Source organism: Ceratotherium simum, chromosome 34 (assembly GCF_057802395.1).
Source record: "Ceratotherium simum simum isolate JZ-2026a chromosome 34, ASM5780239v1, whole genome shotgun sequence".
Classification (NCBI taxonomy): Eukaryota; Metazoa; Chordata; class Mammalia; order Perissodactyla; family Rhinocerotidae; genus Ceratotherium; species Ceratotherium simum.
Genome location: NC_141933.1, coordinates 13,099,275 through 13,243,453, shown reverse-complemented (window position 1 = coordinate 13,243,453; position 144,179 = coordinate 13,099,275). Strand labels below are relative to the sequence as shown.

Sequence of the window (144,179 nt, the reverse complement as noted above, 5' to 3'; positions counted from 1 at the left end):
ATCTGAAGAGGGGCGGGGGATGGCAGTCTAGTGGGACTGAGCCCTTAACCTGTGGGATTTGACACTATCTCCAGGTAGTGTCAGAATTGACTTCATTGCTTGATGGTGTTGATAAAACACACATCATAGTAATAAAATATTTTATTTCGAAGCCAATTACTTATATAGTTCCTGAGACTTAATTGTAGCCAGCTGCTTTGCATGGACTAATGAGTGAAATACATGAAATGAAACACTAGTGCCTACCATAAAAGAGTCTGAACACCCGAATAAATCAGTTATCTCTTGTTGGCAATTAAGGAGTGCAAGAAAAAGTTGTCTCCCTTACTTAAATCACCATGATCCACTGAATCACCGTTCTGCTTGGTTTTCTCGGAAAGGTCTATTTGGCCAGTCTAGTCAATGGTAATTTACAGTTCTGTACATTGGCCGAAGATAATATCAGGCAAATCAAGAGATGCGCATTGAACACATATATTGAATGACAAGAAAACGAAAAGTTTTTTTTTAATGTTCATTACATAAAAGCCTGTGTTTGCTTTGCTTTCTTTTTCTTTCTTTCTTTCTTTTTTTTTTTTTTTTGATGAGGAAGATTAGCCCTGAGCTAACATCTGTTGGCAATCCTCCTCTTTTTGCTGAGGAAGATTGGCCCTGGGCTAACATCCGTGCCCATCTTCCTCTACTTTATGCAGGACACTGCCACAGCATGGCTTGACAAGCGGTGTGCAGGTCTGCGACCAGGATCCGAACCTGCAAACCCCAGGCTGCCGAAGCTGAGCATGCAAACTTAACCACTATGCCACTGGGCTGGCCCCCAAACTTTGTTCTCTTGAGTTGAGTTTCTTTGGTTGGTTTTCATATATTATCATAAAACCACATTTCTGATGGATTTTTCCCCTAAGAAGTCACTAATTCTTCATATATAGAGTCAGAACGTGCTGTTGGGGCCATGCCGTATGCATTCTCATGACTCTGAGCCAGGAAGAGCACACTCTAGAAGAAACAAAATGTGTCAGTTCTTCAGACTTGATTCAGTTTCAACTATACACATCTTGATGACATTTCCTCCAAAGTTTATGCTTAGAACTCTTAGCTATCCCAAGATAAGTATTACATGTTGCTAAGTTCTTTAAATAATTACTTTATTTATTAGGCTTGTATTCATTCTGCTATCTCTAACAACATTTTGGATAAATCAAAGCTTTTTAATTTATGAAGCCATGAGTCCCTGGTGATGGTACGGTGGTGTCCCACAGACTTTTATTTAACAATTTTTTAAATATCTTTTAAGGGAAAAAATAATTTTAAGATCACAAGAAGGGAAAATCAGAGCAAAGGACATTTATTGAATCCAGTCACATTTGCAAATGCCCTTTACCAAGTCAAGACTTTTAAAGAGACAAGCGGCTGTGGCAGAAAGTGCTCCTGCCTGGAAGAGAGGCAAACTAAATTCCAGTGACCTGAGCACAGGCACAAACTCATAGCATAATGCTGGGCAAGTCATTTAACTTCCTAAGTTTCTGAATTTACAAAATGGGAATATTGAACAAGTTGATTGCTTAGATTCAAGTATCTTCCCATTCAGTGAATCCTCAGCTGGTCAGCTACTCAACTGCCGTCTGCTTTCCTCATCTAACTGTCTCCCATCACCATCAAACCACCTCCTATGTATATCTCATGACCAACGGTTGACTGTCCCTTCTGCCACTCTTGATGACATAGCTCAACACAGCCCAGAAATGGAGACACACCAGGCAAAACTCAGGGAGTCTGGCCATACACTCACCCCAGGGAAGTCAGAGCAAGACTGTTCCCACCAAACCAGAGCAGCGCGCACAGCTAGGCAGAACTCCAGTAGTGTACAAATCAGCATCACAGACATGGTTCCCTGAAATGCAGGAAATACAAGATTGACAGTGCTTGTGTGAACCGAAGCCTTCACGCCTTGTTGGGAGGTGACTGTAGAGACAAAGATCGCCTCAACCATCAGGGAATGAAGTAAGGATACCATCAGGAAGAGAACGCTGCCCCTTCCAAGCCCATCAATTGGCTCAATTTAATTCCTTTGCTCATTTCTTCCCCTGAGAGGAAGAGGAGGGATGAGCAGTAACTAAATCATTAACCCACTTTATACACATGTGTTCTTACCTCTCTGAGACATAGCTAAATCTGATCACATTGTCCACTCAGTGAGGAAGCAGAGTGGTGTAATAATGCTCAGGACTGAGAAACAACAGCTTGTATTCTAGCTTTACCTTTACTGCTTAGTGCTGTGTGAGCCTGAGCAAGTATCTAATTCTCTAGCTTCTGTTTCCTCGTTTATCAAATGTGCATCATGATATTTCCTTCTCAGAGATTTGTGAGAATCAGTGAGGTTTTAACTGTGCAAGCTCTTTATAAAATTCAATATGAACACCCCCTTCTATACATCTGAACCTCTTTGAATGGGCTTTCTTAGTCTCTCTTGATGGCAGTCAGAGTTCGAACAATCAAGATGGTAAACTACCATAGCTGCTAACAACCCAAACCAACTCAAAAAACATACTACACCAAGAGGATAGGTTCCACCATTTCTGTCCTGAGGCATCATTCATGCAGAACTGGCCATGATAGAACAGGAGAGAAAACGTGAGTGCACAAACCTCTAGTTTATTTATATACAGTCAAAAAGGAAATACAACTTGTCTACATCACCTAGAAATTGTCCCATCAAGGAAGATCAACATAATCCTTTTATTTACAATGGAAAATTATCCCATCATGAATTCATACCTTATCTACCACACAAATCCCTCCTAAACTTCCCTGAAGAATTTTTCCAAGGTGGAGTTGGCTCTGCCATGTGTTAGTTTATACCAATAACTATCAACCACGTTTGCATGTACTTTTTCTCATTATAATGTCATGAGCCTGGGGAGAAGCACCTGGGACCAGCCTCCATAAGCAGTGATGTGCATGCCTGAGCTGGACCAGCTCTGTTTTTGTCTGGCCATCCTCCAACTGTGTTCTTGACTTAACTCAGTTTTATAACTGCAGGACAACAAATATTCTGCAGCCTTTTTATTCTTGTGTTACCTGTTTTTTCCTCAATGTATTGCTGGCCATACACATGCCCCTTAATGCTCCAACTTAAGATATATTGTTTCTGTTAGCCAAATTTCATAGCTTTCCTTCCTCGAATAATGACAGTCATTATCAGTTAACATTCTCCATATTCCTATATTTCTAATTTAATAAATCCACCCCCGTAAGTTATAACAAAAACAACAATGATGTTGCCTTTGCACGTGATCAATTCTGCTCGTCACTGTGGTAACTGGAAGGAGAAACCCTCACCTTCAAATCTCCTATTTCCTAATCTCCATTTCTGAGTGCTGGACCTGATGTCTGCTCAGACCAAATTAATACCCCACCGCACATACATACATGTTTCTTGATCACTTGAGTCTTTCTGCTATCTTTGCCTTTCTTAAGGCAAAGATATTCCATGTACCAAGATTTTCAGTTTGACAAAGTTATATTTTATGCCTCTAACAATAGAATCAGTTTGGTTAGTAAGAAGCTCTATCCAGGAGTTTTAGTTTTTCAGCATCAACCGTATTTGATATTTACTCTTCCATTCCACCCTATTAGTATGTAATCCCATAGCCTAGCCCCTTTCTCTCAGTCATGTAGTCCCCTCTCCTTTACATAGCCCTGGCCTTCTCTGAGATGCTCAAACTAGAAAGAATTAGAAAGGATAGTTTTTAGTCTTAAAAAGAAGGGATAACAAGAAATCATGGCTTTCAGAAACCTTATAAGATTGGAACGTCCCATCTAAAAATACTTACAACCAGAATAGCTTTGGCCTTGGGGCAGTCGTTTTCATAGGGGTCATAATAGTATTCAGTTGGTGTATGCTGTTTGTCCAAGCTACACTTCCGTAAGGCAGGATCCAAAGCAGCCAGTTTGACAGAGAGGAGAATGAAACCCACCAGAGCAAATAGAGAACTCAGAATGTTTGCAGCCAGGCTGCTCTGAACCTGAAAAAGAAATGTTGAGTGAAGACCACTCTTAATGAGCAACAAATGTCTCTTAACCTCTTTGCCAGTGCATTGCAAAAATTTATTTTCTTATCTGTGTCCCTCAGGAGGTCTAGGATTGATAGACTTAAACCCAGTGCCTAGCAACATCTCTCAACCTAGAAGGTAAATCTTGGCTAAGTGAATGAATAAATGAAATGTTCCTTTCTAAGCAGGACTTCAGTAGGGTGGCAGAGAATGTTGCTCGCCTAAATTCTTTATTCTGGACTGACAGCAGGGCTCCAAGAAGCTACGGCTACAAAATCCCCAAGAGAGTGTGACCAAAGCAGATGTGACTTCTCTCTCCCCCTGCTTACTCAGAAACTCCTCGTGGAAGCATCAGTCACACAGAGAAGGTAGATGAAGCAGGTCACTCCTCCTGGCACATGACCTCTCTTAAAATCACACACACCCAAAGATAAGTATGAGGAGATAGTTCTCAGTCTCAGGAGGGCCCTAAAGTCTGGACAGTTTTATGATTGGCCACATTCAGGGCCATCCAAGTATGGATGGCCATAGGCAGAGTTCTAGACTCAGGCCCAAGGATAGTGTAATGCGTGAGCAGCAGTGTGAGGTAGAAGAAAGAGATCTGGCCACAGTGGTAGTTTTGGAGGAAATGGAAGTCACAGTGGTAGCTTTGCCTCTGACTTTCCAGTTTTCTTGAGTATTCAGTTCCTCAATTTCATTTCCCACTCTGGATCTCATTTCTACATTTAAGAAGTGAGGGGAATAAATATACTGATTTCAGAAATGGCTTCCCTTCTACCCAACTCACAGAGGGGGAATTGAGCTAGGACCGTTCTGAAAGCTGTAATTATAAATAGATGTGGTCCAGGGCACACCCGATAGCCATAAATTAGAATATTACTTAATCCCAGCTAGGATTCTTCTTTTACGGACTCAGTAGTTGGATCTCTGGGGCACAGTAGAGGATAATCAGGGAACTTTTCTCCTTCAAACACCAATTCCCCCAAATAATGACTAAAGTACGTGTTTCTGGGCCTCCAGATAGCCAGCAACAGTCATAATGTTTGGAGTATATATTTCTTCAAATAATTTAGGTTTGTTCTGGAGAGCTCTCTTCTTCAATTTCAAAAAGGGCTGGTATAATGTGTGATCACAGTAGAATTCAATACAAGATGGATGACTCTGGTGAGCCTGAGCCGACCCTGAGACTTCGTCCTGTATCTTTGCGCTTGCTGCCGTATTCGTTGTGATGTTGTTCTTTCCTAGGGTAAGAGCCCTATATGCTTCTCCCTGAAAACCTAGAAACATTATTCTTGTACTGTGCTATTCAATATGGTTGTCACTAGCCACATGGACTACTTATACATAAAGTAAACGAATAAAACTTAAAATTCAGTTGCTCAATTGAACTAGCCACCTTTCAAGTTATCAATAGCCACATGTGACTACTGTATTGGACAGCATGGCTATTGCATTTCCATCCTAACAGAAAGTTCTATTGGACAGCACTGATCTAGTTGTTTTGGGTATAAGAGAGAGTTCCAAATAATCATCTCTGATTCTAATGAAAGAGAGAGAGATATTGGCATTATCCTGCGCATTCTTTCTGACTTCTTGCTGCCTTCAGGAGATATTTGTAGCCAGAGCTACAAATTGAGTTTCTATGCCACTGTATTATATGACATTCTCACACATGACCCCCAATATCAAACTACTTGAGGGATATAAGATTGAGTGAAGACTTGGTGAACCTTTACAGACTAGAAAGTCTTCTCCCTATAATCTAGCTTTCCTCTCCCTGCCACTTCCAATTCTAGTTTTCTCTGGAAAGAATTAAAGCAGGTGAAGTCATTTTCTTAGCCAATACAAATGACTAATGACAACTTTCAGGACTCCAGAGTTCATACTAAGTCCAGCAAAAGTATTAGCTTTCAGATCAGATAGATAAAAGAATGAGAGATAATTCTTCACACGAATGACATTTTGACTGGGTTTTCTCAAGGGGTTTGACAGAGAGGTTTAAACAGTGACTCCACAACAAATAGACCTCTTTATAACACTGTCAGTTTCTTCATAATGGAAAACCTAAATTTAAAGGCCAGTTACCACCAAAAGGGCATCATAAAGGGAGAGATTTTTTTCTAGACTGGATTCCTGGGCACTGGTCTAGGATATAATACAATACCCCAAATGCAGACTACGATTTAGGGTACAGTGGTTGGAGGAATGTGCACTGGACAGGAATATGGATGATCAAGACACAACTCCTAACTCTTCCAAAACTCTTCCATGCTCTGAAACTTAGTTTCCAATTCTGCCAAGTGGAGACATTGACCTTGAAGAGTTCTCCCTGTTTTATTTCCATCCATCAAGTTGTGGGTTATGGTTCTCATACTCACCAAAGGCTTAGTGCACTTTCTCTCTGTGATAATTGATAGACATCCAGAGCTGACAAACTACTCAGAAAAGAGAGAAAATAGCCAGGTCAGTTTCTATGCATAGATGTAGCTACAACATTATTATCAAGGTGTTTATGGAAAACTCCTATGGGAAAAGTCCTAGGACTAAATGACCAATGATGCAAGACCCAATTAAATACCTAGATATGACCATTTTGCCCATAGAGTATTCAGAAAAGCATGAGGAAAGGCAGATATGAGTGGGAATCTATGCCAAAAAAGAAAACAAGAACCTTAGAAGCCAGGAAAGAAGGTTTTTCTAATTGAGGGAAGAAAGTTTTGGAGTTAGATGTTATCTAGAGAAGAACACAAAAGCAACAGTATGGAAAAAGAGAAGAATAGGGGAAGCTGACAGATACAGGAGGCCACAGACATTGATTTTAAGCTGGTGGCTCCCTCAGGATAGGGTAGAATGGTAATTGAGAATGGAGAAAGGATGAGGCTGGGTGGCAGAAAACCTTTAAGGCTGTGTTCAGAAAATCAAAGATATTATTTTCACTCTCTAGAGTATTCATAAGCTAATAGATTTTGGACAGTTAAGTAACAAAAAATACTTTGACAATGGAAAAATGGGAACAGAACAGGGAGAAGAGAAAAGTTGTAGTTCCAGTGGTCCCAGCATTAAGTAATTTAGGTCTGCCTAAATAAATCCTGGGTCTTAAAAATTGGACAAGATGTCTTTGCAAATGTGGGCTTAGTGACTTGGTGCTTAGTGACTTGCTTCCAAAGAGTCGAGTATGGAAAGAGGAGAGAGGAAAGCAACTTCATAGTGGAGAAACCTGGCAAACATTATCTCAGCCACGTGATCAAGGTTAACTTCATCAGCAACAAATCATGTAGATAGTGTATACCCTTGAGATGAACTGATGATAATGACACTTCACCTCTGTTGTCTTCCACCTAAAAATCTATCACCCTATTCTAAACATGAGAGAAAGAACAGATGTACCAAAATTTAGGGATATTCTACCAAAATCCTGATCACTGCTACTCAAAACTATCAGAGTCGTCAGACAAGGAAAGTCTGAGAAAGTCTAGAGGAGCCTAAGGAGACATAATGACTAAATGTAATGTACTATCTTTGATGGGATCTTGGAACAGAAAAAAGACCTCTCGGAAAAACTTGTGAAATCCAAATAAAGTGTTGACTTTATTTAATAAGAGGAGAAAAAAGGACCAGATGAAGAAAAAGGTGGACTTCAGGATGCATCAGACAAAGAAACAAGTGTAGGAGAGACAAGTGATAGCTACTGAGTCGTGTGAAGCTTACGAGAAAACTATGAAAGAGAAGCTTAATTGTGAGGAAGACTCATCCTTATTAATCTAGGAGAAAGATATTCTCTGAGAAAAGAACCACTAAATTCCCCTTGATACCAGAGAATTGAAGCTGTTTCAGAGGAATTTCCAGGCCAACACTAAAGCATAGACATCTGCTCAGCATGCCCTGAGTGCCACTAAATGCAACAAAAATCATTTTAAAAGTGTTTGGAGATGAAAATGCTCCTTCCTCCATGATTTCCCCAGAGATGTGTGAGTTTATCTGTAAGCGTGTGGTGTCTTTCACTGGTGCTCATTTTACTGTATAGAAGGCTCCAACCCAACTTTATCCCACTTCATGGATTTTTGCCTAAACCTGGAGAGAAGCCACTAGCCTCATCATAGCTCAAGATGATGAGGTGAAAAGTAAGATGATCTTCAAAAGAAATGATTATTTGAGTCAGCTAAGAAATAGATTTAAAATCAGGTGACTTCTGCCTTCCCACCCTACTCAATTCTTACCTGGGCTACACACACAGGAGAACAAGCTCTACCATTGACCCCTTGCTCCTGGCAAGGTGACAGGTGAAGAGCCTAAACTATTGGCATCTTCCTCCCACTTCCATCCCATGTTGCCCTCCTAAGGATCTTTACTCACACACAAGGCTCCTATGAATGGGTAAGCAGCCTTCAACAGAGTGGAAAACACTGGGGTAAATTGTGGAGAGAAGGAAGCAGATGCCAAAATGATTCCCAAACTCAACACCATCATCCCACACAGGATCTGGATAGTCTGTTGGAAGAAGGGAGACGGAGGATTAAAATCAGCATTTGTGAAGACAAGACCTCTTCATCTCTTCCCTGGTGCTCCTGAGTTATTACCTTCTGCAGGATCCCAGTGAAGATACGGACACTATAAAAGCTCTGGAGTGAGAACTATGAAAAGATATTTTGGAGAAGATGCTGTTGTGCCACAGAAAACTACTGTCTCTGGCCATCTGGCAGGTGCTCAGCGAGCCTTCAGGCATTTATGCCTCTCTGCCCTTGTCTGCCTGTGATCCTTGCTCCCAGCTCGTGACAAGTGCTAGAATCTGTTTTCCCTGGCTCGCCGATTCCATTGCTACTAACTCTCCTTCTACCTCTTATGAGAACAGGGAACATCTGAAAGCCCTTGCACTCTCCTGAGCATTGGCGATGGGGGAAGCTCCTCCTTACATCCCCCAGACCCCAATGGACACAGCAATATAGAGCCTGGCCCTCTGTCCAGCTCTTTGACCTCTTCAGTCCGTGTCTCTACAGCTGAGGATCCTGAGGCTCTAGCTTAAGAGATAAAGTTTTCCTCCCTGACAACCACCTCAGACATTTATAGCTCTGTTAACATTTACCAAGCAGTTTTCTAAATCTTAGGTCACATGAGCCTCGCAGTTACCACATGATTGTATATTTCAGGCAAGGCAATCAGTCCTCTCCGGTTCTGAAACCTGGTCAAATGGATTGCCTCACCTCAGATCATACACCTGCAGAGACAAGTCTAGGAAGCAAAACTCTATATTTTCCTCCCAGCCATACGTATACACTTTCCTTTCCTCCTCCCTTCACTCCACAGAGTTTCTTTAATAAATCATCCATGAAATGAGAGAAACAAACAAAAAGTAAATATCATTTCTGTTTTCAAAAGAGAAGGAGAAAAGAGAGGAAGGAAGTTTATTTTTTCCTGTAATTTGCAGCGAGGGAAAAATTCCCTTCAAAAAAATCAGTCAGATTATTAAGCATGCCATTGGTGAACACATAGAAAAAAATGTGCATAAAATATGCAATTATTTACCACAATTACTTTTGTAAAAATGTATAGATGGACAGCTTTTTATATGCTAATTACACCTCAATAAAGTGGTTAAAAAAAAAGAAAATGTAGAGAAATACTTTATTGCTACAATACAGAAACAACAGCAAAAAACTCAATTGCTTATATTCAGAAGAGGGGGAAAAACATTTTTAAAACCGTCTTATAGGAAAAAGTTCTAGGGAGGGTTCAAATGGCTCTCCAAGTGGCTTCCATTGATCTTCAGATCAACCTGGAGTCCCTCTTGCAAAACTTAAGAGTCTCCACACTCACAATGCATCTCTAGTCCCAAGATATACATAGTTTCTTCCCTTTCCCACCCCTCCATCCCACTCCAACATATTCTGAATTGGACTTACCCCAAGAACTTTGACCTCTACCTTTAGCTGTTTCTTTAGGCTGCCCTGACTCTGGTAGGCGGGTTTGGGGCTCTCTGTTTGGAGGAAAGTGATGCCATTTGGTGTGAGAACTACAAAGGTCTCGTTGGTCATGGGTTGTGATATCATGATGGTGCCGACAATGCTGGAAGAGAAAATAAATTTAACTCTTAAAAAATACAGAGCTCCCAGGTTTGGCTCGCAAAACTGTAAGCCAGTACTTGCCCATTAATCCAAACTTGACTTGTCCTTTAAGGAAGGAAGCTGGTGGTATGAAGCTGTGAAAACCACCAAACTTTGGTTTCATGAATATTTTTCCATAATGTTTGGCACTGTCCATTCATTATAGATAATAAACACATCACAGAGAGGCAGCAGTATGAATCTTGAGAGATCTCAATGTTCAGAGGCAAATGGTCACACAAAACTTGCAATATGTAGAAATCTCTCTTTCCCTTAGTCTTACCTACAACATCTGAATTGCCATATATTCCATGAATTTTACCCTCAGAATTTCCTACCAGTCATGAGATGTAAGAAGGGTTCTATTCATCAACATTTTCTTAATCAGGTTCTGTACTGCTCAGACTCTCTAACTCTGCTCAGTTTTTCAATCCAATAATAATATTTAGTAGAATTAATCTTATATATTTTTATCATAATTTATTAGACATTTTCCTCCAGTGCCTTCAATTCTTACAACAACCCTGTATGTTAGTTAGTTAGTTAGTAAAACCACGTAATATTTAGGGAAACTCAGAATCAAAAAGTTTATTATGAATGGAAATAATACACACTTTGCATATATGCATGGCATAGAGTTAATGCTGAAGAAATATTTGCAGTTATAATTATGACTCAAGCCTGTTCACACAACTGGGAAGCTGTACAGCCAGGGTTGGATCCTAGCTATCTGACTCTGGAGCCTTTGCACTGTTCGCTAGATCACGCTGCCTCTTCCTCCTTCCCACCTGGCAATAGCAGCCTGTGTCAGAGTTTATTCAATCCAGAGAAGCAGCTGTATGCAGTGGTTTGAGAACAGACTTGGAGTCATAAAACCTAGGTTCAAGACCTGGACCCTCCACTTGTCAGTGTTAAGAACCAATTGGCCTGTGATATTAGTGGCCGAGCTCAGCTTGGATCTCTCTTCACTGCACCATTCTCAGTGCCTGGACTGTCCAGTTTGCTCATGGCCTGAGAACATCTAAAGAGGCAGGAGCTGTGCTTGCATTAATCATATGACCTTAGGGAAGGGACACACCAAGACGATGCATTTAGAAAACAGCAGAAACAGTTACAAGCAGATACTCTGTCCCTTTCCCATTCTATTTCCAAAATACTCTAGCGTCTCTTAACCTCTCTCAAGGAGCTTCAAACCACACATCCCCTCTAAGGAAGTCACATCAGGGGAGTGGTGAGTGAGAAAAGTCTCCCAGCATTGCGTACCTGTCCTCAAGGACCAGCCCGTTGGTTCCAGCTAAGCTCTCCAAAACTTCCAGGAGGTTTTAACTCTGTGTTCTCCTACAGTCCTATCAGAATTTGTTACTTGTCTTCATCTTCTGAAAGTCTCTACTCCTTCCTTAGTCCAGTGTTTACAGCTACAGAGGATGTGATACTTACAGACTGTGGATTTGTGAAATGTGCCCGCACTTCCTTTTTTTCTAAACTCCTAGCATCTTCAGAAAAATAGAACCAGCTAATGATTGGGAAAATACGGGAGTCATGGAGCTCTATGTGTCAATTGCCACCCCAATAATTACTAGCCCCTTAATATTAGACAGGTGTGTGTTCTTCTCTGAACCTCAGGTTTCTAATCTGTTAAATAGAGGAACTGTGTCAACACTGGAGATTTGTTATAAAGATTAGAGACAGTGTTTATAAAAGGCTTACTGCTTCCAAGGAGCATTCAATAATATGTAACTAGTAATAGTAATATTGATTGTAATAGGAATATCGATAAAAAATAGTATTCAATAATATATAGCTAACTGTAGGAATAATGACTATAATGCTTTCCAGGATCATTAAATAATAGATAGCTAATAATAGTAATAATAGAACATAGAAATATCTTTTTTTGTTATTCAGACATATTTTTTCTTTTTTCCAATTCCTCAGGCTCTGGGCAGGCTGAACATAGCCTTTCAGCTCACTGCCTAATTACTGCCTCCTACAGAGTCACCTTCTTCTCTGGTCTCTCTCTTTCTCTAGCAATAGATCACTGCCCTCTGGAAAGGTTGGGCACCTCTAGGGAAGTGGTGAAACTGGGTAGGGGCACAGATGGGGAGGATTCAGCAGGACTTTGCCAAATTCAACAAACTCACCCTTGGGGTAGTTTTGTGAAACAGAGGGTTCCTGTGCCCCTTCAAGCCCTTAGGCGAGTATTCTTTGGAAGCTGATTTTGATGTACGGGGCAAGAGTAACAGAGCCAGAGCCAGTCACAGCTGCTGAACCGCCCCACTCCACAAGCTTCCTCCTTTCCTTGGGGAATGCCAGAAAGAGCTCAGGAACACAGCCTGAACCATCACCGTCACCTCAGCAGGCCATGGGTTCTGCACTTAACTCCATACATTAACTCTTCTGGTAAAGAAATGAGTTAAGAAACACCATTAATGTTGGCTTAAGTTCTTGGGAACAGAATGACACAGATTACTAAATGCAATCACCTTGCCTTAAACTCTAGCGATGAGTCTGAAGAGGGAACAAACTCGCCCAGAAAGCTGTGGAAGACAAGCAGAAGAACCTCCACCCCCTCTCTCGGCCTTTGGCGCCCCCTCTCCTTTCCCAAGGCACCTGCTGGTGTTTTCCCATCATGTCCTGAGCCCTGATCACCATCCCAGCACCCAGTGAAATAGTGGGGTAGAGCTTTCCTCCTGGGCTTTGACCAAGGAGGAGCCAGGCCCTTAAGAGACAACCACAAACACATTCCCTTCAGTGGAATTTGCTAATAACCAATTAAATCTATCAACCCAAGCCAAGATTCCCTCTCCAGTCTATTTTTCTTGCTGTGCTATTATAATTTTAAATGACCTCAGAGAAGTTACAAGGATTGCATGAGACAACACACGTGAGGTGCTTAGCAGAGAACCCTACAGATTAGAGGCCCCAAAGAGGTCTATTTACTGTCTTCCCTCTACACCTGCCCCATCCAAAATCCCAATACCAATCTCCCCTCCACAACCCTCCTTCCTCCTCCTCCTCTTTCTTCTTTTTCTTTTCTTTTGGGCTTCAGTAATGTCTGAACAAGAGACTCCTCTCTCTATTCTCTCAACTTAGACCCATCCTGCTGAAGGGGAGGAAGACTGTCCTCTACCCACTCTGGGTCATTTCTGGCTGGGCTGCAAATTAAATTGACATGAGACTGAATAGCAGGAGAAAATCAAACAAAATTTAACAACGTGTACATGGGAGAAACTCAGAAAACAGTAGAAACTGAGCAAACTCGTCATTCTGACTAAGCTGCTTGCTTAAGTATTTTCAGGTAAAGGTGAGGATGGTGTTGATGGGTAGTGGTTTTGGATTTCAGAGAGGAATAAGACAATTCACATGGAGATGGAAATGCAAATGTTTGTCAGGCAACTCTTTACAGGGCCACCTATAGAGAATGTGGCTGGAGAGACAGAATTTTTGATAAGACGGGCTTGTTGGTGCCTTTCTTACTGTGTCTATTTTACATTATATTACAGCTATCATATGGTAATGGCTCCTTCCTGGAACAGGCCTTCTATGTTAAATTCTTTAGGCAGTTAGTGGGGGAGGTCAAATGTCCGTCAAGGTGACCGATTTTGATCTGCCACACTGCCTCGACCGTCTGTTGCTTCCAAAGCCTGAATTCTGCTAAACCAACATGAAGGGGAAGGAATAAAATAACAATGACACCCAGTGATTAATAATTCAGGACAGGGCTTCTCAAAAGAAGCACTAATAACATTTTGGACTGGATAATTCTTTGTTTTGGGGCGGGGGGTGATGTCTTGTGAACTGTAGGATGTTTAGAAGGATACCTGATCTCTAGTCACTAGATGCCAGTAACAAGCCCCACCCCAGATGTGATGACCAGAAATGTCACCAAATATTGCCAAATATTCCCAAATGGAGGAGGAACAGAATCTCCTCACTCCTACATTGAGAACCACTGATCAAGAAGTAAAAGGGTCTTCTGTGACTTCTGTGTAAAGGCTGGTGTGCAAGAAACAAAGCATTATTTTTTTCTAGTCAAGTTAATTTCTGTATTTTTAATTATGGTAAAAAACATAAAATAAAATTTACCTTCTTAATCATTTTTAAGTGTACAGTTCAGTAGTGTTAAGTATATACACATTGCTGTGCAAAGAGCTCTAGAACTTTTTCAGCTTCTTGCAAAATTGAAACTCTATACCCATTGAAGGATAAGTTTCTATTTCCTCCATGCTCAGCCCCTGGAACCATCATTCTACTCTCTGTTTCTATGAATTTGACTACTTTAGACACTTCATATCAATGGAATCATATAAAATTTGTGTTTTTTTGACTGGCATATTTCACTTAGCATACAGTTCTCAAGGTTCATCCACGTTGTAGCATGCGACAGGATTTCCTTCTTTTCTAAGGCTGAATAGTATTCCTTTGTATGTATATACCACATTTTGTTTATTCATACATCTGTCAATGGGCATTTGGGTTGTTTCCACCTCTTGGCTACTATGAATAATGCTGCAATGAATATGAGTGTGTGAATCTTTTTGAAATCAGGTAATTCATAGATCTCCTTTTCAGTTTCTGGAGATTTATTTTGGTTTGGTTGGGCCACATTTTCTTGTTTCTCTGTATGCCTTGTGGTCTTTTATTGAGATTTGGGCATTTGAAAAAAAAAATGCCACTTCCTCTACAGACTAGTTTCATAAAGAGGAAGACCTTCACCAGTCAGCATGGCTAGAGATTCTGGAGACCTCTCAAACTTCTTCTGGGGGTGGCTCTTCTCTGAGCTCGTGCATGTAAACCTCCCAGTTACAGAGGTTTGCCTGCGTCTTCTCGGGAGTCCATACTCTCTTTCTTTCTCTGGTGTCTGTCCGAGATCCTGCAGTCTCTGTGGTGCTGTAACAAGCCATGGTGCTTGCCTTTGTTCTCAGCGACCCTCAACCTCACATCCAAACTATGCTGGTTCCCATCAGCTTTCCGAGTGAGTTGAGACAGAAACCAGTACCCCTGGCAGGCTCTTCAAAAGTCATGATGCTGGAAACATGGTTCATTCTTCTTTCCCTCCAGAGGAAAGAAGATGATAGTTGGGAGTTTTCTCCTGAATGCACCACACTGTGCCAGGGTGCGAGTGTGGCTAGGCTGGGTAAAATGCCACACATTTTCCTACCCACTTTGTTGCATCTCTTCTTGGCTTTGTGCTCACTTGGGGTGCTGTGACCTCTTAACTGGTTTCTGGAGGTCTCACAAAGGCAATTTGGTCTTTATGTTGTTGTTAATTTGGTATCTTCCTCCGGGCATGGGGCCCTGGGGCTTCCTATTCCACCATCTTGCTGATGTCACTCAAGTTAATTTCTTCTTATAAGATCTTATTCTGCTAAGAGGTGGAAAGTCATCCCTTCTACACCTGTTGCAGAGCCCCCAAAGCAGATGTCTATATCATGACAAAGATTTGGGATCGGGGAGTAATTTTGGTGTTCATCTAATAAAGCAGGTCCTTGTTCCAAGGATCTCTACCTGGAAAGTGAGAAGGCCTAAAGTCTTTGGACCAAAAACAACCATCTGGGCTTTTGTTTCCTTAGCCAGGTCCCATTTCCTGAGTCTCATATACATCTCAGTTTTCATCACCTACCCGGCATCCCCTCTCCTTCAGGATCAGAGGAATCTTCTTCAAGTCCCCAAAGACAACAGACATTTCTCCAAAGAAGATGTACAGATGGCCAGCAGGCATATGAAAAGATGTTTAACATCATTAACTATCAAGGAAATGAAAATCAAAACTGCAATGAGATATCACCTCACTTCCATAAGAATGGCTATAATTAACAAGACAGGAAATAACAAATGTGGAAGAGGATGTGGAGAGAAGGGAACTCTCATATACTGCTGGTGGGAGTGCAAACTGGTGCAGCCACTATGGAAAACAGTATGGAGATTCCTCAAAAAATTAAGAATAGAGCTACCATATGATCCAGCTATTCCACTGCTGGATATTTATCCAAAGAACATGAAAACATGAATGTGTAAAGATACATGCACCCCTAGGTTAATTGCAGCATTATTCACAACAGCCAAGACTTAGAAGCAACCTAGGTGCCCATCAAGGGATGAATGGATAAAGAAGATGTGGTATATATACACAATGAAATACTACTCAGCCATAAAAAAAATGATGAAATCTGGCCATTTGTGACAACATGGATGGACCTTGAGGGTATTATGCCAAGCAAAATATGTCAGAGGAAGAAAGTCAAATACTGTATGATCTCAATCATAAATAGAAGATAAAAGCAACAACAAACAAACACATAGAGACAGAGATTGGATTGGTGGTTACCAGAGGGGAAGGGGGGAGGGAGGAGGGCAGAAAGGGGTGATTAGACACGTGTGTGTGGTGATGGGTTGTAATTAGTCTTTGGGTGGTGAACATGATGTAATCTACACAGAAATCGAAAAAATAATGATGTACACCTGAAATTTATATAAGGTTATAGACCGATGTTACCACAATGAAAAAAAAAGTCCCTAAGGACGTCTCCTATTCTTTAATCATCATGATTACTCCGTCTGTTCCATGTCCCATCTTGTACCCTGTACACTAGGAACTCTTCTCTCTTGACATTTCTTTCTGAAGCACTTATCGTAACCTCTTTAGTGGTATTTTATTCTTTGGACTTTTGGAAAATAGAAGCTATAAACTAGTAAGCGGCATCTACTGTTCTTTCCTTTATTTATATATTCCTCTACTCCCTCACCCATTTCCTCACCCTGAATTAATACATTAACCTTAGGGAAAAAGCTAAGAAAGTCCCAAATGCTTGGAATGGAAAAGAAAAAAATGTTACCTTACAAGGATGCTAGTCTCGTGCAAAGTCTGTGGATAGATGACTATCAGGCAATAAGACTTCTTGCAGTTGAAAATACAGCCTGAGAACGTGCGCTAGCCTTCGAGGGATCTGGAGAAGAAAGGACTAGAGTTCAGCGTGACTTTTTTCATTACAGTGACTGAGAATTCTCATAAATAAATAAGAAGTTTCTTCCCATAGTAGAGAAGAAGAGAGAAATGTGAGAGGAAGCAGGGAGCAAACATTGCCCTCTATTCTCTGTGGACATGTGGGTATTTCTAATATGATAAAACCTTATTTGTTATATCTAAGTAATAACCTCAGATCAATTGCGTTCTATTTGTGTCTCACATATTTTACTTGGTGTTTTTGTTTCATGGTTTATATCTGAAAATGTCTTGAAATATCTCTGCTTAAATTATCAATTTGGACCATCCGATAAAGAGACAACTGTTTTATGGTTTTGACAAGTTTTATGGCTGTATGAATAAATGAACATCTGCATTTAGGGGGATATTGATTTGGGGCAACATTACTTTCCCTGGAATATATAGATGGTTCAAACTGTGCTATGTCAAACTAACACAAGATCTAGGCTAGTTCCCTCATGAATAATAAACATTGGTGCAGAATTAGGATCCATTTATCTAAGACATCTTGTTACAATTATGTCTTTCCAAGAAATGTACAACATTTATAGCTTGATATCAGAGTTTCTGAGGAACTAGTTATTGGATTATTATAAGAATAAATTTTGGGATATAATAATACTATTGAGGTTATATAGGAGAATGTCATTCTTAGGAGATGTATGCTGAGTATTTAGAAACCAAGTGTTACGACATCAAGTACTTACTTTCAAATGATTCAGCAATATATGCATGCATGTGTGTGTCTGTAAAATGGTTCTGACCATCAATTCCAACATGCATGTGTTGCAGGGGGCAGAGTTTCCATAACACCAACCAATTCTCAAGCATCAGCAGGGTGTCTTACAATTCAGCTCAATTCCGACACTATCTACTCAGAGATAGCATCAGATTCCACAGATGAAGGGCTCAGTCCCAAAAGCCTGCCTCTCCCCACTCACTTCAGACACCAGTCACAATTCTAGTTTGTTGCCTGTACTTCTGACCAACCAGCTATAGATCAAAGATTCCAATGACCCCCTCCTTGGGTTCAATTAATTTGCTAGAGCATCTCAGAGAACTCAGAGAAACATTTTATTACTAGATTACTAGTTTATTATAAAAGGATATAACTTAGGAACAGCGGGATGGAAGAGATGCATAGAGCAAGGTAGGCGGAAAGGGCTTGGAGACTCTGTATTCTCTGGGTGCACCACTCTCCCTGAACCGCCACGCATTCACCTACCCAGAAACTCTCTGAACCCTGTCCTTTTGGGTTTTTGTGAAGGCTTCGTTACATAGGCATGATTGACTAAATCATATGTCACTGGTGATTGATTCAACATCCAGCCCCTCTCCCTTCTCTGGAGTTCAGAGGTTGGGACTAAAAGTTCTATAGGGGAGGAAGAAATATTCCTCTATCTTCTAGGTCTTCTGGCTGGTCTAAGAATTAAATTGACATGAGACAGAATAACAGGAGGAAAATCAAACAAATTTAACAACACGTATACATGGGAGAAACTCAAGAAAACTGAGTAACTTGCCAAAATGGCTGAAGCCACTACCTTTAATACTATCTTTAGTTAAAGACAAAGGCGGATGTTGGGGGTAGTGGTTTGGGACTTCAAAGAGGAGGAAGGTAACTCACATGGAGATGGAAAAGTAAAAGGTTGGTAAACAAATGTTGCTGGGCCATCTCTAGACAATGGGACCAGAGAGAGAACTTTGATAAAATGGGCCTTGCTAGGTGTCTTCCTGTCTACCACACCTAGTGTTATCTACAGTGATAGCTCCTTCCTGGGACAGGACTTCTATCTTAAATTCTTTTAGGCAGTTAGAGGGAGGGTCAAAGTTTCTTTCTGAGTCTTTTGTTCTTAAAAACAATCAAGGAAAAGAGGCACATTTTTCAGTGGCAAATTCTGATCCCCCACAGTTCCAACCATCTAATCACATGGTTGTTTCTTTGGTGACCAGCCCCAAACCTTAGGTGCTTTCCAAAAGTCACATCATTAACGTAAACCCAGTTATGGTGGGAAAGGGGCTTGTCATGAATAACAAGACACCCATTTCACCTTCATGGCTATGAAGCAATTTCAGGAACTGAGACCAAATATTATAACAAAAGAAGCTCCCATTGCCCTTATCACAAAGGAAGTTCCAGAGGAAATTCCAAGGGCTTTGGGAGCTGTGAGCCAGGAACGTTGGACGAACAACAAATATTTGTGAGAAATATATTTTGGTCATCTAAGGTGACCAAATATATATTTCTTATAAATCATAATATCATAGAGTGTGTGTGTGTGTGTGTGTGTGTGTGTATTCAGCAATATAAACTATTATCTATAGATAGGTAGATAATACCCACCTGATAAACACCACCAGAGACAAACATGTAGTTGAACAAAATATGTTTATTGACTTGTTGCCACAAGTGATAGTGCACACCAGAAGAACTAGGAGATGTCTAATCACAGAAAGGAAGAAGATGGGATTAGTTTAGGATATAGGGGAAGGGTGGCATTTAGGTAAACTTTAAATGTAGTAGTGTTTTCAGTGGCTTAGAGCAAAGCAGAGCTATGTATAAAGGGGTTACCACCAAACTTGGGCTTATTAAAAAAAAAATCAACCAAGTAAATTTGAAGATCCAATTGGCTTTATTAAACAATTCATGTATCGGCAGCATCCCAACTAGCAACTAGAAGGGCACTTGGACGTGTTGTACAAAATGGAAGGTTTTTATAGGAAGAAGGGTGGGGCAAAGGAGCTATTAGCAAAAGAAAAGAAAGGATTAATTTTAGGCCAGGAATCTTCTTTTTCTTGAGGGGTGGGTGGGCAGGGAAGGGACTGGCTTGTAGATTGATTGCCTCCTCTTCCTCTGGGAGATGGAGAGGGCCTACGTGACAGATTACCTCATTGGTGCTGATCAGAAAATTCCAGACTGGTTGATTAAGATTTAAATTTCTGGGAGAGGTTGAAACTGCAATTAGATTAGGTATTAAATCTAGGTTTGGTATTGTGGGCTTTAGCATGAGTGATGCCATTTTGGGCTTGTGATGTTCTCTTTAACAGGGTAGAAGTAGAGTCAGAGTCCTGTTTCCTTGGAACCTACAAAGTTAAGAAAAAATGTGTAATGTTGAATCCCCAAACCCATTATGCGACCTCTGCATTGGTGATTGTTCTTTTTTTTCTTTTCTTTTCTTTTTAAGTAGTAATGAAAACTGAAATACTGGTGTAGTTTTTTGTCGCTGCATGGACAGCCTGGAGAAAATGATTAATGCATAGACAATGTATGTATATCATATATAGGTAAATCTCTTCATGTGTAATCAATTGGCATAAGAATGTGGAACACCTTTTTTAAAATTAACTTTTGTTTGTTTTATTTTTGGTGAGGAAGATTAGCCCTGAGCTAACATCTGTTGCCAATGCTCCTCTTTTTGCTTAGGAAGACTGGCCCTGGGCTAACATCCATGCCCATCTTCCTCTACTTTATATGTGGGATGCCTGCCACAGCACGGCTTGATAAGCAGTGTATAGGTCCTCGCCTGGGATCTGAAACTGTGAAACCCCGAGCCGCCGAAGCAGAGCACGTGAATTTTAACCCCTATGCCACTGAACCAGCCCCCAAATTAACTTTTTATTGTCTTAGCCTGGATTCTCCACAAAACAGAGCCCAAGGTAGGGATTTAGTGCTTATATTTTAGTTGGAGGAACATAAAAAGTGCCTAAATCATGAGTGTACAGCTCAATGAATGATCACAAAGTGAACACATCTGTGTTACTCCCTCCCAGATCAAAAATTAGAAAAGTGCCAGAACTTGGAAGCACACAGCTCTTGTGCTCCCTTTGTCACCGACTAATTGCCATAAACAACTCAAGGAAGGATTTGGAAGCATTTAACTATTACTCCAAATTGTTTTTTTTTCCGATATGTTAAAAGATGCAATCACCAACCACCCTGAACCGGTTCAGACCACACTGCAAGAGCAACACCTGTGCAGATGGGCTGAAAAGTGGCCAAGAGATGACCTTTGCTTAATTTTAATGTTAGGATCTCTGCCCAGGAGAAACTCAGGCATTATTACCATAGCATGTGATGTGTGTGGAAGCATGTGTTCCAACAAAGCCTTAGCAAGTGAATGCCCACCTCTCCTTTTTAAATATTCATTCCCCATCAAAAATAAAAGGCTCCTGCTTTCCCATGCTTGGGGAGCCATGGCTTTGGGAAATAATTCTCCATGGGCTCCTTATTTGTGGCAAATAAACTTTACTTTGTGTGACAACTAATTCTGGTGAAGGCTCTGATTTCAACTCACCAAGAGGCGGACTCATTTTGGTTCGGTAACACCTTCCAGCCGCTACACCCTCAAGGGTAACCAGTGTATTAACTTCTAATACTGGTGATTAGTTTTTCCTGGTTTTGATGTTTTAATCCATAAAATCAAACAGCATGTATTCTTTTGAGTTAGCCTTGTCTTCGATATTGTATCGTATTACTGGGTAACACATAACCACAAAACTGAGGGATTCAATTAAATGTGTATTATATGTCTCAAGTCTGTGGGTTTTAGTATGGTGAGGGAGGCTAGTTATAAGGCAAAAAAGAAAAGAAATTGAAGGCTGGCCTAGTGGCGTAGTGGTTGAGTTTGTGTGCCTGATTCAGCGGCCTGGGGTTCGCAGGTTCTGATCCCAGGTGCGGACCTATGCACTGCTCCTCAAGCCATGCTATGGCGGCATCCCGTATACAGAATGGAGGAAGATGGGTACAGATGTTAGCTCAGGGCTAATCTTCCTCAGCAAAAAGAGGAAGATTGGCAACAGATGTTAGTTCAGGGCTGATCTTCCTCACCAAAAAAAAAAAAAAAAAAGAAAAGAAAAGAAATTTAAAGACTATGCCAGGTTTTATTGTCACTTTTAACTGGTAATTCTGCATTGAATGTATTAAATTGCCTCCTGAGGAGGAAGTCTAGAATATGACTAGAATGTCAGCTCCATGAGGTCATAGACAGGTTGGGTAATTCACTGCTATGTTCTTGGCATGTAGTAGATGGCAAATAAATATTTGCTGAATAAAGATATTGTGGAGATAGAGTTAATTTACAGCTGTACTGGAAAAGCTCTATCTTTATCTCTAGTGATACCTGACAGTTTGTGTTTCGATTCTTGGTCGAGATACGGACATTGCCTGCCCTATCTTTCTCTTGCTGCATCATACTCTTTGCCTTTAGATAAAAGCCTTATGTGAGTATACTCTGTGGAGCCCGGTGAGCCCTTTGAAATATCCAAACTGGCGAAAATAAAACTGATTTGGGCAATCTAATTGGGAATAGAGAAGATATAATGTTTGCAAACAGAGACTTAGAATCAATTTTCTTTTTGCACCAGATGTCTTCTGGATAGAAAAATAAAAATACATTTGAAATATGAAACCTCCATTTAATAGGTCAACTAAAACAAATTTCTTATAAAACTTCTAAGAACATTCAATTGAAAGGTGAATATTTGGATTATATGCACATGAGAAATTTATATGCAAATTGATATCACCAAGAACTCTTTCATAGTTCCAAAATAAATTAAATTAGAATGATATTGAGACAACTTTACCAAGTGCTAAGTAGATAAATTTTGTAATCCAGGTTAATTTTGTTTTGGTAAAGATAGTCTTTGTCAGCAGAGAAAGAAAGATTCTGATCTTACATCCAGACTTTGGTTCATAACTTAAGAAAAAAATGTATATATACTGATTATATGAAATATATATATATGTGTGTGTGTATATATATTACATATATATTATACACATATTATATATGTGTGTATTATGTAATTTAGGTCATTTGGGGACCTTGGTATGGACACAGCTTTTGTGGCTTCAGAGCTGGAGGTAAAATGGGAAAATTTTCATTACTTTCCATCATCTTTAGTTAAATTTAGGAGAGAAGGAATACAAAGTAGAAAAAACAATTTAAGGAAAAAATCAATTTTGAAAGGTAATCGAAATGGGTTGAGGCACTCTGTTGCTGGTAGCAGGGGAAAGGAACCACCCTAGGTGGTCTCTGGGCTACGCAGCACACTGAAGTGTCAGACCCCCAGCCAGATTGTGGCTCTTCTCCTTTTGATGGTCAGCCCCACTTGGCCAGGCTGAAGGAGTTCATTCAAGAGGCGGGAGCAAGTTAGAGGGTAATTGTGGTGAAGCTGTATTTGGTATGTGAGAAGGATTAGAACAAACTGTCCTGACCTTTTCACTGGGGGAAAATACCACAATTTGCTAAAACTGACAAAAAAATGATCCAGGGGGGGAAACCGCATGAGACTTTGAGAACTTCTTCCTCTGCCTGAATGTATATACTTACTGGACATGAAAATTAAAAATGTCTAATGTCATCAGCCTTACACAGTTAGTCAAAATTAGTTAAGTTCCTGGGGGTCACATGAACAGTAGTGACCCCAACAACTCTCAGTCAATAAAAAATAAATTGCTGACCTTAAGAGGTTCAAAAAGAAAGCCCAAATGCACCTCCAGCTTTCTTGAAACCATATCTCAAATTTAGAAGTTGGTTATTTTTTTTCCCTATCCATTAAGCAATCAAAAGAAAGTGACTTTATATATCTTTTCTGTGTGTATTATAATTAAAATATCAAACCAAGGGACATATTTTAATTAATTCTAAAATTTAAATGCTTGCTCTGAAATTTGTAAAGATTTGTCTCACTGTGTTACTCGTATTTGTGTTGTGTGAAAACGAAAACCTTTGAGCATGAATTAAAACTGTCTGGATATTATTATATAAAGGCATTGGAAAATATCAGAACTTAATTTAAACATAAAGTAACAACTGAAATGTGCAAGTGTCTCTTATGAGTTGGTTCTTATAGAACCTAAATAAAGTGGCTTAAGAAAATTGGCATATGAAAATTATTACACTTGGATTTTACGGTCGAAGATTTTAAATTATCAGGTAAGTATTAGTTTAATTAAATTACATATTTTAATATCCTTAAATTAATTTTAAATACTGGAAAATGAAATAAAAATGCAAACATCTATGTTGATAGGCATCCTTTTTAAAATTAAAGGTCAATTCTTCCAGTCATCATGGAACCAGTCTTACTCTCCCACCGTGTACAATTAGAAAACTGGGAAAAATTTTAAACAACTGTTTGCAGACAATGGATGATAGTCAGTGCAGGGCTTTCAACATTGAGAAAATGGAAACATATGTGAATATAACAATTGCTCTGATTTTCTGTGTGAAGGAACTTTCCAGACCATGGTCAGGGAGATGGACTCCTACAGATCTTACTGTAGTGAGAAGATAGAAATCAGAGTTTGAGGGAGCTGAGGCAGCCATAATTAGTGAGTAGAGAGCCATAAAGGAAGCAGCTATGCAGAGACAGAGACCCTGAAATCTTTAAGCGCATTCCCTTAAATTTGTTGTCAAATACTAAGCTATACATTTACAGGCTGAAATGGAATCACCAAAAGTCTAATCAAAGAATAACCAGGTAGTTAGGTAGTTGTAAGCTGAATGATTACCAGAACTCACCGAGCTGGGAGACATTCAAGTTCCAAACAGTCAGAATGCAGAGTCTTCCATGAATACCCTGGATATAGAGTAAAGATCTCCAGGAAAGCCGTGCCTTAATAATAAATCTAAACTAACTAAGAGTAATAACAAGTCTAAAACCTCCTTAAAAATGCTTTAAAAAGTCTCAAAAGAATCAAACTGGACTTCAAGTTTAACCTTTTGCCAGAAATAAAAGTGCAATGCTCTTTGAAAAAAGAGAATTTGAGCACTCAACCACAGAAAAATGACAATATCCAGCATCCAATCGAAAGAGAAAAGAAGCAGAAGCAGAAAATCCAGGAAGCAGAAAAATGACAATAACCAGGAGAAAAATCAGTCAATACAAACAGACCTTTAAATTACTGAGAAGTTTAAAAGGACATGAAATGCAAGGAGTCTTCTTTAAAAATTAGAATCGTAACATCTTGCTCTAATAGCCTAGATGTTCATATAAACTTTTTACAACTAAAAATGCACTACTCTTAGATTGCTTATATAAATATGAACATAAAAAGGTTCATGTATGGAAAAATTTTCACCAAAGGAAGGAATTCTCTGGCCATTTTAAATAAACCCAAAGCAACAGCTCAGCAAATATGAGTGTACGGTATTTTACAAAATCCAAGACATAGTGAAGGATCAAATGATGTAGGGTCTTGTAGGGCTTAGTATGAGCTTTGGCTTTTATTCTGAATTCGAGAGGAAGCCATTGGAGGATTTTGCCCAGTTATTGCAACTATTCAGTTCTATTTTAATTTCTTTTTATTTTTAAAACTTCAGGGATTGCCCAGACTCCAGCGTTTGGCCCGACTCCAGGTACATCTTGACTTAGAGACTCAATTGACATTGTTAGAAACTGATTTTTCACTTGGAACCTCTCAGTTCTGTGCTCCTCTGTGAGCATTTGTCTCTGACAGGATTCATACAGTAGCATGAAGGCTGCTAATAGCAGCAGATTTATTCTCACAGCTCAACATCCTCACAAGCCCAACAGGAAAGAGAAAAGAGGGAGACTCTCTTTCCTGGTCACTGAAGCAAAAATGCTGGGATTAGCTTTGATGGGAAATGTCAGTCATTCATATAACATACAATTGATTTTTCTTAGTTCATAAGGCTAAGTGACAGAGGAACCAGTTACTGTAGCTGGGTTGATGTAATTCTGCCATTGCCCAGATCTAAGAGAAGTTAGGGGTAGAATCAGCATAAATTAGGAGTAAGGAAATGTTGGTTTCTTAGAGAAAATTCAGGCCATGATTATTAGAACAAATGGGAATCAATGCTGTGTACTAAAAGCTGTAAAATATAAATGAAGTAATGGAGAAAAAAATAATGCGAGGAAGGGAAAATGGGTAAAGGACTTGACTAGACATTTCTTCAAAAAAGAGGTAAAAATGACCAACAGATATATGAAAAAGTGCTCAACATTGCTAATCATCAGAGACATGCAAATAAAAACCACAATGACATATCACCTCATATCTGTTAGAGTGGCCATTATCAAAAAGACAAGAGTAAACAAGTTTTGTCGAGGATGTGAAGAAAAGGGAACATTTGTACACTGTTATTGGCAATATAATTTGGTACAGCCATTATGGCAAAGAGTATGCAGGTTCCTCAAAAAATTAAAAATAGAACTACCATGTGATCCAGCAATCCCACTTCTGGGCATATGTTCAAGGGAAATGAAATTACTATCTAGAAGAGATATTTGCATTTCCATATTCATTGTATCATTATTCACAGTAGCCAAGGCACCGAAAAGACTTTAGTGTCCAATGATGGATAAATGGATGAAGAAAATGTGATATATATATATATACACACATAAATATTTTCAGCCTTAAAAAAGAAGGAAATCCTGCCATTCCCAACAACATAGTTGAAACTGGAGGACATAATGCTAAGTAAAATAAGCCAGACACAGAAAGACAAATATTGTGTGATCTTACTAATGTGTGGAATCTAAAAAAGTCAAATTCATAAAAGCAGAGAGTACAATGGTGGCTGCCAGGGGCTGGGGGATGAGGGAAATAAGTAGATGTTAATCAAACGGTATGGAGTTTCAGTTGATTAGGATGAATAAGTTCCGGAGGTCTAATGTATGGCATGGTGACTATAGTTAATAATACTGTATTGTATTCTTAAAATTTGCAAAAAGATTTTATCTTATGTGTTGTCACAAAAACAAATAAAAGCCAACTATATGAGGTGATGGATATGTGGTAATCATTTCACAATGTATGCATACACCAAAGCATCACATTGTATACCTTGAATACATAAAATTTTTATTGGTTCATTATACTTCAAAAAAGCTGGAAAAAATTGAAATTTAAAGAAGAAGATGTCTGTACAAAGCAATATTGTTTTTCTCATATCATAATGAAACTATCACTTCCTCAGAAAGAACTTTCCTGGTTACTTTTTCTACTGTCCCACAACCCCCCCCACTACCACCAGCCATTCTCTAGCTCATTAACTTGCATATAGCTGCCATATAGCTTCTAACAACATATGAAAATATTGATTGATTATTTATATGTTTGGTTGTGTCCTGCTCTATAAGTTTAACCTACATGAGAGGAAGGGCGTCCTCTCTCTTGTTCAGCACTATATTCTCATAAGCTAAAACAGTACCTTCCCATCATAGGCACTTTATAAGTATGTGTTGAATAAAATGATAATGAATTGATATATATATATATACACACACACAAATACATAGACATGTACATATGTTCATGTATGTGTATAAATTAAAACTCTTAAAGCTCAGTCTGTGCCAGTTGGAGTAGTGGTTGCTCTACCTATATTGTATCAAGTAATTATCACGGGTCTATGAGCCAGGTGATATTGTCACTATTTTACCGAAGAGAAATATGAAGTACAGAGAAATTTTGTGGTATGGCCATGATCACAGGTAGCAATTAAGAGAAATGGAATTTTCTAGATGAAAACTCAGGATTACCTGATTAAAAATCCCACATTCTTCACCACCATGCTATACTTCCTGATATCAACACTTAGTCTCTGTCCACCATATCACATCTGAATGGGAAGTAGACATGAACTTATTGTTTATAATTTTTTAATTTATTTTTGCTCTGTAATAAATCAAATGTATTTAATGACCATTCAGCAAATACCATCTATTGCACAATCACCTATATGACACTGGATACAAATTTGATGAGGATATAACCCAGCCCTGTAGGAGAGAGAATGAGAGAGAGGGAAGAAGAGGAAGGTGAAGAGAGAGAGAGAGAAAATATGAGTCGAATCTATTCCATGATGTGATTTTTATTCTATGTTTATTACACTAAATAATGGTTTGTGCACATAGAAGAAATGACTATGCTTTTGGTATGTTCGATGGGAGGAAGAAAGCAGGAAAAGGAAAGGGAGGGAAAAGCCACGCATCTCAACTTTCTGAAGGTAAAAACACCTTGCATTCCCAAAGGCAGTAAAAGAAAGTCAAACAAATGGGATGAGTATTGGCCAGGGAAGCAGAAATATGTAGTCTGCATGGAGGCTTCACTTCAGCAATGTCTTTTTGTCCTTCTTCTGCCAAATCTTATTTACCACATTCATGTCGTTTTATAAAGACCTGAAGATGGATGAAAACCTTTCAAGTGCTATTGACTCATTAAATGCATGATATATTTATTTAAACTTCTGCTATTGTTGATAAAGTGCCAGCGGAATGAGTGGTTGAGTTCCTGAGGGAAAATGAGAACCTAGTTCTGAATTATACATATATACATATGTTAAAATCAGGGTTGGATTCTGGTACTTTCCCAAGCGGGGTTCTTGCATAACTGTCAAGATAGGTTTCCTGGAACATTTTGCTGTTGATATGCTGGTGGCATCAAACCTCCTGTGACTGGTGCAGGAGATGCTGTTTCTGCCATGTGAGGATTTGACGGCATAAGGAACACAACCTGTGGAATCAATCAGAATGCCATAGGTGAGTCAACCAAATCAACTTGAGGTTTCCCTTTCCTGTCCACACGGTATCACCATCATCAGAGTCTACCCTTTCTTCTCTGAATTCAGTCTCAACATGAATTTGGTAGCATTTCTCAGGGATTCTTTAGATGAAGATAGATCTAGGAAAAACAGTGAGTGATAGCTCTTGGCATGAGATGCTGATAGCTGTTGTTGTGGTCTTGTAAGTGGATTGATCTTACATGTGGATGATGGTGCCCAACAAGTTGGGTAAACCAAGGTGTTGTGGAAAATATAGAGCACTTCTTCCAAACCAGGTCATTCATGTTGATGGCAACAACATACTGAGATAATTGCTGTGCTGGCCATGACTAAAGCATTGCAAAAACCACACTGACCCAGAGTGGCAGGAGTCATTAGGAAACTAAGGAAAACGCCGGTCCTTCTTCCACAAACTCAATGTGAAATGGAATGTGTGTTTGGGGAGAGACCCAGGAAGAGATAAAGAAGTAGGCATTATATGCCCCACAGCCATTACTTTTCTTGATTCACACTTTCGAGCTCTGTAACCAGTGGAATTAAGAGGAGCAATATTTCACAGTTCTGTAACTACTCTAGAGGCAGAAGGGAACACGGGCCTACATATTTTGATATCAATGTTATTAATGAGTTTGCTCCCTTGTTCAAATGCTTCATGTAATGAAGATCCAAAATCATTGGTAATTTCTTAGAAACTCTATCTTCTAGGGTCTTGTAATTCAAGAATCCACTAATATCGTTAATGTGATTTAGTCAATCTCCCTCTGTGTGGAAGGGCTGTGGAGGTGGGGGATATGGTGTAGCGTGGGACCCCCAAAAGAAAGTAAAGAGGCACAAAAGGGTGGAGAAAAGCATCAGAAAAATAATCACATCAAACTATTATTATTTTATGATTTTGCTTTGGCCTTTGACTGCCACTAACCTTTGGTTCAGGAAAATAATGAGCATCTCTTGGGCTTTTAATATCCATTTTCTCACTCTGGAACCTTTAACTTTCTTGGAAGATACCCTTGTTCTATTCTTCCTGGTGCATCTTGGTCTCTTCTCTCCTCCCATTTCCCAATCCTCTCTGTGTGACATTCTTTCTGTTCTATAGCCAGGAGGATCTGCTGCAGGTCTCAGGGTAAGAGAATGGGCAGATGTGTGCACACTGATAGAGAAGTGTGAAATCTTGACTTTTTCAGCAGCCCAGGGAAGGCTGCAATAACAGGATAATGGAGTAACATCTGGCACTCTCTGGGGACCTTTCCATTGTGAAGTATTCTCTGATCTGGACTAAGAGAGGAGGCCCTTTGAGGGAGAAAGAATGAAGGAAAATAGCTTTTCTTTATCCATTGTGGTCAGCAGAATTCTATAATGACACCTGGTCACCAATGCCCCTGAATGATTCCCTCTCCTGGAGTATGGGTGTGACCTGTGTATATGATGTGATATCAATCCTGTGAGTAGGTTACTAATCAGCTGACTTTGAGTTTGTCCAAAAGGACATTATTCCACATAGACGTGACCTAATCATATGAACTCTTTAAAAGAGCCTTAACGTGCCAAAGACTTTTGCTCTCCTGTAGGCCTTGACAAAAATGTAAATTGTTGTGAGTTCCACACCTGAGAGGAAATAAATTCTGCCATGTGATCATGGAAGAGGACCAGAGGCCTCAGCTGTGACCACAGTCCTTGCCAACAACTTGATCACAGCCTTATAAACCCTGAGCAGAGAACCCAGCTAAGCTGTGCCCAGACTCTTGACCCACGGAAACTGAGAGATCATAAATGTGTGCTGTTTTATGCCTCTTTTGTGTAATTATTACACAGCATTAGGAAACAAATGCAGATTTCTTAATACTCACCCCACCAGGATTACAACAGGTTACTTTGCATCCAAAGGTAGAGAGGGACACTGCAATGCAGAACTCTAGCACACTTAAGATGAGCACAATACCATCCATACCCTAAGAACAAACTCATAACAAGGAAATGTGAGGGCTGGAGATGACAAGTACAAAACATTGACCACTTATTACAATACCAAAAGAGAAGAAGCATGGGCCAGAGGTCAGAGAAATTGGCTCCTAATTGCAGCCATACCCTTATCTAGTACTTAGTCTGCTGAATGTCACTTATCCTATCACTTTTTCACTAATAAAATACTCATTTTTTCCCCACCCTCTACTTTCCATGGTATTGTAGATACAGAATGTGAAAATGCTATAAAATAGGGGAAGAGATCATATAGATAATTATCAACTTAGTTCTTTCCAACTATAAGAATTCCGTATAGGAGACAGAATAATATGATCTCATATCTTAGTAATGGAAGGCAGAGTATTAATTGTATGCAGAATAATAATAGACTGAAGAGGTCCACATCCTAATCCTTAGATCCTGTGAATATGTCAAGTTACATAGCAAAGGAGAATTAAGTTTGCAGATGGAATTAATACCTGACCATGACATAGAGGGACTATCTTGGATTATCCATGAGCCCCAAATAATTACAGAATGCTTATAACTGGAAGGGGAGACAGAAGAGTCAAAGTCCAAGAGAGATTTGAAGATGTTGCACTGCTTGCTTTGAAGGTGGAGGATGGGATGGCAAGCCCAACAATTTTAGGCAGCCTCAAGAAGCCAGAAAAGGCAAGGAAACTGATTTTCCCTTAAAGTGTCCAGAGAGTAACACAGCCCTGATAACTATCTGATTTTAGCCCAGTGAGACCAATTCCAAACTTTTGACCTGCAGAACTGTAAAATAATAAATTTATGTTCTCTTAAGTCAGTAAGTTTGTAGTAACTAATTACAGCAACAAGAATAAACTAATGCAACAATGAACAACAATTTAGTTGGTCTTTAATCCATCTCCCCAGAGAATTGGCTTTCCATCTAATCTTTAGCCAAAACACATGGTCAGATTTGAGAAACATTGGGCAGCACTCTTATTCCTAAAAGTTTAGATTGAATGCCTAAATTGAGCCTAGGATTCTTGGGTCTAAGTATTCTCTCTTTTTCTCTCCATGGATAGGAATATTACCTCTGCTGTGGAAGAGCCAGTAAATAAAGAGCCCAGGACATGAGTAACACTGACTCGAGTGAACCTTGAGAATATTTGCATTCAATGTTTCTTTATCTATTTACCCATCTCTTCAACATATTGGGTAGCCCCTGTGTTTCAGGAATTGTAGGCACAGAAGATAGAGCAACAAACAAAACAGACAATTTCCATAACCTCAAGGATTTTACCCTCTAGTAGGGTAGAACAGGAGTTAACAAACTTTCTAACAAGGGCCAGCTAGCATATATTTTAGGTTTTGCAGGTCATATGGTCACAAATACTCAAGTCTGATGTTGTAGTAAAAGCACCCATAGACAGTATGTAAACAAATGGGTGTGGCTATGTTACAATAAAACTTCATTTACAAAAACAGATGTCAGGCTAGATTTGCAACAATAAGTGGAAAAATTTATCTAATACATATATTTTCAACCATATGAAACCACTGTATTTCTAGATCAAGTAGAGTTGATGACTGGCAATTTCATCTGGTTCTGCTAATGATTTCAGGTAGTGCATGCTCTGTCTTTCCTACAAAGAGCTCACCTCTTTCTAACCTCTTTTTATAATTATATTCAATGGTAAGCCATTGGATTTTGTCAACTTCTAAGTGCTTTCCAATATTTCTATCTTCTCCTCACAGGAGGACTGGAGCTTCCTAAACATAGGAGCCTGGTCTCTTTCTTATGTCTCCCAGGGCCAACCCTAGGATTGGGCATAAAATGTGGGCTCATAGACCTGTGGACTGACTGGGCAGGTGCTCAGGTAGGAATAAACCTGATGCTTCTGATCCCAGGAAGCCCTTATGGATGTGCTCTGCTATAAGGACAGGTAGAAAAAATGTTCACATCACAGGAATTTCTGACAGCCCCTGGGAAAAGGTGATTGAGATGCAGGTAGGACTGGCTACAGCATTTACATGGCCTCTTGTTAAAAAAGTATTAAGAACTTCAAGATGGTAAATCAGAGCAGTAAACCAAGGGTAGAACTTTTCTAATGACAAAGTCCTGTGTGACTGCACAGGCCCCATGCCCATAAAGCCAGCCCTATAAAGCTGGTGAATTCAAAGTTTTGCCCCTATCATTGTGCCCTTAAAGTCTATGGGTGGAGAGAACTTCAGAAACTGGAAGTAAGATTCTTCTTCAGCATAACTACATGAAAAACATTAAATAATAGGAACATTAGAGGCAGGAAGTTACAGAATCTAATCTTCCTTTGCCAATTTTTAACTACGTGACTTTGGAAAAAATTTAAGTTCTCTGAAGAAATTCTCTTCCTATTTTGAGTGAGTGGTAAGAAATAAAATTGCTTACTATAAGACCTGTTAGAAATCTCAAGGGGTTTGGTGTCAAGAGGGCAGGTTATATGGACTCTGAACTCACGTCCTCTCAAGGACACAACAAATTTACAACTACTCTTGGAACAATTACCCCTGAGAGAGAACTGAAAACTGTATAAAAAGAACCCCCACAACAAGAACAGTTCTGACTGAGGTGGAAGAGGTAGAAATTCCTTTCTAGAGAGGGAAAAAAGCCACTTTTCAAACCACAGCACTTCACTGCCACCTGGGAGCAATCCAAAGGCACGAAGCCTTCCCTGGAGGAGTGAGGGATCTGAGCCGGGGAGTGTTACTGCTATAAGCATCTTTTGGACTCAGCAGAATGAAGATGAGTGTCATAATATCTGGCTTTGCTGGCTACCAACAGCAACAGGGAATATGCCCAAAAAAGCTATCGGACATAAAGAAAAGTGCACAGTCCTTTAGTCAAGAGACTCACCTGATAGGCTCTGGGTGCATCTCAGTGAGAGATGAGACCTCTCTAGGGACTGAGATATTGGTGCCAGCCATTATTGTGACATAGTACCAGCATGCTGACACAGACACTGGCAGACACCACTGGAGTGCTTCCCCTTGCCGGTTAGCCCAGGGTCTGCCCTACCCACTAGGGCACCTATTTAATCCAGCTCAGCCAGGGCAGGTAGCCCATTCAAGGGACTGGCCCCAGCCAAGAGCAAGCCCTCAGGAAACTTGTGGGCCTGCATAAGATGCATGCCTGGATCCTCTGCAGCCAGGTGAGTGGGTCCACCTCTGCCAGGCAGGGCATGAGTGAGGAGTGGGTGGAGTGTGTGGGGCTTCTGCAGTGGGGTGACTGGGTCCACTTCAGGAGGTTGGGGCACACATATAGGGCAGGACTGTGTTGACGGTGTGTGTGGCCCTGTGGGTGGGGGGCATGTCAGCTGCAGAAGACTTGTGTTTCTCAAAAAGCCACATAGGGGATCAGCTCCGTCTTTCAAAGCCTGAAATATTTGGGTGTTTCAGTGTCTGGGGCCAGCCCTACTCAGCTGCAATCCTGAGAGAGTTGATAAGAGCCTTGGAGGCCGGATGCCTACAACAATTGTAAGTCGCTGAGCCTAGCAACCAGCGATGCTAGGGGCCTGCTCACTTAACAGAAAAACTGCAACAAGAATGTGCTATTAGGTCTTGCAGCCAACTGTGCTGGGACCCCCCCACACCTGATAAAGGGTCCATAGCAGCCACAAGCAGTGGCCTACCTCGACAAACGAGAAAAATCTCAAATAAACAATTTAACAGGGCCCCTAAAGGAACTGGAAAAAGAAGAAGAAACAAAGCCTAAAATCAGTAGAAAAGGGGAAATAATAAAAATCTGAGCAGAAATAAATGAAATAGAGACTAAAAAAATAAATAAATAGAAAAAATAAATGAAACCAAGAGCTGGTTCTTTGAAAAGAGAAATAAAATTGACAAACCTTTAGCTAACTCGTCAAGAAAACAAGAGAGAAGGATCAAATAAATAAAATCAGAAGTGAAAGAGGAGAAATTACAATAGACGCCTCAAAAATACAACAAGCACATGAAAAGATGTTCAACATCATTAACTATCAGGGAAATCCAAATCAAAACTACAATGAGATATCACCTCACGCCTGTTAGAATGGCTATAATTAACAAGACAGGAAACAACAAGCATTGGAGAGCATGTGGAGAGAAGGGAACTCTCATACGCTGCTCATGGGAGTGCAAACTGGTGCAGCCACTATGGAAAACAGTATGGAGATTCCTCAAAAAATTAAGGATAGAGGGGCCGGCCCAGTGGTGCAAGTGGTTGGGTGCATGTGCTCTGCTGCGGCAGCCGGTGGTTCGCCGGTTCAGATCCCGGGCACGCACTGACACACTGCTTGGCAAGCCATGCTGTGGCGAAATCCCATATAAAGTGGAGGAAGATGGGCATGGATGTTAGCCCAGGGCCAGTCTTCCTCAGCAAAAAAAAGAGGAGGATCGGCAGATGTTAGCACAGGGCTGATTGCCTCACAAAAAAAAAAAAAAAAAAATTAAGGATAGAACTACCATACGATCCAGCTATTCCACTGCTGGGTATTTCCCCAAAGAACATGAAAACACCAATGTGTAAAGAAATATGCACCTCTGTGTTCATTGCAGCGTTATTCACAATAGCCAAGATTTGGAAGCAACCTAAGTGCCCATCAAGGGGTGAATGGATAAAGAAGCTGTGGTATATATACACAATGGAATACTACTCAGTCATAAGAAATGATGAAATCCAGCCATTTGTGACAACATGGATGGACATTGAAGGTATTATGCAAAGTGAAATAAGTCAGAAGGAGAAGGTCAAATACTGTATGACCTCACTCATTAAGTAGTAGATAACAACAACAAACACACAGAGACAGAGATTGGATTGGTGGTTACCAGAAGGGAAGGGGGGAAGGAGGAGGGTGAAAGGGATAATTAGGCACATGTGTGTGGTGATGGATTGTAATTAGTATTTGGATGGTAGACATGAGAACATGATGTAATCAATGCAGAAATAGAAGTATAATGATGTACATCTGAAATTTATACAATGTTATAAACCAATGTTATCGTAATAAACAAAAAATTAAAAAAAAAAAAGAAATACAAAAGATTATAAAAGAATACTACAAAAAGCTATACACCAACAAATTGGGAAACCTGGAAGAATTGGATAAATTCTTAGACTCATACAACCTTCCAAAACTGAATCAGGAAGAAATAGAGAATTTGAATAGACCAATCAACAGTAAGGAGATTGAAACAGTAATCAAAAACCTTCCAAAAAATTAAAGTCTAGGACCAGATGGCTTCTCTTGTGAATTCTACCAAACATTCAAAGAAGGCTTAGTGTCTATCCTTCTCAAACTCTTCCAAAAAACTGAAGAGGAGAGGAAGCTTCCCAAGTCATTCTATGAAGCCAACATTACCCTGATACCAAAACAAGACAAGCACAAAACAAAAAAAGAAAATTACAGGCCAATATCACTGATGCACATCAATGCACAACAAAATACTAGCAAATCAAATACATTAAAAAGGAGGAGACAAGATGGCGGCGTAGGCAGACTCTGAATTCACCTCCTCCCGTGGACACAGCCAATTTACAACTACTCGTGGAAAAATTACCCCTGAGACAGAACTGAAAACTGGATAAGAGGAACTCCTGCAACAACGGACAATCCTAACTGAGGTAGAAGAGTCAGAGACTCCCTTCCGGAGAGGAAAAACGCTGCCTTCACAAGCCGCCAGCGTCACGGCCGCCGGGAGCAGCGCACAGGTACGCAACCTCCCTGGAGGCGCGGGGTCCTGAGCCGGGGAGCGCCCCGCTGTGGGCATTTTGTGGACCCAGCACAATCGACATCAGCGGCATAATATCTGACTTTGCCTGCTACTAAAGCATTGGGGAGCAGCCCCAGAAAACCCGGTTCACAAAGAAACTAAAACTGGCTCTTAAAGGGCCCGCGCACAAACTCACCCGTTCCACAAAGCAACCTAAAATCACCAGAAAGAAAGGTGCACAGTGCTGGGGTGAAAAGAGACTCACCTAATAGGCCCTGAGTGCATCTCGGTGAGGGGTGAAACCTCTCCAGGGACTGGGACATTGGCGGCGGCCATTGTTGTGGCCTGGTGTGAGCGTGCTGACACAGACGCCATTGGAGTTCTCCCTGGGGCCTGCTAGCCCAGGGTCTGCTCCACCCACTAGAGCAGCGATTTAATCCAGCTCAGCCAGGGCAGGCAGCCCACCCTAGAGACTGGCCCCACCCAACAACAAGCCCTCAGGCAACGTGTGGGCCTGCATAGATTGGTGGCTGGATTCTCTGCAGCCTGGCAACTGAGCTGACTTGAGCGGGCAGGGTGTGCACAAGGAGCGGGTGGAGAGTGTGGGGCGGTGGTGGAGTGTGTGGGGCTCCCGCTGTGGAGAGACTGGGTCCTCTTGGGGAGGTCGGGGCGCTCACACGGGGCAGGACTGTGTTGACTGTGTGTGTGGACCTGTGGGCAACAGGGCTTGTCAGCTGCAGAAGACTTGTGCTTCTCAAAGACCTACATAGGAGGTTTGCCCCACCTTCCAAAGCCTGAAACAATTGGGTGCTCCTGTGCCTGAGGGCAGCCCCACCCAGCTGCAATCCTCAGAGAGCTGACAAGAGACCTAATAGGCTAGAGGCTTACAGCAATTGTAAGGCCCCGAGCCTAACAACCTGCCACGCTGGGGGCCTACTCACTTAAAAGAAATACTGCAACACAAATGTGGTATTAGAACTTACAGCCAACTGTGCTGGGGCTCCCCACACCTGATAAAGAGACTGAAGGGCCCACAACAACTACAAGCAGCTGAGCATAACAACAGCTGGCCAGGAGCATAACTCAGCCTCCTTGGGCGCCTATAGGGAGAGCTAACAGGCCACAATAGAAAGACACACGTAGCCCACATAGGGGCCACCCCTGGAACATTGAGAACTGAGGGAAGCACACTGGAAACTTCCTAAGGCATCACTTACATAAGGTCACCTATCCAAGAGCAGGAGACGTAGCTGACCTACCTAATACGTAGACACAAGCACAGGGAAAGAGGCAAAATGAGGAGGCAAAAGAATACATTCCAAGTAAGCAAACAGGACAAAACCCCAGAAAAGGAACTAAGTGAAACAGAAATGAGCAACCTACCTGACAGAGAGTTCAAACTAAGAGTGTTAAGGATGCTCACTGATCTGGGGAGAAGAATAGATGAACTCAGTGAGAATGTCAACAAAGAAATGGAAGATATAAAAAAGAACCAATCAGAAATGACGAATACAATACTGGAAATGAAAAATTCATTAGAGGGACTCAAAAGCAGAGTAAAGGATACAGAAGAATGGATCTGTGAGCTGGAAGAAAGACTAGAAGAAATTACCCAAGGTGAACAGGTAAAAGAGAAAAGAATTCAAAAGAGTGAGGACAGTCTAAGGGACCTCTGGGACAACATCAAGCGCACTAACATCCGTGTTATAGGTGTCCCGGAAGGAGAAGAGCGAGACAAGGGGGCAGAGAATCTATTTCAAGAAATAATAGATGAAAACTTCCCTAACCTAAGGAAGGAAACAGACATCCAGGTACAGGAAGCACAGAGAGCCCCAAACAAGATAAACCCAAAGAGGCCCACACCAAGACACATCATAATCAAAATGTCCAGAATTAAAGATAAAGAGAGAATCCTAAAAGCCGCAAGAGAATGTCAAGTTACATACAAAGGAAACCCCATAAGGCTATCAGCTGACTTCTCAGCAGAAACCTTACAGGCTAGAAGAGAATGGCACGATATATTTAAAGTGCTAAAAGGAAAAAACTTACAGCCAAGGATACTCTACCCAGCAAGGTTATCATTCAAAATGGAAGGAGAGATCAAAATTTTCCCAGATAAGCAAAAATTAAAGGAGTTTTTCACCAAGAAACCAGTGCTACAAGAAATGTTAAAGGGACTGATTTAAGGGGAAAAGAGAAGACCACAAATAGGAAAAATTATCTATTTCCATGATTAGAACGTAATGGATACAAATGCACAAAAAAGAGGTTAGATATGATATCAAAAACATAAAAGGAGGGAGGAGGGGAGTTAAAGAGTACAGCTTTCAGACAGAGGTCAAACTAAAGTGACCATCAATTCTGTATAGAAGAAGTAAGGAACAGAGAAGGACTACTAAAACACTGAGAAAAAAAAAAAGTTAAAAAATGGCAGTAAGTACATACTTATCAATAGCTACTTTAAACGTCAATGGACTAAATGCTCCAATTAAAAGGCATAGGGTGGCTGACTGGATAAAAAAGCAAGACCCATATATATGCTGCATACAAGAGACACACTTCAGACCTAAAGATACTCACAAACTGAAAGTGAAGGGATGGAAAAGATACTCCACGCAAATGGCAATGAAAAGAAAGCTGGGGTAGCAGTACTCATATCAGACAAAATAGACTTTAAAACAAAAACTGTAAACAGAGACAAAGAAGGGCATTACATAATGATCAAGGGAACAATCCAACAAGAGGATATAACACTTGTAAATATCTACGCACCCAATGTAGGTGCACCTAAATATATAAGGCAATTATTAACAGACATAAAAACAGAAATAGACAGTAACACAATAATAGTAGGGGACTTTAACACTCCACTTACACCAACGGATAGATCATCCAAACAGAAGATCAATAAGGAAATATTGGCCTTAAACGACACACTAGAACAGATGGACCTAGTAGATATATACAGAGCATTCCATCCAAAAACCGAAGAATACACGTTCTTTTCAAATGCACATGGAACATTCTCCAGGATTGATCACATATTAGGCCACAAAACAAGTCTCCATAAATTTAAGAAGATTGAAATAATACCAAGCATCTTTTCTGACCACAACGGTATGAAACTAGAAATCAACTATAGGAAGAAAATCAGAAAAGCCACAAATACATGGAGATTAAACAAAATGCTACTGAACAATGACTGGGTTAATGAAGAAATCAAAGAAGAAATCAAAAAATACCTGGAGACAAATGAAAATGAAAATACGACATGCCAGAATTTATGGGATACAGCAAAAGCGGTTCTAAGAGGGAAGTTTATAGCGATACAGGCCTATCTCAACAAACAAGAAAAATCTCAAATAAACAATCTAACAATGCACCTAAAGGAACTGGAAAAAGAAGAACAAACAAAGCCCAAAATCAGTAGAAGAAGGGAAATAATAAAAATGAGAACAGAAGTAAATGAAATAGAGACCAAAAAAACAATAGAAAAATTAATAAAACCAAGAGCTGGTTCTTTGAAAAGATCAACAAAATAGACAAACCTTTAGCTAGACTCACCAAGAAAAAAAGAGAGAAGGCACAAATAAGTAAAATCAGAAATGAAAGAGGAGAGGTTACAACAGACACCTCAGAAATACAAACGATTATAAGAGAATACTATGAAAAGCTATATGCCAACCAATTCGACAATCTGGAAGAAATGGATAAATTCTTAGAATCATACAACCTTCCAAAACTGGATCAAGAAGAAGTAGAGAATTTGAATAGACCAATCACCTGTAAGGAGATCGAAACAGTAATCAAAAACCTCCCCAAAAATAAAAGTCCAGGACCAGACGGCTTCCCTGGGGAATTCTACCAAACATTCAAAGAAGACTTAATACCTATCCTTCTCAAACTCTTCGAAAAAATTGAGGAGGGGGGGAAGCTCCATAACTCATTCTACGAAGCCGACATTACCCTGATACCAAAACCAGACAAGGACAACACAAAAAAAGAAAATTACAGGCCAATATCACTGATGAACATCGATGCGAAAATCCTCAACAAAATACTAGCAAATCGCATACAACAATACGTTAAAAAGATTATACACCATGATCAAGTGGGATTCATTCCAGGTATGCAGGGATGGTTTAACATTCGCAAATCAATCAACGTAATACACCACATTAATAAAATGAAGAACAAAAATCACATGATCATCTCAATAGATGCAGAGAAAGCATTTGACAAGATCCAGCATCCATTTATGCTAAAAACTCTGAATAAAATGGGTATAGAAGGAAAGTACCTCAACATAATAAAGACCATATATGAGAAACCCACAGCTAATATCATCCTCAATGGTGAAAAACTGAAAGCTATCCCTCTAAGAACAGGAACCAGACAAGGATGCCCACTGTCACCACTCCTATTTAACATAGTTTTGGAAGTCCTAGCCAGAGCAATCAGGCAAGAGAAAGAAATAAAAGGGATCCAAATTGGAAAGGAAGAAGTGAAACTGTCACTATTTGCAGATGACATGATTTTATATATAGAAAACCCTAAAGAATCCACCAGAAAACTTTTAGAAGTAATAAATGAATATGGTAAAGAAGCAGGATACAAAATCAACATACAAAAATCAGTTGCATTTCTATACACTAACAACGAAGTAGCAGAAAGAGAAATTAAGAATACCATCCCATTTACAATTGCAACAAAAAGAATAAAATACCTAGGAATAAACTTAACCAAAGAGGTGAAAGATCTGTACACCGAAAACTATAAAACATTTCTGAAAGAAATTGAAGAAGACACAAAGAAATGGAAAGATATTCCGTGCTCTTGGATTGGAAGAATTAACATAGTTAAGATGTCCATACTTCCTAAAGCCATCTATAGATTCAATGCAATCCCTATCAAAGTTCCAACAACATTTTTCACAGAAATAGAACAAAGAATCCTAAAATTTATATGGAACAACAAAAGACCCGAATAGCTAAAGGAATCCTGAGAAAAAGAACAAAGCTGGAGGTATCCCACTCCCTGATTTCAAAATATACTACAAAGCTATAGTAACCAATACAGCATGGTACTGGCACAAAAACAGACACACAGATCAATGGAATAGAATCGAAAGCCCAGAAATAAACCCACACATCTATGGACAGCTAATCTTTGACAAAGGCTCCAAGAACATACAATGGGGAAAAGAAAGTCTCTTCAACAAATGGTGTTGGGAAAACTGGACAGCCACATGCAAAAAATGAAAGTAGACCCTTACCTTACACCATACACAAAAATTAACTCCAAATGGATTAAAGACTTGAATGTAAGACCTGAAACTATGAAACTTCTAGAAGAAAACATAGACAGTACGCTCTTCGACATCGGTCTTAGCAACATCTTTTCAAACACCACATCTGACCCGGCAAGAGAAACAATAGAGAAATATACAAATGGGACTACATCAAACTAAAAGCTTTTGCACAGCAAAGGAAACCATCAACAAAACGAAAAGACAACCTAACAATTGGGAGAAGATATTTGCAAACCATACATCTGATAAGGGCTTAATCTCCAAAATATATAAAGAACTCATGCATCTCAACAACAAAAAAACTACCAACCCAATTAAAAAATGGGCAAAAGACCTGAACAGACATTTCTCCAAAGAAGATATACAGATGGCCAACAGACCCATGAAAAGATGTTCCAAATCACTAACTATCAGGGAAATGCAAATCAAAACTACAATGAGATATCACCTCACGCCCGTCAGAATGGCTATAATTAACAAGACAGGAAACAACATGTGTTGGAGAGGATGTGGAGACAAGGGAACTCTCATACACTGCTGGTGGGAGTGCAAACTGGTCGCCACTATGGAAAACAGTATGGAGATTCCTCAAAAAATCAAGGATAGAACTACCATATGATCCAGCTATTCCACTGTTGGGTATTTATCCAAAGAACTTGAAAACACCAATTTGCAAAGGTACATGCACCCCTGTGTTCATTGCAGCGTTATTCACAATAGCCAAGACTTGGAAGCAACCTAAGTGCCCATCAAGGGACGAATGGATAAAGAAGCTGTGGTATATATACACAATGGAATACTACTCAGCCATAAGAAACGATGAAATCCAGGCATTTGTGACAACATGGATGGACATTGAGGGTATAATGCAAAGTGAAATAAGTCAGAGGGAGAAGGTCAAATACCGTATGATTTCCTTCATTAAGTAGTAGATAATAACAACAATAAAGAAACACATAGGGACAGAGATTGGATTGGTGGTTACCAGAGGGGAAGGGGGGAGGGAGGAGGGTGAAAGGGATAATTCAGTACATGTGTGGTGATGGGTTGTAATTGGTATTTTGGTGGTGAACATGATGTAGTCCATGCAGAAATTGAAGTACAATGATGTACACCTGAAATTTTTACAATGTTATAAACCAATGTTACTGCAATAAACAAAAAATTTATATAAAAAAAAATAATAAAATGACCTGATGTTTGATCAGAAAAAAAAAAAATAAATAAAATAAAAAAAAAAAAAACAAAAAAAAAAAAACAAATACATTAAAAAGATAGTACACCATGATCAAGTGGGATTTATTCCAGGTATGCAGGGATGGTACAACATCCACAAATCAAGGTACAACATCCACAAATCAATCAGCGTGATACACCACATTAATAAAATGAAGAATAAAAATCACATGATCATCTCAATAGATGCAGAGAAAGCATTTGACAAGATATAGCATCCATTTATGATAAAAAATAAAACTCTGAAAAAAATGGGTATAGGAGGAAAATACCTCAACATAATAAAGGCCATTTATAACAAACCCAGCTAATATCATTCTCAGTGGAGAAAAACAGAAAGCTATCCCTCTAAGAACAGGAATCAGACAAGGATGCCCACTTTCACCACTCCTATTCAACATAGTATTGGAAGTCCTAGCCAAAACAATCAGGCAAGAAAAAGAAATAAAAGGGATCCAAATTGGAAAGGAAGAAGTAAAACTGTGACTATTTGCAGATGACATGATTTTATATATATTGAAAACCCTAAAGAATCCACCAAAAGACTTTTAGAAATAATAAATGAATACAATAAAGTTGCAGGATACAAAATCAACATACAAAAATCAGTTGCATTTGTATACACTAACAACAAAATAGCAGAAAGAGAAATTAACAACTCAATGCCATATACAATTGCAACAAAAAGAATAAAATACCTAGGAATAAACTTGACCAAAGAGGTGAAAGATCTGTACATGGAAAACTATAAAACATTGTTGAAAGAAGTTGAAGCAGACACAAAGAAATGGAAAGATATTCGTGCTCTTGGATTGGAAGAATTAACAGGATTAAAATGTCCATACTTCCTAAAGCAATCTACAGATTCAATGCAATCCCTATCAAAGTTCCAACAACATTTTTCACAGAAACAGAACAAAGAATCCTAAAATTTTTATGGAACAACAAAAGATCCCAAGCTAAAGGAATCCTGAGAAAAAAGAACAAAGCTGGAGGTATGACACTCCCTGATTTCAAAATATACTGCAAGGCTCTAGTAACCAAAAGAGCGTGGTACTGGCACAAAAACAGACACAGAGATCAATGGAAGAGAATCGAGAACCCAGAAATAATCCAACACATCTAGGGACAGCTGATTTTCCACAAGGGAGACAAGAACATACAATGGAGAAAGGAATGTCCCTTCAATAAATGGTGTTGGGAAAACTGGACAGCCACATGCAAAAGAATGAATGTAGACCATTATCTTACACCGTACACAAAAATTAACTCAAAATGGATTAAAGACTTGAATGTAAGACCTGAAACCATGAAACTTCTCAAAGAAAACAAAGGCAGTACACTCCTCGACATTGGTCTTAGCAACATATTTTCAAGTGCCATGTCTGACGGGGCAAGGGAAACAACAGAAAAAAATAAACAAATGGAAGTACATGAAACTAAAAAGCTTCTGCACAGCAAAGGAAGCCTTCAACAAAACAAAACAACAATAAAACAAAAACATTTGTTTATGGCAATGGAAACCATCAACAAAAGGAAAAGACAACCTAAGAATTGGGAGAAGAAATTTGCAAACCATATATCTGATAAGCAGTTAATATCAAATATATATAAAGAACTCATACATCTCAACAACAAAACAACTAACAACTCAATTAAAAAATGGGCAAAAGATTGGAACAGACATTTCTCCAAAGAAGATATACAGATGGCCAACAGGAACATGAACAGATGTTCAACATCATTAACTATCAGGGAAATGCAAATAAAACTACAATGAGATATCACCTCACACCCATGAGAATGGCTCTAATTAGTGAGAGAGGAAACAACAAGTGTTGGAGAGGATGTAGAGAGAAGGGAACTCTCATGCACTGCTGATGGGAGTGCAAACTGGTGCAGCCACTGTGGAAAACAGTATGGAGATTCCTCAAAAAATTAAGAATAGAACTACCATATGATCCAGCTATTCCACTGCTGGGTATTTATCCAAAGAACATGAAAATATGAATGCGTTAAGATACATGCACCCCTATGTTCATTGCCGCATTATTCACAGTAGCCAAGACTTGGAAGCAACCTAGGTGCCCATCAAGGGACGAATGGGTAAAGAAGATGTGGTATATACACACAATGGAATACTACTCAGCCATAAGAAGCGATGAAATCTGGTCATCTGTGGCAACATGGATGGACCTTGAGGGTATTATGCTAAGCAAAATAAGTCAGAGGGAGAAAGCTAAATATCGTATGATCTTACTCATAAGTAGAAAATAAAAACAACAACAAACAATCACATAGAGACAGAGATTGGATTGGTGGTTACTAGAGGGGAAGGGGGAAGGGAAGAGGGCAAAAGGGATGATTAGGCCCATGTGTGTGGTGATGGACTGTAATTGGTCTTTAGGTGTTGAACATAATGTAATCTATACAGAAATCGAAATATAATGACGTAGTCCTGAAATTGATATAATGTTCTAAACCAGTTACCGGAACTAAAAAAAAAAAAAAAGAAATCTCAAGGGTAGTAAATTATTTTAGTAAAGTCACTGACGTGGCTATTTTGGTGTGAATATATGGCACTCAAGAGACACCTAGGATTAGCTAGGAATGAAGAAAAGGCAATGCGATTGATCTGCATGAGAAGTTAGGAAGAATGCCGAGTTTCCAAATTTGGGTGAAGAAAGGAGACAATGAGAGAAAGAACTAAGTAGCACAGTGAAAGGCTGGAAGTTCATATGGAGAGGAGATAACAGAAAATTCAGTGGTGTTGAGAATGGCTAATAGACTTTTTAGTAATAAAGATTTCATTGCATTTTAGTCTGCTATGGGTTCAGCAATAACTCTTCCTTCCCACACTTACCCTAAACCTCAAGAAGTTTTACTACCTACAAAATTTTGTGTAAGTCATTTGGAGAATAAAGCAATGAGGATAATATCTAGAGGAAGGCAAGTGGCACAGGAAAGTACTAAAATACAGAATAGAGATTGAGAATTCGCCAGGAGCTAGAGGTTGAGGCCAAAAGTGCTTAATCTTACATGAACATCCAGAGATGTCGGGAGGGATACTGGGTTATTCACCATTTGTCAGATAATATTCAAAACACTTTCATTTTATTAGTAGAGAACGAGGTAACTAGATCAGGCTCCATCAGGAAGCCCTGGGACGTACAGAGACTGACATCTGGTCTCCATTTTTAGAGTGGAGACAGTACACACTTACTGGTGTTTTGAAATGAAACAGGAAAAGTTATGCAAAATGCTTAGCACAATAATAATTACAAAGTGGGTGTTCTATAACTGTGAGCTTTCTTCCCACTTGTTCTCATCACAGTTGGAGAAGGAACAAAGAGAGAGATGAGATGTGGGCCTGAATCCTAAATAAAGGATTGCCCTGATTCTCAATCACTTCCCACTTCCCAAAGTGATTCATCAATTAGGGGATACTGATTGTTACTTTTGCCAGAGCCAGGGTTCTTGTGTCTTCTTTCCACCACAGTATCTCATGAATGAGAAAGCACTAACCATTAACATAGATACGAGCATGGAACAATTCTCCGAACTCTGAGTATAGTTACAATAAAAGTAATGGGATGAAAAAAGAATCATGCTGATCATAGTGAGTATGATCCCTGCTGCAGCAAAGACAGAGCTGGTGATGTTCACTCCTAGGCTCCCTTGGACCTAGAAAGGAATGAAAATCAATTCAACAATCCAAGAACATCCTCAGATATGTCTCCATCGATCATTTTACGCCCACTACATCTTGTCCAACCCAGTCCATCTTCTCTATCTTTATTAGTGCAATAGTCTCCTAACTTTTCTCTTTCCTTATAGAAGTTTCAACTCTAATCTCCTGCCAAAACACAAATATGATCCTGTTATTCCCATGCTTAGATCCTTCAGATGACTCCCATGGGCACATGACAACAACTCCAATCTCCTAAGCAAGGCTTTCAATACCCTTCACACTTGAGCTGGACAGTCCTGTCCGTGTGTAACTCCTACCATCTTCTGTTCCAGGCGCCTGACTTATTATTTTCTAAATGCTACTTGTCTCTCATGCCCCTATGCCTTTTATGTATTATCTCCCTTTGCTGTGTATTCCTTTTCCTACATGATCTTTTCTCAGTGAAGCTATGGAGGCTTTTTATAAGAACTAAAATTCCACAAGTATGAGAAGTTTAGTGTGGCTGTTGCAAGTGGTAGATTCTAATGATTACGGTTCTATCTAGAAGAGATGTTAGGAAGACAGATTGAGGTCACATTTGGAAAAGCTGTGTTGATTGTCTCCCTAGTTTGATATTTATCCTTTAAGTGAAGAAAACTCCAATTTGGCCTTTAGCTAGGAAAAACATTTGTTGAGATCTGGGCTTTTGCCTTTTATTGGCTTTGTGAAAGACAGATTGACATGAAAGCTTTGTTTTAAATTTGCTTCTTCTTATTTAACAGCCTTATTTTGAATTTCTTTCATTGTAAATTGAATCAAAATCCTTTCTGCATATAGTTGGAATACATATTTTCATCAATAAGTCAATAAATATGAGGCAACACCATCAGTTGGTGCCACTGTAATGGGCGACTGGATCTCAAGGTGTAGGTTTTCTATGACTGACCCATTTTACTTTTCCTCTCAGGAATTCTCTGTATTTTCATAAAGAATCTCGCAGCACTACTTCCCCAAACTATTCATTCTGATGTCCGTAATTCTATTATCAGCCAATTATTTATTGCAATTTTTGAAAGACCCATCAAACTAGGTAAAACTTACCATCTCTTCTGATTTTTTAAAAACAAACAAAATTTATTTTCTATTCTGGGGGAATACTTACGTGGTTAATCCTTCCTCTTTTGGAACAAAAAAGAGGAAATGTCACTCACCAGACCTCTCGTAGTTCTGGTTCCTGCTGCAATTGACAAGGATCCTGAAATAAGAAACTAATAACGAGAAGAAAAATAAAAGTAAAATACTTTAAACAAATATCTGAGGTCATAACTTTATAAAACTTATCCCAAAATGTGATAAGTATGTTCAACAGACCAGTGATATGAGAAGAAACACAAAAGTTTGTAAATAACTTTCCCATTTTCCCAGAAACAACAGAGAATTTCTACCAGATGGATTCACAGGAGAATTTATCAAGGCTTTCAGAAAATGTCTAACTGTGATGGTATTTAAACTGTTTGAGAGTATTGAAATATAAAGAAAGCTTCTCAATTCCTGATATGAAGTAACTCTAATACGGTACCAAAATTTAGTAAGGTATTACAAGGGAAAAAACCAAATGATTATTTTCATTTAAAATGACTATTAAAAGTTGTAAATAAAATAGTAGCAAAAAAATTTTTTAAATTTTGTATTAGATGATGATTAGAATACACTATTTCATTTGACTCCATCAATTGGGTAATTATTTTTCATTTAGCTAAAATGACTGGAGTGCAGTTGATAGGATTCCCTGCCTTAAACTATTTAACTATTTGAGTTTCTGGGTTTGCTTTCCAAATTTGATTTCAGAAGTTTCAAAAAGTCTGTCTTAATACCAAAAAAAGACTGATCTAAAGAAGCAGTTTGATAAATTTATTCAACAAATTTCTAAATACCAAGACAGAGAGATGATTAATGTAAACTAAGTCTCCTCTGGAAAAAAATAGGAGGGAGAGTCACCCGTCATACTATATGAAACTAATCAGGAACATGTGGAGTATTTCTTCAAATGTCTAGATTTTTTAATATTTAAATATTTTTGTAATTTATGAAATTAATGGATTTAAGTGGAAAACTCACATGTTAATTGCTATTTATGTTTACAATCTTGATAAGACATTTAATAGAATTAAACATTATTATTGACAAACATTATTTATAAAACATGAAGAGCTGCATTTTCTATAACTTGATAGACTATCTGTCTCTGTCTAAAATCTTTATCATGTTTAATGAGGAAACACTAAGGCTATTTCATTAAAGTCAAAATCCAGATAGAGAGGTAGACTATTATGTATTACTATTCTTAGGACATTAAAAAAATGATTATATAAGAAAAATATTTGAAGCAAATGATTAAAATTAGTGTTATTTAAATATGAATATGTTATACTGCAAACATCCAAGATTATCAACTAAAAAGTATTATAAACTCTAAGAAGATTCAGTAAGGCACATCATTATATGCAGACGATATATATATTATAAATATGTGTGTGTTTTTGTGTTTGAAGATAGAATTTAATGAGAACTTCATTTACCACAGCAAAAATATATAAATTTTCTGAGAGAAATAAACTTAACAAGGAATGTGGAAGATATATAGAAATAAAACTTGAACAAATAGACTAATGTGGGAATAATTTTACAGGATTGTGATAAAGGACATATAGCTCTACTGGAGACTAAAAGGCCAAAAGTAAGAGAAATTTGTGATTGGTTCTTGGTGGTGGTCCTTATATTATATAAGGGAGATAAAGGAGGCACTGCACAGGTGAGGTTTGGAAATAAGGTTGAAAGAATAACTGAAGGTAGCAACAAAAATGCTCCAGCAGTTGAGCAAAAGCTAATCTAGTGGGATTCCTACAATAGTCTGAGTGATGCCTCAGTTGACAGACACAGCTCCTGCAGTTCCTGATAAACTACTGAAAATGTATAGAAGGCATAAATTATGAAAACTCCTTTCCAAAGTGGTCTTGAAAAGGAAATGAAAAGGGAAGCAGAAAACTAGAGTGGTTAGATGCATGAAATACTGGAATTAGACAGACCCTATTTGAGCCCTGATTCCCATACCAAATAATTATGTGATCTTGGTCAAGTTACTTCATCTCTCTAACTCCCAACTTCTTCATCCATAAAATTAGGACACTGATAAATCCTCTCTCAGATGTTTGTGAATGATTGTTTGAAATGGAATGGCACATAGTAAGCACTTAGCGGAATGTCCAGATCATAGTAAGAGATTAATAAGAGCTAATATTGACATCAGTATGATCAGATATATAAAGCATTGCACCACTGCCCAGAAATAGAACAGCATTGGCTGTTCTTCAAAGCATGCAGTTTTTCTATAAACAGGCAACGGGGCACAAAAAGCCAGCTCATTACAGACATTAAACTTTAAACTATCTCATTCTCAACTTTGTAGATCAATGGGACTCTACAACACTTGAATAGGTTCCCTGATTCTAACACAAACCCAGTTTATAAATATCTTCTCCTCTTGTCAGTAGGTAAAACTTGATATTTTATACTCCATTTATACTCTCAATTTGCAGAGAAACTCTCTTGCATTGTGTTCTGGGGTAAATTTTCAAACTTTCTTACATTTTAATTTAATTTCAATTATAGTTATTGTTATTAAACTTAACAGACAAAATTTATCTAACGACAGTTGCATTTGTTAAGCTAATCATTTGCTAACACTTGATAGTTGACTATAAATTGCCTGCATATCAGCCATGTCTTCTCTTCTCCCTTGCTAACAAAATCCTCATTTTGTTCAGACTCCCATGAGCTTCAATGAATCCTTCCCACCCATAGAGATAAATCTTGAGTAGATCAATCCAATAATGGCAAATCCATGACCTTTGCCCGTAGTTGTCTTGGGAATATAAAATATTTATGCATTACAAAACATTTATGAACAATGAGATGTGCCAACAAGTCTGATACGGTATGCCAGCAGTCCTCAATGGGGTTACCATAATGAGGTAACTCCTGAATTAACCAACCCTGGAAATGACTAGCTACCAGGCTTCTTGTTGTGAAATAATCAAGGCTTTCAATATTTAGTACATTATGGTTTGGATTTTTGGTACATGTTGCTGTAATATATATTAACTGATACATATTAAATATTTAACCTGTCTTTCTTTCTATGAGTTTTATATTATTATCCTCACTTAAATATGAGAAAATTGAATCAAACAGAGTTTAGAGATGTTTCTCAAAGTTATAGAACTACAAGATAGGGTTAGGATATGATTCCAAAGCTCAGGATATTAACAACTATGTCATGTTGTCCCCAAGTATATCAGAAGGTATTCTGCTCACCATCACTGACCCCCAAACAGTGTACCCGGTGTACACTGATAAAGGACAGTTATAATAACTTCCATTAAATAACAACGTGGCAGTAATCATTATTATTCCCAAGCTGAAGTTCATCAGGGCAATCAGGATCTGCACAACCTAGAAATGATGAAGAAAGTAAAAATTGATTATCTACCACAAAAATGGGGCCCAAGCCACCCCCTTTCAAACCACTAAGTCACCCTTACTCTCTAGCTTTTGAAATCATCAGATGGTCTTCTTGATATTCCCCTGTCACTTTTCTTTCATATAAAAAACTGAGGATATATTAACTTACTAAAATTATCTCTTGGTATGTTTATCCCAATTGCCTCAATAATTTCAAGATTAAAAAGAGTGTACCAGGACCTACCCAGAGATGCTTCACTGATACCTGTCCACGACGCTATTCCTACCAAACTGTTGCTCTGCTTTGCACATGCTCAGACAGGAGTGATCCAGAAATTAGGAAACAAACATTCTAGCATGGAGGAGTAGTCTAAGGAAGGAGAGCATGTACAGGGGAAGCCAAAGAGAAGAGCAATATGCCATTTTAGTGGGGTCCTGGATGTGAGCACACGAGTGAATACAGGGGTATAAAATAGAGAAGTTGGAGTACATTACCCCATGGCATTGAAAGGGACCCAAAGTGTCACGATGAATTTGTCCTATTGTTGTAAACGTTAGGCTAGAGATAATCCTCTATATTCACTGTCCTTCCACCTGCACTAACCTTTCTTTCTTCAAACCATCCATTCCTTTTTAGGCACATCCACCTGAGACTCCAGACAGAAATGCACAGAGGATAGAGGAAGGCTAAGAAATTTCCCCAGAGAGAGATGGTAACAATATGGTGCCATCAGCTGTCAGGAAGGTCTGTTGATGGGACACCAGCTGGTGCACGTGTGGCCTTTTCTTTTGCTACTCTTCCATGCTGAAGTTAAATACAGTTATCATGGATGACCCACAACCCTAGAGTAGATCGGAAGTCACTATGTTTTAAATACAACTAATCAGAAGCACGATGTAATAGAATATTGTATCATTTTTCAAGTGATAGGGACTGAACACCAAATGGCTGATGTATTATGAAGCTAATGAGACAGAGTATTTGGTGTTAGATCTGGTCCCTTGCGATTCTACAACATGATTGGTCTTCTCCCAGATCCACAACTGACTTACCCCGAGGACTTTTGGTTCCCCCTTTAAGAACTTCTCTGGCATCCCTTTCCATAGATACGCATTTAGAGAAGCATGATGTCCCGGCTGGTACACACCAGGGCCAGCCTTTGGTGTGGTCTGTTCCATTCCTTGCATGGTTGTCATGGCAGCAGAAAAGGTGCTGCAATAAGAAATGTAATTTAGGAAGTGGTCTTGGAAATGTGAGAGCAACTTCTGGGTCTACATGCTCTTCCTCTATTATGACAGCTGTTAGAACATCTTCACAAAATGTCATCATTTTATAGACCAGCCAGGAAACTAGAACAAGGAGAGAGGGAGAGAGATTGAGAGAAATGCCATGTGACATCAAGATGCTACAAAATATTAGAGAGAGGGACGTGTGGACAGAATTGAGACAAATATGCTGGGCCCCTCAAATTAGGAAAATGTCTTCCAGTTCATATAACAAGTCTGCACTCAGGTTTTATCTCTATCCCCATTGCTGCATATTTCGTTGATTATAGACGTTTCCCCTTTGAAATATAACTTTTTTTGTCTTTTTTTTTTTTATCAGGGAACGATTGGCCCTGAGCTAACATCTGTTGCCAATCTTCCTCTTTTTTTGTTTTTTTCCTCCCAAAGCCCCAGTACATAGTTTTATATCTAGTTTTTCTATGTGAACCACCTCCACACCATGGCAGCTGACAGAGGGGGCTGTGGTTCTGTGACTGGGAAGTGAAGCTGGGCCGCAGAAGTGGTGAGCACCAAACTTTATCCACTAGGACATCAGGGCTGGCTCAAAAGACAACTTTTTAAATACTAATAACCTGCACAGAATCCTCTGTATTGCAATTTACTGCATTTTGTAGTTTTCCTTTTCTAACCAGAGCAGTGACATTCTCAGAGCTGGAAACCTGGGGTTCATCTTTACTAAATACAATTTGTGTAATCTTGGATTTTACCCTACGAACTCTGGACTTTGGGGATGGAATTTATGATTCTGAGTCGTATCCCTGGCACCAAGAACACAAATCTCTTGTCTCACTAAAATGCTTTAAATCCTGACTTGCCAATGAATTGCAACGATGTATAAAATTATCTTTCTGAGACTCAAAGCACGAACATGATATTTTTATGCTACTTTCTCTCCTCAATATAGTAACCCCAATCAGGTTATGTGGAGATAGGTCTAAGTCAAATGAATATTTGTATCTACTCATTTGAATCCATAGTCAGATGTTGTATGGCTTACTTCCATAAATTTTGAGGGAAGTAAAACTTGGTAAGACTATGCCGAGCCACAATCAATTCTGGTAACATTTATGCTTCATTGGTGCTCTGAAAAGTCTCAAGATTGGAGATGTGTGCCCTTTCATTGGTAGTACAAAGTAAAGAATGTTCTAGTAGCAGAAATTTTGTATGTACTGGAAAAGAATTCAGACTTTTCTAGAAAGGGTTATTAACCTATATTTATATTCAGTAGGCCAAAGCAACTACATTATTAGTTATAAAGCAATAAAACTGATGGAAATCAGAAAAAAGTGAGTTAATTTTAAAGATAGAGAAAAAATGTCCAAATGAAAATAAAATATTACTCATTTAAAACATTTATTTAATTTTTGTTAAATATACATTCCAAGTTCCAGAAAGCAGTAAAATGAAAAGTACATAATAGCAAATCATAAAATAATGAGTAAAGTAAAAATGAAAAAAATAAGTAGACAGAAAAATATAGTTAATTCACAAGCAATATTTAATGTAAAGGAGATTAAAATAGTTAAGATCAAGAAGTAAAGAAGAGTATGTAACCAAAAAGTCAATGTTTCTTCTTCTGTTCTACAAAATTTCCAAAATCAATTCGGAGACAGAAATTTGGAGCTCCATTTTGAAACTGGAAACAACTAAAATCCCCATTACTCAGGTGAAATGACTGTCAAAAACAACAAAGATAGCATGGGAATGAAGTTAGGGGTAATGTAGAGAGAGTATGAAGGGCACAGGACACTATGACCACACATTTTCAGAGTACACTTCTCAAAGATAAGAGGCTCACTGAGGTATAAAACATATATTAATTTTTATAATCCTGTGAATGAATGCACCAGTTGATAGCTGTGGCTTCCCTGGAGAAGTACAGTTCTGAGAAGTCTAAGGCAGGAATAAAAGAGAAATCACATCAAAAAGCTAAGAAGTGGGTTATGTAATTTTTCAGTGAAGAGAGGAAAATGTTATGAGAAAACAAATGAATGGTAATTAAAAAGTAAATGTAATCCATTAACTAAAAAGCAAGAAAGGAAATCAAATGAGTAGAAAAATAAGTGTGACCAACAGAAAGAGAAAATATGGTAGAGAGAAAAGCACCTCCAGAATTGCAGAGCAAGGGTGTGAAAATCTACTCCTCATTAAAAACAATGAGAACACTGGAAAAAATTGTCAAAATCAACTTTTTCAGAACTCTGGACATTAACCAAGATCTTGCAACAATCCCAGGAGCATTTATTCAAAGAAAATGTCTGAATCTAAGTAAGAATATTGAGCTTTGTCATTTTTTTATGGTAAAATATTCACAGCCTATAATCTACCATTTTAACCAGTTTTAAGTGTGCAGTTCTATAGCTTTAAGTATATTTACATTGTTGTGCAAACATTCCCACCTCCATCTCCAAAACTTTTTCAACTTCCTCAGCTAACCGTGTACCCATTACATCCTAACTCCACATGTCCACCGCTCCCCAGCCCTTGGCAACCACCATTCTACTTTCTGTCTCTATGAATTTAACTACTCTAGGAACCTCATATAAGTGGAATCATGCAACATTTGTTCTTTTGTGACTGGCTTATTTCACTTAACAAAATGTCTTTCAAGTTCACCCATATTGTAGCCATGTGTGAAAATTTCTTTTCTTTTTAAGGCTGAATAACATTCCATTGTATGTATAAACCACATTTGTGTATCCAGTCATCAGCCTATGGACACTTAGGTTACATCCACCTTTTGGCTATTGTGAATAACATTGCTACGTACATGGCTATAAAATTATCTGTTCAAGTCCCTGCTCTCACTGTGTTAGGGTATATATCCATAAGTGGAATTGTTGGATCACATTACCATAAGGGAATTCTAAGATTAACTTTTTGGAAGTCACTATACTGTTTTCCACAGTGTTGGCACTATTTTGTGTCCCCATCAGCAGTGCACAAGGGCTATAATTTCTCCACATCCTTGCCAAGCTTCTTAGTGTCTGGGTGTTTTTTTGTTTTGTTTTTGGGCTTTTTTTTTTTTTTTTGACAATAGCCTTCCTAATGGCTGTGAAGTTGTATCTCATTGTGGGTTTAATTTATAGGTTCCTAATGGCTAGTGATGTTGAGCATCTTTTAATGTGATTCTTGGCTATTTGCATATCTTCATTGGAGAAATGCGTGTTCAGTTATTTTACCCATTTTTGAATCAGGTTTTTTGTTTTTTTTTGTGTTGAGTTCTTTATATATTCTGGATATCAATTCCTTATCAGATATACGATTTGCAAATATTTTCTCCATTCCATGGGTTGCCTTTTCACTCTGTCGATAGTCTCCGTTTATGATCAAAACTTTCTAATTTTGATGAAGTTCAACTTATCTATTTTTTGTTGTTGTTGCTCGTGCTTTTGGTGTCATATCCAAGGAATCATTGCCAAATTTAATGTCATGAAAATTTCGATGTACGTTTTTTTCTAACAAAGTGCACACAAAAACTTGTATGCACATTTTGGTAGCAGCATTATCCTTAAGAGTGAAAAGGGGGAAACACACCAAATATTCTTCCCTTCACCAGACTAGTATAGTGGATCTCCTTAAGCAAAGAGGCTCTGGAATTCTACCACCTGGAATTCAATCCGGCTCTGCCACTTTTTACTCAAGGTACTTAATCTTGTGTTTCTAGAACTCTATACTGTAAATAATAGTGCCTACGTCTTGTGGGAATTTAATAATGAGATAATGCATTTAAATCAGTGCATTTCAATCATGAACACTAAATAGATATTTACTATTGTTATTGTTGTTACTACTGTTATTTACCCATTTTTTGCCTTTATATATAGAATATAAACTTCCTGTGACACTTCAGCCACTCAAGGACCTGCTAGTGAGGGACTTTCTTTCTGACATCCTCTTGCACCAACCTACTCCTGCCTTAGGGGAGGTGGAGAGGCAGAGGAGAGTGTTTTACATGATTAGTTAGAGCTTGTTATTCATTGTGCCTTGTGGTCAGTGGTTGAGTCTCCATCTCCTTTGTAGTTTTTCTCAAAGATTGCTCAGAAAGGTCAGGGTTGTCCTCTGTTTTCTACCCTCATGGAATATGCTACATACACGACTATGTAGAGGCAGGCCAGGCGACTCTCCTCTTTATCTTGCAGTCTGTCCCAATGATAACTGGGTTCGTAAGGTAGGTAACAGATTATATGTTGTTGAGTAGGTGTGTTCACACTTTTCTGTATATTTGAGCATCCCCTGAGCAGAACGCAATGTCTCAATTTAAACAAAAGAAAATAAAATGGGTAGCTTTCTTTTTGGACTTCAAACTAAGCCACATTCTCTAATCCAGTTTATCCTGAGAGATCTGTCCCTCTGAGCATAATTTAAAGTCCTTATAATAAAGCCCATAATTTGATATTCATTTAGCAACTTGTCCCAGAGAGGAATAGTGAGAATTTTCACTTCAAACATTAGAAGACCTACACAAAAGACATCCAGCCTTCCTCAACACTTTTTTTTTTTCAAAAAATTAACGATGCAATGAAAAGTATGTAGATGAGATTATTTCAGAGTGCTACAATTAGTTCCTAATATAGAATGGCAAAAGCTAAAGGTAACAAGAACCATAAGAGAATTATGAGATTCCAAGTGTTTTTCTTAGGCCTAATAATTAGCTCAGTTGTCCATGTTAAAAAACCTGGTAGTTTGTCATTGATACTTTCTCTTACTCACCCTTATGTCTAAATCAGTCCTGTTCTTCTGACCCTACACAACCATTTCAACTCTGGGCACTTCCACAACCTCAGACCAAGCTATCATGCAATTTTCATCAGGAATATTCTCAAATCCTCTTAATCTTCTCCTGTGTCCACTTGAGAGCACGTATGTCTGGTTCATTCTCCACCTTGTAGGCAGAATGTTCATGTTAAAGTGCAAAAACAATCCTGTCACCCTCCCCTCAAATATCCTCCCCTGCCATCCCAGTGCCCTTACTATAAAGTAATTGTGTGGGTAATGTAGCTGATTGGAGAAACTCTGCTACTTCAGCCCACATCCACTCTCCTAACCTTACATTGAATCTCTCTCCTTTTATTTGTGAAGCCACAGATACATTTGACTTATTTTAATACTTCCAGAGCAGCAATTTCATTCCTACACGGGGACACTTGCGGGTCTCGAACCCATTGGCAAGAGTGTTCCACCCCTCCCACAGCCTCCCTGCAACAACAACAACACCCCCCACAGGATTTGATCTTGTCACATACTGACAGTATTGAACAGTCTCTGTCTTCTCTCGGGTACAACTTGCCACCTCCTCCACTCCCCACACATGGCTGACTTGACCTATGATTGTAAGCAGGGGTTTAAGAAATCTTAGTGATCTCTCTCTTACATCATGGAGACTAAAATTGTTGTAAGGTAAGTACCAACGATTCTTCTTAATCCAGCTGAATATATACCGGAGTTGACTTCTCTTCAATGCAAAGGAAACTCTGCATTGGTCTCTCAGACATACCTTCAGACTGAGGATTTAGGAAGCATAGGTTCAGTCTTATCAAACATCGCTGGTGGTTTCCCTCTATGTGTAATAAGGCCGTGACTTTCTCCAGAGTAGACACTGTATTAACATAATGTTTTCAAATGACTCTTATGTTCTTTCCGTAGTTCTGTGTTAACATACATCAGGTCTTGGTCACTCAGGCCTGGTGCTCTGTCCTTATTAAAAACCTGGCTATAAATTTATGTAACGGGTCCTACCTTCACTGCATAGAAATCCATGTGTTACTTACCTAGGGAAGGTAAATTCCCCAAAGACAAAAATTTGTGATTATTTTCCTGGGCTTAACTCTCATATATTCAAATATATAGGAGACCAAAACAACAGGAAACATTGGATAGACATGAGGTATAATTCTTCCAGATTTGAGAAGACTCTGAATGCTAGTCTTGTCCCATCATCTGAGACATACATTGGGACATTGAGAACTACAGCGTCTTTTTGGTGGTTGTTGTTCCTGTTACAAATGTGGAAAAACCTAGAAAATGCCCCATGTCTTCCACTGGCTACAATCTCCTTGTTGATCAGCATCAAGATCTATCATTTTTTCCTTATTTTTGTGTCACTATCGCCCTCATGGGTCACAGTTTCCAAGGAGGGAGCATGAGGAAGATGGTCTGAAGGAGCCGCATCTCCTATGTGTAAAACTTATGAAATAGAACAGAGGGCTAAAAGCAGGCCTGAACTTGGATGGTTTGATGGAGGATGATGACGGTAATGTAGAAATGGTGACCTGGGCACAGAAAAGGCCTAGATTAGGAAGCAAGTAGTCTGGGTTCTACTCCTAGCTCTTTTACTGACTGGTGTGACTCAGGATAAGTTCTGTCCTTTCTCTGGGTTTCCTTTACCTCATCCAAGGAAAGAAGTCTTTGGGCACAACTGCCTTCAAGCTTCTTTCTGATCCCAAGAATGCTAAGAATTTACCAATTCTCTTTCATTAGTAGACTTCCTCGTGAGCAGCCTCAGTTTCTGCCTTGGGTGTCTCATGAATGGTGCCAAAGATAATGGGAGAACTTGCTCAGGCCACAGTCCATATTGGGGACCCCACCTTTGCTATACAACGTCTCCACCAAATTCTGCATGTGGCAGATTTTTTTTTAAATGTTGAATATAAAATTAACATGTCAGAGACAGATAAAGACCATGGGAGACTGGCATCAAGAGTACATGTAATAATTAGTCAACAGTGTTAAATATTGCTTTCATGTTCCTGATAGCCTGGGGGTTTAGAGAAGAAAAGTAACTAAAACAACCTCATCCAGCATCAGCTGTCAGGAGCCTGTCTTTACCCCATCCTCTATAGCAAAGACTGTTCCCCAAACGCCCAAATCGTACAGTTAAAGGTGCACTCAACCCACCCCAACATGGAATACCAGCTTGTGCCATGGGAGGTGACCTCGTCCTCTCCCATTCCACTCTCAAGGATCTTAAAACCAGTAGATGAGAAAACCTTCAGCCCAAAAGTCCCAGAAGTCATGTCCCTGGACCTACCTTTCTTCAAGCCTGCAACGTCTGCGTGTGTCTAATGAATGCCAGAGATGCTGGGCAAGTGCCTTTAGTCCAGATACAATCACTTTCCCCCACTCCACACCTCACTCAGTCTAAATCTGAATCCCTCTCCAAACAGTTTTTCTAAATCCAAAAGGCGGTGCTAAGTATTTCTGACATGCACAGCTAGTTCCTTTTTTATGTCGGAAGTGTTAACTGAGTCTGTGTCCCTAATATGGGTGTGGATGTCAATTGTGAAATTTGCTGAATGAGCAGTGACTGCCTCATACAGTCTTTTTGTGTGTGTGTGTGTGTGTGTGTGTGTGAGGAAGATCAGCCCTGAGCTAACATCCATGCCGATCCTCCTCTTTTTGCTGAGGAAGACCAGCCCTGAGTTAACATCTATTGCCAATCCTCCTCCTGGTTTTTTTTTTTTTTCCCCAAAGCCCCAGTAGAAAGTTGTATGTCACAGTTGCACATCCTTCTAGTTGCTGTAAGTGGGACGTGGCCTCAGCACGGCCAGACAAGTGGTGCATGGGTGTGCGCCCGTGATCCGAACCTGGGCTGTCAGTAGCAGAGCGCGTGCACTTAACCACAAAGCCACGGGGCTGGCCCACCTCATACAGTCTTTTATAGGAAAATAATGGTGGTTATTACCACCGTTAGTGGTATATCAGTGTATGTAGAGGAGATCAGTGGAGATCAGTGGTAGATGGTTTACTGCATGTCAGACTCTGCTCAAAGGTCTTTATATACACAAACTAATTTAATGGAATTTAAAATCATTTGAAATGCTCTTTTCACTGTTTCACACATTCCCCTTGTCTCTCTAGAAAACTTTGTATTGCCATTCTATACATAATTTAAATGTATTGTTTACATGAAATTCCACCATTAGAGATAAATGTCTATAAATTGCCAATAAGTTGGTTGCATGGCAATAATTAATATGGCACTTTCCTAAATCAAAGAGAAAGCTGGTCTCATAGAAAAAGCCTAGTCTTTGACTAAGACAAACCCAATACCAATCATTTATTGCATGCCTTTGTTATTTCTCTGAACCTACAATTCCTCATTTGTAATATAAAATCAATACTTACTTTACATGGAGGAGGAAAGCAAAGTCGTGTTCAGTTCTCTTTTATTCAACACATCCTTAGAGAAAAATTACTATCAGCCAAGAGGTGTGCTATATACTGCAGATCAAATGGTGAAAAATGAGAGTCTCAGCCCTCAATGAGCTTATAGGTTATGGGGCATACAGACAAGTGAACATACCATCATAATCCAGGATAATCAGTTCCCTGCAAGGTAAAGAAGAGTATTCTAGGAGAGCTTATAGAAGGATCAATTAATCTGACTTTGGTGATGCAGAGGAGACTTCCTGGAGAAGGGGACATCTAATTGGAGACTTGAATGAATAAGAGACAGACAAATGAAAGGAGAGTTAGACAAAGGAGAGTAAGAGGTTTCCAAATGGAGTCAACAGAATGAAGAAAAGCCATCTCTGTTTGTAGGCACCTTTTTAAAATTAAAGCACAATTCTTCCAGTCACCATGGAAACAGACTTAGTCTCCCACTCTGTAAAATTAGAAAACTGGCAAATATTGTAAACTATACTGGTGGACATTGGATAGTAGTCAACGCAGGGAGTTCAACACTGAGAAAATGGCAATAGATGTGAATATAACAATTGCTCTGATTTTCTTCATGAAGGAACTTTCCAGACCGTTGTCAAGGAGATGGATTCCTACAGATCTTACTGTACTGAGAAGATAGAAATCAGAGTTTGAGGGAGCTGAGACAGCCAGAATTAGTGAGTAATGAATCATTAAGGAGGTAGCCACACAGGGGCAGAGTTCCTGAAATCTGCAAGAGAGTCCTTTGAAATTCGTTGTCAAATAGTATTCATTTACAGGCTGAAATTTGTTGAAAAGTCCAATCAAAGAATAACCAAGTAGTTAGGTAGTTGTAAGCTGAATGATCATCAGAATGCACACAGAGCTGGGAGACACTCAAGTTCCAACCAGTTGGAATGCAGAGTCTTCCATGGATTCTCAGGGTGTAGAGTAAAACCTCCAGGAAAGTTTTTGTTACTGAACACAAACAGAGGGTTTACCGGCCACACAGGAGGGCCAATATCTGGAAGGCCAGGCTATGTCAAGGGAAGAGGTTTATTATCCAAAGGCAGCCAGACAAGGAGATGGGAGTTAAAACTCAGAGCCACCTCCTTGAAGGGAAAAAGCTAAGGGGTTTTAGGCAGGGGTAGGGGAGCATGTAGCCCTGGGGGCTGAAGTTGTAATAGTCCTCTATGCAGACTCAACTGTCTTTCATATTTCTTCATGGATCTCGTGCAAATTCGGGGGAGTTCTATGTGTTGCATGCAGTGGATTATTAGCACGGGATGTCTCAAGTTTGCAATTGGTCATTTTAGCTTATCCAAGCTCCTGCATGCTTAGTCAGGCAGGAGTGCTGTTGGCAAGCTACTTTCTGATCAGTGGTCCTCTTGTTATTCTGCAAACTCAACTTAGAAACTTTGGTTACTTTGTTTCCCATGTTAACTTTGTGGGTACAAGGCAGGGTTTCACTCGAACCCAGGGAAATTGAACTCTTTCGTCCTCGGTTTCATTATGCCTTAATAATATATCTAAACTAGCCAAGAGTAATAACAAGTCCAAACCCTCCCTAAAAAGGCTTTAAAAAGTCCCAGAAGAATCAAACTGGAATTCAAGTAACTGCTTACTAGAAATACAGTGTAACACTCTGAAAAAAGAAAATTTGAGCACTCAACCACAATAGAAATGACAATATCCAGCATCCAATAAAAAACTATTATGCATGCTAAGAAGCAGAAAAATGACGATAACCAGGAGAAAAATCAATCGATAAAAACATACCTTTAAATTACTGAGAAGTTTAAAAGGGCATGATGTGAAATGCAGGCAGTCTTCTTTAAGTTCTTGCTCTAATAGCCTGGGTGTTCATACAAAGTTTTTACAGTTAAAAATGCACTACTCTTAAGACTGCTTAGATAAATATAAACACAAAGAGGGTCGTGTATGCAAAAATTCTCACCAAAGGAAGACATTCTTTGGCCATTTTACTTTACTTTCTTCTTGGTTTTTAATAACTTTCGTGTTTTTTTTTTTTCTTTTGCTGAGCAAGATTGGCCCTGAGCTAACATCGGTTGCCAATCTTCCTCTTTGCTTGAGGATGATTGTTGCTGAGCTAACATCTGTGCCAGTCGTCTTCTATGTATGTGGGATGCCAGCACAGTGTGGCTTGATGAGCAGTGTGTAGGTCCACACCCGGGATCTGAAACTGTGAACCCCACGCCACAGAAGTGAAGCATGGAAACTTAACCATTACCCCACTGGGCCGGGTCACTTTGGCCGTTTTAAATAAACCCAAAGCAATAGCTCAGCGAATATGAGTGTAGGCTATTATACAAAATCCCAGAGATAGTGAAGAATCAAGTGATGTAGGATCTTGTAGGGCTTAGTATGAGCTTTAGCTTTTATTCTGAATCAGAGAGAAAGCCATTGGAGGATTTTGCCCATTTATTGTGATACTTGTATTAGACTACAGTATTACACTACTATTAAAATAGGTCTATTTTAATTTCTTTATATATTTAAAACTTAAGAGATTGGCCCAACCCAAGGCATTGATCCAACTCCAGGGACACTTTGATTCAGACACTCAACCGACATTGTTAGGAACTGATCTTTCCTTGGACCTCTCAGTTCTGCTCTTCTCTGTGAGCATTTGTCTCTTATAAGACTCATACAGTAGCATGAAGCCTGCTAATAGCAGCAGATTTATTCTCACAGCTCAACATCCTCACAAGCCCAACAGGAAGGAGAAAAGAGGGAGACTCTCTTTCCTGGTCAGTGAAGCAAAAATGCTGAGATTAGCTTTGATTGAAAATGTCAGTCATTCATGTAATTGGTTTTATTTAGTCACAAGGCTATGTGACACAGGAACCAGTCACTCTCAGTGAGCTGATGTAATTCTGCCATTGCCCAGATCTAGGATAGCTGAGAGTATAGTCAGCATAAATTGGGAGTAAGGGAATGGTGGTTCCTTAGAGGAAATTCAGACCATGATTATCAGAACAAATGAGAATAAATGCTGTGTACCAAAAGCTATAAAATATAAATGAAGTATTGGAGAAAAAAGTAATAAGTGAGGAAGGGAAAATGGGCAAGGGACCTGACTAGACATTTCTACAAAGATGAAAAATGGCCAACAGATATAAGAAAAGGTGCTCAACATCCCTAATCATCAGAGATATGCAAATCAAAACCACAATGAAATATCACCTCATACCTGCTTGGGTGGCTATTATCCAAAAGAGAAGGGCCGGCCCCGTGGCATAGTGGTTAAGTGCGTGCGCTCCACTGCTGGCTGCCCGGGTTCGGATCCCGGGCACACACCAATGCACTGCTTGTCAGGCCATGCTGTGGCGGCGTCCCATATAAAGTGGAGGAAGATAGGCACAGATGTTAGCCCAGGGCCAGTCTTCCTCAGCAAAAAGAGGAGGACTGGCATGGATGTTAGCTCAGGGCTGACCTTCCTCACAAAAAAAAAAAAAAAAAAAAAAAAAGACAAGAGAAGGGGCTAATTCCATGATGTGGTGATTATGTTTGCGTGGTCCTTTTCAGCAGCCTGTGTTCACGGGTTCAGATCCTGGGCATGGAACTTCACCACTCATCAGCCATGCTGTGTGGTCGAACCACATACCAAGTCGAGGAAAATTAGCACAGATGTTATTTCAAGGCTAATATTCCTCAGGCCAAAAAAAAAAAGAAAAAGATTGCCATGTTAGCTCAGGGGGAATCTGCCTCAAAAAACAAAACAAAAAAAAAGCCAGACAAGAGATACTAATTGTTGTTGAGGATGTGAAGAAAACAGAACATTTTTATACTGTTGTTGGGAATGTAAATTGATACAGCCATGATGGAAAAGAGGATGCACGTTTCTCAAAAAATTAAAAATAGAATTACCTTATGATCCTCCAATCTCATTTCTGAGCATATAGTCAAAGGAAATGAAATCACCATCTTGAAGAGGTATCTGCGTTCCCTTGTTCGTCGTGGCATTATTCACAACAGCCAAGACGTGAAATCAACCTAAGTGACTGTCAGCTGCTCAACACATAACAAAATATTGTGTGTAGATATGTGTATACACGTAAATATTTTCAGGCTTAAAAAAGAAGGAAATCCTACCACTCAAAACAACATGGTTGAAACTGGAGGACAGTAGGCTGAGTGAAATAACCCAGAGACAGAAAGACAAACACTCTGTGATCTCACTTAAATGTAGAATCGATAAACATCATTCTCATAAAATCAGAGAAGAGAATGGTGGTTGCAGGGGTTGGGGCATGAGGGAAATGGGGAGATTTTGGTCAAAGGGTATGAAGTTTCAGCTGAGTTGGATGAATAACTTCTGGAAATCTAATTACAGCATGGTGACGATAGTTAATAATACTGTATTGATACTTGAAATTTGCTAAGAGAGTACCTGAAGTGTTCTCACCAACACAAACAAAAGCTAATTGTGTGTGGTGATGGATATGTGGTAACCATTTCACAATGTATACATATATCTAAACACTGCTTTGTACACTGTAAATATATACAATTTCTCTTGGTCTATTATAACTCAATAAAGCTGGAAAAAAATTGAAACAAAAAAAGTCTGTAAATGCAATGATCGTTTTTCTCCTACCATAATGAAACTATCGCTTCCTCAGAAAGAACTTTCCTGGTTACTCTTTCTAGTGTCCCATACCCGCCATGACTACCACCAGCCATTCTCTAGCCCATTAACTTACATATAGCTTCTGTACATATAGCTTCTAACAACATATGAAAATATTTTGATTGATTATTTATATGTTCAGTTGTGTCCCACCCTATAAGTTTAACCACATGAGAGGAAGGAGTTCATCTCTCTTGTTTACCACCGCTAAAACAGGACCTGCCCATCATAGGCACTTTATAAACATGTGTTGAATAAAATGATAACAAATTGCTATATATATAGAGATATATATGTATATACACACACACACAAACACACACAAATACATAGGCATGTACATATATTCATGTATGTGTATAAATTGAAACTCTTAAATCTCAGTGTGTGCCCATTGGAGTAGTGGTTGCTCTACCCATATTATATCCAGTAATTATCACGGGAATATGAGCCAGGTTATATTATCATTATTTTACTGAAGATAAATATGAGGTACAGAGAAATTTTGTGCTACGTCCATGGTCACTCGAGTAACAACTGAGAGAAATGTAACTTTCGAGATGAAAACTCAAGGTTGCCTGATTAAAAATCCACATTCCTCACCACCATACTATATTTCCTAATATCAACACTTAGTCTCTTTTCACCATATCACATCTGAATTGGAAGCAGACAGTACATGAACTTATTGGGTCTCATTTTATTTAATTTATTTTTGCTCTGTAATAAATCAAATGTATTTAACGACCATTCAGCAAATACCATCTATTGCACAATCACATATATGGCACTGGATACAAATTTGATGAGGATATAACCCTGCCCTGTAGGAGAGAGAATGAGAGAGAGGGAAGAAAAGGAGAGAGAGAGAGAGAAAATATATCTTGAATCTAATCCATGATGTGATTTTTTACTCTGTGTGTGTTATACTAATAATGGTTTGTGCACATAAAAGGACCTACTGTGCTGTTTGAAGGTATTTTCTATGGGTTAAGGAAAGCAGGAAAAGGAAAGGGAGGGAAAAGCCATACATCTCAACTTTCTGAAGGTAAAAACAACCTTGTGTTCCCAAAGGCAGGAAAAGAAATTCAAACAAGTGGGAAGAGTATTGGCCAGGGAAGCAGAAATATGCAGTCTGCATGGAGGCTTCACTTCAGCAATATCTATTTGCCCTTCTTCCCAATCTTATTTACCACCTTCATTTCCTTTCCCAAAAGCCCGGAAGCTGGGTGAAAACCATTCAAGTGCTATTCACTCCTTAAATGCATGATATATTTATTTAGCTTCTGCTATTGTTGATAAAGAGTCAGCGAAGTGAGTTGTTGAGTTCTTGGGGGATAATGAGAGCATAGTTCTGAATTTTATATTTATATATTAAAATCAGAGTTGGATTCTGGTACTTTCCCAAGTGGGGTTCTTGCATAACTGTCAATATAGGTTTCCTGGAACATTTGCTTTTGATATGCTGGTGGCATCAAATCTTCTGTGACTGGTGCAGGAGATGCTGTTTCTGCCATATCAGGATTTGATGGCTGAATGAGCACAACCTGTGGAATCAATCAGAATGCCATAGGTGAGCCAAGCAAATGAACTTGGGCTTTCCCTTTCCTGTCCAGACAGTGTCATCATGATCAAAGACTACCCTTTCTTCTCTGAATTCAGTCTCAACATCAATTTGATGGGGTTTCTCAGGCATTCTTTAGGAGAGGGTAAACCAAGGTGTCATGGAAAAGATAGAGCTGTTCTTCCAAACAGGTTGTTCATGCTGATGGCAACAGCATACCCAAATCATTGCTTTGCTGGCCATGACTAAAGCATTGCACAACCCACACTGACCCAGCATGGCAGGAGTCATTTAGGAAACTAAGGAAAATGCTGGTCCTTCCACCACAATTTCAATGTGAAATGCAGTGTGTGCAGACGGGTGACCCAGGAAGAAGTAAAGAAGTAGGCATTATATGCACCAAAGCCATTATTTTCCTTGATTCACAACTTCCAGCTCTATAACCAGTGCTATTAAGGGGAACAATATTTCCGAGCTCTGTAACTACTCTAGGGGCTGAAGAGAACACGGGCCTAGCTATTTTGACATCAACATCACTAAGAAGTTTGCTCTCTAGTTCAAATTCTTCACTTCATGAAATTACGAAATCACTGGGAATGGCTGAGAAACTCTAGCTTCTAGGGTCTTATAATGGAAGAGTCCACTAGTATAGTTAACGTGATTTAGTCAATCTCCCTCTGTGGGGAAGGGCTGTGGGGTAGGAGATGTGGTGTAGCATGGGATCCCCAAAAGAAAGTAAAGAGGCACAAAATGGAAGAGAAGAGCACCAGAATAATAATCTCATCAAACTCTTACTATTTTATGATTTAGTTTTGGTGTTTGACTGCCCCTGGCCTTTGGGTAATGAAACTAATGAGCATCTCTTGGACTTTTAATATCATTTTCTCACCCCGGAACCTTCAATTTTCTTGGAAGATATCCTTGTTCTAGTCTTCCTAGTGCCCCTTGGTGTCTTCTCTCCTCCCATTTCCCAGTCCTCTCCATGTGACATTCTTTCTGTTCCGCAACCAGGAGGATCTGCTGCACGTCTCAGAGTAAGAGAATGGGCAGGTGTGTGCACAGTGATAGAGAATTATGAAACCCTGACTTTCTTCAGCAGCCCAGGGAAGGCTGCAATAATAGGATAGTGGAGTATTATCTCGCACTGTCTGGGGACCTCTCCATTGTGAAGTATTCTGATCTGGGCTAACTCAGGATGCCCTTTGAGGGAGAAAGAGTGAAGGAAAATAGCTTTTCTTCATCCATTGTGGTAGGCAGAATTCTAAGACGACATTCGGTCAACCACGTGCCTGAATGATTCCCTATCCTGGAGTATGGGTGGGACCTCTGTATATGATAGGATATCAATTCTGTGAGCAGGTTACTAATCAGCTGACTTTGAGTTTATCAAAATGGACATTATTCTGAATACTTGATTTAATCATATGAACCCTGTAAAAAAGCCTTAATGCACCAGAGACTTTTGCTTTCCTGTAGGCTCCAAGGTAGAAGTAAGTTGTTGTGAGTTCCACAGCTGAGAGGAAATAAACTCTGCCTGTGAGCATGGAAGAGGACAGAGGCCTCACCTGAGACCACAGCCACAGCCAACAACTGGATTACAGCCTTATAAACCCTGAGCAGAGAACCCAGCTAAGCTGTGCCCACACTCTTGACCCACGGAAACTGAGAGATCATAAATGTGTGTTGTTTTATGCCTCTTTGTGTAATTTATCACACAGATATAGAAGATGAATGCAGATATCTTCAAGGGAAGCCTGATACTCACCTTATCAGGATTACCACAGGTTACTTTGCATCCAAAGACAGAGAGTGACACTGCAATGCAGAACTCTAGCACACTTAAAATGAGCACCATCCCATCCATACCCTAAGAACAAATTCATAACAAGGAAATGTGAGGACTAGACACAACAAGTTCAAAACATTGACCACTGATTACAGTACCAAAAGAGCAGAAGCATTGGCCAGAGGTCAGAAAAACTGGCTCCTAATTGCAGCCATACCCTGATCTAGTTCTTAGCCTGCTGAATGTCACTTATCTTCTCACTTTATTTCACTAAGAAAATAATCATTTTTTCCCTACCCTCAACTTTATATTGCTATTGTCCATACAGAATACAGAAATGCTATAAACGGGGGGCAGGGATCATAAAGTTAATTATCAACTTCGTTTTTCAAAACAGGAATTTCATATAGATGACATAAGAATATGATCTCATAACTTAGTAAGTGAAGGCAGAATAATAATAGACCAAAGAGGTCCAAATCCTTATTCTGAGAACCTGTCAAGTTACATGGCAAAGGAGAATTAAGTTTGCAGAAGGGAATAAGTTTTAAGGTGACCAGGAGACTGAGGGATTATCCTGGGTTATCCAATGAGCCCAAAATAATTACAGGACCCTTATAAGTGGAAGGAAGAATTAGAAATCTCAAGGGAAGTAAATTATTTTAGCAAAAACACTGAAGGGTTTTTTTAGTGTGAGTATATAGCACTCAAGATTCTCCTAGGATTAGCTAAGAATGAAGAAAAGGTAATGTGATTGATCTGCATAAGAACTTAGGAAGCATGCAGAGTTTCCAGATTTGGGTGAGGAAAGGAGACAATGAGAGAAAGAACTAAGCAGCACAGTGAAAGGCTGTAAGCTCAAATGGAAGGGAGATAACAGAAAACTGAGTGGTATTGAGAATGGCTACGAGACTTTTTAGTAATAAAGATTTCATTGCATTTTGGTCTGCTATGGGTGCAGCAATAACTCTTCCTCCCCACACTCAATCAAAACTTCAAAAAGTTTAACTACCTACAAAATCTTGTGTAAGTGGTTATTTGGAGAGTAAAGCAATTAGGATAATGCATAGATGAGGGCAAGTGGCACAGAAAAGTAGTAAAGGACGGAATAGAGTTTGAGAACTTGCCAGGAGCTGGACGTTGATGCCCAAAGTGCTTAATCTTGCAAGAACATCCAGCGATGTTGGGAGGGATACTGGGTTAGTCACCATTTGTCAGACAATGTTCGAGACAATTTTACTTTATTATTAGAGAACCAGGTAACTGCATCAGGCTCCATCAAGAAGTCCTGGGACATATAGAGACTGACACGTGGGCTCTATTTTTGGAGTGGATAGCAACACAAGCTTACCGGAGTTTTGAAATGAAACAGGAAAAATTATGCAAAATGCTTGGCACACTAATTATTACAGAGTAAGTGTCTTATAACTAGGAGCTTTCTTCCCACTTTCCCTCATCACATTTGGAGAAGGAACAAAGAGAGAGATGAGATGTGGGTCTGACTCCTAAATAAAAGATTGCCCTAATTGTCACTCACTTCTAACTTCCCAAAGTGATTCATCAATTAGGGGATACTGATTGTTGCTTTTGCCAGAACCAGGGCTCTTGTGACTTGCTTCCACCACAATATCCCATGAAAAGAGGAAGCACTAACCATTAACATAGATATGAGCAGGGAACAGTTCTCCAATTTCTCATAATTTTTACACATATTGTGACGGGCTGCTGAAAGAGCTAGGCTGAAGATAGTGACTAAGATCCCTGCTGCAGCAAAGACAGAGCTGGTGATGTTCACTCCTAGGCTACCTTGGACCTAGAAAAAAAGAAAAATCAATTAAAGAATCCAACAACATCCTCAGACACGTCTCCATCAACCACCTTAGACCCACCACTTCTTGTTCAACCCAGTTCATCTTCTCTATCTTGATTATTGCAATGGTCTCCTAACTTGTCTCTTTCCTTAGAGTAGTTTCAACACTAATCTCTTGTGCAAACACAACATGATGATCCTGTTATCCCATGCTTAAATCCTTCAGATGACTCCCATGGGCACATGAGATCAACTCCATTCTCCTTAAGCAGGGCTTTCAATACTCTTCACACTTTAGCTGGACAGTCCTGTCTGTTTCCATCTCCTACCATGTTCTGTTCCAGGTGTCTGACTTCTCATTATTTTCTAAGTGCTGCTTGCCTCTCATGCCTCCGTGCCCTTTATGTATTATCTCCCTTTGGTGTGTATTCCGTTTCTTACATTCTCTCTCTCAGTGAAGTTATGGAGGCTTTTTATAAGAACTAAAATTCCTCAAGAAAGTATGAGAGTGTGGCTGTAGCACGAGGTAGATTTTAATCGTTATGTTGACATCTGGAGGAGAGGCCTGGGAGAGACATTGAGGTCAGACTTGGAAAAGCCATACTGATCACCTCCATACTTTGATATTTATCTTTGAGGGAAGAAAACTCAAATGTGGTCTTTAGCTAGGAACAATATTTGTTGAGATCTGGACTTTTGCCTTCTATTGGCTTTGTGAAAGACATATTGGCATGAAAGCTTTGTTTTAAATTTGCTTCTTCTTATTTAAGTGCCTTATTCTGAATTTCTTTCATTGCAAACTGAATCAAAATCCTTTCTGCATACAATTGGAATATGTATTTTCATCAATAAGTCAATAAATATGAGGCCTCGCCAGCATTTTGTGCCTCTATCATGGGGGACTGGATCTCAAGTTGTAGAGTTTGTATGATCGATGCATGTGAGGTATCTTCTCAGGAATTTTCTATATTTTCATAAGGATTCTCCCAGCAACGAGCTTCCCAAATGTTCACTCTCACATCGGCAATTCTATTATCAGCCAATTTTTGCTTGCAATGTTTGGAAGACTGATCCAACTAGGGAAAACTTACAATCTCTCCTGATTTTTTTTGCAAACAAACACCATTTGTTTTCTATTCTGGCAGAATACATACGTGGTTAATCCTGCTTCTTTTGGAACACAACAGCGGAAATGTTACTCACCAGGCCCCTTGCAGTGCTGGTTCCTGCTGCAATTGACAAGGACCCTGAAATAAGAAACTAATAACAAGAGAAAAAATACAGGTAAAAATATTTAAACAAATATTGGAAGTCATAACTTACTAGAACTTATCCCAAAATATGATAAATATGTTCAACAGACCAATTATATTGGAAGAAACACAAAAGTTTGTAAATAACTGTCCCCTTTGACCAGAAACAACAGAGAAATTCTACCGGATGGATTCACAGGAGAATTTATCAAGCCTTTCAGAAATTGTCTAACTGTGATGGTATTTAAAGTGTTTAGGGGATTGAAATATAAAGAAAGCTTCTCAATTCAAGATATGGAGTAACTCTAATATGGCGCCAAAATTTAGTAAGGTATTACAAAAGAAAAAATCAAATGATTATTTTCATTTAAAATGACTATTAAAATTTGTAAATAAAATAGTAGCAAACAAAATTTTTAAATTCTGTATTATATGATGATTAGAATATGCTATTTCATTTGACTTCATCCATTGGGTAATTATTTTCCATTTAGCTAAAATGACTATAGTGAAGTCTATTGGACTCCCTGCCTTTAACTATTTAACTGTTTGAGATTCTAGGTTTGCTTTCCAAATTTGATTTCAGAAGTTTTAAAAAGTCTATCTTAATACCAAAAAATGACTGATCTAATGAAAGAATTTGATCAATTTCTTCAACAAATTTTTAAATACCAAGACACAGAGATGATTAATGTAAACTAAGTCTCCTCTGGGAAAAAAATAGCAGGGAGACTCCCCCATCATATTATATGAAATGAATCATGAATGTGTGGAGTATCTCTTCAAATGTCTAGATATTTTGACATTAAAATATTATTATAATTTATGAAATTAATGGATATAAGGAGAAAACACGTATGGTAATTGCTATTCACATTTTCAATGTTGATAAGACATTTAATAGAATTAAACATTATTATTGACAAACATTATTTATAAAACCTGAAGAGTTGAATTTTTTGAATGTAACAGAACATCTGTCTCAGTCTAAAAGTTCTTCATGTTTAATGGGGAAAACAATAGGCCCATCTCATAAAGTCAAAATCAAGATTAAGATGTATTATGTATTAGCATTCTTAGTATATTAAGCAAAAGATTATACAAGAAAAATATTTGAAGTAAATGGTTAAAATTACTGTTGTTTAAATATGAATGTTATATTGCAAACATCCAAGATTCTCAACTAAACACTACTGTAAACTCTAAGTAAATTCAGTGAGGCACATCATTATATACAGAAGTGATATATACATATTATAAATATGTGTGTGTTTTTGTGTTTGAAGAGAGGATTTATTAAGACAACTTCATTTACCACAGCAAAAATATATATAAAATTTCTGAGAGAAAAAACTTAACGAGGAATGCGAAAGATGTATAGAAGTAAAACTTTAAAATGTTCTAAAAGTACATAAAAGAAAACTTGAATAAACTAACGTGGGGATAATTTTGTAGGATTCTCATAAAGAACATGTAGCTCTACTGGAGATGAAAGGGCCAAAAATAAGAGAAATTTGTGAATGGTTCTCCGTGTTGGATTTTGTACTGTATAAGGTACTTCACAGGGGAAGTTTGGCATAAGGTTGCAAGAATAACTGAAGGTAGCAGCAAAAAATGTTCCACCAATTAAGCAAAGCTCATCTAGTGGGATTCCTACAATAGTCTAAGGGATGCATCAATTGACAAACACAGCTCCTGCAGTTCCTGGTAATCTATTGAACACGTGTAAAAGTATAAATAACAAAAACTGGTTTTCAAAGTGGTCTTGAAAAGGAAATGAAAGGGGAAACATAAAACTAGAGTGGTTAGATGCCTGAAATACTGAAATTAGACTGATCCTATTTGTTCCCTGATTCACGTGCCAAAAAACTGTGTGATTTTGGGCAAGTTACTTAATCTCTCTATGTCCCATTTTTTTCATCCATAAAGTGAGGACAATGACAAATCCTTTCTCAGAAGTTTGTGTTGATTGTTTGAAATGGAATTGCACATAGAAACCAATTAGGAGAGGGCCTAGATTATAGTAAGAGTTTAATAAAAGCTACCATTGGCATCCGTATGATCAGATATGTAAAACATTGGACAACTACCCAGCCAGAAATAGAACAGCATTTGCTATTCTTCAAAGCTTGCATTTTTTCTATAAACAGGCATGGGGGCACAAAAAGCCAGCTCATTATAGACTTTACACTCTACACTATCTCATTCTCAACTTTGTAGATCAATGGAACTCTACAACAACTGAATAGATTCCCTGATTCTAACACAAACCCAGTTTATAAATGTCTTTTCCTCTTGTCAGTAGATAAAACTTGATACTTTATACTCCATTTACACTCTCAATTTGCAGAGAAACTCTCTTGTATTTTGTTCTGGGGAAATATTTTTAAATTTTCCTAAATTTAATTTAACTTTAATTATATTTATTGGTATTGAGCTTCAGATACAAAATTTAACTAACAGCAATTGCATTTGCTAAGCTAACCATTTGCTAAGATTTGATAGTTGACTCTAAATTGCCTGCATACCAGCCATGTCTCCTCTTCTTCATTGCTAACAAAATCCTCATTTTGCTCAGTGTCCCATGAGCTTCCATGAACCCTTCCCAGCCATAGAGGTGACTCTTGATTAGTCCAAGCCAATAATGGCAAATCCATGACCTTTTCCCATAGTTGGCTTGGGAACATGAAACATTTATGCATTACAAAACATTTATGAACAATAAATGTGCTAACAAGTCTGATATGGTATGGCGGAAATCCTCAGTGAGGTTACCTCAACGAAGTAACTCCAGAATTAACCAACCCTGGAAATGTTTGGGCAGCAGGCTTCTTCTTGTGAAATAATCAATGCTTTCACTGTTTAATCCATTCTGGTTTGGATTTTTTGCTACATGCTGCTCTAATATCTCCTAACTGATACACATTATCTGTACAAATTGCCTAGCTTCCTATGAGTTTTACATTATTATTGCTACTTTAACTATGAGAAAATTGAGTAAAAAGAGGTTAAAGATCTTTCCCAAAATTATAGAACTACAGGATAGCGTTAGGCTATGATTCCTAAACTCAGGATATTAACAACCATGTCATGTTGTCTCCAACTATATCAGACGATATTCTGCTCACCATTACCGAGCCCCAAATTGTGTATGCTGCGTACACTGATAAGGGACAGTAATAATAAATTCCACCAGATGACACCATGAGACTAATCATTATCATCCCCAAGCTGAAGTTCATTAAGGCAATGAGGATCTGCACAACCTAGAAAAAATGAAGAAAGTAAAAACTGATTATCTACCACAAAAGTGGCTCCCAAGCCACCCTGTTCCAACCACAATGTTACCCTTCTCTATCTTTTGAAACTGTCAGATGGTCTTCTTGATATTCTCCTGTCACTTTTCTTTCATATAAAGAACTGTGGATATATGAACTTACTAAAATTATCTCTTGGTATAGCTATCACAATTGCCTCTGTAATTTCAAGATAAAAAAGAGTTTACCCAGACCTACCCAAAACTGCTTTATGATACCTACCAAAGATGCTACTCCTACCACAACTGTTGCTCTCCTTCACACATGCTCAGACAGAAGTGATCCAGAAATTACAAAGCAAATACTCTAACAAGGAGAAGTAATCTAAGGAAGGAGAGCATGTACAAGGGGAGACAAAGAGAAACACAATGTGCCATCTTCCTGGGGTCTGGGGCGTGAGGACATGAGTGAACACAGGGGTCTAAAATAGAGAAAGTGGAGTACATTACCCCATGGCATTCAAAAGGATACAAAGTGTCATAATGACTTTGTCCCATTGGTTTAAAGCTTGGGCCAGAGGTAAACCTCTGTATTCACTGTCCTTCCACCTGCACTAACCTGTCTTTTTTTAAACTGCCCATTTCTTTTGCACATTGACGTGAGACTCCAGACATAAATGCAGAGAGGATAGAAGAAGGCTAACAAAATTGCCCAGAGTGAGATAGTAACAATATGGGGCCATCAGCTATCAGAAAGTTCTGTGGATGGGACACCAATTGGTGCAGATGTGGCCTTTTTTTTTTGTCTTTCCTCTTCCATGCTGAAGTTAAATATAGTTACCATGGATGACTCACAAGCCTAGAGTAGATCTGAAGTCACTATATTTTAAATACCACTAAATCAGAAGCATGATGTAATAGAATATTGTATCATTTTTCAAGTGATAGGGCCTGCACACCAAATACTGATGTTCCTAGGGCTGGCTGATGTAATATGAGGCTAGTGGGACAGAGTATTTGGTGTTAGATCTGATCCGTTGTGGTTCTACAACATGATTGGTCTTCTCCCAGATCTCAACTGACTTACCCCCAGAACTTTGGGTTCCCCCTTCAAGAATTTCTCTGGCTTCCCTTTCCACATATATGCATTTAGAGTAGTATGTTGTCCCAGCTCGTACACAACAGGGCCAGCCCTTGGTGTGGTCTGTTCCATTCGTTGCACGGTTGTCATGGCAACAGAAAAGGTGCTACAATAAGAAATGTAATTTAGTAAGAGATCCTGGAAATGATAGAACAACCTCTCGTCTACATGCCTTTCCCTAATATAACAGCTATTAGAACATCTTCGCAAAATATAATTCTTTCAAAGACCAGCTGGCAAAGTAGAACAAGGAGAGAGAAAGAGAAAGATATTGAGAGAAATGTCATGTGACTTCAAGATGCTAGAAAGTATGGAAGAGAGGGACATGTGGATAGAATTGAGGTGAATATGCTGGCCTCTCAAATTAAGGAAATGTCTTCACGTTCATATATCAAGAGTGCACTCAGGTTTTATCTCTATCCCAATTACTGCATATTCCCTTGATTTCAGCCATTTCTCCTTTGAAAGATGACTTTTTTTAATAGTAATAACATGCACAGAATGCTCTGCATTCCAATTTACTGCATTTTGTAGTCTTTCTTTCTAATCAGGGCACAGTGACATTCTCAGAGCTGGAAACTTTGCCCACGTCCATCTTTACTAAATACAATTTATGTAATCTTAGATTTCACCCTATAACCGCTGGAATTTGGGGATGGAATTTATCATTTTGAGTCATATACCTGGCACAAAAAATTTAAATCTCTTGTCTCATTAAAATGCTTTAAATCCTGACTTGGCAATGCCTAGCAAGGACATATAAAATTATCTTTCTGAGACTGAAAGCAGAAATATGATACTCTTATGTTGCTTTCTCTCCTCAATATAGTAACCCCAATCAGGGTTTGTGGATATAGGTTTAAGTCACATGAACGTTTTTATCTACTTATGTGAATCCATATTAAGATGTCGTATGACTCACTTTCATAAATTTTGAGGGAAGTAAAACTTGGTAAGACTCTGCCAAGCCACTATCAATTCTGATACCACTGATGCTTTTTGGGGGCTCTGTAAAAATGTCAAGTTTGGAGAAGTGTACCCTTTTATTGGCAGCAAAAAGTAAAAGAATGTTCTAGTAGCACAAATTTTCTATGTACTGGAAAAGAATTCAGATTTCTCTGGAAAGGATTATTAACCTATATTTATATATAGTATGCCAAAGGAACTACATTATTGGTTATCTATGAATAAACCTGGTGGAAATCAGAAAAAAATGAGTCAATTTTAAAGATAGATAGAGAAAATAGTCCAAATGAAAATAAAAGATTAATCATTTAAAACATAAATTTAATTTTAGTTACGTATACATTCCAAGTTCTGGAAAGCAGTAAAATGAAAAGCACCAAATAGAAAATCATAAAATAATAAGGAAATTAAAGTTACAAAAATAAGAAGACAGAAATTTATAATTCATAATTCATAAGCAGTACATAATGTGAAGGATATTAAAATAGGTAAGATCTGAAAGTAAATAGGGACATAACCAAAAAGTCAATGTTTCTTCTTCTAGTCTAGAAAATTTCCTAAATCAATATGGAGAAAGAAATTTGGAACTCCATTTTGAAACTGGAAACAAGTACAATCCCCATAACTCAGCTGAAATGACTGTTAAAAACTACAAAGATAGGATAAGGATGAATTTCGGGGAAATGTAGAGAGTATGAAGGACACAGGACACTATGGCCATAGATTTTCAGCGTACACTTCTCAAAGATAAGAGGCTCACTGATGTCTAAAACATATATTATTGTTTATAACCTGGGAATGAATACACCAGTTGATAGCTGTAGCTTCCCTGGACAAGTATAGTTCTGAGAAGTCAAAGGCAGTAATAAAAGAGAAATCACATCAAAAAGCTACTTTTGTAGAAAGCCATCTGTCTCTGAAGAAATCTTACGTGGGAGCCCACAGAGAAGGAAGCAAGCATTCTTGACGTAAGTCTCCAAGAAATCCCACAGATTAGGATCATCTGAATGTAACATCACCATCTCAGATCACCAAATGCGCAAAAACCAAGAAACCATGAGATTTAGCTATGAGAAACACCAAGTGCTTCAGATATTAGCATAATGAAATACAGAATATGTACTAAATATGGATAAAATATTGAAATAAAAAATGGAATCACAAAAGTGAGAAAGCACAGAAAGTGCAAAAAGTAACATGACAAATTTCAAATGAGAAAAAAGATAATGTTGACATTTAAAAAAAATTGGTCAGTGTCTGAAATAGAAGGAATAGCCGAATAGAGAATTAATGAACTAATTTCTGAAGAAATCACCCAGAAGCCATACAGAGAGACAAGGAAATGGTCATAATAGAATACAGGTTAAAAGATTAGAAGTAAAGAATTAAAAGTTCTAGAACATGTATAATTATAGTTCCAGAAAGAGAGAAGATAATAAATGCAGGATAGGCAAAATTGGCAACATTTGGAATGATGATAACTATATATTTTCTTTGATGAAATACTTAAACGCACGCACACATGTTATATAACACACAAAACAGTGTCTTTAAGAAATCTATATTGAAACAGATTGTAGTGAATTTATAAGATAGCAAAGAACAAAGATGATCTTTCAAGTAGTAGAACAGAAAAGGTAGATCACATGCAAAGTAATGGCAATTAGACTGATAGCAATTCAAGCCAGAAAACAACAGAAAAACATTTTCAAACAACGATACACGTAGAATATTTTTTATGCACCAGCACTGTACTGGTAAATCAAGGGTAAAATAAAAACATTTTCAGAAAAGTAAATGTCTGACAGAGTTTACCAGCACAGATATTTACGAAATAGAACTTCTAAATGATGTACTTCAAAAGTAAAGCTTATAAAACCCATGATGATGTTCTATGATACAAGAAGGAATGGTGAGCAAAGAAACTGGTGAACCTGCATGAACACACAGTTTGCACAAAATAAGAATAACAATATCTAATTTATTAGGTTAAACATGAGGGCAAAGTATGAAATACTAGACCCCCAGAAAGCAAAATTTGGGATTGCATTGATGAGAATTGGTCTTCTAATGTCCTTGTGCTCTTTGGGATATGGGTGAAGGGAGTAACTCTAGATTTTGAGCAAGAATGAAAAAAATCAAGAGTTACCAATAAAGATAAGAAATGGGTCGTGTGATTTTTCAGTGAAGAGAGGAAAATGTATGAGAAAACGAATGAATAATAATTAACAAGTAAATGTAATCCGTTAACTAAAAAGCAAGAGAAGAGATAAAACAAGCAGAAAAATAAGTGTGACCACCAGAAATAGAAAATATGGTAGAGAGAAAAGCACCTCCAGAATTATCGAGCGAGGGCATGAAAATCTACGCCTCATTAAAAGTAATGAGAACACTGGACAAATTGTCAAAATCAACTTTTTCAGAACTCTGGACATTAACCAAGATCTTGCAACAATCCCAGGAGCATTTATTCCAAGAAGATGGCTGAATCTAAGTAACAATATTGAGCTTTGTCATTTTTACTTGTGGTAAAATATTCACAGCCTACAATTTACAATTTTAACCATTTTTAAGTGTGTAGTTCCATAGCTTTAAGTACATTTACATTGTTGTGCAAACATTCCCACCTCCATCTCCAAAACTTTTTCAACTTCCTTGGCTAACACTGTACCCATTACATCCTAACTCCACATGTCCACCTCTCCCCAGATCTTGGCAACCACCATTCTACTTTCTGTCTCTATGAATTTAACTACTCTAGGAACCTCATATAAGTGGAATCATACAATATTTATTCTTTTGTGACTGCCTTATTTCACTCAACAAAATGGCTTCAAAGTTCACCCATGTTTTAGCTATGTGTGAAAATTTCTTTTCTTTTTAAGGCTGAATAACGTTCCATTGTATGTATAAACCACATATGTGTATCTAATCATCAGTCAATAGACACTTAGTTTGCATCCACCTTTTGGCTATTGTGAATAACATTGCTATGTACATGGGTATACAATTATCTGTTCAAGTCCCTGCTCTCACTTTTTTGGGGTATATATCCAGAAGTGGAAATGTTGGATCATATTACCAGAAGGGAATTCTAAGATTAACTTTTTAGAAGTCACCATGCTGTTTTCCACAGTGTTGGCACTATTTTACGTTCCCCCCAGCAATGCACAAGGGCTCCAATTTCTCCACATCCTTGCCCAACTTCTTAGTGTCTGGGTTTTTTTTTGTTTTGTTTTGGATTTTTTTTTTTTTTTTGACAATAGCCTTCCCAACGGGTGTGAAGTGGTATCTCATTGTGGGTTTGATTTACAGTTTCCTAATGGCTAGTAATGTTGAGCATCTTTTCATGTGATTCTTGGCCATTTGTATATCTTAACTGGAGAAATGTCTGTTCAAGTATTTTGTCCATTTTTGAATCAGGTTTTTGTTTTGTTGTTGTTGAGTTCTTTATGTATTCTGGATGTCAATTCCTGATCAGATACATGCTCTGCAAATATTTTCTCCATTCCATGGGTTGTCTTTTCCCTCTGCTGACAGTCTCCTTTTATGAACAAAAGTTTTTAGTTTTGATGATGTTCAACTTATCTATTTTTTGTTGTTGTTGCCTGTGCTTTTGGTGTCATTTGCAAGAAATCATTGTCAAACTTAATGTCATGAAAATTTCAATCTATGTTTTTTTCTGAGAATTTTATAATTTAGCTCTTACTATTGGATCTTTGATCTATTCTGAATTAATTTTTGCATGTATACGATGTAAGGTAAGGATCCAACTTCATTTTTTTGCTTACGGATATCCAGTTTTCCCAACACTATTTGTTGAAAAGACTGTCCTCTCTCCATTTACAGGTCTTGGCACCCTTGTTGAATATCATTTGACCATATAGGTGAGGGTTTATTTCTGGGCTATTTCATTCCACTGACCTATAGGTCTATTTCAATGCTAGTACCACACTGTTTTGATTACCATGATTTTGTTGTTAGTTTTTAAATCAGGAAGTGTGACACCTCCAAATTTATTTTTATTTTTCAAGATTGTTTTGGCTATTCGGATTCCCTTGAGATTCCATATGAATTTTAGGATGGATTTTTCTATTTCTTCAAAAAATATATATCACTGGAATTTTCATAGGTATTGCATTGAGTCTATTCAATACTTACATCTTAACAATATTAAGTCTTCCAGTCCAGGAACACAGGGTGTCTTTCCATTTATTTGTGTCATCTTCAATTTCTTTCAGCAATGTTTTGTAATTTTCAGTGTGAAAGTCTCACCTCCATAGTTAAGTTCATGCCTAAATATTTTCTTCTTTTGATGCCATTATAAATAAAATTATTTTCCTAATTTCCTTTTCAGATTCTTCATCGTTAGTGTATAGAAAAGAAACTAATTTTTGTGTGTTGATTTTGTATCCTACAACTTTGCTGAATTAATTTCTTAGTTCTAACAGTTTTTCTGTGTATGGGTATTTGAGGTTTTGTACATATAAGAACATGTCATCTGTGAATGCAGATAATTTTGCTTTATTCTTTCCAATTTCTAAGGCTTTTATTTCTTTTGTGGCCTAATTGCTCTGACCAGGATTTCCATTTCTATGTTGAATAGAAGTGGCAAATGCAGGCATCCTTGCTTTGTTCCTGATCTTAGAGGAAAAGGTTTCATCTTTCATCGTTTGGTATGATGTTTACTGTAGGTTTTTCATATATGGCCTTTATTATGTTGAGGTAGTTTCCTTCCATTGTTAGTTTTCTGAATTGTTTTGTCATAAGAGGATGTTGAATTGTGACCAATGCTTTTTCCACATCAATTGAGAGGATCACATGTTATTCTTTACATCATTCTGTTAATGTGGTATATTATATTGATCCATTTTCATATATTGGACTATCCTTGCATTCTAGGTATAAGTCCCACTTGGTCATGATATATAAGCTTTTAAATATGCTGTTGAATTCAGTTTGCTAGTACTTTGCTGAGGATATTTGCATCAATAATCAAAAGGGTTAGTGGTCTGTGGTTTTCGTCCTTGTAATGTCTTTATCTGGCTTTGGAATCATCAGAGTGATACTGGCCTCATAGAATGACTTAGGAGGTGTCCCCTGCTCTTGAATTTTTTGGAAGATTTTGATAAAGATTGATGTTAATTCTTCTTTAAATGTTTAGTAGATTTCTCCAGTCAAGCTATCTCATCCTTGGCTTTTCCTTTTGGGGAGTTTTTAAATTATTCATTAAATATCCTTACTAGTTATAAATCTCTTCCTATTTTCTATTTATTTAAGACTCTGTCCAGGTAGATTGTGTGTTTCTAGAAACTTATTGATTTCATTTTGTTTATCTTACTTTTTTGGAGTACAATTGTTCATAGTACTCACTTATAATCCTTTTATTATTTCTGTAAAATTGGTACGAATGTCCTCTCTTTCATTTCTAGTTTTAGTTATTTGAGTCTTCTATCTTTTTGTCTTAGTTTATCTACCTAAGTTTTGTCAATTTTGTTGATCTTTGAAGAACCAACCCTTGGTTTCATTGATTTTCTCTATTTTTTTTTTTTTTTGAGATTTGTCGTGTTTTAACTTCTGCTCATCTCATTACTCTCTCTCGACTCTGTTCTCTGTGTTATCCCTGAAAACCAGAAGCCTTAGAACCATGGAAACTCTAAAAAGTGGTAGCCTAACAGGCTCTGGAGGGGTTAGAATAGGATTTGAAATCCCTAAAAAGCCCCCTCCTCAGAGAATTGACACTATTTGATCCGTTTGGCAACTATCTAGAAAAACTTCACTCAGAGATCTGGTCTTTATTTGATCTGATTTAGAGTTCATTCAGGGAGAGAAGCCATAACCCCAAGGTACTTGTCAAAAACAATCATCAGAAATTTTTTAATTCACAGCTTTCTGAGGTACTGACAGCAATTGGGACAAAGAAAAAGCTGGATAAAAAAAATTAAAAGAAAAAATAACAGGAATGAGGTACATTCAGGGAGCTTTGAACAATTTCTGAGGTGTACCTGGGAATTCAGAAGGTCATGCACACGTGCAGGTTGTGTGCATGCCCAGGAAAGACCTGAGAAGTCCCTAACTCCTCAACTATGGCTGATCTTAAGACTCTGTGCAGGTTGAAGGAAAGGCTAAGACAGTGTTTTAAACCACTGGAGCATTGAACTTGCCCCAATGCACACACACACACACACACACACACACACACAGCTTAACAGAAAAGAATAGGAAACTTCTTGTTTTAAGGCTCTTAAGGATATCTGTTAAATCATTAGCTAGCCATGAAGCTAATCAAGTAGAAAGCTCAATGTCCACAGATTACAAAAAATACATTTTTCACAGAGGAGATCAAGGAGTCACTAAACTAACAACACAAAAATAACAACAGATAAACAAAATATAGACAACAGCCACAACAGTAAGGAACCCTTGAGAAGGGATTTTCTTTGAAAAGATCCACAAAATTAGAAACCCTTTAGCTAGACTGAGCAAGGAAAGGTGAGAGGAGAAATTAATAAAGTCAAGAATGAAAAAGGGAACATGATTACCAACCTTACGGAAATAAAAAAAATTATAAGGGAATACTAAGAACAACTGTATGCCAATAAATTAGACAACTTAGATGAAATAGTCAAATTCCTATAGAGATACTAACTAGTGAAACTGAATCAAGAAGAAGAACAAAAGCTACATAGCTATATAACAAGAAACTAAATTAGTAATCTAAATAATTCCCACCAAGAAAAGCCCAGGCCCATATGGTTTCGAAGGTGAAAGTTTTTAAGCATTTTATGAAGAATTAATAAGCCTTCTTCAAAAACTCTGAAAAATGAGAAGAGGAAGAACACTTCCCAATTCATTGAAAGAACAAAGTTAGACCCTTCTTCATAACAAACAAAAAAATTAACTTAAGATGGATCAAAGACCTAAATATAAGGGCTAAATATACAGAACTATTAGAAGGAAACATAGGCGTTAGTCTTTGTGAACTTGGGTTAGGCGATGGTTCCTTAGCTATACAAATAAAAGCTCAAGCAATTAAAAAAAACAGAGATACATTAGACTTCTTCAAAATTAGCAATTTTCCTACTTCAGAGGGCACCGTGAAGAGAGTGAAAAGAAAACTTACAGAATGGGAGAAGATATTTGCAAATCCTACATCTGATAAGCGACTTGTATTCAGAATACACAAAGAACTCTTACAATTCAATTATAAAAAAGAACAATAACCCAACTTAAAAATGGACAAGGAATTTGAATAGTCATTTCTCCAAGGAAAATAGGCAAATGGCTGATAAGCACCTGAAAAAAAGCTCAACATCCTTTGTCATGAAAGAAGTGTAAACCAAAACCACAAAGAGATACCACTTCACACCTACTAGGATGGAAAAAATAAACACAGACAGTAACACGTGGTGATGAGAATGTGGAGAAATTGGAACCCTCAAACATTGATGTTGAGATAGGAAATTGGTGCAGCCACTTTGGAAAACAGTTTGGCAGGACCTCAAAATGTAAAAGGGAGACTTACCATATGACTCAACAGTTCCACTCCCAGGTAAACACCAAAGAGATACGAAAATAGAAGTGCACACAAAAACTTGTATACGCATTTTGGTAGCAGCATTATCCATCAGAGCGAAAAGGTAGAAACACACCAAATGTTCTTCCCTTCACCAGACTAGTATAGTGGGTCTTCTTAAGCAAAGAGGCTCTGGAATTCTACCACCTGGATTTCAATCCAGCTCTGCCACTCTTTACTCAAGTTACTTAATCTTGTGTTTCTAGAACTCTATACTGTAAATAATAGTGCCTACGTCTTGTGGGAATTTAATAATGAGATAATGCATTTAATCAGTGCATTTCAATCATGAAAACTAACTACTTATTAACTATTGTTATTGTTGTTACTACTGCTATTTACCCATTTTTTGCCTTTACATATAAAACATAAACTTCCTCTAACACTTCCTGTCACTCAAAGACATGCTAGTGAGGGACTTTCTTTCTGACATCCTATTGCACCAACTTTCTCCGGCCATAAGGGAGGTGGAGAGGCAGAGGAGAGGGTCTTGCACCTCTCTTACACCTCTTGTTAGAGCCTGTGTCATGGCACATTGAGCCATGTGGTCAGCGATTGAGTCTCCATCTCCTTTGCAATTTTTCTCAAAGGTTGCTCGGAAAGATCAGCCTTATCCTCTGTTTTATGCTCTCCTGGAATCAGCTACATAGAAGACTACGTAGAGACAGGCCATGAGACACTCCTCTTTATCTTACAGTCTGTCCCGATGATAACTGGGTTTGTGAGGTAGGTAACATATTATACATTGCCGAGTAGGTATGTTCAGACTTTTCTGTATGCTTGAGCATCCCCCGAGCAGAACCCAATATCTCAATTGAAACAAAAGAAACTAAAAGAGGTAGCTTTCTTTTTGGCCTTCAAACTAATCCACATTCTCTAATCCAGTTTTTCTTGGGAGATCTGCCCCTCTGAGCATAATTTAAAGTCATTATATTAAAGCCCATAATTTGATCTTCATGTAGCAACTTGTCCCAGAGAGGAATAGAGAGAATTTTCACTTCAAGCATTAGAAGACTTAAACAGAAGACATGCAGCCTTCCTCAACACTTTTATTTTTTTCAAAAAATTAATGTTGCAATATAAAGTACGTAGAGGAGATTATTTCAGAATGCTACAGTTAGTTCCTAACATAGAATGGCAAAAGCTAAAGTTAACAAGAACCATAAGAGGATTATGGGATTCCAAGGGTTTTTCTTAGGCCTAATAATTAGCTCAGTTGTCCATGTTAAAAAACCTGGTAGTTCGTCATTGATACTTTCTCTTACTCACCTTCATGTCCAAATCAGTCCTGTTCTTCTGACCCTACACAACCATTTCAACTCTGGGCACTTCTCCCACATCCTCAGACCAAGCTATCATGGAATTTTCATCAGGAATATTCTCAAATCTTCTTAATCTTCTCCTGTGTCCACTTGAGAGCACATATGTCTGGTTCATTCTCCACTTTGTGGCCAGAATGATCATGCTAAAGTGCAAAAACAATTCTGTTGCCCTCCCCTCAAAAATTCTCCCTTGCCATCCCAGTGCCCTTACTATAAAGTAATTATGTGGGTAATGTAGTTGATTGGAGAAATTCTGCTACTTCAGCCCATATCCACTCTCCTAACCTTATGTTGAATCTCTCTCCTTTTATTTGTGAAGCCACAAATACATTTGACTTATTTTAATACTTCCAGAGCAGCAATTTCATTCCTATATGGAGACATTTGCAGGTCTTGAACCCATTGGCAAGAGTGTTCCACCCCTCCCACAGCCACTCTGCAACAACAACAAAACCCCCCCGGGATTTGATCTTGTCACATACTGACAATATTGCACAGTCTCTGCCTTCTCTCAGGTACAAATCCCCACCTCCTCCACTCCCCACACATGGCTCACTCAACCTATGATTGTAAGGAGGGGTTTAAGAAGCCTTAGTTATTTCTCTTTTACCTCATAGAGACCAAAAGTGTTCTAAGGTACCAATGATTCTTCTTAATCTAGCTGAGTATGTACCTGAGTTGACTTCTTTTAATGCAAAGGAACCTCTGCATTGATCTCCCAGACATACCTTTAGACAGGATTTAGGACGCGTAGGTTCAGTCTTATCAAACATCGCTGGTGGTTTCCCTCTAAGTTTAATAAGGCTGTGACTTTCTCCAGAGCAGACACTGTATTAAAATGACTCATATGACCTTTCCATAGTTCTGTGCTAACATACATCAGATCTTGATCACTCAGGCCTGGTGCTCTGTCTTTATAAAAAACCTGGCTATCAATTCATATAACTGATCCTACCTTCATTGCATAGACATCTGTGTGTTACTTACCTAGGAAAAGTAAATTCCCCAAAGACAAAAATTTGTGTTTTTCTCCAGTGCTTAACTTTCCTATATTCAAATATATAGGAGATCAAAACTACAGAAAACATTAGATAGATATGAGGGACAATTTTTCCCAATTTGGGAACACTCTGAATGCTAGTCTCGTCCCATCATGTGAGACATATATTGGGACATCGACAACTACAGCGTCATTGTTGTTCTTGTTACAGATGTAGAGAAACCTAGAAAACGCCCCCCTCTTCTTCCACACTCTCCTTGTGGATCAGTATCAAGATCTATCTTTTGTTTCCTTATTTTTGTGTCACTATCCCCCTCATGGGGCACAGTTTCCAAGGAGGGAGCATGAGGAAGATGGTCTGAAGGAGCTGCATCTCCTTCCTTGTAAACTTATGAAATAGAATAGAAGGCCAAAGGCAGCCTGAACTTGGATGGTTTGATGGAGGAGGATGATGTTAATGTAGAAATGGTGACCTGAGCATGGAAAAGGCCTAGATTAGGAAGCAAGAAGTCTCGGTTCCATTCCTAGCTCTTTTACTAACTGGTGTGACTCTGGAAAAATTATTTCCTTTCTCTGGGTTTCCTTTACCTCATTTGAGGAAAGAATGCATTGGGCACAATGCATTCAAGCTTCTTTCTGATCCCAAGAATGCTAAGAATCTACAAAGTCTCGTTCATTAGTAGACTTCCTCATGAGAAGCCTCAGTTTATGCCTTGGGTGTCTCAAGAATGGTGCCAAAGATAGTGGGAGAACTGGCTCAGGCCTCAGTCCATCTTGGGGTCTGCTAAGCCTGGTGACCTCAACTTTGCCCTGCAACATCTCCACCAGATTCTGCATGTGGCAGATTTTTTTTTAAACATCAAATACAAAAATAACATGTCAGAGACAGAGAATAAAGACCATGGAAGAAGGGCATCAAGAGTACATGGAATAATTCGTCAACAGTGTTAAGTATTGCTTTCATGTACCTGATTGCCTGGGGCTTTAGAGAAGAAAAGTAACTAAAACAACCTCATCCAGCATCAGCTGTCAGGAGCCTGTCCTTACCCCATCCTCTACAGCAAAGATTGATGCCCAAACCCCCAAATCGTACAGTTAAAGGTGCACTCAACCCACCCCAACCTGGAACACCAGCTTGTGCCATGGGAGGTGACCTCATCCTCTCTCCTTCCAGTCTCAGGGATCTTAAAACCAGTGGATGAGAAAACCCTCAGCCCAAAAGCATCAGAAGGCACGTGCCTGGGCTTACCTTTCTTCAAGACTGCAACATCTGCGTGTGTCTAATGAATGCCAGAGACGCTGGGCAAGTGCCTTTGGTTGAGATACAATCACTTTCCCCTACTCCACACCTCACTCAGTCTAAATCTGCATTCCTGTCCTAGCAGTTTTTCTAAATCCAAAAGGCGGTGCTAAGTATTTCTGACATGCACAGCTAGTTCCTTTTTTATGTCGGAAGTGCCAACCGAGTCTGTGTCCCTAAATGGGCGTGGATGTCAACTGTGAAATTAGATGAACAAGCAGTGACTGCTCCATACACTCTTTTATAGGAAAATAATGGTGGTTGTTACCACTATTAGTGGGATATCAGAGTATACAATGTACATGGCTGGGGATCAGTGGTTGAGAGTTTACTGCATGTCAGACTCTGCTCAAAGATCTTTATTTACACAACCTAATTTAATGACATTTAAAATCATTTGAAAAGCTACTTTTCATGATTTCACACATTCCCCTTGTCTCCCTAGAGAACTGTGTGTTGCCATTCTATACACAATTTACATATATTGTTTACATGAAATTACATCATCAGAGATAAATGTCTGTAAAATGACAACAAGTTGGTTGCATGGCAATAATTAATCTGGCACATTCCTAAATCAAAGAGGAAGCTGGTATCCTAGATATAGCCTGGCCTTTGATTAAGACAAACTCAATACCAATCATTTATTGCATGCCTTTGTTATTTCTCTGAACCCAAGATTCTTCATCTGTAATATAAAATCAAAACTTATTTTACATGGACGAGGAAAGCAAAGTTGTGTTCAGTTCTCTTTCATTCAACCTTTTCTCAGAGAAAAGTTACTATGAGCCAAGCAGTGTGCTATGTGCTGCAGAAAAAAATGGTGAACAATGATAGAGTCCCTGCCCTCAATGAGCTTATACATTATGGGGCATACAGACAAGTAAACATACCATCATAATTCAGAGTAATCAGTTCTTTGCAAGATAAAGAAGAGTATTCTAGGAGATCTTATAGGAGGGCCAATTAATCTGACTTTCGTGATGCAGAGGAGACTTCCTGGAGAAGGGGACATCTAATTGGAGACTTCTTGAATGAATAAGAGACAGACAAATGAAAAGAGAGTTAGACAAAGGAGAGTAAGAGGTTTCCAGATGGAGTCAACAGAATGAAGAAAAGCCATCTCTTTTTATAGGCATCCTTTTAAAGTTAAAGCACAATTATTCCAGTCACCATGGAAACAGACTTAGTCTCCCACTCTGTATAATTAGAAAACTGGAAAAAATTTTAAACAATGCCTGTGGACATTGGATAGTAGTCAATGCAGGGAGTTCAACACTGAGAAAACGGAAACAGATGTGAATATAACAATTACTCTGATTTTCTTCATGAAGGACCTTTCCAGACCATGGTCAGGCAGATGGATTCCTACAGATCTTACTGTACTTAGAAGATAGAAATCAGAGTATGAGGGAGTTGAGGCAGCAAGTATTAGTGAGTAATGAACCATTTAGGAGGTAGCTACGCAGAGACACAGAAATCGGCAAGAAAGTCCTTTTAAATTCCTTGCCAAATAGGATCCATTTACAGGCTGAAATTCCAAAAGTCCAATCAAAGAATAACCAGGTAGTTAGGTATTTCTAAGCTGAATGATTTCCAGAACTCACACAGAGCTGGGAGACATTCAAGTTCCAATCAGTTGAAATGCAGAGTCTTCTATGATTACTTGGGGTGTAGAGTAAAGACCTTCAGGAAAGTTATTGTTACCGAACACAAACACAAGTTCATTTACTGGCCACACAGGAGGGCCAATAACTGGAAGGCCAGGCTATGTCAAAGAAAGAGGTTTATTATCCAAAGGCAGCCAGACAAGGAGGTGGGAGTTAAAACTAGACCCACCTCCTCTAAGGGAAAAAGGGAACGGTTTTTATCTGGGGTTTTAGGCAGAGGAGGGGGAGCATGTGGCATGGGGGCTGAAGTTCTAAGACTATTCTGCACAGGCATGACTGTCTTTCATATTTTTTTATGGATCACGTGCAAATTTGGGAGAGTTCTATGTGTTGCACACAGTGGATTTTTAGTCCTGGATGTCTAAACTTTTCAATTGGTCATTTTATTTTCTCCATGCCCCAGCACAATGCCTAGCCAGGTGGGAGGGCTGTTGGCAAGCTACTCTCTGATCAGTGGTCCTCCTGCTATTCTGCAAACCAAACTCAGAAACTTTGGTTGCTTTGATTCTCATGTTAACCTTGTGGGTATAAGGCAGGGTTTCACTCTAACCCAGGGAAATTTAACTCTTTTGTCCTCGGTTTCATTATGCCTTAATAATAAATCTAAACTAGCCAAGAGTAATAACAAGTCTAAAGCCTCCCTAAAAAGGCTTTAAAACGTCTCAGAAGAATCAAACTGGACTTCCAGTTTAACTGGCTGCCAGAAATAAAGTGTAAAACTCTTTGCTAAAAGAAAATTTGAGCACTCAACCACACAGAAATGACAATATCCAGCATCTAATCAAAAACTATTATACATGCTAAGAAGCAGAAAAATTACAATAACCAGGAGAAAAATCAATCAATAAAAACAGACTTTTATATTACTGAGAATTTTAAAAATACATGATGTGAAGAGCAGGCAGTCTTCTTTTAGTTAGAATCATAACATCTTGCTCTAATAGCCTGACTATTCATACAAACTTTTTACAGTTAAAAATGCACTACTCTTAGATTGCTTATATAAATAGAAACAAAAAAACGGTCATCTATGCAAAAATTCTCACCAAAGAAAGGCATTCCTTGGCCATTTTATTTTACTTATTTTTTGATGTTTCCTTTTTTTTCTTTTTTTTTGGTTGAGGAAGATTGGCCCTGAGCTAACATCGGTTGCCAATCTTCCTCTTTTTGCTTGAGGAAGATTGTTGCTGAGCTAACATCTGTGCAAGTCGTCCTCTATGTATGTGGGATGCCACCACAGTGTGGCTTGATGAGCAGTGTGTAGGTCCACACCCAGGACCTGAATCTGCGGACCCCAGGCCACCAAAGCAAAGCACGGGAACTTAACCACTACCCCACTGGGCTGGCCCCCTTTGGCCATTTTAAATAAACACAAAGCAATAGCTCAGTAAATATGAGTGTAGGCTACTTTACAAAATCCCAGAGATAGTGAATCATCAAGTGATATAGGATCTTGTAGGGCTTAGTATGAGCTTTGTCTTTTATTCTGAATTAGAGAGGAAGCCGTTGGAGGATTTTGCCCAATTTTTGCACTACTTCTATTACATTATAGTATTACACTACTATTAAAATAGGTCTATTTTAATTTCTTTATATATTTAAAACTTCAGGGATTGGCCCAACTTCAGGGATTGGCTGAACCCTAGGGCTTGATCCAACTCCAGGGACACCTTGACTCAGACACTCAACCGACATTGTTAGGAACTGATCTTTCTTGGACCTCTCAGGTCTGCTCTTCTCTGTGAGCATTTGTCTCTGATAAGATTCATACAGTAGCATGAAGGCTGCTAGTAGCAGCAGACTTATTCTCACAGCTCAACATCCTCACAAGCCCAACAGGTAAGAGAAAAGAGGGAGACTCTCTTTCCTGGTCAGTGAAGCAAAAATGCTGGGATTAGCTTTGATTGGAAATGTCAGTCATTCCTGTAATTGATTTTATTTAGTCACAAGGCTAAATGACACAAGAACCAGTCACTCTAGGTGAGTTGGTGTAATTCTGCCATTGCCTAGATCTAGGATAAGTTGGGGGTAGAGTCAGCATAAATTGGGAGTAAGGGAATGGTGGTTCCTTAGAGGAAATTCAGGCCATGATTATCAGAAAAAATGGGAATAAATGCTATGTACCAACAGCTGTAAAATATAAATGAAATATTGGAGAAACAAATAACAAGTGAGGAAGGGAAAATGGGCAAAGGACCTGACTAGACATTTCTACAAAGAAGAAGAAAAATGGCCAACAGATATATCAAAAAGTGCTCAACACCACTAATCATCAGTGATATGCAAAGAAAAACTAGACGGAAATATCATCTCATACCTTCTAGAGTGGCTATTATCAAAAAGGCAAGAGAAGGGGCTAGTTCCAGGGTGTGGTGTTTATGTTTGCATGCTCCGCTTCAGTGGCCTGGGTTCACGGGTTCAGATCCTGGGTGCGGGCCTACACCACTCATCAGCCATGCTGTGGTGGTGACCCACATACAAAGTCGAGGAAGATTGGCACAGCTGTTATTTCAAGGCTAATCTTTCTCAAGTAAACAAAAAAAAGAGAGAAAGTTTGGCAACAGATGTTAGCTCAGGGTGAATCTTCCTCAAAAAAATAAAAAACCAGGGGCCAGCCCCAGGGCTTAGCGGTTAAGTGCGCGCGCTCCGCTACTGGCAACCCGGGTTCGGATCCCGGGCACGCACCGATGCAGTGCTTCTCCAGCCTTGCTGAGGCCGTGTCCCACATACAGCAACTAGAAGGATGTGCAACTATGACATACAACTATCTACTGGGGCTTTGGGGAGAAAAAGGAGGACGATTGGCAATAGATGTTAGCTCAGGGCTGGTCTTCCTCAGCAAAAAAAAGAGGAGGATTAGCATGGATGTTAGCTCAGGGCTGATTTTCCTCACAAAAAAATAGATAAATAAAAAAATAAAAAACCAGACAAGAGATACTAAGTGTTGATGAAGATGTGAAGAAAATAGAACATTTGTACACTGTTGTTGGCAATGTAAGTTGATACAGCCATTACGGAAAAAAGGATGCACATTTCTCAAAGTTAAAAATAGAATTGCCGTAGGATCCAGCAGTCCCACTTCTGGGTATATATTCACAGGAAATGAAATCCCTATCTTGAAGAGATATCTACATTCTCGTGTTCATTGTAGCATTATTCACAACAGCGGAGATATGAAATCAACCTAAGTGACTGTCAACTGCTGAATGCCTAAGAAAATGTTATATATATATGTATAACTTATATGAGTATATATATAAATACACATAAATATTTTTTGCCTTAAAAATGAAGGAATTCCTGCCATTCACAACAACATGGTTGAAACTGGAGGACAGTATGCTAAGTGAAATAAGCCAGAGACAGAAAGACAAACACTCTATGATCTCACTTAAATGTGGAATCTAAAAAGGTCATACTCATAAAGGCAGAGAAGAGAATGGTGGTTGCAGGGGCTAGGGGGTGAGGGAAATGGGGAGATGTTGTTCAAAGGGTACGAAGTTTCAGGTGAGTCGATTGAATAACTTCTGGAGATCTAATGTACAGCATGGTGACTATAGTTAATAATACTGTATTTATACTTGAAATTTGCTAAGAGAGTACCTGAAGTGTTCTCACCAACACAAATAAAAGCCAACTATGTAAGGTGATGGATATGTGGTAACCATTTCACAATGTATACATAGATCCAAACACCACTTTGTACACTGTAAATATATACATTTTCTCTTGGTCTATTATAACTCAACAAAGCTGGAGAAAAAATTGAAATGTAAAAAAAATTCTGTAAATACAATGATCATTTTTCTCCTATCAATATGAAACTATCACTTCCTCAGAAAGAATTTTCCTGGTTACTCTTTCTAGTGCCCCACACTTCCCCACCACTACCACCAGCCATTCTCTAGCCCATTAACTTACATATAGTTTCCGTATAGCTTCTAACAACATATGAAAAAATTTTTGTTGATTACTTATATGTTCAGTTATGTCCTGCTCTATAAGTTTAACCTACAAGAGAGGAAGGACATCATCTCTCTTGTTCACCACTACATTCTCCTATGCTAAAACAGGACCTGCCCATCATAGGCACTTTATCAATACGTGTTCAATAAAAGGATGATGAATTGATATATATATACACAAATACATAGACATGTACATATATGCATGTATGTGTATAAATTAAAACTCTTAAGGCTCACTATGTGCCAATCAGTAGTAGTTGCTCTACCTATATTGTATCAAGTAATTATCACAGGTCTATGAGCCAAATGATATTATCATTATTTTACTGAAGAGAAATATTAAGTACAGAGAAATTTTGTGGCATGTCCATGGTCACCCAGGTAAAAATCGAGAGAAATGGAACTTTTGAGATGACAACCCACCGTTGCCTGATTAAAAAGCCCACATTCCTCACCACCAGACTATATTTCCTGATATCAACACTTAGTCTCTTTCCACCATATCATATCTGAATTGGAAGTAGACAGTACACGAACTTATTGTTTCTAATTTTATTTAATTTATTTTTGCTCTGTAATAAATCAAATGTATTTAATGAACATTCAGTTAATACCATATGTTGCTCAATAACATATATAGCACTGGATACAAATTTGATGAGGATATAACCCTGCCCTGTAGGAGAGAGAATGAGAGAGAGGGAAGAAGAGGAAGGTGAAGAAAGAGAGAGAGAAAATACAAATTGAATCTGATCCATGATGTGATTTTTGCTCTATGTGTATAACACTAAATAATGGTTTGTGCACATACAAGGACTGACTGTGCTATTTGAAGGTATTCTCTATGGGAGAGAGAAAGCAGGAAAAGGAAAGAGAGGGAAAAACCATGCATCTTAACTTTCTGAAGGTAAAAAATAACCTTGCGTTCTCAAAGGCAGGAAAAGAAATTCAAACAAGTGGGAGGAGTATTGGCCAAGAAAGCAGAAATATGTAGTCTGCATGGAGGCCTCATATCACCAATATCTTTTTGCCCTTCTTCTGCCAAATCTTATTTACCACCTTCATTTCCTTCTCTAAAAGTCTGGAGGCTGGATGAAAACCTTTCAAGTGCTATTCACTCATTAAATGCATGATATATTTATTTAACTTCTGCCATAGTTGATAAAGAGTCAGTGAAATGAGTTGTTGAGTTCTTGGGGGATAATGAGAACACAGTTCTGAATTTTATATTTATATATTAAAATCAGAGTTGGGTTCTGGTACTTTCCCTGGTGGGGTTCTTGCATAAATGTCAAGATAGGATTCCTGGAACATTTTGCTGTTGATATTCTGGTATCATCAAATCTCCTGTAATTAGTGCAGGAAATGCTGGTCCTGCCATGTGAGGATATGCTGGCTGAATGAACACAACCTGTGGAATCAATCAGAATGCTGTAAGTGAGCTAAGCAAGTAACATTGGGGTTTCCCTTTCCTGTGCACATAATATCATCACCATCAAAGTCTACCCTTTCTTCTCTGAATTCACTCTCAACATCAATTTGGCAGGGTTTCTCAGGCATTCTTTAGATCAGGCTAGATCTAGGAAAAACACTGAGAGATAGCTCTGGCATGAGATGCTGATAACTGTTACTGTGGTCTTGCAAGTGGATCGATCTTACACGTGGATGATGGTGCCCAACAAGTTTAAACCAAGATGTCATGGAAAATAGAGAGCTCTTCTTCCAAACCAGGTTGTTCATGCTGATGGGAACAGCATACCCAAATCATTGCTTTGCTGGCCATGACTAAAGCATTGCAAAAACCACACTGACCCAGCGTGGCAGGAATCATAGGAAACTAAGGAAAATGCTGACCCTTCTTCCACAAACTCAATGTGAAATGGAGGAGGGGGGTGATCCAGGAAGAGATAAAGAAGTAGGCATTATATGCCCCAAAGCCATTACTTTTCTTGATTCACAATTTCAGCTGTGTAACCAGTGCAATTAAGCGGAGCAATATTTCCAGGTTCTGTAACCACTCTAGGGGCGGAAGGGAACACAGGCCTAGATATTTTGACATCAACGTAACTAAAGAGTTTGATCCCTTGTTCAAATGTTTCACTTAATGAAATTACAAAATCACTGGGAATGGCTGAGAAACTCTAGCTTCTAGGGTCTTATAATGGAAGAGTCCACTAGTATAGTTAACGTGATTTAGTCAATCTCCCTCTATGGGGAAGGGCTGTGGGGATGACGGATGTGGTGTAGCATGGGACCCCCAAAAGAAAGTAAAGAGGCACAAAATGGAAGAGAAGAGCACCAGAATAATACCTCATCAAACTCCTATTATTTTATGATTTAGTTTTGGTGTTTGACTGCCCCTGGCCTTTGGATAATGAAACTTACAAGCATCTCTTGGGCTTTTAATATCCATTTTCTCACCCCGGAACCTTCAATTTTCTTGGAAGATATCCTTGTTCTATTCTTCCTAGTGCCCCTTGGTCTCTTCTCTCCTCTCATTTCCCAGTCCTCTACGTGTGACATTCTTTCTACTCTGCAGGCAGGAGGATCTGCTGCAGCTCTCATGGTAAGAGAATAGGCATGTGTGGGCACATTGATAGAGACGTATGAAACCCTGACTTTCTTCAGCAGCCCAGGGAAGGCTGCAATAATAGGATGATGGAGTAACGTCTGGCACAGTCTGGGGACCTCTCCATTGTGAAGTATTCTGATCTGGACTAAGACAGGAGACCCTTTGAGGGAGAAAGAATGAAGGAAAATAGCCTTACTTTTTCCACTGCCGAAGGCAGAATTCTAAGATAACACCACGTCAACCATGCCCCTGTATGATTCCCTATCCTGGAGTATGGGTGGGACCTCTGTATATGATGGGATATCAATCCTGTGAGTAGTTTACTAATCAACTGACTTTGAGTTTATCGAAAAGGACATTATTCTGGGTGTACTTGATCTAATCATATGAACCCTTTAAAAAAGCCATAAAGAATTTGAAACTTTTGCTCTCCTGTAGGCCTCAATGCAGAAGTAAGCTGTTGTGAGTTCCACAGCTGAGAGGAAATAAATTCTGCCACGTGAGCATGCAAGAGGACCAGAGGCCTCAGCTGAGACCACAGCGCCAGCCGGCAACTTGATTACGCCTTAAAAGTCCCTAACCAGAGAACTCAGCTAAGCTGTGCCCAGACTCTTGACCCCTGGAAACTGAGAGATCCTAAATGTGTGTTGTTTTATGCCTCTTTGTGTTATTCATTACACAGCAATGGAAAACAAATGCAGGTCTCTTCAAGGGAAGCCTGATACTCACCTTATCAGGATTACAACAGATTACTTTGCATCCAAAGGCAGACAGGGACACGGAAATGCAGAACTCGAGCACACTTAAAATCAGCACCATACCATCCATAATCTAAGAACAAATTCATAACATGGAAATGTGAGGACTAGCGATGACAAATTCAAAACATTGACCACTGATTACTATACTAAAAGAAAAGAAGCATTGGCCAGAGTTCAGAAAAACTGGCTCCTAATTGTGGCAATCCACTTATCTAGTTCTTAGCCTGCTGAACGTCACTTATCCTCTCACTTTTTTCACTAAGAAAATAATCATTTTTTTCCCCTACCCTCAACTTTCCAGTGCTATGTTGATGCAGAATGTGAAAGTGCTATAAATGGGGGGCAGGGATCATAAAGTTAATTATAACCTTAGTTCTTTCAAAACTAGGAATTTCATATAGATGACACAAGAATATGATCTCATAACATAGTAATTGAAGGCAGAGTAATAACTGTAGACAGAATAACAGATGAAAGAGGTCCAAATCCTAATTCTGAGACACACCTGTGAATATGTCAAGTTACATGGCAAAGGAGAATTAAGTTTGCAGAAGGGATTGACTTTTTAGGTGACCAGGAGACTGAGGGATTATCCTGGATTATCTGATGAGTCCAAAATAATTACAGAACCCTTACAAGCGGAAGCAGGAGTTAGAAATCTCGAGGGAAGCAGATCATTTTAGCAAAGACACTGAAGGGTTATTTTGGTGTGAATATATAGCACTCAAGACTCGCCTGGGTTAGCTAGCAATGAAGAAAAGGTAATGCAATTGATCTGCATAAGAAGTTAGGAAGCATGCTGAGTTTCCAAATTTGGGTGAGGAAAGGAAACAATGAGAGAAAGAACTGAGCAGCACAGTGAAAGGCTGGAAGCTCATGTGGAAGGGAGATAACAGAAAACTGAGTGGTGTGCAGAACGGCTAATAGACTATTTAATAATAAAGATTTCATTGCATTTTAGTCTGCTATGGGTGCAGCAATAACTCTTCCTCCCCACTCTTACCCAAAACTTCAAGAAGTTTAACTACCTACAAAATCTTGCGTAAGTGGTAATTTGTAAAATAAAGCAATTAGGATAATACTTGGAGGAGAGCAAGTAGTATAGAAAAGTAGTAAAGGACAGAATAGAGTTTGAGAACTTGCCAGGAGCTGGACGTTGATGCCCAAAGTGCTTAATCCTGCAAGAACATCCAGCGATGTTGGGAGGGATACTGGGTTAGTCACCATTTGTCAGACAATGTTCGAGACAATTTTACTTTATTATTAGAGAACCAGTAACTGCATCAGGCTCCATCAGGAAGTCCTGGGACATATAGAGACTGACACATGGGCTCTATTTTTGGAGTGGATAGCAGCACAAGCTTACCGGAGTTTTGAAATGAAACAGGAAAAATTATGCAAAATGCTTGGCACACTAATTATTACAGAGTAAGTGTCTTATAACTAGGAGCTTTCTTCCCACTTTCCCTCATCACATTTGGAGAAGGAACAAAGAGAGAGATGAGATGTGGGTCTGACTCCTAAATAAAAGATTGCCCTGATTCTCCATCACTTCTAACTTCCCAAAGTGATTCATCAAATAGGGGATACTGATCGTCACTTTTGCCAACACCAGGGCTCCTGTGGCTTGTTTCCACCACAGTATCCCACAGAAAGAGGAAGCACTAACCATTAACACAGATACAAGCAGGGAACAATTCTCCAACTCCTTAAAATTTATACCCCTATAGTAACTGAATGAAAAAAAAATAATGCTGAACATAGTGATGAAGATCCCTGTTGCAGCAAAGAGAGAGCTGGTGATGTTCACTCCTAGGCTACTTCGGACCTAGAAAAGAAGGAATATAAATTAAACAATCCAACAACATCCTGAGATACATCTTCATCAACCACCTTAGACCCACTACTTCTTGTCCAACCCAGTCCATCTTCTCTATCTTGATTATTGCAATGGTCTCCTAACTTGTCTCTTTCCTCAGAGTAGTTTCAACTCTAATCTGCTGCCCCAACACAAATATGATCCTGTTATTACCATGCCTAAATCCTTCAGATGACTCCCATGGGCACACGAGATCAACTCTGATCTCCTTAGCAGGGCTTTCGGTACCCTTCACACTTTAGCTGGACAGTCCTGTGTGTGTCCTTCTCCTACCATGTTCTGTTCCAGGTGCCTGACTTCTCATTATTTTCTAAATGCTGCTTGCCTGTCATGCCCCTGTGCCTTTTATTTATTATTTCTGTTTGCTGTGTATTCCTTTTCCTACATTCTCTTCTCTCAGTGAAGTTATGGAGGCTTTTTATAAGAACTAAAATTCCTCAGGAATGTATGAGAGTGTGGCTGTAGCACGAGGTAGACTTTAATCGTTATGTTGACATCTGGAGGAGAGGCCTGGGAGAGACACTGAGGTCAGACTTGGAAAAGCCATACTGATCACCTCCATACTTTGATATTTATCTTTGAGGGAAGAAAACTCAGATGCGGTCTTTAGCTAGGAAAAACATTTGTTGGGATCTGGGTTTTTGCCTTTTATTGGCTTTGGGAAAGACATATTGGCATGAAAGCTTTGTTTTAAATTTGCTTATTCTTATTTAACAGACTTATTCTGAATTTCTTTCGTTGCAAACTGAATCAAAATCCTTTCAGTGTATAATTTTCATCAGTACATATTTTCATCAATAAGTCAATACATATGATGCCACACCCTTTGTGCTATTGTCATGGGGGGTTGGATCTCAAGTTGTAGGGTTTCTATGACCGATCTGTTTGACATTTCTTTTCAGGAATTCTCTGCATTTTCCTAAAGATTATCCGGGCATCTAGCTTCCCAAATGTTCGTTCTCATGTCGGTAATTCTATTATCAGCCAATTTTTTCTTGCAATGTTTGAAAGACTGATCCAACTAGGGAAAACTTACAATCTCTCCTGATTTTTTTTTGCAAACAAACACCGTTTGTTTTCCATTCTTGCAGAATACATACGTGGTTAATCCTGCTTCTTTTGGGACACAACAGCGGAAATATTACTCACCAGGCCCCTTGCAGTGCTGGTTCCTGCTGCAATTGACAAGGACCCTGAAATAAGAAACTAATAACAAGAGAAAAAATACAGGTAAAAAACTTTAAACAAATATTTGAAGTCATAACTTACTAAAACTTATCCCAAAATGTGATAAATATGTTCAACAGACCAATTATATTGGAAGAAATAAAAAAGTTTGTAAATAACTGTCCCCTTTGACCAGAAACAACAGAGAAATTCTACCAGATGGAGTCACAGGAGAATTTATCAAGCCTTTCAGAAATTGTCTAACTGTGATGGTATTTAAAGTGTTTAGGGGATTGCTATATCAAGACAGCTACTCAATTCCTGATATGAAGTAACCCTAATATGGTGCCAAAATTTAATAAGATATTACAAAAGGAAAAATCAAATGATTGTTTTCATTTAATATGACTATTAAATGTTGTAAATAAAATAGTAGCAAAGAAAAATTTTAAATTCTGTGTTAGAGGATGATTAGAATATATTATTCTATTTGACTTCATCCATTGGGTAATTATTTTCCATTTAGCTAAAACTGCTGGAGTGAAGTTGGTAGGATTCCCTTCCTTAAACTATTTAACTGTTTGAGTTTCTGGGTTTGCTTTCCAAATTTGATTTCAGAAGTTTCAAAAAATCTACCTTAATACCAAAAAAGGAATGATCTAATGAAACAGTTTGATAAACTTCTTCAACAACTTTCTAAATACCAAGACACAGAGATGATTAATGTAAACTAAGTCTCCTCTGGAAAGAAACAGCATGGAGAATCATCCATCATGTAATACGAGAGGAATCATGAACATGGGAAGTATTTCTTCAAAGGTCCAGATTTTTTAACACTAAAATATATTACAATCTATGAAATGAATGGATAGAAGGAGAAAACTCGCATGGTAATTGCTGTTCACATTTACAATGTTGGTAAGATATTTAATACAATTCAACATTTTTATTGACTTAAAAGTATTTATAAAGTATGAAGAGTTGCATTTTCATAATACGACAGAACATCTGTCTCAGTGTAAAAGTCGTTCACGTTTAATTGGGAAAACTCTAGGGCTGCCTTGTAAAGTCAAAATCAAGATAAAGGTGTAGACTATTATGTATTACTATTCTTAGTATATTAAGAAAAATGATTATACAAGGAAAATAGCTGAGGTAGATGATGAAAATTGCTGTTATTTAAATCTGAATATGTTATCCTGAAAACATCCAAGATTATCAACTAAACACTACTATAAACTCTGATAAAATTCAGTCAGGCACATAATTATATACAGAAATTATATATACATATTATAAATATGTATGCATTTGTGTGTTTGAAGATAGGATTTAATAAGAGAACTTAAGAGAACTTCATTTACCATAGCAAAAATATATAAAGTTTCTGAGAGAAAAAAACTTAGCAAGGAGTGTGAAAGATATATAGAAATAAAACATTACAACGTTCTAAAAGTACACAGAAGAAAACTTGAATAGACTAATGTGGGGATAATTTTATAGAATTCTGATAAAGAACATATATCTCTGTTGGAGACTAAAGGGCCAAAAATAAGAGAAATTTGTGATTGGTTCTTGGTGGTGGTGTTTCTACTGTATAAGGCACTTCATAGGGGAAGTTTGGAAATAAGGTTGAAAGAATAACTGAGGGTAGCAGCCAAAAATGTTCCACCAATTAAGCAAAGCTCATCTAGTGGGATTCCTATCATAGTCTGAGGGATGCCTCAATTGACAAACAAAACTTCTGCAGTTCTTGATAATCTACTGAACACGTGTAGAAGGTATAAATTATGAAAACTGGTTTTCAAAGTGGTCTTGAAAAGGAAACGAAAGGGGAAGCACAAAACTAGAGTGGTTAGATGCCTGAAATACAGAAATTTGACCCTAATGAGCCCTGATTCCTGTGAAAATAATTCTGTGATCTTGAGCAAGTTACCTAATCTCTCTAAGTCCCATTTTTTTGATCCATAAAATGAGGACAATGATAAATCCTTCCTCATAAGTTTGTGATGATTGTTTGAAATGGAATTGCACATGGTAAGCACTTAGCAGAGGGCCTAGATCATAGTAAGAGCTTAATATGAGTTACTAGTGACATCGGTATGATCATATATATAAAACATTACACAACTGTCCAGAAGGAGAACAGCATTTGCTGTTCTTCAAAGCTTGCACTTTTTTTATAAACAGCTAAGGGGGGCACAAAAAGCCAGCTCATTATAGGCTTTAAACTCTAAACTATGTCATTCTCAACTTTGTAGATCAATGGAAATCTACAACACTTGAATAGGTTCCCTAATTCTAACACAAGCCCAGTTTATAAATATATTTTCCTCTTGTCAGTAGATAAAGCTTAATACTTTATACTCTATTTACAGTCTCATTTTGCAGAGAAACTCTCTTGTATTTTGTTCTGGGGTGAAATTTTTAAACTTTCTTAAAATTTAGTTTAATTTTGATTATATTTATTGATATCAATCTTAAAAGACAAAATTTATCTAGCAGCAGTTGCATTTGCTAAGATTTGATGGTTCACTCTAAATTGCCTGCATACCAGCCAGGTCTATTATTCTTCCTTGCTAACAAAATCCTCATTTTGCTCAGTCTCCCATGAGCTTCAATGAACCCTTCCCAGCCGTAGAGGTGAATCTTGATTAGTCCAAGCCAATAATGGCAAACCCATGACCTTTGCCCATAGTTGGCTCGGGAATATGAAAACATTTATGCATTACAAAACGTTTATGAACCATGAGATGTGCCAAAAAGTCTGATATGGTATGCCAGCAGTCCTCAATGAGGTTACCCCAATGAGGTAACTCCTGAATTAACCAACCCTGGAAATGACTAGATACTGGGCTTCTTCTTGTGAAATAATCAACGCTTTCAATGTTTAATCTATTCTGGTTTGTATTTTTTGCTGCTGTAATATATCTTCCCTGATACACATTAAATATTTAACCTGCCTAGCTTTCTATGAGTTTTATATTATTATTACCACTTTAAACATGAGAAAATTGAGTCAAGTTGTTAGAGAACTTTCTGAAAATTATACAACTACAAGATAGGGTTAGGATATCATGCTGAAGCTCAGGATATTAACAACTATGTTAAGCTGTCTCCAACTATATCAGATGCTATTTTGCTCACCATCAGTGACCCCCAAATTGTGTAACCTGAGTACACTGTTGCAGGATAAACATGAGTTTCACTAACTGACACTGGAACGCAAATCATTATTATTCCCAAGCTGAAGTTCATCCCAGCAATCAGGATCTGCACAGCCTAGAAATGATGAAGAAAGTAAAAATGAATTACTGCTGCAAAAATGGTGCCCAAGCCACCCCCTTTCCAACCACTAGGTTACCCTTATTCACTATCTTTTGAAGTAGTCACATAGTCTTCTTGATATTCTCCTGTAACTTTTCTTTCATATAAAAATTGTGGAACGATTAACTTACTAAAATTACCTCTCGGTATATCTCTCACTTGCCTCAGTAATTTCAAGATCAAAAAGTATGTACCACAACCTACCCAGAGATGCTTTCCTGATACCTATCTATGACACTACTCCTATCACAACTGTTGCTCTACTTTGCACATGCTCAGATAGAAGTGATCCAGAAATTAGGAAGCAAACATTCTAGCAAGGAGAAGTAATCTAAGGAAGGAGAGTATGTACAGGGGAAGACGAAGAGAAGAGCAAAAGAGAAGCCATTTCATGGGGTCTGGGGCCTGAGGACATGAGCGAGTACAGGGGTCTAAAATAGAGAAATTGCAGTACATTACCCCATGGCATTCAAAAGGATCCCAAGTGTCATAATGACTTTGTCCCATTGGTTTAAAGCTTGGGCTAGAGATAAACCTCTATATTCACTGTCCTTCCACCTGCACTACCATGTCTTTCTTTAAACAGTCTTTTTTTCTTTTAGGCACATTGACATGAGACTCCAGGTATAAATGCAGAGAGGATACAAGAAGGCTAATAAATTTCCCCAGAGAGAGATAGTAACAATATGGTGCCATCAGCTGTCAGGAAGGTCTGTTGATGGGACACCAGCTGGTGCATGAGTGGCCTTTTCTTTTGCTACTCTTCCATGCTTAAGTTAAATACAGTTATCATGGATGACCCACAACCCTAGAGTAGATCTGAAGTCACTATGTTTTAAATACAACTAAATCAGAAGCATGATGTAATAGAAAATTGTATCATTTTTCAAATGATAGGGCCTGCACACCAAATACTGATGTTCCTAGGGCTGCTTGATGTATTTTGAAGCTAGTGGGACAAAGCATTTGATGTTAGAGCTGATGCATTGTGATTCTACAAAATGATTGATCTTCTCCCAGATCCGCAACTGACTTACCCCAAGGACTTTGGGTTCCCCCTTGAAAAACTTCTCTGGCATTCCTTTCCATAGATATTCCTTTACAGAAATATAATATCCCGGCTGGTACACACCAGGGCCAGCCCCTGGTGTGGTCTGTTCCATTCCTTGCATGGTTGTCATGGCAGCAGAAAAGACACTACAATAAGAAATGTAATTTAGGAAGCAGTCCTAGAAATGCTAGAACAACCTCTGGTCTACATGCTCTTCCTCTATTATAACAGGTATTAGAACACCTTTGCAAAATATAATTATTCATAGGGTAGCAAGGAAAGTAGAGCAAGGAGAGAAGAGAGTGAGAGAGAGAGAGAGAGAGAGAAATGCCATGTGACATCAAGACGCTAAAAAATATGGAACAGAGAGAAATGTTGATAATATTGTGGTGAATATGCTGGTCCACTAAAATTAGGGAAATGTCTTCAAGTTCACATATCAAGTCTGCACTCATAGTTTATCTCTATCCCTATTACTACATATTCCCTTGATTAAAGCCATTTCCCCATTGAAAGATAACTTTTTAAATAGTAATAACTGCACAGAACCCTCTGCATTCCAATTTACTCCATTTTGTAGTCTTCCTTTTCTAACTGGAGCATAGTGACATTCTCAGAGCTGGAAACCTTCCCCAGGTTCATCTTTACTAAATACAATTTACGTAATCTTGGATTTCATGCTATAAACTCTGGACTTTGGGGATGGAATTTATGATTCCGAGTCACATCCCAGGCGCCAAGAATTTATATCTCTTGTCCCATTAAAATGCTTTAAATTCTGACTTGCCAACATATAGCAAGGGCATTTAAAATTATCTTTCTGACACTTAAAGCACAAACTTTAAAAGTGCTACTTTTATGCCACTTTCTCTCTTCAATATAGTAACCCCAATCAGGTTATGTGGAGATAGGTTTGAGTCACAGGGACATTTGTATCTACTTATGTGAGTCCATATTCAGATGTTGTATGGCTCACTTCCATAATTTTTGAGGGAAGTAAAACTTGTTAAGTCTCTGTAAAGCCACAATCAATTCTGATACCATTGATGCTTCATTGGTGCTCTGAAAAGTCTCAAGATTGGAGCTGTGTGCCCTTTCATTGGTAGCACAAAGTAAAAGAATGTTCTAGTAACACAAATTTTCTGTGTACTGGAAAAGAATTCAGATTTCTCTGGAAATGATTATTAACCTATATTTATATTTCGTGTGCCAATAGAACTACATTATTAGTTACCTAGCAATAAAACTGATGGAAATCAGAAAAAAATGAGTTAATTTTTAAGATAGAGAAAAAAAGTCTGAATGAAATGAAAAGATTAATCATTGAAAATACTAATTTAATTTCAGTTACATATACATTCCAAGTTCTGGAAAGCAGTAAACGAAAAGCACAAGACAGCAAATCATAAAATAAGAAGTAAAAATTAAACAAATGAGAAAGAAAAATATAATTTATAATTCATAAGCAATACATAATGTGAAGGGGATTAAAGTAGCTAAGATCAAAAAGTAAAGAAGAGGATGTAACCAAAAGATCAATATATATATTTTTTTCATTCTAGAAAATTTCCGAAGTCGATATGGAGAAAGAAATTTTAAACTCCATTTTGAAACTGGGAAACAATGAAAATCCCCGTAACTCAGGTGAAATGACTATCAAAATCAACGAAGATTGCATGAGGATGAATTTAGGGGAAATGTAGAGAGAGTATGAAGGACACAGGACACTATGGCCACAGATTTTCAGAGCACACTGCTCAAAGATAAGAGGCTCACGGTGGTATAAAACATATGTTATTGTTTATAATCCAGAGAATGAATGCACCAGTTGATAGCTGTAGCTTCCCTGGACAATTATAGTTCTGACAAGTCAAAGGCAGGAATAAAAGAGAAATCTTCATGTAAGTCTCCAAGCATTTGTGACATAAGTCTCCAAGAAATCCCACAGATTTGGATCATCTGAATATATCATCACAATCACAGATCACCAAATGCATGAAAACCAAGGTACCATGACGTTTACTTATGAGAAACAACCAGTGCTTTAGATATTAGCATAATCTAATACAGAATATGTAATAAATATGGATAAAATATTCAAATAAAAATGGAATCACAAAAGTGCGAAAGTACAGGTAAAGTGGAAAAAAGTGACATGACAAATTTCAAATGTGAAAAAAGATACTGTTGACATTTAAACAAACTTGGTCTTACTGTGAAATAGCAAGGAACAACTGAAAAGAGAATTAGTGAACTGGAAGGTAAATCTGAAGAAATCATCAGAAGCCATATAGAGAGACAAGGAAATGGTCATAATAGAATACAGGTTAAAAGATTAGAAGTAAAGAATTAAAAGTTCTAGAGTATGTATAATTAGAGTATAGAAAGACAAAAAGTATTAAATGGAGGCTAGGCAAAATTGGCAACATTTGGAATGATAACAACTATATATTTTCTTTAACTGATGAAATACTTAAACCCACAGACACAGGTCACATAACATACACCAAACAGTATATTTGAAAAGTCTATATTGAAACACATTTTAGTAAATTTACAAGATACCAAGGAACAAAGATGATCTGCAAATTAGTAGTAAAGAAAAGTCAGAGCACACACAGAATAATGGTGATTATATTGATAGCAATGCAAGCCACAAAACCACAGAAAAGTATTTTTAAAACAATTCAAGACCTAGAATTTTTTATGCACCAAAACTGTACTTCAAGATCAAGAGTAAAATAAAGACATTTTCAGATAAGTATACACATGACACAGTTTTCCAGCACAGACGTTTACTAAATAGAACTTCTAAATGATGTATTTCAAAAGCAAGGCCTACAGTGGGCCTGTCTGGCGGCACAGTGGTTAAGTTTGCGAGCTCGGCTCCAGCATCCCAGGGTTCACAGGTTCCAATCCTAGGCACAGACCCACGCATCGCTTATCAAACCATGCTGTGGCAGGCGTCCCACATATAAAGTAGTGGAAGATGGGCATGGATGTTAGCCCAGGGTCAGTCTTCCTCAGCATAAAGGGGAAGATTGGCAGCAGAAGTTAGCTGAGGGCTAATCTTCCTCACCAAAAAAAGAAAACAAAAAACCAACTAAGGTATATAAAACCCAGGGGGATGTTCCATGGTACAAGAAGGAATGATGAGCAGAGAAACTGGTAAACATGCGCGTACACACATTGTTTGCACAAATAGGAACAACAATATATAATTTATTAAGTTAGACATGAGGGCAAAATATAAAATACTAGATCATAAGAAAGCAAAATTTGGGCTTGGAATGATGAGAATTGGTCTTCTAATGTCCTTGTGCTCTTTCGGAGATGGGTGAAGAGAGTAACTTTAGATTTCGAGTTAAGAATGAAAAAAATCAAGAGTTACCAATAAAGATAAGAAGTGAGTTGTGTAATTTTTCAGATAAGAGAAGAAAATGTTATGAGAAAACAAATATATGACAATTAAAATAATACATGTAATCCATCAACTAAAAAGGCAGGAAAGGAGATAAAATGAGCAGAAAAATAAGTGAGACAGACAGAAAGCAATAACACGGCAGAAGGAAAAGCACCTCCAGAATTGCCGAGTGAGGGCATTGAGAATCTTCTCCTCTTTAGAAGCAATGAGAACACTGGAAACATTGTCAAAATCAACTTTTTCAGAACTCTGGACATTAACCAAGAACTTGCAAAATCCCCGGAGCATTTATTCAAGAAAATGGCTAAATTTCAGTAAGAATATTGAGCACTGTCATTTTTTTTGTGGTAAAATGTTCACAGCCTGCAATTTACCATTTCGACCATGTTTAAGTGTGTAGTTCCATAGCTTTAAGGACATTTACATTGTTCTGCAAACATTACTGCCTCCATCTCCAAAACTTTTTCAACTTCCTCAGCTAACACCGTACCCATTAAATCCTAACTCCACATGTCCATCTCCCCCCAGCCCTTGGCAACCACCATTCTACTTTCTGTCTCTATGAATTTAACTACCCTAGGAACCTCGTATAAGCGGAATTATACAACATTTGTTCTTTTGCTTCTGCCTTATTTCACTTAACAAAATGTCTTCCAAGTTCACCCATGTTGTAGCCATGTTTCAAAATTTCTTTTCTTTTTTAAGGCTGAAAAATATTCCATTGCATGTATAAACGACATTTTGTTTATCCAGTCATCAGCCAATGGACACTTAGGTTGCATCCACCTTTGACTATTGTAAATAATCTTGCTATGTATATGGTATACAATTATCAGTTCTAGTCTGTTCTTTTACTTTTTTAGGATATATATCTAGAAGTGGAATTGTTGAATCACATTACCATATGGTAATAATAAGATTAACTTATTGAGAAATCACCATACTGTTTTCCACAGTGGTAGCACTATTTTACATTCCCACCAGCAATTCACAAGGGTTTCCATTTCTCCATCTCCTTGTGAAACTTAGTGTCTGCGTGTATTTTTTTTGACAATAGTCTTCCTAATGGGTGTGAAGTGGTATCTTATTGTGGCTTTGATTTGTAGTTTCCTATTGACTAGCGATGTTGAGCATCTTTTCCTGTGATTATTGGCCATTTGTATATCTTCTTTGTAGAAATGTCTGTTCAAGTATTTTGCCCATTTTTGAATCAGGTTTTTTGTTTTATTGTTGTTGAGTTCTTTATATATTCTGGATGTCAATTCCTTATCAGATATATGATTTGCAAATATTTTCTCCATTCCATGAGTTGCCTTTTCACTCTGTCGATGGTCTCTGTTTATGAGCAAAACTTTTTAATTTTGATGAAATCCAACTTACCTATTTTTTGTTGTTGTTGCCTGTGCTTTTGGTGTCATATCCAAGGAATCATCGCCAAATTTAGTGTCATGAAAATTTCAATCTATGCTTTTTTCTGAGGGTTTTATAATTTAGCTCTTATAATTGGATCTTTGATGTATTATGAATTAATTTTTTTATGTATATTGTGTAAGGTAAGTGTCTGACTTCATTTTTTTGGCTTACAGATATCCAGTTTTCCCAACACTATTTGTTGAAAAGACTGTTCTTTCCTCCTTTAAGGATCTTGGCACCCTTGTTGAATATCATTTGACCATATAGGTGAGGGTTTATTTCCGGGCTATTTCATTCCACTGACCTATAGGTCTATTTCAATGCTAGTACCACACTATTTTGCCTTTTGTGTGTGTGTGTGTGAGGAAGATCAGCCCTGAGCTAACATCCATGCCAATCCTCCTCTTTTTGCTGAGGAAGACGTCAGAGCCCGTCTTCCTCCAATTCATATGGGACACTGCCACAGCGTGGCCTGACAAGCGGTACGTTGGCGCCCACCCAGGATCCGAACTCAGGCCGCCAGCAGCGGAGTGCATGCAATTAACCACTATGCCACGAGGCCAGCCCCCTACACTATTTTGATTACCATGAATTTGTTGTTAGTTTTTAAATCAGGAAGTGTGAGACCTCCAAATTTGTTTTCATTTTCAAGATTGTTTTGGCTATTCAGATTTCCTTGACATTCCATATGAATTTCACAATGGATTTTTCTCTCTTCCAAAAATATATATCATTGGCATTTTCATAGGTATCGAATTGAATCTATTCATTAATACTTCTTAACAGTATTGTCTTCCTGTGCATGAACATGGGGTGTATTTCTATTTATTTGTGTCATCTTCAATTTGTTTCAGTAATGTTTTGTAGTTTTCAGTGTTAAAGTTTCACTTCCATAGTTAAGTTTATGCCCCAAATTTTATTTTTTTGATGGTATTATAAATGAAATTATTTTCTTAATTTCCTTTTCAGCTTGTTCATTGTTAGTGTATAGAAAAGCAACTGATTTCCGTGTGTTGATTTTGTATCCTACCACTTTCCTGAATTCATTTCTTAGTTCTAACAGTTGTCATGTATATGGACTCTTTGGGGTATTCTACATAGCACAGCATGTCATATGTGGACAGAGATAATTTTACTTCTTTCTTTCCAATTTGGATGCCTTTTACTTCTTTTTGTTGCCTAATTGTTCTGACCAGGACTTCCATTCTGTGTTCAATAGAAGTGGCAAAAGCAGGCATCCTTGTCTTGTTGCTGATCTTAGAGGAAGGGCTTTCATTCTTCCACAATTGGGTACGATGTTGACTGTGGGTTTTTCATAGATGGCTTTATTATGTTGAAGTAGTTTCCATCTATTTCTAGTACTCTGAATGTTTTTATCATGAACAGATGTTGAATTTTGTCAAATGATTTTTTTTGCATCAATTGAGATGATTACTTATGTTACTGCTTATGTCATTGTATTAATGTGATATATTATATTGATCCATTTTCATATGTTGGACTATCCCTGCATTCTAGGTATAAGTTCCACTTGGCCATGGCATATAATCCTTTTAATATGCTGTTGAATTTGGTTTGCTAGCTCTTTGTTGAGGATATTTGCAACAATAACCATAAAGGATATTGTTCTGTAGTTCTCTTTTATTGTAATGTCTTTATCTGGCTTTAGTATCAGGCTAATGCTGGTCTCACAGAATGACTTAGAAGGTTTTCCCTCCTCTTGGGTTTTTTGGAAGAGTTTGATAAAGACTGATGTCACTTCTTCTTTAAATGTTTAGTAGATTTCACCAGTGAAGCTATCTCATCCTTGTTTTTTCTTTTTTGGGAAGTTTTAAATTATTCATTCAATCTCCTTACTAGTTATAGGTCTCTTCCCATTCTCCTGTTGTGATTCAGTCTTGGTAGGCTGTGTGTTTCTAGAACTTTGTCCATTTCATTTAGGTAATCCAATTTTTTCAGAGTACAATGTTCATAGTACTCTCATAATCTTTTTATTATGTAAAATTGTAATAATATCTTCTCTTGCATTTCTAATTTTAGTTATTTGAGTCTTCTATCTTTTTGTGTTAATTAATCTAGATAAAGATTTGTCAATTGTCTTGATCTTCTGAAGAACCAACTCTTGGGTTCATTGATTCTCTCTGTTTTTTTTTTTTTTTTACTTTCTCACATTTTAACTTGTACTATTCCCATCCCTCTCTCCCAACTCTGTGCTCTGGGGTATCTCTGAAAACCAGAAGCCTTAAAACCATGGCAGCTTTAAAAACCAGTAGCCTAAAAGTCTATGGAGTGGTTAGAACAGGATTGGAAATCCCTAAAAAACCCCATTCCCAGAGAATTGCCACTATTTGATCTGTTTGGCAACTATCTGGAAAATTCCCACTCATAGATCTTGTCTTTATTTGATCTGACTTAAGGTTCATTCAGTGAGGGAAGCCCTAACCCCAAGCTGTTTGTCAAAAACAATCATCAGAAATTGTTTAATTCACAGCTTCCTGAGGCAGTGACAGCAGTGGGATTAAAGACAAAGCTGGATAAAAAAACCTAAAAGAACAAAAAACAGGAATGTTGTACATACAGGGAGCTTTGAAAAATTTCTGATATATCCCTGGGAATTCAGAAGGTCATGAATATGTGAAGGGCTGTATACATGTTCAGGAAAGACCTGAGAAGTCCCTAATTCCTCAACTGTGGCTGATCTTAAGGCTCGTGCAAGTAAAAAGGAAAGGCTAAGGTGGAGTAGTAAACTACTGGAGGTTTGAAGTTGCCCAATGCATACACACATACACACACACACACACACACACACACACACACATACACAGCCTAACAGAAAAGTATAGCAGACTTACTGTTTTAAGGCTCTTAATGATATCTGTTAAATAAGTAGCTGGCCATTAAGCTAATCAAGAAGAAAGTTCAATGTCCACAGAATACAATACATACAGACTTCACAGAAGAGATCAAGGAGTCACTAAACAAACAAACCAAAAATAGCAAACAGACAAACAAAAAACAGACAATAGCCTGTCTTGGGATGAGGTATTCTTTGAAAAAATCAACATAATTGGAAAACCTTTAGCTACTGAACCAGAAAAAGGGCAAGAAGAAATTATTAAACCCAGGAATGAAAAAGGGAACATGATTACCAACCTTACAGAAATAAAAAAATTATAAAGGAACACTAGTAACAACTGTATGCCAATAAATTAGATAACTTAGAAAAAATAGTCAAATTCCCACAGAGACACTAACTAGTGAAGTTGACATAAGAAGAAATACAAAAGCTATATAGATCTTTAACAAGAAATTAAATTAGTAATTTTAAAAATTCCCACAAAAAACAGTCTAGGCCCATGTAGTTTCACTGGTGAATTCTACTAAGCATTGTAAAAATAATTAATAATATTTCCTCAAAAACTTTGAAAAATGAGACCAGGAAGGACACTTCCCAATTCATTGTAAAAGAAGATTAAAAAGGAGTGACATCAGCGTCATGGTGGCGTGAGCTTTCCTGTGAACTCTTTCCCCGATAAGATACAACAAAAGGAACAGTCACAGACCAACAACGGAATCCCAGACAGTGAAAAGCTAGATCGGAAAGATCCACACTGCCGCACATCTGAGAGTGGAACGTGCTGGGCCCCCGGAGGAAGTGGGGAGAGGTAAGGAGAACTCCTCTCCCCCCGCTTCATATCAGTGATCCTGGTCCCCGTGGCTCCCAGAGAGGGGGTAGGGGTGGCACTCGGCGGGGAAACCGCAGCTCTTCAGGCTCTCTCAGCCAATGGGAAACTCCCACACAGAGGACTCAGAAGAGCCACAGGGCTACCATCAACATCTGAGCACCCCAGAGAGCTGATAACAAGGGGCTAACAAGAAGCACCCTGCCAGGGACCCAGAGGGCAAGAAAGCCCCTCCCCTGCAAACCGACCCTGCAGCTCAACCGACCAGACCAGACCAAGCGATCCATGGCAGACCAGACCAAGCGATCCGCGGCAGACCAGACCAAGTGACTGGACCCGCGGATCACAGCGGGGAGAAAAAAAAGAAAAAAAAAACTGCGGATCGCAGCAGAAAAACCGCAGCAGAGCGCAGGGGGCTTAGACTACACAGCCCTTTAACACTACACAGTGGCGGCGGGTGGAAATTGCAACCAGAGATTTCCAGGATGAGGAAAAACAAAGCCAACACAGGAACCACAATGCATAGATACATGAAATCACCAGACCAGAAAGAAAATGACAAGTACCCAGAAACCAACCCTGAAACACAGAAATCCATAATCTAAATGACAGAGATTTCACAATAGCTATCATGAAAACACTCAACGAAATACGAGACAACACAGACAAACAATTCAATGAGATTAGGAGTTTCTTCACAAAAGAGATTGAAATCATAAAAAAAACCAATCAGTGCTGATGGAGATGAAGAACACAATGGAGGAGATAACGGAGAATCTGGAATCTTTAAAGAACAGAGCTGACAATATGGAAGAAAGAATTAGCATTTTAGAGGCTAGGAATGCAGATATGCTCCAGGATGGAAGAAGAGAGAGAACTAAGACTAAAAAGAAATGAAGAAAATCTCCGAGAAATACCTGACTCTATTAGGAAATGTGACATAAGAATTATAGGTATTCCTGAGGGAGAAGAGAGGAAAAGAGGAACAGAGAGCCTATTCAAGGAAATAATAGCTGAGAATTTCCCAAATCTGGGGAAGGAGCAGGAAATACCAGTAAGTGAAGCCAACAGGTCACCTAAATATGTCAACAGACAAAGGCCCTCTCCATGACATCTAGTGGTAAGGCTAGCCAGAGTCAATGACAAAGAAACAATATTAAGGGCAGATAGACAAAAACAAAAAATAACCTACAAAGGAACTCCCATCAGGCTCTCAGCGGATTTCTCAACAGAAACTTTACAGGCTAGGAGAGACTGGAATGATATATTCAAAATACTGAAAGACAAAAAATTTCAGCCAAGAATACTCTATCCAGCAAAAATATCCTTCAAATATGATGGAGAAATAGTAACTCTCCCAGATAAACAAAAGCAAAGGGAGTTCATGGCCACAAGACCCCCACTACAAGAAGTACTCAAGAAGGCCCTCAGGCCTGAAAAAAAGAAGAGAAAGGGAATACAAAGCTTGGAGCAAGGAGAAAAATAGGTAGATAAACTCAGAAAAATAGTAGATCTTTACCGGAATAGGTTAGCAACCACTTAAATACTAAAATCAAAGATCAAAGGAAGGAACTCACCAAAAAGAAATTTAACCTTATCACTGTAAACACACAGCCACAACACAAGATAGAATAAGGTATAACAAGAACGACTTAGAAGGGGAAGAGGAAAGTGATTGAATTGACTTAGTATAAGGAAATAGGAGGCCATCAGATAATGGACTATATCATACACAAGATTGTTTACCCAAACCTCAAGGTAACCACTAAACAAATAATCAAAACAAAACCACATATGATGAACAAAGAGAAAACTAGAAGAGTCATAAGACAGAACAACCAAACTGAATTGGCTGTCCGAAACAAATGGGACAAGAAACAAAGGAAATGCAAAGGAACTGGAAAATAGGTGACAAAACAGCAACATTAAGCCCTCATATATCAATAATTACCCTAAATGTAAATGGATTGAACTCTCCAATCAAAAGATACAGAGTTGCAGCATGGATTAAAAAGCAAGACCCAACAATATGCTGCCTTCAAGAAACACATCTTAGCACTAAAGACAAGCACAGGCTCAGAGTGAAAGGATGGAAGACAATACTCCAAGCCAATGGCAAACAAAAGAAAGCAGGTGTTGCTATACTCATATCAGACAAAGTAGACTTCAAGATAAAACAGACTAAGAAAGACAAAGAAGGGAAATATATAATGATAAAAGGGACACTCCACCAAGAAAACATATCACTTATAAATATATATGCACCCAACATAGGAGCACCAATGTACATAAAGCAACTATTAACAAACCTGAAAGGAGAAATTAACAACAACATAATAATAGTAGGGGATCTTAACACCCCACTTACATCAATGGATAGATCATCCAGACAAAAAGTCAATAAAGAAATAGTAGACTTAAATGAAAAACTGGATGAGATGGACCTAGTAGACACATACAGAGCACTCCATCCCAAAACAGCTGACTACACATTCTTCTCAGGCGCGCATGGAACATTCTCTAGGATAGACCATATCTTGGGAAACAAAGCAAGCCTCAATAAATTTAAGAAGATTGAAATCATAACAAGCATCTTTTCAGACCATAAGGCTATGAAACTGGAAATGAACCAAAAAAAAAAAACTGGGAAAGTGACAAAAATGTGGAGATTAAACAACATGCTACCGAACAACCAATGGATCATTGATGAAATTCAAGGAGAAATCAAAAACTATCTGGAAACAAACGAAAATGATAATATGCCATATCAAGCCATATGGGATGCAGCAAAAGCGGTCCTGAGAAGGAAACTCATAGTGATACAAGCCCACCTTAACAAACAAGAAAAAGCCCAAATAGGCAACCTTAAATTACACCTAACAGAACTAGAAAAAGAAGAACAAACAAAGCCAAAAGTCAGCAGAAGGAGAGAAATAATAAAAATCAGAGCAGAAATAAATGAAATTGAGACCAAAAAAACAGTAGAAAGGATTAATGAAACAAAGAATTGGTTCTTTGAGAAGATAAACAAAATCGACAAACCTTTAGCCAGGCTTACTAAGAAAAAAAGAGAAAAGGCTCAAGTAAATAAAATTAGAAATGAAAGAGGAGAAATTACAATGGATACCACGGAAATACAGAGGATTATAAGAGAATACTATGAGAAATTATATGCCAACAAATTGGACAATCTAGAAGAAATGGATAAATTCTTAGACTCATACAACCTCCCAAAACTGAACCAAGAAGAAATGGAGAATCTGAATAGACCAATAAGAAGTAAAGAGATTGAAATAGTAATCAAAAACCTCCCAAAAAATAAAAGTCCAGGACCAGATGGCTTCTCTGGTGAATTTTACCAAACATTCAAAGAAGATTTAATACCTACCCTTCTCAAACTATTCCAAAAAATAGAGGAAGATGGAACACTTCCTAAATCATTCTACGAGGCCAACATCACCCTGATACCAAAGTCAGACAAAGACAATACAAAGAAAGAAAATTACAGGCCAATATTGCTGATGAACATTGAAGCAAAAATCCTCAACAAAATATTGGCAAACCGAATACAACAATACATTAAAAAGATCATACACCACGATCAAGTGGGATTTATACCAGGGACACAGGGATGGTTCAACATCCACAAATCAATCAACGTGGTACATCACATCAACAAAACAAAGAAGAAAAACCACGTGATCATTTCAATAGATGCAGAGAAGGCATTTGACAAGATACAACATCCATTTATGATAAAAACTCTCAGCAAAATGGGAATAGAAGGAAAGTACCTCAACATAATAAAGGCTATTTATGACAAACCCACAGCCAACATCATACTCAATGGGGAAAGACTGAAAGCCATTCCCCTGAGAACAGGAACAAGGCAGTGCTGCCCACTCTCACCACTCCTGTTCAACATAGTACTGGAGGTTTTGCCCAGAGCAATTAGGCAAGAAAAAGGAATAAAAGGAATCCAAATAGGTAACGAAGAAGTGAAACTCTCACCATTTGCAGATGACATGATTGTATATATAGAAAACCCTAAAGAATCTGTTGGAAAACTATTAGAAACAATCAACAACTACAGCAAAGTTGCAGGGTACAAAATCAATCTACAAAAATCAGTTGAATTTCTGTATGCTCATAATGAACTAACAGAAAGAGAGCTCAAAAAGATAATACCATTTACAATTACATCAAAAAGAATAAAATACCTAGGAATAAATCTTACCAAGGAGGTGAAGGACCTATACAATGAGAACTACAAGACATTATTGAAAGAAATCCATGATGACATAAAGAAATGGAAAGATAGCTCATGCACGTGGATTGGAAGAATAAACACAGTTAAAATGTCTTTATTACCTAAAGCAATCTACAGATTCAATGCAATCCCAATCAGAATCCCAACGACATTCTTCACAGACATAGAAAAAAGAATACTAAAATTTATATGGGGCAACAAAAGACCCCAAATAGCTAAAGAAATCCTAATGAAAAAGAACAAAGCAGGAGGCATCACAATCCCTGACTTCAAAACATACTACAAAGCAATAATAATCAAGACAGCATGGTACTGGTACTAAAACAGACACACAGATCAATGGAACAGAATTGAAAGCCCAGAAATAAAACCACAGATATACGCACAGCTAATTTTCGACAAAGGTGCTAAGAACATACAATGGAGAAAGGAAAGTCTCTTCAATATATGGTGTTGGGAAAACTGGACAGCCACATGCAAAAGAATGAAAGTGGACCATGTGCTATCGCCATTCACAAAAATTAACTCAAAATGGATCAAAGCCCTGAAGGTGAGACCTGAAACTATAAAACTCATAGAAGAAAATATAGGCAACACACTATTTGACATTGGTTATAAAGGAATCTTTTCAGATGACATGCCTACCCAGACTAGGGAAACTAAAGAAAAAAATAAACAAGTGGGACTTTATCAGATTAAAGAGCTTCTATAAGACAAACAAAACCAGAATCAAGATGAACAGACAACCCACCAGCTGGGAGAGAATATTTGCAAAACATACATCTGACAAGGGGTTGATCTCCATAATATATAAAGAACTCACACAACTGAACAACAAAAAAACAAACAACCCGATCAAAAAATGGGCAGAGGAAATGAACAGACACTTCTCCAAAGAAGATATACAGATGGCCAATAGGCACATGAAAAGATGTTCAACATCACTAATCATCAGGGAAATGCAAATCAAAACAACACTAAGATACCACCTCATGCCCGTTAGAATGGCTATAATCACCAAGACAAAAAACAACAAGTGTTGGAGAGGATGTGGAGAAACAGGAACCCTCATACACAACTGGTGGGAATGCAAACTGGTGCAGCCTCTATGGAAAACGGTATGGAGATTCCTCAAAGACTTAAAAATAGAGATGCCCTACGACCCAGCCATCCCATTACTGGGAATCTATCCAACGAACCTGAAATCAACAATCCAAAGAGGCTTATGCACCCCTATGTTCATTACAGCATTATTCACCATAGCCAAGAAGTGGAAGCAACCTAAGTGTCCCTCGACTGACGATTGGATTAAGGAAATGTGGTATATATATATATACAATGGAATACTACTCAGCCATAAAAAAAGACAAAATCGTTCCATTTGCAACAACATGGATGGGCCTGAAACGTATTATGTTAAGTGAAATAAGCCAGAAAGAGAAAGACAAACACTGTATGATCTCACTCATATGTGGAATATAAACCAACACATGGACAGAGAAAACTGTACTGTGATTACCAGGGGCAGTGGGGGTGGGGGGTGGGCACAAGGGGTGAAGGGAGTCATATATATGGTGATGGACAAACAAAAATGCACAACCCAAAATTTCACAATGTTAAAAACCATTAAAACATCAATAAAAAAAAAAAGAAGATTAAAAAGCAAAGTTAGACCCTTCTTCACAACAAACAAAAGAATTAACTAAAAATGGATCAAAGACCTAAATATAAGAGCTAAAAATATAAAACAATTAGAAGAAAACATAGGAGTTAGTCTTTGTAAATATGGGTTAGGCAATGGTTTCTTAGCTATACAAATAAAAGCTCAAGAAACTAAAAAAAAAAAAAAAAACGGATAAATTAGACTTCTTCAAAATTAGAAATTTTCCTACTTCAAAGGGCACCACGAAGAAAATAAAAAGACAACTCACAGAATGGGAGAAGATATTTGCAAATCCTGTATCTGAGAAGGGACTTGTATCCAGAACATATAAAGAACTCTTACAAATCAATTATGAAAAAGAAAAAAATCCCAATTTAAAAATGGGCAAAATTTTTGAACGGGCATTTCTCCAAAGAAAATATGCAAATGGGTGATAAGCACCTGAAAAAATTCTCAGTATCGTTTGTCATTCAATAAATGTAAATCAAAACCACTCCATACATACTAGGATGGAAAAAATAAAGACAGACAGGTAACAAGCGGTGGTGAGAATGTGGAGAAATTGGAACCCTGAAACATTGATGTTGAGACTGAAAATTGGTGCAGCCACTTTGGAAAACAGTTTGGCAGGACCTCAAAATGTAAAAGGTAGACTTACCATATGACCCAACAGTTCCACTCCCAGGTATATACCCAAGAGAAACAAAAACGTATGTCCACACAAAAACATGTATACGCGTTTTGTTAACGGCATTCTCCATCAAGGCCAGAAGATGGAAACATATCAAATGTCCATCAACTGACGAGTGGAAAAATGTGCAAACATAACGGTTCTTCCATTCACCAGACTAATATAGTGGATCTTCTCAAGCAAAGGGGCGCTGGAATTTTAGTACCTGGATTTAAATTCTAGCTCTACCACTCTTTACTCAAGTTTCTTAATCTTGTGTTTCTAGAACTTTATACTATAAATGAGTGCTCACATATTGTGGGAATTTAATAATGAGATAATGAATTTAAACCAGAGCATGTCACATAACGAATACTAAATACATTATATCTATTATTATTGTTGCTACTACTGTTATTTACTCATATTTTGGTTTTACATATAAAACATAAACTTCCTCTAACACTTCCTGCCACTCAAGGACATACTAGAGAGGGACTTTATTCCCGACATCCTCTTGCTCCCACTTGCTCCTGTCCTAGGGGAGGTGGAGGGGCAGAGGAGAGAGGCTTATATGATTGGTTAGAGCATGTTATTCATTGTGCCATGTGCTCAGTGGTTGAGTCTTCCTCTCCTTTGCAGTTTGTCTCAGATTGGACAGAAAGGTCAGGATTATCCTCTGTTTTCTGCTCTCGTGGAATAAGCTACATACAAGACCGTGTAGAGGCAGGCCAGGAGACTCTCCTCTGTATCTTGCAGTCTGTCCCAATGGCAACCAGGTTTGTGAGGTAGGTTACATATTATATGTTGTTGAGTAGGTGTGTTCAGACTTTTCTGCATACTTGAGCATCCCCTGAGCAGAACCCAAGTTGTCTATAAATAAAATAATAAAATAGGTAGCTTTCTTTTTGGCATTCAGTCTAATCCACATCCTCTAATCCAGGTTTTCCTGGAAGATCTGCAGCTCTCAGATTAATTTATAGTCATAATAAAACCCATGATTTGATCTTCATTTAGCAACTTATCCCAGATATGGATAGGGAGAATTTTCACTTCGATCATTGGAAGACCTAAAGAGAAGATATCCAGCCTTACTCAACATTTTCCTTTCAAAAAATTGACGGTGCAATATAAAGTATGTAGAGGAAATTATTTCAGAGTGCTACAATTAGTTCCTAATAGAGAAAGTCAAAAGCTAAAGGTAACAAGAACTATAAGAGGATTATGGGATTCCAAGTGTTTTTCTTAATGGAAGGCCCAATAATTAGATCTGTAGCCCATGTCAAAAACCTGGTTGTTTCTCATTGATGCATCCTCTTACCCACCCTCCATGCCCAAATCAATCACGTTCTTCTGACCCTACACAACCATTTCAACTCTGGGCACTTCTTCCACATTCTCAGACCAAGCTATCAACCACTTTTCATCTGGAATGTTCTCAAAGCCTCTTGATCTTCTCCTGTGTCCACTTGTGACCCTGTATGTCCATTTCATTCCCCACTTTGTAGCCAGAATGTGTTAAAGTGCAAAAACAATTGTGTCACCCTCCCCTCTAAAATCCTTCCTTTGCATCCCTGTGCCCTTACTATGAAGTTAAAATGGGTAATGCAGTTGATAGGAGAAGCTCTGCTACTTCACCCCACATCTATTATCCTAAACTTACCTTGAATCTCTCTCCTTTTATTTTTGAAGCCACAAATCTGCTTGACTTATTTTAATACTTCCAGAGCAGCAATTTCCTTCCTACATGGGAGCATTTGCACATGTTGAACACACTGCCAAGAATTGTTCTGCCCCTCACACTGCAACCCTACAACAGTAACAACAAACCATCCCAGGATTTGATTTTGTCACATACTGACAGTATTGCACAGTCTCTGGCTTCTCTCAGGTACAACTCCCTACCTCCTCCACTCCCCACACATGGCTTACTCAACATATGATGGTAAGGAGGGGTTTAAGAAATCTTAGGTATTTCTTTCTTACACCATAGAGACAAAAGTGTTGTAAAGGTAACGACCAATGATTCTCCTTAATCCAGCTGAATGTGTACTTGAGTTTAATTCTCTTTAATGCGAAGGAAACTCCTCATTGATCTTTCAGACGTACCTTCAGACTGAGGATTTAGGAAATGTAGGTTCAGTCTTATCAAACACCGCTGGTGGTTCCACCTCTATATTAAATAAGACTGTGAGATTCCCCAGAGCAGACATTATATTAAAATAATGCTTTCAAATGACTCATGTTCATTCCTTAGTTCTTTGGTAATATATGTGAGGTCCTGGTCACTCAGGACTAGTTATCTTTCTCTCTAAAAACTCTTACTATAACTTCATATAACTACTCCTACCTTCATACCATAGAAATCCATGTGTCAAGGACAATATTTGTGTTTATTCTCCAGGGCTTAAATTTCCTACATTCAAATATCAAGGAAACCAAAACAACAGAGAATATTGGACAGATATAAGGGACATTTCTTCCAGATTGGGAAAGACTTTGAATCCTAGTCTTGTCCCATCATTGTGACATACATTGGGCCATTGACAACTACAGTGTCTTTTTGTTGTTGTTGTTCCTGTTACAGATGTGGAGAAACCTAGAAAACTCCTCTCTCTTCTTCTACTGCCTCAAATGGCCTTGTGGATCAGCACCAAAATCAGTCTTTTCTTTCCTTATTTTTATGTCACCACCCCTGTCATGGGTCACAATTCCGAAGGAGAGAGCATGAAGAGGGTGGTCTGAAGGGGTTGCCTTTCCTTCCTTCAAACTTAAAAAATAGAATGATCGTAATGTAGAAATGGTGACCTGAGCAGGGAAAAGGCCTGTACTCGGAATCAAGACGTATGGGTTCTACTCCTAGCTTTTTTACTAACTAGTGTCACTCTGGTTAAATTATTTCCTTTCTCTGGGTTTCCTTTACCTCATCTGAGGAAAGAATGCATTGGGCACAATTGCCTTCAAGCTTCTTTCTGATCCCAAGAATGCTAAGAATCTACATAGTCTCTTTTATTAGTAGACTTCCACATGGGCAGCCTCAGTTTCTGCCTGGGTGTCTCATGAATGGTGCCAAAGATAGCAGGAGAACTAGGTCAGGCCACAGTCCATCTCAGGGCCTGCATAGGACTGGGGACCCAACCTTTGACATACAACATCTCCACCAAATTCTTCATGTGGCAGATCTTTCCTTAAGTGTTAAATTAAAAATAACATTTCAGAGACAGATAATAAAGACGATGGAAGAAAGGGCATCAAGAGTACATGAAATAATTAGTCTATAGTGTATAATATTGTTTTCAGTTTCTGGGTAGCCTGTAGATTTAGAGAACAAAAGTAACTAAAAAAATCTCTTCCAATATCAGCCATCAGAAGCTTGTCCTTACCGACATCCTCTGCAGCAAATTGTTCCCCAAGCCTCTTAAACATACATTTAAAGGTGCACTCAACCCACCCCAATCTGGAATACCACCTTGTGCCATGAGAGGTGACCTCATCCTCTCTCATTCGACTCTCAGGGATCTTGGAACCAGTGGTTGAGGAAACCATCAGCTCAAAAGCCTAGGAAGGCATGCCCTGGACCTACCTTTCTTCAAGCTTGCAACTTCTGCGTGTGTCTTATAAGTGCCTGAGATGCTGGGCAAGTGCCTTCAGTCCAGATACAATCGCTTTCCCCCACTCCACACCTCACTCAGTTTAAATCTGCATTCCTCTTCTAGCTGTTTTTCTAAATCCCAAACGTAGTGCTGAGTATTTCTGACACGCACAGCTAGTTCCTTTTTTATGTCGTAAGTGCTAATTGAGTCTGTGTCCCTTATATGGATGTGGAGGTCAATTGTGAAATTTGCTGAAGAAGCAGTGACTGCCTCATACAGTCTTTTATAGGAAAATAATGGTGGTTATTACCACTATTAGTGGTATATCAGTGTATATAATGTATATCAGTGGTTGAGGATTTACTGCATGTCAGACTCTGCTCAAAGATCTTTATTTACAAAAACTAATTTTATGGCATTTAAAATCACTTGAAAAGCACCCTGTCACAATTTCACATGTTCCCCTTTTCTCCCTAGAGAACTGTGTGTTGCCATTATATACATAATTTAAATGTATTTTTTACATGACATTCCACCATTAGAGATAAATGTCTGTAAAATGTCAACAAGTTAGTTGCATAGCAATAATTAATATGGCACTTTCCTAAATCAAAGAGGAAGCTGATATCATGGAAAGAGCCTGGTCTTTGACTAAGACACACCCAATACCAATCATTTATTGCATGCCTTTGTTATTTCTCTGAACCTAAGATTCCTCATTTCTAATATAAAACCAATACTTACTTCACATGGAGGAGAAAAGTAAAGTCACGTTCGATTCTCATTCATTCAACATTTTCTTAGAGAAAAGTTATTATGAGCCAAGCAGTGTGCTATGTGCTGCAGAAAAAAATGGTGAAAAATGATAGAGTCCCTGCCCTCAATCAACTTATAGATTATGGGGCATACAGACAAGTAAACATATTGTCATAATCCAGGATAATCAGTTCTCTGCAAGGTAAAGAAGAGTATTCTAGGAGAGCTTATAGGAAGGTCAATTAATTTGACTTTGGTGATGCAGAGAAGACTACCTGGAGAAGGATACATCTAACTGGAGACTTCTTGAATGAGTAGGAGACAGACAAATGAAAGGAGAGTTAGGTGAAGGAGAGTAAGAGATTTCCAGGCAGAGTCAACAGAATGAAGAAAAGCCATCTCTGTTTATGGGCATCTTTTAAAATTAAAGCACAATTCTTCCAGTCATCATGCAACCAGACTTACTCTCCCACTCCTACAATTAGTAAACTGGAAAAAATTTTAAACAATGCTTGTGGGCATTGGATAGTAGTCAATGCAGGGCTTTCAACACTGAGAAAATGGAAATAGATGTGAATATAACAATTGCTCTGATTTTCTTCATGAAGGAACTTTCCAGGCCATTGTCAAGGAGAATTCATGAGGATCTTACTGTACTGAAAAGATAGAAACCAGAGTTTGAAGGAGCTGAGGCAGCCAGAATTAGTGATTATAGAACCATAAAGGAGGTAGCTGTGCAGAGACAGAGTTTCTGAAATCTGCACAAGAGGCCTTTTAAATTCATTGTCAAATAGTATCCATTTACAGGCTGAAATTCCAAAGTCCAATCAAAGAATAACCAAATTCGTTTATCTGCCACACAAGAGGGCCAGTAACTGGAAGGCCAGGCTTATGGCAAGGAAAGAAGTTTATTATCAAAAGGCAACCAGACAAAGATATGGTAGTTAAAACTCAGATCCACCTCCTTGAAGGGAAAAAGATAAGAGTTTTCATCTGAGGTTTTAGGCAGGGGAGGGAGAGCATGTGGTCTTGGAGGCTGAAGTTCTAAGAATCCTCTGCACAGACGCCACTGTCTTTCATATTTCTTCATGGGTTGCATGTGCAAATTTGGGGGGCTTTCTATGTGTTGCATGCAGTGAATTTTTAGTCTGTGATGTCTAAGGATTACAATCAGTCATTTTATCTTCTCCACGCTCCAGTGCAATGCTTAGTCGGGTGGTGGGGGTGCTGTCAGCAAGCTACTCTCTTATCAACGGTCCTCCTGCTGTTCTGCAAAGCAAGCTCTGAAACTTTGGTTACTTTGCTTCCCGTTAACCTTGTGAGTACAAGACAGGGTTTCATCCTAATCCAGGGAAATTTTAACTCCTTCGTCCTCGATTTCATTATGGCTTAACAATAAATCTAAACTAGCCAAGAGTAATAACAAGGCTAAAATCTCCTTACTAAGGTCTTTAAAAGTCTCAAAAGAATCAGTCTGGGCCTCAGGTTTAACCTCCAGCCATAAATGAAGTGTAATAGTCTTTGGGGGAAAAAAAAACTTGAGAACTGAACCACATACAGATGACAATATCCAGCATCCAATCAAAAATTATTATACATACCCAGCAGCAGAACAATGACAGTAACCAGGAGAAAAATCAATCAATAAAAACAGACCAAAAAAAAATTTATAGGTATAAATCAGTGAAAAGTTTAAAAAGACATGATGTAAATGCAGGCAGTCTTCTTTAAAATTTAGAATCATATCATTTTGCTCGTAGAGCCTATATGTTTGTATAAACTTTTTACAGTTAAAAATGTACTACTCTTAGATTGCTTATATAAATATGACATAAAAAGCTTCATGTGTGCAAAAATTCTCACTAAAAGAAGGCGTTATCTGGCCATTTTTAAAAAACTCAACAGCTCAGCAAATATGAGTGTATCCAAGAAACAGCAAAGAATCAAGTAATGTAGAGTCTTGTAGGGCTTCATATGAGCTTTGGCTTTTATTCTGAATAAGAGAGGAAGCCATAAAGGGATTTGTCCCAGTTATTGCACTACCTGAATAGTTCTATTTTAATTTCTTTACGTATTTAAAACTTCAGAGATTGCCCGGACTCTGGGGGATGGCCCAACTCCAAGTACACCTTGACTCAGAGATACAAATGACATTGTTAGGAACTGATCATTTACTAGGAACCTCTCAGTTCTGCTCTCCTCTGGGAGTGTTTGTCTCTGACAGGATTCATATAGTAGAATGATGGCTGCTAACAAAAGCCGATTTACATTCTCACAGTTCAACATCTATAAAACCCCAAAAGGAAAGAGAAAAGAGGGAGACTCTCCTTCCTGGTCAGTGAAGCAAAAATGCCAGGATTAGCTTTGATTGGAAATGTCAGTCTTTCATACAATTGGTTTTTCTTAGTTCACAAGGGTAAGTGACGCAGGAACCAGTCACTGTAGTTGGGTTGATATAATTCTGCCATTGCCCAAATCTAGGAGAAGTAGAGGATAGAGTCAGCATAAATTGGGAGTAAGGGAATGATGACTCCTTAGGGGAAATTGAGGCCATGATTATCAGAACAAATGAGTATAAATGCTGTGTACCAAAAGCTATAAAATATAAATGAAGTATTGGAGAAAGAAAATAATAAGCGAGGGAGGGAAAATGACTAAAGGACCTGACTAGATATTTCTTCAAAAAAGAGGTAAAAATGGCCAACAAGTATATGAAAAGGTGTTCAATATCACTAATCATCAGACATATGCAAATCAAAACCACAATGACATATCACCTCATACCTGTTAGAGTGGCTGTTATCAAAAGGACAAGAGATACAAAGTGATGACGAGGATATGAAGAAAAGGAAACATTTGTACAGTGTTGCTGGGAATGTAAATTGGTACAGCTATTATGGAAAAGACTACAGAGGTTCCTGAAAAAATTAAAAATACAACTACCATGTGATCCAGCAACTCCTCTTCTGGGTATATATTCAAAGGAAATGAAATCACTCTCTAGAAGAGATACCTGCATTCCCATTTTCATTGTAGAATTATTCACAATAGCCAAGATATGAAAACAACCAAAGAGTCCATCGATGGATGAATGGATAAAGAAAATTTTACATATATATATAACATATAGGTATATGTATATATAAATACATATACACATATATATACACAAAAATATTTTCAGCCTTAACAAAGAAGGAATTCTTGCCATTCACAACAACATGTTTGAAACTGAAGAACAGTACGCTAAGTGAAATAAACCAGACACAGAAAGACAAATACTCTGTGATCTCACTTAAATGTGGAATCTACAAAAGTCATACTCATAAAAGCAGAGAGTAGAATGGTGATTGCCAGGGATTGGGGTTGAGGGAAATTGGTAGATGTTGGTCAAAGGGTACAAAGTTTCAGTTAAGTAGGATGGATATGTTCTGGAGATCTAATGTACAGCATGGTGACTATGGTTAATAATATTGTATTTCATACTTGAAATTTGCTTAAAAAGTTTAATCTCACCAAAACTAATCAAGGGTAACTATGTGAGGTGATGGATATGTGGTGATCATTTCAAAATGTATACATATATGAAAACATCACATTGTACACCCTAAACACACACTATTTTTATTAGTCTATTAGACTTCTATAAAGCTGGAAAAAAAATTGAAACAAAAAAAGAGAAAATGTCTGTGAAAACATAATGATCGTTTTTCTCCTATCACAATGAAACTATCACGTCCTCAGAAAGAAGGTTCCTGGTTACTCTTTCTAGTGTCCCACACTCCCCCACCACTACCACCAGCAGTTTTCTAGCCCATTAACTTACATATAGCTTCCGTACAGCTTCTAACAACATATGAAAATATTTTGATTGAATATTCATATGTTCGGTTATGTCTTGCCCTATAAGTTTAACCTACAAGAGAGGAAGGACATCATCTCTCTTGTTCACCACTATATTCTCCTGTGCTAAAACAATACCTGCCTATCATAGGCACTTTATAAATAGGTGTGGAATAAAATGATAGTGAAATGATATATATATATACATATATATGAATACATATACATGTACATATATTCATGTATGTGTATAAATTAAAACTCTTAAGGCTATGCATGAGCCAATCAGAGTATTGGTTGCTCTATCCACATCGTATCAAGTATTTATCACGAGTCTCTGAGCCAGGTGATATTATCACCATTTTACTGAAGAGAAATACGAAGTACAGAGAAATTTTGTTGTATGGCTATGGCCACACAGTAGCAATTGATAGAAATGCAATTTTCAAGATGAAAACCCAGGGTGATATGATTAAAAAGCCCACATTCTTTACCACCACACTATATTTCCTGACATCAACACTTGGTCTCTTTCCACCACATCACATCTGAATGGGAAGAAGGCAGTACAAGAACTTATTGTCTTTAATTTTATTTTCTTTCTGCTATGTAACAAATCAAATGTATTTAGTGAACATTCAGTAAATATCACGTATTGCACAATCACATATACGGCACTGGACACAAATTTGACTAAGATAAAACTCTGCCCTGTAGGAGAGAGAATGAGAGAGAGGGAAGAAGAGGAAGGTGGAGAGAGAGAGAGAGGAAATATAAGTTGAATCCGATCCGTGATATGATTTTTACTGCATGTATAATTAAACTCAAATAATGGTTTGTGCACATATAAGGACTGACTGTGTTATGGTATTTTCTACGGGAGAAGGAAAGCAGGAAAAAGATAGGAAGGCAAAAGCCACGCATCTCAACTTTCTGAAGGTAAAAACACCGTGAGTTCCCAAAGGCGGGAAAAGAAAGTCAAACAAGTGGGAGGAGTATTGGCCAGGGAAGCGGAAATATGCAGTCTGCATGGAGGTCTCACTTCAGCAATATCTTCTTGCCCTTCTTCTGCCAAATCTTATTTACCACCTTCACGTCCCTTGATAAAGTCCTGAAGATGGATGAAAAACTTTCAAGTGCTATAAACTCATTAAATGCATGATATATTTATTTAATTTCTGCTATTGTTGATAAAGAGCCAACGAAATGAGTTGTTGAGTTCTTGGGGGAAAATTAGAACATAGTTCTGAATTTTATATGTATATATCAAAATCAGAGTTGGATTTTGGTACTTTCCCAAGTGGAGTTCTTGCATAAATGTCAAGATAGGTTTCCAGAACTTATTGCTGTTGATCTAATGGTGGTGTCAAATCTCATGTAACTGGTGCATGAGATGCTGTTTCTGCCATGTGAGGATCTGACGGCTGAATGAAGACAACCTGTGGAATCAATCAGAATACCATAGGTGAGTCAAGCAAATAATCTCGGGGTTTCCCTTTCTTGTCCACACAATGCATCATCATCAGAGTCTACTTTTTCTTCTCTCAATTCAGTCTCTACATAAATTGGTGGTGTTTTTCAAGCATTCTTTAGATGAGAATAGATTTAAGAAAAACACTGAATGATAGCTCTTGGCATGAGATGCTGATAGCTGTTGTTGTGGTCTTGCAAGTGGATTGATCTTATGCATGGATGATGGTGCCCAACAAGTTTGGTAAACCAAGGTGTCATGGAAAATACAGAGCTTTTCTTCCAAACCAGGTTATTCATGCTGATGGCAAGAGCATACCTAAGTCATTGCTTTGCTGGCCATGACTAAAGCATTGCAAAAACCACACTGACTGAGTGTGCCAGGAATCATTAGTAAACTGAGGAAAATGCTGGTCATTCATCCACAAACTCAATGTGAAATGGAGTGTGCATGGGGGGAGATCCAGGAGGGATAAAGACTTAGGCATTACATGTCCCAAAGCCATTACTTTTCTTGATTCACACTTTCCAGCTCTGTGACCAGTAAAATTAAGGGGAGCAACATTTCTCAGCTCTGTAACTATTCTAGGAGCAGAAGGGAACACAGCCCTAGATATTATGATATGAATGTTACTAAGGAATTTGCTCCCTTGTTCAAATGTTTCACTTAATGAAAAAATACTTCACTCAGTGAAATTAGAAAATCACTGGGAATTGCTGAGAAAGTCTAGTTTCCAGGGTCTTAACAATGCAAGAGACCACTAATAAAGTTAGCATGATTTAGTCAATCTCTCTTCTGTGGGGAAGGACTGTGGGGTAGGAGATGTGGTGTAGCATGGGAGCCCCAAAAGAAAGTAAAGAGGCACAAAATGGTGGAGAAAAGCATCAGAAAAATAATCTCATCAAACTATTATTATTTTATGATTTGATTTTGTCCTTTGTCTGACCTAGGCCTTTGAGTAATAAAACTAAAGAGGATCTCTTGGGCTTTTAATAGCCATTTTCTCACCCCGGAACCCTCAATTTTTGGAAGATATCCTTGTTCTATTCTTCCTAGTGCATCTTGGTCTCTTCTCTCCTCCCATTTCCCAATCCTCCGTGTGACATTCTTTCTGTTCTGCAGCCAGGAGGATCTGCTGCAGGTCTCAGGGTAAGAGAATGTGCAGATGTGCACACACTGATAGAGAAGTGTGAAACACTGACTTTCTTCAGCAGCCCAAGGAAGGCTGCAATAATAGGATAATGGAGTAACATCTGGCACTCTCTGGGGACCTCTCCATTGTGAAGTATTCTCTGGACTAAGAAGGGAGGTCCTTTGAGGGAGTAAGGATGAAGAAAATAGCTTATCTTTATCCATTGTGGTAGGCAGAATTCTAAGATGACACCTGGTCATCTATGTCTCCGTATGATTCCCTCCCCTGGAGTATGGGTGGGACCTCTGTATATGATGGGATACCAATTTTGTGAGTATGTTACTAATCAGCTGACTTTGGGTTTATCAAAAAGGACATTATTCTGGATAGACTTGACCTAATCATGTGAACTCTTTAAAAATTCCTTAAAGCGCCAGACTTTTGTTCTCCTGTAGGCCTCAACATAGAAGTAAGTTGTTGTGAGTTCCACAGCTGAGAGGAAATAAATTCTGCCATGTGAACATGGAAGAGGACCAGAGACCTCAGCTGAGACCACAGCCACAGCCAGCTCCTTGATTCTAGCCTTATAAAACCCTAACCAGAAAATTCAGCTAACCTATGGCCAGATCTTGACCCATGGAAACTGAGAGATAATAAATATGTGTTGTTTTATGCCTCTAAGTTTGTGTAATTTATTACACAGCAATAGAAAACAAATGCAGATATCTTCAAGGGAAGCCCGATACCCACCCCACCTGGATTACAACAGGTTACTTTGCATCCAAACACAGTGAGGGACACAGAAACGCAGAACTCGAGCACACTTAAAATAAGCACTATCCTATCCACACCCTAAGAATAAATTCATAACAAGGAAACATGAGGAACAGAAATGACAAGTTCAAAACATTGACCACTGATTATAATACCAAAAGAGAAGAAGCATGGACCAGAGATCAGGAAAACTGGCTCCTAATTGCAGCCATACCCTTATCTAATTCTTAGCCTGCTAAATGTCACTTACCTCTCACTTTTTTCACTAATAAAATAATAATTTTTCCCCACCCTCAGCTTTCCAGTGCTATTGTAGATGCAGAGTGTGAAAATGCTATAAATGGGGGGGAAGTGATGATAAAGATATTTATCAACTTAATTCATTAAAAGGCTAGGAATTCCATATAGTTGAAGCAATAATACGACATGATATCTTAGTAATTGTAGGCAGTGTAATAATTGTAGGCAGAATTATAATAGACCAAAGAGGTCCACATCCTAACTCCGAGGCTGTGAATATGTCAAGTTACATGGCAAAGAAGAATTAAGTTTGCAGATGGAATTAAGGTTTATTAGCTAACCTTGAGATGCAGGAATTATCCTGGATTATCCAGTGAGCCAAAAATAATTTCAAAGCCCTTATAAATGGAAGCAGGAGGCAGAGGGGTCAAAGTCCAAGAGAGATTTGAAGATTTTGCACTGCTTGCTTTGAAGATAAAGAATGGGACAACAAGCCCAGGAATGTAGGGAACCTCAAGAGACCAGAAAAGGTAAGGAAATTGATTCTCCCTCACAGCCTCCAGACAGGAATACAGCCGTGATAACACTTTGATTTTAGCTTAGTGAGATTCATTCCAAACTTTTGACCTCCAGAACTGTAAAATAATACATTTATGTTATCTTAAGTCAGTAATTTCATAGTAATTTGTTACAGCAACAATAAGAAACTAATGCAACAATGAACACCAAGTTAGTTGGTGTTTAATCCATTTTCCCAGAGTTGGCTTAGGTCTAATCTTTAGGCAAAATGTAGGTTCAGATTTGAGAAACATTGGGCAGTACTCTTATTCCTAAAAATTTGAATTGGATGCCTGCATTGATGCCTTGGATTCTCTGGTCTAAATATTTTTTTTCTCTCCATGGACAGGCATAGAACCTCTGCTATGGAAGAGCCAATAGATCAAGAGCCCAGGACATGAGTGACACTGACTTACTTGAACCTTGCGAATATTCTCATTCATCATTTCTTTATCTATTTACTCATCTCTTCAACATATTCAGTAGCATCTATGTTTCAGGAATTGTAGGCACACAAGATAGAGCAGCAAACAAAACAAACAATTTCCATAACCTCAAGTATTTTACCATCTAGTAGGGTAGACCAGGAGCTAAGAAACTTTCTATCAGGGGCCAGTTAGCATATATTTTAGGTTTTGCAGGCCATGTAGTCACAAAAACTCAACTCTGCTGTTACAGTACAAAAACAGCCATAGACAACATATAAACAAATGGGTGTGGCTATATTCCAATAAAACTTCATCTACAAAAACAAGAGTCAGGATAGGTTTCCAAAAAAAAGTAGAAAAAAATACATATTATATATATAGTTTGAACCATATGAAATCACAGTATTTCTAGATCAAGTAGAGTTGATCATTGGCAATTTCATCTGGTTCTGTTAATGATTCCAGGTAGTGCATGCTCTATCTTTCCTTCAAAGTGTTCACTTCTTTCTAACCTCTTGTTATAAGTATATTCAAACATAAGCCCTTGGGCCTTTGTCAACTTCTAACTGTTTTCCAATAATTCTATGTTTTCTTCCCAGGAGAACTGGATATTCCTGAAGGTAGGGGCCTGGTCTCCTTCTTACATCTCCCAGAGTGTCAACCCTAGGACTGGGCATAGAATGTGGGCTCATAGACCTGTGGACTGACTGTGCAGGTGCCCAGGTAGGAATAGACCTGGTGCTTCTGATCCCAGGAAGCCCTTACGGATGTGCTCTGCTATGAGGACAGGCAGAAAAAATGTTCACACAATAGGGATTTGTGATGCTGTCTGGGAGAAGGTGATTGAGATAAAAGCAGGACTGGCTACAGCATTTATAGGGCCTCTTGTGGAAAAAGTATTAAGAACTTCAAGGCAGCAAGAGCAGAGCAGTAAACCAAGTGTGGAGCTCTTCTAACTACCAAGTCCTGTGTGACAGCACAGGTCCCATGCCCATGAAGCCAGCCCTGTGAAGCTGGTGAATTCCAATTTTTGCCCCTATCATTGTGCCCTTAAACTCTATGAGTAGAGAATACTTCAGAAACTGGAAGTAAGATTCTGCTTCTGCATAACTACATGAACAATTTTAAGCAATAGGAGGATTAGAGGCAGGAAGTTACAGAAACTAATATTGCTTTAGCCAATTTCTAACTGTGTGAACTTGGACAAATGTCTTAAGTTCTCTGAAGAAACTCTCTTCTTATTTTGAGTGAGTGGTAAGAAATAAAATTGCTTACTGTAAGAACTGTTAGAAATCCTAAGGGAGGTAAATTATTTTAGCAAAGACACCGAAAGGGTTATTTTGGTGTGAATATATGACACTCAAGATGCACTTAGGATCAGCAAAGAATGAAGAAAAGGTAATGCGATTGATCTGCATAAGAAGTTAGGAAGAATGCTGAGTTTCCAGATTTCGGTGAGGAAAGGAGGCAATGAGAGCAAGAACTAAGCAGCACAGTGAAAGGCTGGAAGTTCATATGGAGAAGAGTGAACAGAAAGTTGAGTGGTGTTGAGAACAGCTAATAGACTTTTTAATAATAAATATTTCACCACATTTTAGTCTGTTATGGGTGCAGCAATGACGCTTCCTTCCCACACTTATTCAACACTTTAAGATGTTTTACTACCTACAAAATCTCGTGTAAGTGGTAATTTGGATAATAAAGTAATTGGGATAATATCTAGACAAGGGCAAGTGGTACAGAAAAGTATTAAAATACAGAATAGAGACTGAGAATTTGCCAGGAGCTGGATGTTGAGGCCAGAAGTGCTTAATCCCGCAAGAACATCCAGAGATGTTGGGAGGGATACTGGGTTATTCACCGTTTGTAGGATAATATTTGAAACAGTTTTGCTTTATTATTAGAGAACCAGGTAAATGCATCAGGTTCCACCAGCAAGCCCTGGGACACATAACGACTGACATCTGGGCTCCATTTTTAGAGTGGATAACAGCACAAACTTACCAGTGTTTTGAAATTGAACAGGAAGATTTATGCAAAATGTTTGGCACACTAATTATTGCAGAGCGGGTGTTCTGTAGCTACGAGCTTTCTTCCCACTTTTCCTCAACACATTTAGAGAAGGAGCAAAGAGAGAGATGAGATGTGGGCCTGACTCCTAAATAAAAGATTGTCCTAATTCTCAATCACTTCTAACTTCCCAAAGTGATTCATCAATTAGGGGATACTGATTGTTACTTTTGCCAGAGCCAGGGTTCTTGTGTCTTGCTTCCACCACAGTATCCCACGAAAAGAGGAAGCACTAAGCATTAAAACAGGTATGACCACGGAACAATTTTCCAACCTCTGGTTATAGTAACAGTGAGAGTAACGGAGTGAAAAAATAATCATTCTGGTCACAGTGACTAAGATCCCTGCTGCAGCAAAGACAGAGCTGATGACGCTCACTCCTAGGCTCCCTTGGACCTAGAAAGGAATGAAAAACAATTAAAGAATCCAACAACATCCTCAGATACGTCTCCATCAATCACTTTACACTCACCACTTCTTGTCCAACCCAGTCCATCTTCTCTATCTTGATTATTGCAATAGTCTCCTAACTTGTCTCTTTCCTTAGAGTAGTTTCAACTCTAATCTCCTGCCAAAACACAAATAGGTTCTTGTTGTTCTCAAACTTAAATCCTTCAGATGACTCCCATGGATACATGACATAAACTCCAATCTCCTTAGCAGGGGTTTCCATACCCGTCACACTTTGCTGGACAGTCTTGTCTGTGTGCAACTCCTACCATGTTCTGTTCCAGATGCCCGACTCCTCATTATTTTCTAAATGCTGCTTGTCCCTCATCTCTCTGTGCCATTCACATATTATTTCTGTTTGCTGTGTATTCCTTGCCCTATACTGTCTTCTCTCAGTTAAGTTATGGAGGGTTTTTATAAGAACTAAAATTCCTCGAGAAAGTATGAGAGCTTTAGTGTGGCTGTAGCACGAGGTAGATTCTAATGGTTATATGCAGAGGAGATGCCTGGGAGACAGACTGAGGCCAGATTTGGAAAAGCCATATGGATCACCTCCATAGTTTGATATTTATCCTTTGAGTGAAGAAAACTCCAATATGGTCTTTAGCTAGGAAAAACATTTGTTGAGATCTGGACTTTTGCCTTTTATTGGCTTTGTGAAAGACACATTAGCACGAAAGCTTTGTGTTAAATTTGATTCTTCTTATTTAATAGTCTTATTCTGAATTTCTTAAATTGCAAACTGAATCAACATGCTTTCTGCATACAGTTGGAATACATATTTTCATCAATGTCAATGAATACAATGTGACACCAACATTTGGTGGCACTGTGGTGGAGGGGCTGGATCTCAAGGTATAGGTTTTGTATGACCTATCCATTTGACGTTTCCTCTCAGAAATTCTCAGTATTTTCCTAAAGATTCTCTCAGCAACTACCTTCTCAAACTATTCATTTTGATGTCCGTAATTCTATTACCAGCCAATTTTTCACTGCAATTTTTGAAAGACCAATCAAACTAGGTAAAACTTATAATCTCGCCTGATTTTTTGAAAACAAACATAATTTGTTTTCTATTCTGGCAGAATACATATGTGGTTAATTCTGCTTCTTTGGAACAAAACAGAGGAAATATTACTCACCAGACCTCTTGTAGTTCTAGTTCCTGCTGCAATTGACAAGGACTCTGATATAAGAAACTAATAACAGGAGACAACATGCAGGTAAAAAATTTTAAACAAATATGTGAAGTCATAACTTAGTAAAACTCATCCCAAAATGTGATAAATATGCTAAACAGACCAATTATATTGGAAGAAACACAAAAGTTTGCAAATAACTGTCCCCTTTTCTCAGAAACAGCAGAGAAATTCTACCAGATGGATTCACAGGAGAATTTATCAAGGCTTTCAGAAAATCTCTGTGATGGCATTTAAACTGTTTGAAATTGAAATATAAAGAAAGTTTCTAAATTCCTGATATGAAGTAAATCTAATATGGTACCAAAATTTCATAACGTATTACAGAAGAAAAAACCCTAACGATTGTTTTCATTTAAAATGACTATTAAAAGTTGTAAATAAAATAGTAACAAAGAAAAATTTTAAATTCTATATTAGATGATGATTAGATTATACTATTTCATTTGACTCCATCAATTGGGTAATTATTTTCTGCTTAGCCAGAAAGACTATAGTGAAGTCGATTGGACTCCCTGCCTTAAACTATTTAACTGTTTGAGTTTCTGGGTTTGCTTTACAGATTTGAATTCAGAAGTTTCAAAAAGTCTATCTTTATACCAAAAAAGACTGAGCTAATGAAACAGCTTGATAATTTTCTTCAGCAAATTTCTAAATACAAAGACATAGAGATGATTAACCTAAACTAAGTCTCCTCTGGAAAAAAATAGCAGGTGGACTCATCCATTGTATTATATTAAATGAAACATGAACAAGTGGAGTATTTCTTCAAATATCTAGATTTTTTAATATTGAAATATTACCATAATTTATGAAATTAATGGGTTTAAGGAGAAAACTTACATGCTAATTGCTATTCATGTTTACAGTGTTGATAAGACACTTAATAGAATTCAACATTATTATTGACTTAAACATTATTTATAAAATATGAAAAGTTGCATTTTCCATAACATGATAGAACATCATTCTCAGTCTAAATGTATTCTTCGTCTTTAGTGGGGAAACATAGGGCCATCTCATTAAAGTCAAAATCAAGATAAAGATGTAAACCATTATGTATTACTATTATTAGTATATTAACCAAAATAATTATATAAGAAAAATATTTGAAGCAAATGGTTAAAATTACTGTTATTTAAATATGAATATGTTTTACTGAAAACATCCAAGATTATCTACTAAAAACTAGTATAAACTCTAAGAAAACTCAGTAAGGCACATGGGAACATCATTATATACAGAAATGATATATACATTTTATAAATATGTGTGTGTTTGAAGATAGGATTTCATAAGAGAACTCCATTTACCATAGCCAAAAATATATAAGGTTTCTGAGAGGAAAAAACTTAACAAGGAATGTGAAAGATACATAGAAATAAAATATTACAATATTCCAAAAGTACACAAAGACAAACTTGAACATATAGACTAATGTGGAGATAATTTTATACAATTGTGATAAAGTACATATAGCTTTACTGGGGACTAAAGGGCCAAAAGTAAGAGAAATTTGTGACTGGTTCTTGGTGTTGGTTCTTGCGCTGCATAGGGAGAGAAATGACGTAGTTCACAGGCGAGGGATGGAAATAAGGTTGTAAGAATAACTGAAGGTACCAGCAAAATATGTTCCACCAACTGTGCAAAGGCTCATCTAGTGGGATTCCTACAATAGTCTGAGTGATGCCTCAGTTGACAGACACAGCTCCTGCAGTTCCTGATAAACTACTGAAAATGTATAGAAGGCATAAATTATGAAAACTCCTTTCCAAAGTGGTATTGAAAAGGAAATGAAAAGGGAAGCAGAAAACTAGAGTGGTTAGATGCATGAAATACTGGAATTAGACAGACCCTATTTGAGCCCTGATTCCCATACCAAATAATTGTGTGATCTTGGTCAAGTTACTTCATCTCTCTAAGGCCTGATTTCTTCATCCATATAATTAGGACGATGATAAATCCTTTCTCAGAAATTTGTGATGATTGTTTGAAATGGAATCGCACATATAAAGCACTCAGCAGAGTGCCTAGATCATAGTAAGAGTTTGATAAGAGCTACTATTGACATCAGCATGATCAGATATATAAAGCATTGCACAACTGCCTAGAAGGAGAACAGCATTTTCTGTTTTTCAAAGCTTGCATTTTTTTCTATAAATGGGCAACGGGGTACAAAAAGCTAGCTTATTATAGACTTTAAACTCTAAACTATGTCATTCTCAACTTTGTAGATCAACAGAACTCTACAACACTTGAATAAGTTTCCTGATTCTAACAGAAACCCAGTTTATAAATGTATTTTCCTCTCATCAGTAGGTGAAACTTGATATGTTATACTCCATTTACACTCTCAATTTGCAGAGAAACTCATTGCATTTTGTTCTGGGGGAAAATTTTTAAACTACCTTAAATTTTAATTTAACTTTAATTATATTTATTGATGTCGAGCTTAGGAGACAAAATTTATCTAACGGCAGTTGCATTTGCTAAGCTAACCATTTGTTAAGATTTGATAATTGACTATAAATTGCCTGCATACCAGCCATGTCTCCTCTTCTCCCTTCTCCCTTCTCCCTTAACAAACTCCTCATTTTGTTTGGTCTCCCATGAGCTTCAATGAACCATTCTCAGCCATAGAGGTGAATCTTGATTAGTCCAAGCAAATAATGGCAAATCCATGACCTTTGCCCACAGTTGGCTTGGGAATATGAACCACTTATGCATCACAAAACATTTCTGAACCATGAGATGTGCCAACAAGTCTGATACGGTATGCCAGCAGTCCTCAATGAGGTTACCTCAATGAGGTAACTCCTGAATTAACCAATCCTGGAAATGACTAGATACCGGGGTTCTTCTCGTGAAATAATCAATGCTTTCAATGTTTAATCTATTCTGGTTTGGATTTTTTTGCTACATGCTTCTGTAATATATCCTAACTGATAGAAATTATATATACAATCTGCCTAGCTTTCTATGAGTTTTACATTATTATTCCAACTGTAAATATGAGAAATTGAGTCAAAAGAGTTTAGAGATCTTTCCCAAAATTATAGAACTGCAAGACAGGGTTAGGATATGATTCCATAGCTCAGGATATTAACAACTATGTCATGTTGTCTCCAACTATATCAGAAGGTCTTCTGCTCACTGTCACCAACCCCCAAATTGTGTACCCCGAGTATACTGATATGGGACAGTCATAATAAATTCCATCAAATGACACCGTGACACTAATCATTATTATTCCCAAGCTGAAGTTCATCAAGGAAATCAGGATTTGCACAACCTAGAAATGATGAAGAAATATAAACTGATATCTACAACAAAAATGGCATCAAAGCCACCCCGATCCAACCACTATGCTACCCTTCTTCATCATCTTCTGAAATTGTCATATGGTCTTCTTGATATTCTCTTGCCACTTTTCATTCACATAAAGAACTGTGGATATATGAACTTACTAAAATTATCTCTTGGTATATCTATCCCTATTCCCTCAGTAATTTCAAGATAAAAAAAGAGTGTACCAGAACCTACCCAGAGCTGCTTTACTGATGCCTACCTATGACACTACTGCTACCACAACGGTGCTCTCCTTCACACATGCTCAGACAGGAGTGATTCAGAAATTAGGAAGCAAACCTTCCAAAAGGAGAAGTAGTCTAAGGAAGGAGAGTATGTACAAAGGAAGACAAAGAGAAGAGCAATATGCCATTTCCTGGGTCTGAGGCCTGAGGATATAAGTGAGTACTGGGGTCTAAAATAGAGAAGTTGGAGTACATTACCCCATAGCATTCAAAAGGATCCAAAGTTTCACAATGACTTTGTCCCACTGTTTTAAACCTTGGACTAGACATAATTCTGTATGTTCACTGTCCTTCCACCTGCACTAACCTGTCTTTCTTTAAATGGTCTATTGCTTTTAGGAACATCCACCTGAGACTCCAGACAGAAATGCAGAGAGGAAAGAAGAAGGGTAAGAAAATGCCCCAGAGAGAGATGGTAACAATATGGTGCCATCAGCTGTCAGGAAGGTCTGTTGATGGGACACCAGCTGGTGCACGTGTGGCCTTTTCATTTGCTACTCTTCCATGCTTAAGTTAAATACAGTTATCACGGATGACCCACAACCCTAGAGTAGATCTGAAGTCACTATATTTTAAACACAACTAAATCAGAAGACTGATGTAGTAGAATATTGTATCATTTTTCAACTGATAGGGCCTGAACACCAAATACTGATGTTCCTAGGGCTGGCTGATGTATTATAAAGCTGGTGGGACAGAGTATTTGGTGTGATATCTGATCCCTTGTGATTCTACATGCTTGGTCTTCTCCCAGATCCACAACCGACTTACCCCGAGGACTTTGGGTTCCCCCTTCAAGAACTTCTCTGCCATCTCTTTCCACAAATATGCATTTAGAGAAGCTTGATGTCCCAGCTGGTACAACAAGGACCACTGTCTGTCGTGGTCTGTTCCATTCCTTGCATGGTTGTCATGGCAGCAGAAAAGATGCTACAATAAGTAATATAATTTAGGAAGAGGTCTTGGAAATGATAGGACAACTCTCTGGTCTACATAACATTTCCCAACATAACAGCTATTAGATCATCTTTGCAAAACATTTATTTCTTTCAAAGACTGGCCAGGAAAGTAGAACAAGGAGAGAGAGAGATTCAGAGAAATGCCATGGGACATCAAAACACTGGAAAGTATGGATGAGAGAGACGTGGCTAGAATTGAGGTAAATATGCTGGGCCTCTCAGATTAGGGAAATGTCTTCCAGTTCACAGATCAAGTGTGCACTCAGGTTTTAGTTCTATCCCTATTACTGCATATTCCCTTGAATTCAGCCGTTTTTCCTTTGAAAGATAACATTTTTAATAGTAATAAACTGCACATAATCCTCTGCATTCCCATTTACTGTATTTTGTAGTCTTCCTTTTCTAATCAGAGCATGGTGACATTGTCAGGGCTGGATACTTTCCCCAGGTTCATCTTTACTAAATACAATTTGTGTAATCTTGGATTTTACCCTATGAATTCTGGACTTTGGGGATGGAATGTATGATTCTGAGTAATATCCCTGTCACCAAGATTTTAAATCTCTTATCCCATTAAAACGCTTTAAATCCCGACTTGTCTAGCATAGTTAGGGCGTATAACACTATCTTTCTGCGACTCAAAGCACAAACATGATACTCTTATGCCACTTTCTCTCCTTGATATAGTAACCTCAATGAGGTTATGTGGAGATAGGTTTAGCTCACATGAACACTTTTATCTACTTATTTGAATCCATATTCAGATATTGTATGGCTCACTTCCATAAATTTGGAGTGAAGTAAAACTTGGTAAGACTCTGCCAAGCCACAATCAGTTCTGATACCATTGATGCTTTACTGGGGCTCTGTAAAAGTCTCAAGTTTGGATATGTGTGCCCTTTTACTGGCAGCACAAAGTAAAAGAATGTTCTAGTAGCACACATTTTCTATGTACGGAAGAGAATTCAGATTTCCCTGGAAAGGATTATTAACCTATGTTTATATACAGTAGACCGAAGAAACTATCTTATTGGTTATCTAGCAATAAAACTGATGGAAATAAGAAAAAAAAGAGTCAATTTTAAAGATAGAGAAAAAAAGTCCAGGTGAAAATAAAAGATTAATCATTCAAAATATTAATTCCAAGTTCTGGAAAGCAGTAAAACGAAAAGCACAAAATAGCAAATCATAAAATAATATGTAAAGTAAAAATTAAAAAAATAAGAAAACAAAATTAGTTAATAATTTATTAGCAGTACACAATGTGAAGGAGATTAAAAGAGTTAAGATCAAAAAGCAAATAAGGGATGTAACCAAAAAGTCAATGTTTCTTCTTCTGTTCTACAAAATTTCCAAAATCAATATGGAGAAAGAAATTTGGAACTCCATTTGAAACTGGGAAACAACTAAAATTCCCATTACTCAGGTGAAATGACTGTCAAAAACAATGAATGTTGCTTGAGGATGAATTTATGGGAAATGTAGAGAGAGTATCAAAGAAACAGGACATTAAGGCCATAGATTTTCAGAACACACTTATCAAAGAGAAGAGGCTCACTGAGGTATAAAACTTATATTATTGTTTATAATCCTGAAATTGAACGCACCAGTTGATAGCTGTAGCTTCCCTGGACAAGTATAATTCTGAGAGGTAAAATAATACTTCTGAGACTCAAAGCACAAACATGATACCCTTATGCTGGAATAAGTAGGAGTAAAAGAGAAATATCATCAAAAAGCCACTTTTGTAGAAAGCCATCTCTCTCTGAATAAACCTTACATTGGAGTCCTCAGAGAAGGAAGCAAGCATTCTTGACATGTCTCCAAGAAATCCCACAGATTAGGATCATCTGAATATATAACCACCATCACAGATCACCAAATGCCAAAAACCAATATATCATGAGATTTAGCTATGCGAGACACCAAGGGCTTCAGATATTAGCATAATCAAATATAATATGTAATAAACATGGATAAAATATTCAAATAAGAATGGAATCACAAAAGTGAGAAAGCATAGATAAAGTGCAAAAAGTGATATGACAAATTTCAAATGTGAAGAAAGAAAATGTTGACTTTTAAACAAACTTGGTCAATGTGTGAAATAGCAAGGAACAACTGAAAAGAGAATTAGTGATCTGGAAGGTAAATCTGAAGAAATCACCAGAAGACATATAGAGAGAAAGAAATGGTCATAATAGAATACAGGTTAAAAGATTAGAAGTACAGAATTAAAAGTTCTAGAATATGTGTAATTAGAGTACTAGAAAGAGAGAAGATAATAAACGCAGGATAGGCAAAATTGGCAACATTTGAATGATAATAACTATACATTTTCTTTAACTGATGAAATACATAAAACTCCAGACACAGTTCATATAACATACACCAAATAGTATATTTTAAAAATCTATATTGAAATACATTATAGTGAATTTACGAGATAGCAAAGAACAAAAATGATCTTCAAAGTAGTAAAAAAGAAAAGTCAGATCACATGCAAAGTAACGGCAATTAGATTGATAACAATGCAAGCCAGAAAACCATAGGAAAATATTTTTCAAACAACTATACACCTAGAATTTGTTAGGCACTAAAACTGTACTTCGAGATCAAGGGTTAAGTAAAGACATTTTCACGTAAGTAAACACATGACCGAGTTTACCAGCACAGATATTTACGAAAGAGAACTTCTAAATGATGTGCTTCAAAAGTAAGGCATATAAAACCCAGAAGCATGCTCCATCTGACACAAGAAGGAACGGTGAGCAAAGAAACTGGTAAACATGAGTGTACACACTTTGTGTGTACAAAATAAGAACAACAATATCTAACTTATTAGGTTAAACATGAGGACAAAATATAAAATACTGGACACTCATAAAGCAAAATTTGGGATTGGAATGATGAGAATTGGTCTTCTAATATCCTTGTGCTCTTTGGGAGTTGGGTGAAGAAAGTAACTTTAGATTTTGAGTAACAATGAAAAAATCAATAGTTACCAATAAAGATAACAAGTGGGTTGTGTAATCTTTCAGAAAAGAGAAGAAAATGTTATGAGAAAACAAATATATGATAACTTAAAAAATAAATGTAACCCATCAACTAAAAAGGCAGGGAAGGAGATAAAATTAGCAGAAAAATAAGTGAGACAAACAGAAAGCAAAAATACGGTAGAGGGCAAGGCACCTCCAGAATTGCAAGTGAGGGCGTCTGAAAATCTACTCCTCCTTAAAAGCAGTGAGAACACTGGAAAAATTGTCAAAATCAACTTTTTCAGAACTCCGGACATTAACGAAGACCTTCCAACAATCCCGGGAGCATTTATTCAAAGAAAATGGCTGAATCTCAGTAAGAATATTGAGCTTTGTCATTTTTTTTTGTGGTAAAATATTCACAGCCTACAGTTTACCATTTTAACCAGTTTTAAGTGTGTAGTTCTATAGCTTTAAGTACATTT

The 144,179-nt window shown here is 38.1% G+C and overlaps 4 protein-coding genes and 1 pseudogene across 5 annotated transcripts; all 5 read right to left on the bottom strand.

The window, feature by feature from the left end:
- Positions 1 to 364: 364 nt before the first annotated feature.
- On the bottom strand, positions 365 to 11,601 carry LOC101390772 (membrane-spanning 4-domains subfamily A member 6A). The gene is made up of 7 exons (XM_087423245.1): positions 11,411 to 11,601; positions 9,947 to 10,109; positions 8,403 to 8,537; positions 6,428 to 6,484; positions 3,831 to 4,022; positions 1,787 to 1,888; positions 365 to 993 (listed from the first exon to the last, which is right to left on the bottom strand). Exons 2-7 carry the CDS (start codon positions 10,091 to 10,093, stop codon positions 898 to 900), a joined length of 729 nt encoding a protein of 242 aa, XP_087279371.1. The 5' UTR covers positions 10,094 to 10,109; positions 11,411 to 11,601; the 3' UTR covers positions 365 to 897.
- A 16,719-nt stretch (positions 11,602 to 28,320) lies between these two features.
- Positions 28,321 to 59,504, bottom strand: LOC101391014 (membrane-spanning 4-domains subfamily A member 4A-like). Its single transcript, XM_087422855.1, has 7 exons — positions 59,390 to 59,504; positions 52,126 to 52,285; positions 50,926 to 51,063; positions 47,763 to 47,819; positions 46,407 to 46,565; positions 30,517 to 30,618; positions 28,321 to 28,623 (listed from the first exon to the last, which is right to left on the bottom strand). The coding sequence occupies exons 2-7, from the start codon at positions 52,267 to 52,269 to the stop codon at positions 28,504 to 28,506; spliced, it is 720 nt and encodes a 239-aa protein (XP_087278981.1). The 5' UTR covers positions 52,270 to 52,285; positions 59,390 to 59,504; the 3' UTR covers positions 28,321 to 28,503.
- Positions 59,505 to 65,851: 6,347 nt separating this feature from the next.
- On the bottom strand, positions 65,852 to 88,221 carry LOC101391264 (membrane-spanning 4-domains subfamily A member 4A-like). 2 transcript variants are annotated; one of them, XM_014792864.2, is made up of 7 exons: positions 88,082 to 88,221; positions 75,915 to 76,074; positions 74,700 to 74,837; positions 71,522 to 71,578; positions 70,163 to 70,321; positions 68,488 to 68,589; positions 65,852 to 66,705 (listed from the first exon to the last, which is right to left on the bottom strand). In XM_014792864.2, the coding sequence occupies exons 2-7, from the start codon at positions 76,056 to 76,058 to the stop codon at positions 66,526 to 66,528; spliced, it is 780 nt and encodes a 259-aa protein (XP_014648350.2). In that variant the 5' UTR covers positions 76,059 to 76,074; positions 88,082 to 88,221; the 3' UTR covers positions 65,852 to 66,525. The 2 variants fall into 2 exon arrangements, with proteins under 2 accessions (XP_014648350.2, XP_087278980.1); XM_087422854.1 differs by lacking the exon at positions 88,082 to 88,221 and adding an exon at positions 85,780 to 85,891.
- Positions 88,222 to 94,352: 6,131 nt separating this feature from the next.
- Positions 94,353 to 123,366, bottom strand: LOC101391517 (membrane-spanning 4-domains subfamily A member 4A-like). Its single transcript, XM_004437778.3, has 7 exons — positions 123,234 to 123,366; positions 104,514 to 104,673; positions 103,297 to 103,431; positions 100,132 to 100,188; positions 98,773 to 98,931; positions 97,072 to 97,173; positions 94,353 to 95,181 (listed from the first exon to the last, which is right to left on the bottom strand). The coding sequence occupies exons 2-7, from the start codon at positions 104,655 to 104,657 to the stop codon at positions 95,062 to 95,064; spliced, it is 717 nt and encodes a 238-aa protein (XP_004437835.1). The 5' UTR covers positions 104,658 to 104,673; positions 123,234 to 123,366; the 3' UTR covers positions 94,353 to 95,061.
- A 5,816-nt stretch (positions 123,367 to 129,182) lies between these two features.
- Positions 129,183 to 140,671, bottom strand: LOC106802988 (membrane-spanning 4-domains subfamily A member 4A-like; annotated as a pseudogene).
- Between the last annotated feature and the right edge of the window lie 3,508 nt (positions 140,672 to 144,179).

What these genes read in the sequence shown, in the direction of transcription:
- LOC101391014 (XM_087422855.1), bottom strand. Translation starts at nt 52,269, where the DNA reads ATGACAACCATGCAAGGAATGGAACAGACCACACCAAAGGCTGGCCCT. An exon ending in GGGAACCAAAAGTCCTCGGG is followed by an intron (nt 51,064 to 52,125) that starts GTAAGTCAGTTG and finishes CATCATTTCTAG; the next exon opens with GTTGTGCAGATCCTGATTGC. An exon ending in CCTGTTGTAATCCTGGTGGG is followed by an intron (nt 28,624 to 30,516) that starts GTGAGTATTAAG and finishes TTGATTCCACAG; the next exon opens with GTTGTGTTCCTTATGCCGTC.
- LOC101390772 (XM_087423245.1), bottom strand. Translation starts at nt 10,093, where the DNA reads ATGATATCACAACCCATGACCAACGAGACCTTTGTAGTTCTCACACCA. An exon ending in TAGAGGTCAAAGTTCTTGGG is followed by an intron (nt 8,538 to 9,946) that starts GTAAGTCCAATT and finishes TTCTTCCAACAG; the next exon opens with ACTATCCAGATCCTGTGTGG. An exon ending in GAAAGTGCACTAAGCCTTTG is followed by an intron (nt 4,023 to 6,427) that starts GTGAGTATGAGA and finishes TTTCTTTTTCAG; the next exon opens with GTTCAGAGCAGCCTGGCTGC.
- LOC101391264 (XM_014792864.2), bottom strand. Translation starts at nt 76,058, where the DNA reads ATGACAACCGTGCAACGAATGGAACAGACCACACCAAGGGCTGGCCCT. An exon ending in CCAGCACTGCAAGGGGCCTG is followed by an intron (nt 70,322 to 71,521) that starts GTGAGTAACATT and finishes CTTTTTTTCTAG; the next exon opens with GTCCAAGGTAGCCTAGGAGT. An exon ending in CCTGTGGTAATCCTGATAAG is followed by an intron (nt 66,706 to 68,487) that starts GTGAGTATCAGG and finishes TTGATTCCACAG; the next exon opens with GTTGTGCTCATTCAGCCATC.
- LOC101391517 (XM_004437778.3), bottom strand. Translation starts at nt 104,657, where the DNA reads ATGACAACCATGCAAGGAATGGAACAGACCACACCAGGGGCTGGCCCT. An exon ending in CAATTTGGGGGTCACTGATG is followed by an intron (nt 100,189 to 103,296) that starts GTGAGCAAAATA and finishes TCTTGTTATTAG; the next exon opens with TTTCTTATTTCAGGGTCCTT. An exon ending in CCAGCACTGCAAGGGGCCTG is followed by an intron (nt 98,932 to 100,131) that starts GTGAGTAATATT and finishes CTTCTTTTCTAG; the next exon opens with GTCCGAAGTAGCCTAGGAGT.